At 39.7% G+C, this 108,973-nt stretch overlaps 2 protein-coding genes across 2 annotated transcripts; one reads left to right on the plus strand and one right to left on the minus strand.

The window, feature by feature from the left end:
• The first annotated feature begins 23,857 nt into the window (after positions 1-23,857).
• adgrf3b (adhesion G protein-coupled receptor F3b) lies at positions 23,858-72,854 on the plus strand. The gene is made up of 19 exons (XM_033648422.2): positions 23,858-24,013; positions 24,459-24,517; positions 29,254-29,314; positions 29,591-29,603; positions 33,800-33,940; positions 37,171-37,323; positions 37,508-37,563; positions 37,671-37,729; positions 40,685-40,809; positions 46,517-46,747; positions 55,520-55,759; positions 55,941-56,075; positions 56,254-56,444; positions 57,795-57,977; positions 66,312-67,619; positions 69,867-69,908; positions 71,226-71,255; positions 71,341-71,417; positions 72,681-72,854. The coding sequence occupies exons 3-18, from the start codon at positions 29,261-29,263 to the stop codon at positions 71,407-71,409; spliced, it is 3,030 nt and encodes a 1,009-aa protein (XP_033504313.2). The 5' UTR covers positions 23,858-24,013; positions 24,459-24,517; positions 29,254-29,260; the 3' UTR covers positions 71,410-71,417; positions 72,681-72,854.
• Positions 72,855-77,355: 4,501 nt separating this feature from the next.
• On the minus strand, positions 77,356-104,528 carry mep1a.2 (meprin A, alpha (PABA peptide hydrolase), tandem duplicate 2). Its single transcript, XM_033647837.2, has 14 exons — positions 104,401-104,528; positions 104,265-104,289; positions 104,123-104,176; positions 103,988-104,025; positions 102,935-103,010; positions 102,719-102,836; positions 102,349-102,524; positions 101,470-101,691; positions 100,557-100,703; positions 83,107-83,322; positions 82,467-82,913; positions 79,229-79,402; positions 78,919-79,123; positions 77,356-77,872 (listed from the first exon to the last, which is right to left on the minus strand). The coding sequence occupies exons 1-14, from the start codon at positions 104,461-104,463 to the stop codon at positions 77,722-77,724; spliced, it is 2,112 nt and encodes a 703-aa protein (XP_033503728.1). The 5' UTR covers positions 104,464-104,528; the 3' UTR covers positions 77,356-77,721.
• Positions 104,529-108,973: the final 4,445 nt, after the last annotated feature.

Consider the following 108,973-nt stretch of genomic DNA (forward strand, 5'->3'; position numbering starts at 1 on the left):
CTTACAGGTTTTGTTCAGCGAGATAATCTTCACATATGAACACCTTTCATACCACATTTGAAGCTTAAATGCGATCGCCAGAAATAAAAAGCTTTAGGCTTTAACGGACTACATGACTACTCTACAGTCGCATGACTCTTTATGTCACTGCCACTAAGCTTTCAACTGATTTCGGCCGCTTTATTTTAAAAACATTGTATAATGGGGAAATCGGACTGTTTAAGCTAAATAAGAAGCTGTAATGACGGACTGCCAGCACTCTCGCCTGTTCGGGGGTGATGACGTTTAATGTCCCCGACAGGGTTTGTAGTCGTATTGAGCAACTTGTTAGCAACCGCCTTTTTTATGACACGTAAAAGCTTCAAAATTCACAAGTAGGGTATTTACTGATGTGTTTTATGTCGTAGAACAAAACCTGAAACTCGCTTAAGCTTTTGTTAACCACAGACCTTATTTGAGGCATTTTACCAAAATCCCATTCAAAAAACATATTGACTTTTAGACGACAGAACCGGAAGTGCTAAAAGCGCTAACGGAGTTCCGGGTTTGCTGGCACACTCTATGGATAAGGCTAGAACTGTTAAAGTGTTAAAGTGTTCCCCAACCAGAAACCATGGCTCAACAGCGAAGTGAGGACACTGCTCAGGGCAAGAGAATCTGCCTTTAGATCAGGGGACCCAAAAAGCTATAAAGAGGCACAAAGAAATCTGCAGAGGGAAATTAAAAAGGCCAAGCACAGCTACCAACGGCGCATGGAGGCCCACTTTGACAACAACAACCCCAGAGGTATGTGGCAGGGGATCAAGACACTGACTGGCTACAGTAATAGCACTGCAGCCACAATTCCCTCAGACAGCAGCCTCCCGGACACACCGAACCAGTTCTTTGCTCGTTTCAACCGTCACAGCAGGAACCCAGACACTCTTCCTGCTCCACCAGCGAGCAATAACCTGCTTCAGCTGCAGTCATACCAGGTAAGAGCCACCCTGCGCAGAGTCAACGCGAGGAAAGCGTCAGCTCCAGATGGTGTCCCTGGGCGTGTCCTCAAGACCTGCGCAGACCAGCTAGCAGAGGTATTTACAGCCATCTTCAACCTCTCGCTTCAACAGTCTGTGGTTCTCACCTGCCTCAAATCAGCCACCATCATTCCTGTACCCAAGAATGTAACACAGTGAACTGCCTGAACGACTACTGCCCAGTGGCTCTCATGCCCATCATTGCGAAGTGTTTTGAGAGACTCATCCTCCCCTCCATCAAGTCTGCCATCCCTGTTGACCTTGACCAACATCAGTTTGCATCCCAAACTAATAGGTCGACAGAGGATGCTGTCATGATGGCGGTCCACACAGCTCTCAGTCACCTGGACCAGAGCAACACCTATGTAAGGATGCTGTTTGTGGATTTCAGCTCCACATTCAACACAGTCATCCCACAAAAACTGGTCCTGAAACTGAGCAACCTAGGCTTAGGCAGTTCACTGTGCGCATGGATTCTGGACTTCCTCAGGAACAGACCTCAGGACGTCAGGATGGGAGACCGCACTTCCTCCACACTCATCCTGAACACCAGAACACCACAGGGGTGTGTCCTCAGCCCCCTCCTCTTCTCCCTCTTCACCCATGACTGCTCCCCCATCCACCCCACAAACACCAACGTCAACTTCGCTGACGACACCACCATTGTAGGACTGATTAGGAACAACGATGAGTCAGCTTACAGGGAGGAGGTCAAACGCCTGACAGACTGGTGCCTCCATAACAACCTGGACCTCAACACAGCCAAAACCAAGGAAATTATTGTGGATTTCAGAAAATCCAAAAAGACTGAGCCCCCCACCAAAGGAAGAGGAAGTTGAGAGGGTGGAGAGCTTTAAATTCCTTGGTCTCCACATTTCGGCCAACCTCACCTGTTCTGTCCACACCTCCTATCAGGTGAGGAAGGCCCACCAGCAACTTTACTTCCTCAGGAAGTTAAAGTAGGCCCACCTCCCCCGCCCACTGCTGTTTAACTTTTACAGGGCCTCCATCGAGTCCATCCTGACCAACTGCTGCACAGTGTGGTTCACCAGCTGCACCGCAGAGGACAGGAAGGACTTACAGCGGGTGGTGAGGACCGCAGAAAAGATTATCGGGACCACACTGCCCCCCCTCAAAGACACTTACACTGGCTGACTTCTCATCAAGGCCAGAAACATCAGCACAGACCCCACTCACCCCGGACATTCCCTATTTGCCCCCCTCCCCTCTGGAAAGAGATACCGCTCTCTTAAAGCCAGAACAGCCAGACTCATTAACAGCTTCTTCCCCCAGGCCGTCAAAGCCATCACCCCACCCATCCCACCCAAAGACTGACACTGGAACACACTAAAATACTAAAATACCCCGCCCCAACTTGCACAAACCCTTTGACTCTCCTTCACCTTAATAATATCTGTATATAATACTGTTTCATTCTGTATATAGGTTATTTATATTGTTCATATGTTTCTTTTGTATATATCCGGCTTATATTGTTATAATGCTATTTTATTTCCCCACACTGTTATTTTTATACTGTCACAGTGTTATTTTAATTTTTACCATTCTTTTTTTGTACTACTGCCAAATAGGAGCTGCTAAACTATGGAGGTAGATTTGTGTCTTTATTATTCAATCAAAAAAAAGTTGCTTCAATCAAAAAAATATATTTTCAATAAAAAAAAAAAAAACATTTTTAAACAAAGAAAAATTGTGTTTGAATGCAAAAAAAAATATTTGAGGCCCAACAAATTGCATTTGAACACTTTTCTTCTTTGCTTGAAAAGGTTTTTTTTTGGATTGAAGTGAGTTATTATTTGATTGAAAATATATTTTTTCTATTGAAGTCATCTTTTTTATGTTTGGGCCATATTATGGGTAGGACATTTGTGTCTTTATTATTCAATCCCAAAAAATGTCACTTCAATCAAAAACAATATTTTCAACCAAAAAAACATTCACTTTAATCAAAAAATATATTTTCAATAAAAGAAAAAAAAAGTGCTTGAATGCAAAAATAAAATTGAGACCCAAAAAAAATCTTTTGAACACATTTTTTCTTTGATTGAAAATATTTTTTCATTGAATTTTTTATTTATTTATTTTTTTTATTGAATCATTTTGACACAAATATCCCGCAGTGGGGCGGATGCTTCCCCATTGGTCAGACATGTTTGAGTGACACGTGTCTACACCAATGACGTTTGAAATAGGAATCTCTTTCTGGAACAAGCAAGTCGCCATTTCCAAGATACAGCACTGGCACACCTGAGCAGATGGGCTTTTCAATGATTCCCCCACTGTCACCGCACCAAACCTCCGTCTGAAAGCAGGTAAAACAGGTCCCACTTTTAACTAATATCACAGAAAGCAAGCAGGGCTTGAGAACAAAAGTTCTGTGTTTCAAAATGTGAGACGAGCCTTCTCTGGGGAGAGACAGACGACTTCAGGAGAGGCGTAGCGCGAGGAAAAAATAAACCAGAAAATGCAAGTGTTTGCATCTGGCTAGCTAACTTCAGATATGTCTGGGGCAAAATGGATGGATTTGTATTACCTACAGCGAGAGAGGAGAGTGTCTGGGGTGAGCAGAAAACGGATGCAGCTTTACTTTGGCATCACCCTTGTAAAAAAAGTCTCTCGCGCCATGTGTTTGAAAGTCTGCAAAAGGCCTGCAGCCCAACATCTGCTGCTAAAGCTGAAGCGCCCCATTCACTTTAACAGCAGATTATCCGTGAATCCCAGTTTTCTTCGATGAAAGTTTGTAAAACTACCTGGTAAGTGTAACTTGCCATTTATCAGCAAAGAATTGAACCCCCTGGGGACGCGTGGTGCAAAAGCGCTGCAGGGACTGTATTTATAACACGGGGAGTGTATATTTTTTTTAATTAATATAACAACATTTAAGTACATTTTTACTGCAATAAGTCCACATTTCCTACAAAATAGGTGCTGAATTAAACAGTGGCCCCTAATGTTATTTTATTTAAAACCTATTATTCATGCTGCTTGTCTTACACCTACAAACAAAGCATGTTTTAAATAGCGTATTTTTATAAGGGAGTTCAGCATGAGGCAGTAGTAGTAGACCAAGGTACCTTTTAACCGTTTGTTTTCTGGGAATAACTGGACAATCGGAAACCAGAAAGGTCCGTGTATCATTCGTTCTTTCCATTTTCAATTTAAAATCAAAAATCAAAAAACGGTTTGTTTTTTCATTATTCGTTTAATAATCAAATTCAAAAATACAAAAAACGGTTTGTTTTTCTTATTTTTGATTTTATGCTCACATCAAAAATAGCAAATTGAAAAATGAGCCACGATTAAAATTTGATTTTGATTTTTCATTTGATCCAACTTGCGTGACCCATAACTATTTTCTTCGGAAGCGCATTGCATTCACTGGATAAAAAAAACACCCAAACGGTCTGTCAGACTGTTGTGGCGGTTCTAATGTTAATTAATTGACAGGAGACACTGGAGAGGTTGTCAGTCCTATTCGACCAAGGTACCTTTTAACCGTTTGTTTTTGTGGGAATAACTGACACAATCAGAAACCAGAAACAAGTCGTTTTTTTGTTTTTGGCAAAAAAATGAAAAAACGAAATTCAGCTCAATTTCTTGTTTTCTGGTCCTACTGCAAAAAACAAATTTACCACTCCATATTTCATTTCATTGGTGGACGGGCTCTCAGCGCTCCCTTGCTTCTGATTGGCTAACGTGCCCTGTCACTTACATTTGGGCTGTACCCTTCAAAATAAGGTTACCTCTTGGCCTTTACGCCAGCAGGATGGCTCTGCAGACCCGGAGACTGCAGACGCACAGACAGGCAATGAAGTAATGCAACAGCGTTTTATTGTATTGCCTGTTAATATGCAGCTGATAGACCATGAAAATGAAAGCTCTACAGTAAGTTTTCTTCAGGATGTACATGACAGCAAGCACGCCAAAAGTAGTTATTAAAAATCACCTGCAGGTGTCGCACTGCATCAAAGTTGTCATCAAAAATACAAATATGAATGAATAGGCCTATATTGACAGCCAGATGGGAAATAACAGATGTACATCTATGGAAAGGCATTTACTATAGGCTACTATCAGTTAGAGTTAAGCTGTCACTGGACTTTCCCCTCAGTTGTGGTCACATGGAGACACTTGATAGTAATTGTGCAGACAGTTTAGAGATTCACACTACCTGCTATGGTGGAGTAAAAAGAACCATCTAGTTTTCAGGTCTACTCTAGCAGACTGACTAGATCAGTGGGGTAGCTATTGCAGACAAACTCTGAGTAGCCTATGTTAACCCTAAATGAAACTCTGGGTTTTCAGCTCCAGAAGGAGAGGTAACTGAAGCCCGGTGTCAGTTACTATGGCAACTGAGTCTGTGAACCTAACCTGGTCGGGAGCAGATTTTCTTCAACAAACCCTGAGTTTTTCTCTGTCTCCTCCCTCTCACTGTTTCATTTCCTCATTCATTCAGTCCGTATCGAAGTGCATTAATTAGCGGAGCTTTTACTGTCTGCCACAATCAATCTAAACCCTGGCTGGATATTAGTTTGTTACTCTGTACTATCTAAAGTTAGGCTACTGATTTTATGCGCATCATTTCTTTGAACATCGTATTTTGTCTTCACTTTCAAATATTACACAGAATTAATTCACTCTCAGCTCGGAATAAAAAATCTGTCATTTTTATCGCAAGTTGTTTTTTTTTTATATATATATATAAATCTGTGCCTCTGTGCACATGGATCAGACAGCTGTCAGTCTGTCAGAGCAGCGCCTGCACTGAAATGTTTATTGCAAATAATGTGTATTCTCAGTTCAAATTATAAAAATCAGTGTGAAGCTTTAGACACGTAGGATCAATGAATAATGATCTCTATCGATGTGATTGGTCGCACTGATGGAACATAATTCATATAGTCTAATATTGGAGATTATTAATATCTGTGAGTGAGCAGGATCGTGGTGCAGCTGCAGAATGTAGCTTGAAAGTGAGTTTCTTTAATAGTCTGAACAGCGTTGCCAGGTGGGAAATGTAGGATTATCGTACCAGAGACTCAAAATTATTGTATTTTTAGGGAAATTATCGTACATCCGTCATAACCAAAATAACAATCCTACTGATGCGCTATAGGCAATTATACAACAGTTAGTTTCGACCAAGTAATTTGATTGGATGAGAGGCATTCCATGAGTGCTGATATAGAGTATAACATCACTGAGACATGTAACAGTAAAATCACTCCGCTCACAGGTGTTATAAATATAAATACAACGGTTAATTAACCAACTGTCACACTCGCTACATTGATGCAAACTGACACTAGCGTTACACCAAGAAGATGGATACTTTCCCCAAAATTACATTTGAATTAAATTATGAGTGGTCGTCAGGAGAGGACGAGGAAAAGGAAAGCCAGGACTCTTCTGTGCAGACCTCCAAGTGTGTTTGTGTAACATCAGCCGCCTTCGACAAACTGGAGAGGAGCAAAAATGAAGCAAACACGGTCAGGCAAACAGGATGTGCTGATGAGGATGAGGGAGAGTGGAAGCTGAATCCGGCCGTGCCAACATCCAGGTTTGCCAATGTTTCATCCGCCGAACTGGACGAAGTTACACAGTTGCAGATGAACGTAAATACAAAGTAGCTTGTGAGTTCCTGGCGTGTGTGCTGCGTTGTCTGGCAACGGACTGGGGGAAATATTTGTTTTTGCGGAGCTACATAACATACTTAAATCATTTATTTCATCACCTTTTGTTAACATTTACTTACTCAGCATTGCTGTTTAAGTTGTTGTTGAACTGTTGTATAAAAGCAATATCACACTCGAGGTCGTGATGTTGTAGGCTACTGTATATCATCAGGGCTGTGACGATACACAGTACAACATGACTCCCTCTCGTGTGATATTGCTTAAATATAGTCACTCTAGTGTTTACTTCATTTTCCATTTTCCTTGCTTCTGTTTTTCTGTTTTGAATCTCAGGCCCAATTCCAATCCGGCCCTTAAAGACTCAAGGCCTGAACCCTCACTTACTTAAGTGACGTCAGCTGTAAGTGATTGAGTGTGAGAGTCTGAAAGGTCTCTGGATGCTACAAATAGGAATGGGACAGCACTTATCCCCCTCTCTACAAAATGTTGTTGACACTGGCGGCTCTGGGCGTGATCATTTGTCGGTTATTGTCAGCATATATTCCACACACAAAGAATATATATCTATATATATCTATAGATAGATAGATAGATATAGATATATATTCTGTGTGTGGAATATAACCACTGGTATTCCTCTGACTTCATGTGTGTTTATGAACCATCTTAAATCCTTAATGTAATGTTTCATTCACTCTCCTTCCATAACGTTACCATTTGCATATCTGCCGACCGTGTTTTCGTTTTTTTTTTATAACACTTCCGGTGTTCCGAGGGCAACCCATGTATTTGACGTCACATCGCTATGAACTGTGGGTAATTTCCTTACCGTAAGTCTGCATCGATGCTGACCTACGGTAAGGGGGCATAAAGGGCTCACTCACTGACTCACTGACTTGACGATTTGACAATGGGACGGCCCTCACACACTCACACACTTCACAATGCGCCTCTAAGTCAGTAAGGGATCAGATTGGAATTGGGCCTCATTCTCGCTCGACTTCCTGATGGGTCCTAGCGCCTCATGGGGCGGGTACAGCTGACCATTGTTCAGAAACAAACGTCACCCGTATCTCATGTTAAGCAAAGTGCGAATGGCTGGAAACATGTCACATGGGAACAGATGCCTTCAGGGCTCACAAAAAACCTCTGGCATACTGATTACAACCACACATTCATGAAACGGTCAAATTATCGTACATTTGGCCTTTTTTGGGATTATTGATCGTACATCGTACAGAGGGCCAAATTATCGTACAAATACAATAATTATCGTACACCTGGAAACGCTGAGTCTGAACGTGTTTTAACAGCATTGGACAGTTTATCAGATTCCAAGAAACACTGTGTTGTATAAAACATGCAGCGTTTTGTACATGTAGCATTGTGCTGTACTATATAGCATGTATCATAGGCTACATACTATCCCCTATTCATTTATACATACTTTCCCTTTTATTAATACTTTTCTCACATCATGTGTATATTTTCACTCAAATTGTATTCTTCTCTTATTTTTATATTTGCACTGTGTGTCAATGCCTGGGTTCAATAAAGCACATCTTAATCTTACCACTTAGCACAATTTTGTCTGTAGCTGCTATTCACCCATTCCCTACCTGATGTGTTTGTGATATTCAGAGAAGAAATAATATCTAGGTATGTGTATGAAATAAAATTGATTTGACTATCTGTATCTTTGCCTGTGTTCAAATACATGTTCAAATGTACAACTGACACAAATATGCAAACTAAACTTGTGTTTTTAATGCAAAATATTCAAAAGTGAAACAAAGCAGTTTCACAATTATGCAGGGGCTGCATCCATACAGCAACACTGAATATCGGCCATTGAAGCCATAGAAATACATATTATTACATAGCCTACAAATATGACAAATAACTTTATGAATGACAACAACAACACAGCTTGCCACAACATTAAAACATCATAAAATTACTACTATTATTACTGCATCTTGCTAACTCGGCCATTCTGCATGTCACTAACTCAGCTTCTTCTCCGGAGCCTTTGTGCTCCACTGTCTCTCAGATTAACTCATATCGCAGTGGTGCCTGGACAGTGTGACGTGTGTGGTTGTGCTGCTGCCGTGGTCCTGCCAGATGCCTCCTGCTGCTGCTGCCATCATTAGTCATTAGTCATACTTCTACTGTTATTATACACATATGACTATTGTCACACATGTATACTGCCAGATATTAATATATACTTTCAACATATTGTACCACAGTAGCCAGAACTATAACTATAAATAATTTTTAATTAATGTTGTTGTAAGCTACTGTCATTACCGTCTGTCCTGCATCTCTCTCTCTCTCTCTCTCTCTCTGTCTCTGTCTCTCTTTCTGTCTCATTGTGACATACGGATTACTGTTAATTTATTATGCTGATCTGTTCTGTATGACATCTATTGCACATCTGTCCGTCCTGGAAGAGGGATCCCTCCTCAGTTGCTCTTTTCTACCGTTTTTTTCCCCGTTAAAGGTTTTTTTTGGGGAGTTTTTCCTTATCCGCTGTGAGGGTCATAAGGACAGGGGGATGTTGTATGCTGTAAAGCCCTGTGAGGCAAATTGTGATTTGTGATATTGGGCTTTATAAATAAAATTGATTGATTGATTGATTGATTGATTGATTGATAAAAACATAAAAGTGCATGAAAGTGTAACATCTGCTGCCATAACCTTTGAACTAGCTTACAGGAAACTCCAGGCCTGACCCTGCTTAGCTTAAAACATAAAAACAGTAAGGAAACTCCAGTCTTGTTCAATTCTCCGCTGTCTGCTCCGCTCCGCTCCTCTGCTGACGTCCAATCCTGGATTTCCCCCACTCTGCTTTGACCAAGCTTCGTCCTCTCCCCGGTCCTCCTTATAACTTGTACCCGCTACTTATCATCTCTCTGCCCATGTGGTCCAACAATAGCATCACCGCCTTTCAATCAAAGGAACTGGGGTCGAATCCAACGTCAGCCGTTGAAGTATTTCTCACTTGATTGTGACTAAACCGTTTGAACTGAGCTCTGCTGTTGTCTTAATTTTTGAGCCACCCTGTCATTCTTAATTTAACAGACACACATCAGGTAGGGTATGGGTGAATAGCAGCTACAGACAAAATAATGACAAAAGTGGTAAGATTAAGATGTGCTTTATTGAACCCAGGCATTGACACACAGTGCAAATATAAAAATAAGAGAAGAATACAATCAAAACAATTTGAGTAAAAATATACACATGATGTGAGAAAAGTATTACTAAAAGGGACAGTATGTACAAATGAATAGGGGATAGTATGTAGCCTATGATACATGCTATATACAGTACAGCACAATGCTACATGTACAAAACGTTGCATGTTATATACAACACAGTGTTTATTGGAATCTGATAAACTGTTCAATGCTGTTAAAACACGTTCAGACTATTAAAGAAACTCACTTTCAAGCTACATTCTGCAGCTGCACCACGATCCTGCTCACTCACAAATATTGATAATCTCCAATATTAGACTATATGAATTATGTTCCATCGGTGCGACCAATCACATCAATAGAGATCATTATTCATTGATCCTACATGTCTAAAGCTTCACACAGATTTTTATAATTTTAACTGAGAATACACATTATTTGCAATAAACATTTCAGTGCAGGAGCTGCTCTGACAGACTGACAGCTGTCTGATCCATGTGCACAGAGGCACAGACTTATTAAAAAAAAAACAAAAAAAAACTTGCAATGAAAATGACAGATTTTTTATTCTGAGCTGAGATAGTCCAGAGTAACAAACTAATATCCAGCCAGGGTTTAGATTGATTGTGGCAGACAGTAAAAGCTCCGCTAATTAATGCACTTCGATACGGACTGAATGAATGAGGAAATGAAACAGTGAGAGGGAGGAGACAGAGAAAAACTCAGGGTTTGTTGAAGAAAATCTGCTCCCGACCAGGTTAGGTTCACAGACTCAGTTGCCATAGTAACTGACACCGGGCTTCAGTTACCTCTCCTTCTGGAGCTGAAAACCCAGAGTTTCATTTAGGGTTAACATAGGCTACTCAGAGTTTGTCTGCAATAGCTACCCCGCTGATCTGTCTGCACAATTACTATCAAGTGTCTCCATGTGACCACAACTGAGGGGAAAGTCCAGTGACAGCTTAACTCTAACTGATAGTAGCCTATAGTAAATGCCTTTCCATAGATGTACATCTGTTATTTCCCATCTGGCTGTCAATATAGGCCTATTCATTCATATTTGTATTTTTGATGACAACTTTGATGCAGTGCGACACCTGCAGGTGATTTTTAATAACTACTTTTGGCGTGCTTGCTGTCATGTTGATAGTTTTACAGACAACAGACTTCACTGTTGACGGTACATCCTGAAGAAAACTTACTGTAGAGCTTTCATTTTCATGGTCTATCAGCTGCATATTAACAGGCAATACAATAAAACGCTGTTGCATTACTTCATTGCCTGTCTGTGCGTCTGCAGTCTCCGGGTCTGCAGAGCCATCCTGCTGGTGTAAAGGCCAAGAGGTAACCTTATTTTGAAGGGTACAGCCCAAATGTAAGTGACAGGGCACGTTAGCCAATCAGAAGCAAGGGAGCGCTGAGAGCCTGTCCACCAATGAAATGAAATATGGAGTGGTAAATTTGTTTTTTGCAGTAGGACCAGAAAACAAGAAATTGAGCTGAATTTCGTTTTTTCATTTTTTTGCCAAAAACAAAAAAACGACTTGTTTCTGGTTTCTGATTGTGTCAGTTATTCCCAGAAAACAAACGGTTAAAAGGTACCTTGGTCCTATTCTACAGTCTGTAATATTTTTTTTATTTTATCATAACTTCTCGGAAATTACTCAAAAATGCATTTTTTGTGTGCTTCTGAGCACACGGGCAGACAATGAAGTTACATATGACGGTCTGGCAGACCGTTGCAGCGCTTGGAGGGGCATTGTAATCCTGGCGGTCCTACTGTTAAGAGCGGGTCAGCTCGATCTTACAACTCCTTCTTAGTGAAAGATCTTCTTAAGCTAAGAGCGATCTGGGAAACGTGGCCATTATCATGTCAACATACAGGGAAAATGTGTCCAGACTTTATGACATTTACCAGGAGAGCTACAGCCATTTGACTAAAGCTGACGTTATTACTGCTGTAGCATGATGTTATTAGGCTAAATACTACATTTCTAACAGTGTCTGAGCTGATTTATTGACACAGCATGCTTGTAGGCTGCTGTAACGTTAGGTTGTAGGTGGGTTTTTTTATCCAGTGAATGCAATGCACTTCCGTAGAAATAGTTCTGGGTCACGCAAGTTGGATCATATGAAAAATCAAAATCAAATTTTAATCATGGCCCATTTTTCGATTCGCTATTTTTGACTTACCAGGTAGTTTTACAAACTTTCATCGAAGAAAACTGGGATTCACGGATAATCTGCTGTTAAAGTGAATGGGGCGCTTCAGCTTTAGCAGCAGATGTTGGGCTGCAGGCCTTTTGCAGACTTTCAAACACACGGCGCGAGAGACTTTTTTTACAAGGGTGATGCCAAAGTAAAGCTGCATCCGTTTTCTGCTCACCCCAGACACTCTCCTCTCTCGCTGTAGGTAATACAAATCCATCCATTTTGCCCCAGACATATCTGAAGTTAGCTAGCCAGATGCAAACACTTGCATTTTCTGGTTTATTTTTTCCTTGCGCTACGCCTCTGCTGAAGTCGTCTGTCTCCCCCCAGAGAAGGCTTGTCTCACACTTTGAAACACGGAACTTTTTTTTTCAAGCCCTGCTCGCTTTCTGTGATATTAGTTAAAAGCGGGACCTGTTTTACCAGCTTTCAGACGGAGGTTTGGTGCGGTGACAGTGGGGGAATCATTGAAAAGCCCATCTGCTCAGGTGTGCCAGTGCTGTACCTTGGAAAAACGTCACTTGAACTCAGTTTTTAGCCTCATTGTAGCCTGTAGCTCTAACTGCTTCCCTGTACACCATGCTCACATGTGTGCGCTGTGAGCTACAGGCTACAATGAGGCTAAAAACAGAGTTAAAATGACGTTTTTCCAAACAACTTTTTATGTCGGGGCTTCAGGGCACTTGGATCACTACGGACGAGCAGTATGGAGATATTTTGTGGTTTCAATTATGTGTTTTTGGTTTTATAATCAGCCAGCATTAGGTGGAGTTGTGCAAGTGATGTGAGGACTATAAAATTTCACCTGAGCCTCCCTCAGCATGAGGGTGAGTAGATAATGGCTGGGTGCACTATCCCTTTAAGAAGCAGAAAGCATTGGGCTAGCTAATGTGCTAGTAAGTTGATAATTTGTCTACTTCCACATTATATTATATTACATAGAGACCTGTCTGCAAGTATTTAACCAAGGAAAATATGTCAAATATATGTTTGACAGATGTGAAATTTTCCAATCCCTCATGGTGATGAATTATTTTAAACCACGTCAGTAATTCAGTTTACGTAAGACTAACACACACTCTTCTACTGAGCATCCAGCAGTAATTATAGCCTAAATATTAACATTCTATTTAACGAGAGAGAAATTTCTTTTTCTATTGCATGTAGATCATAAACCCATGTATATAAAAATGACTCAACCGCAGATTTCCTGTTTGCAAACATTTATTTACAGGCAAGTCTTGCCCCTCCAATATGGCGGTGCTGTTAACGTTTGATGCAGTGGCGAATGAGGCCAATGTTTCTATATGCAGTAATCCATACATTTCCCATAATGTTTCCCATACATTGATTTATTAAATCGTATTTTGTTTTAATGCACCCTCCTTCTGTTAACCACAACAAGAATTGGCCATCTCCCACACTCGAATTCAGCAGTCACAGCGGGCTGGTGGCCGACAGTAGCGTTGTTTGTAACCTGTGTATAGGCAGCAACAGAGTGATGGAGTCAGAGCAGTGTGGTCCCCTGGCCCTGGCTGACTTTGAGTTGCTGCAGTCTCTGGCGAAAGGGGAGTCTCCGGAGCTGCTGCCATTTCTTCTCCTGGCAAGGTGGTTCATAGCACCTTGAGGACGCACTGTGATTCGAGGCTCTAGCTAACGTTAGCTACATAAAAATGAACTTGAATCAGCCGCAGCTTTGAGCCTTTCTGAATCAGGCTTACACCAGAAGGATGTGCACGTACATCTGCATTTGTAGAACAGGCAATAGAAACACCATCTCTCTGAAATGACCTGTCATTGGATCGTCTCAAAAACTTTTACCGTTGTACAGTGGAAAGTGTGCTGACCTACTGCATCATAGCCTAATATGGCAGCTGCACCATGCAGGACCAGAGGGCCCTGCAGCGAGTCACCAAGACAGCCCAAAATATCATCAGGAAACAGTTGCTGACCATGGAGGACATTCACCTGTCTTGGTGTCGTCGAGACTCCACCCATTCTGCACACCACCTCTTTGAACTGTTACCCACTGGTAGGCGATGCAGGAGTATACATTCAAATAACCCGAATGAAAAATATTTTTTTTCTTCAGAGCTGTTAAACTGCTGCACAGCTCCTGAAATCTGCCTTAAATCACAGACTCACTGCACAAGCACTTTACCTCAAAAACTTGACCTGTGTACTGTTTATTTAAGGTTATGCATAGTTCTTAATATTTTTCTACTAAAACATCATGCTACTGTTTTATTTAACATGCTATGTAGGTGCTGTTTTATTTAATTAACATGTCTGTTTTGTGTTCTGTATTGTGGTGTTGTTGTATTTTACTGTATACTCAGGGAATACCTCCTAATCTTGTTGTTTTGCACTACAGCACAATGACAATTGAGTTTATTCTATTCTATTCTAGACCAGACACTGCTGCTGGTGACTAGCCCCCTGTGTTTGCGCTGGCCAAATTTGAGCCGCTACAGCTACCGCCTAAAGGAGCTGCTGCCCACTCTCCTCCCAGGGAAGCAGTCTACTGTGGCAATTAGGGAGCAAGACAGAGGGGCCATGGGATGTCTAGCAGATAATTCTTATCTCATTTGTGGCCTGATAAACAGGGGGGGGGCTGTAGGTCGAGGGGATATTTTTAAATTCTGCCCTTTTTTGTTTGATTGTTTGTTGTTACCTCCGCCAAGGAGGTTATGTTTGCCGGTGTTGGTCTGTTTGTTTGTTTGTTTGTCTGCAAAATAACTCAAAAAGTGTTGGACGGATTTTGATCAAATTTTCAGGAAAGGTTGATAATGGAACACATGATAAAATTTTGGTGGTGATCGGTTGAAGCGAAGTGGATAAAATAATAAAATGGCTGCTTGGCGGTGCTTTTCTAGTTTTGCTTTGTTTTGTTTCCTTTTCCACTTGTCTGCATACCCCAGCTTTATCTTCAAACCTAACATAGTTAACAGCAGATAGTGGCAAGTACATACAGTACAATAGCATACATATTAATATACACACATTCTACATGGCAAAATAGACATGTAAACACAGCACTGCTTGATACTCGAAGACATCCTAAATAATATACATGTTACTGATTCTCTTTTGACTTTTTCAGTTCTTTTTTTCCCTTTCAACCACAGCACTGTTTAGCAGACTGGTTCAGTAACAACACTGACTGTAGCTGTCCTGTTCAGCCTGTGGCTATTTTTGTGTTGTTTTCTTTGTGTGGCTTTTGAGGGATTTGCATAGGCTGATATAGTACTCTTTCCCAGCAGTACTGCTGGGTTTACAGTGCAGTGCATTATATCCCACTGCATTAACTTGGCCACAAAATGTTGACCAAGATGAATCCGAATGACGAGTTACTGCCATGGGCGGATTATGAGTCACAGGTATGCAAAAGAGCCTAGCACCTCTTTCACAAAAGACACACAGACTTTGTGGTGGCTCCACTTTTTTTGTTGTTGTTGTTTTGCATGTCTTTGTAGTCGTTATGCATCTTTTGTGTTTCTATGTGGTAGGTTTGTGTCTCTTTGTCATCATTTTGTGTCTCTTTGGGATAATTTGTGTCTTTTTTTGGTTGTTTTGTGTCTCTTTGTGGTTGTTTTGTGTTTCTTTGTGGTTGTTTTGCCTTTTTTGTCATTATTTTGTGTCTCTTTGTAGTTCCTTAGCATCTTTCTGTGGTGTTTTTGTGTCACTCCGTGGTCATTTTGAACGTTTTCCTGGTCAGAACATAATAATTTGAGTGACATTTTGCAGGTGAAGGCCAGGGAGGCCCCCTGACACATTGGGCCCCTGGGCCTCTGCCCAGCAGGTTCCTTCAGTAATCCATCCATAGCTACTGTAATGTTCCCCACACTCGCAGTCTGACTCCACACAGCCTGATATGTTCTGTAAGTGATGGTTTTTGTTTTCTTCTCAAGAAACATAAATGCAGCAGCAGAGGCACCTGGAATAAGTACCTCGATAACAAGTTCCCATTACATGATTTGTCTTTAGTACAGATTCATAGTATTAGTGAGCTTTAGATGTGCTGTCAGGCAGATTTGTTACGTTTGGATAGAACCAGGCTGATCTTGCCTCGTGTTTGTGGTATTTGTGCTCAGCTAAGTCAACTGCCTACTGGTGGTAGCTTAATGTTTAAAGGATATAAATGAGAATGGTATCAATCCTCTCATCTCCTCTTAACTTTCTCTTGAAAAGACACATATATTTAACCTGTAAGGCCTTTCTACCGGAGGAATTCCATAAACCATAACTCACTTTACCTGCATACTAGGGTTGTAACAATACATGTATCTGTACTGAACCGTTTGGCGCAAGGATTTCGGTTTGGTACGCATTAGAAACTGAACGATACACTGAACTATCCTACTACATTTGGAGAATAAAATCTACAACTTAATTGTGCTTGATAGAGTGTTCTCAGTGCCACTGCGCCTAACAAGGCAGCCCACAGGATGTGAACAAGCAACATGCTGTCTGACCCCCCACCCCTAACCCAGGACATTCGACTGCAGTGAGACACACTTGGAGGCAGCTATGCTAAGCTAGCTCACTGCAAGATGATTAGTAAAGCCAATACCAGACCAGAAATAGAAGATCCTATGATAACCTACAGGGCTGGTGTTTGGAGCCACTTTGTTTTTCTGTGAATTATGAGGATGATGGTGAGAGAGAGTGATAAAAAAACAAAAAAACAACTACACACCAAGCCAAAGAATGAGCCGCCACACTGCTACAGACTCTGCTTAGTGGCTAATTTAGTAGCACAAATACAACCCCCGAGCTGAGGCCACAGTTTCTCATAAGCAACCGAGCCAGCAGCACACAGCTAATGCTGCAAAGCACACACCCTCTGAACCGAAAACAAGAGGCGCTGTGTGGCCATAGCCCCTGGTTCAGCAGCTAATAGCAGCTAACATTAACACAAAGCACACACCCACAGCAGTGAGCAGTACCTGCTGGCAGGCTGGGTAACATTTCTGCTTTACACTAATAAACAAGAGCCCAAAACATGTTAGTTTTCATACATTTAAACATTTTAAAATCAAGGGCATTTTTACTTTTTTACTACATTGAAAACATACTGAACTGTGACACCACTGTATTGAACCAAACTGTGAATTGTGAACGTTATACCCTTACTGCTTACATTACAAATATGTCACGTTCTTTTAGGTACCAAAGAAAAACTGCCATAATATTTTTGTTTGAAACCATTATCACATAACTCAAACCAACATATTTTTCAAGTTCCCTCAATTTCTAGAGAACATAAATGAAAAGCGTCTCACTAAATGAAGGACAACTTTGACAAGGTGTCTTTGTGTTTGATATTTCAAAACCAATCACTGTAACATAAACTTGTGAATTTGTTTTTGATTACAAAATTAAAATGGTCACCATGATAAAGAGGCCACAGTGCAAGTAAACAGCATCTCCTGCCCTCAATAGGTTTATGCATGCTTTTACAACTGTTCTGTGGAATTGTGTTCTTACAGATATATGCTGCTGACAGTTTACTGGCCTACCTACAGACACAGCTGCCTGCAGCAGCCCTTAAGTCGACACGGAGCGTTACATCAATTATGCGGTTATGCAAATACCCAAGGTGTTAGTTTGCCAGTGTACAGAATGGATATTGACAAATAGACGAGACAGAGCTGAAGATTACTCTGTTTGCTCTTGTCATAAAAGATAAAGAGGCTATTCCACAGTTAAATCAACTATCTACAGTCACTTTAACTGCCTTCCAAACAGTTGCCTCTGTTTGACCCTGACCTAATGGGTGGTGTGACTTAACTAGAGACATTTAAATAAGCAAGGAAGCCATGAGAAAAAGCAAAGTTTTGTTTTTCCCTTTGGTTAATTGGGTTTGTTCCCCTAAAAGTACTCTGTGAAAACAACTTTTTTTTTCTTTCTTAGTTAGTTATGGCTGTTTATTGCTTGCATTTTCACTTAGTTTATGATGCTGTATGTCATATTCTACTTGTGTGCTTAGTCGAATTTCCTTCCAGCATTACTGTGCCTCTACTGCTGCAACAAACCTTTAGTGGTCAATACTTTCTTTCTGTCCTGTCATAAGGTGGGGTGAAAGAACTTTCCTGATCTTTCTAAAACCAGTCCTGTAAAATGACCTAAATTGACCTAAAACGCCTACCCAAGGCATAACCCAAAGTAAACCAAAATCTGTTGTAGTTCCAGTCTGGTACATATACATGCATGGTCTCATTTGAAAGGTAACACTATGATTTTTTTTCTCGCAAAGTCAGAATCACTATAAGTGCTTCCATCACTGAGTAATAAAAAAAAGTTTCAACACACTGAAATGAAAGATTTTTCTTAATCTTTGCCTAAATATTTATTTGAAAAATATATGCTGCAGATGACTAGGAGGTATTAGCTGGAAAACAAAATGGGGCCACAGCATGACGCCTCAACTAGTCTAAATTAAAAGTAAATAACAATATCAAAGAAATTAAACATTTTACATTATTTACATTATTCTAAGGTTTTGTCCAGGAGCCTTTCATGTGTATGTGAGTGAAAAACAAGTTAACAAAGACAGATATGTCTATTTTGGTTTTCTAGAAGTGTTTTTATTTACAGTAAGCTCCTGAATTGATAAGGAAGACTGTTTTTTATCCCTTTTTTTAACCTTTATTTAACCAGGTTAGTCTCATTGAGATAGGGGATCTCTTTTTCAAGGGATACCTGGCCAAGACAGCAGTCACATAGTTACAGTTGACAATACTTAGAAAAACACAAGACAACAGCTGAGCCATTTGTTTATCATTTATGCACAATTATACAGTCTATGATGCAAAGAAAGAGTAAAAAAAACTCCTCAGGAGGTGAGAAGCGTCAGTAGGCTCGTTCAAGATGAACTGCGCTGCACCAGGTTAAAATGGGAAGAAGCAGCGGATCTGTCGTGCAGCTGAGTGAAGTGGAGCCTGAGGAGGAAGCACCGATTAGCCCCGGTTGCACTACAGGCAGATTCACTCGCTACAGGGGCGAGGAAATAAAACCTGAACAGCCAATCAGAGTGATCTCTCTCACCGACAAGCTCCGCCACCAATGCTCAATCGGCCGAAAAGCCATCGACGTCGAAGTGCAGACACACTGCAAAAACTAGGCCAACAGACGCTCACCGACTGCCCGACTTTGACCAATGGCCAACCGTCGGCTTGGTGTGTCAGGGCCTTTAGAAATAAATATGATAGTGTGTCACATTTTAGGTAGGCTAGGCTTAAAGAATTTATCATGGGGGCTGCGTGTAAAGTACTGTATCCTGATCACACCGTTGTTCACAGTACAGTTGTTTGAGGTGCACAAAATTTAGAGTAGTTACTATGAAACTAATTGGGAATGAATGAAGAACTGACCATTAACTAATAGTTAGTTCATCATTTGTTCCTCATTAGTTCCTCAGTAACTACTCATTAGTTCCTCATTAGTTCCTCAGTAACTACTCTAATTTTGAGTACCTTATTGTAAAGTGTTACCGAGCCTGCTATGGTGGTTGCGTCTTGAAATGGTTCGCATTGATCAAACTGTGAGGAACGTAGTTTTCTAAGGATAGGCTGTATGAGTAAGCTACTTAAAATCAGCAAATACAACAGTTCTATCAGGAGGGACAGAACAATGAAAGATAAAGATAATAATTAATACAGAATATGAGTGTACAGATTAACAGATGATTTGTGCTGATTAAGATTTAACAGTCTTTGGCACTTGGACATCAGAGGGAGATATTTTGTGATCGAGAGACATCTAAAAGGCAGCAAGATAGATTCTGCCACAAGAAAGGTTCCCAATTTAAAGCACATTTTCAATTTTTTATGGTCATCCAATCAACATAAAGTTATTTTAATAAAAAGTACATCCCTCATGTCTTTGTGGGCAGCACAGTAAAATAAAAAACTGAGCTCAAACTCAATTTCACCTATCTCACTCGATAAACAAAGTATGTGCTGGAGTGGCATGAAACTTTAACCTCTGTAAGGTTAATAGCAATGTTCCTGGGTGTAATTGTGCACATAGAGATTTTTGTCTTGTGTTTAAATTATACTTCACGTAAGGTTCTACACTGTAGCCATTCTTGATGACAGTAAGTTCATAATTTTGGTTTATACTATATTTAAAAGATCGTTTTTATGCCTCCGTGACCGGATGCATTATGTTTTCAGATTGTCCATTTGTCCGCGATATCTCAGAATATGTTGTGGGAATTTCTGTAAATTTGGCACAAATTACCACTTGAACTTAATGATGAACTTACTGGTCATTGGTGGTCAAAGATCAAGGCCACTGTGACCTTGTCTAGTTCATTCTTGTCAACAAGATATCTCAAGAAGGCCTTGAGAGAATTTCTTCAACTTTAGCACAAACACCCACTTGGACTCACCGATGAACTGATTAAAATTTGGTGCTTAAAGTTCAAAGTCACGATGTCCTTGTGTCCATCTCATTTTATAAATGTGATATCTCAAGAAGATCTTAAGGGAATTTCTTCATATTTGGCCTAAACATCCACTTGGACCCAAGGATGAACTGATTAGAATTTGATGTTTGAACATCAAAGGTCAAGGTCACTTTGACCTCACAAAAAATGTTTTTGGCCAGAACTCAGGATTTCATATACTAATTATGACTCAATTTCACAAAAATGCCTAATAGGATAAAATAATGACGTGATGACATTTTATAACTTCACTGTATCATCATAATGGTACGCAAAAACACATTTTTGGCCATTATTCAACACCATATCTCAAGAACAGAAGGGGAGACATTTGGTCAGATACTGAATTGGTGACTTTAATCTTGGGTGTCCACCTTGAAACTGTGCTGATTGTATAGATCTTCTGTGCCGCCAGGGGGAAGATGTGTGTGAAGTGTCCATGTTTTCACAGACATAGATGTAAATCATAGATTGTATGCAAAGATGGATGACACATCTCCACTTACCCCCACTGTACAGAGAGGAAGCTAAAATATTATTGATACAGTCACTGATATCTTGCTCTAATAATGTAATTTGGAGCAAAGTCTGCGCAGTAGCAATCTCCGCTATATTAAGTTTCCCGCCCATACACCCGTCCAAACAACCACTAACAGTGCCACTGAATGCAAGCATACCAATTGGCTCACACAGTTGTCAATCATGTTGTAAAATCCCTGTTTTATAGCATTATAGGCCTATAACTAATTAAAACCAAACATGGGGTGTCGGTGGCTTAGTGGATCGAGCCGGTGCCCCATGTACAAGGATGTTGCTGCAGCGGCCGGGGTTCGATTCTAGCCTGTGGCCCTTTGCTGCATGTCACTCCCTCTCTCCCCACCTCACATTTCGCTTTCCTATCAATTAAAGGCAAAAAATGCCCCCTAAAAATATCTTTAAAAAAAAAATGTATAAGAAAAACAAACACACAGCATGATAAAAACTATGTTAAATGACAGAGACCATCTTTGGGGAAAATTTATTTGATGTGTACTTTTAGTTTTTAGTTTGGCCAATGACCCATCCACTAACATGGAGTGGGCAGGTTTTATGACCTACACTGCAGCCGGCCACCAGGGGGCAATTAAGATATTTCGACTTCACTTTGGGTAAATCAAAATTTTGAACATTAAACCTTGTAATGGGCCAGCCTCGAAGTGATCTATGTTTTTCTCTTAAATTGCATACGGATGTCAGAGGTAGGTGTTGAAGTCTTACTCTCTTGACAAAAAGTTACATATTTACTCATTTTAAACCATAATTCTTATTTATATATTTATATTTTAGGCTTGCGGGACTGCTGGAGGGCTTGTGGGAGTTTACTCATCCAGTCTATGTGTGCTTTGTGGATTTGCAGAAGGCCTACAACAGCTTCCCTCAGGGAGTCTTGTGGGGGATACTGCAGGATTATGGGGTACCAGGGATGTTCATATGAGCCATCCGGTCCCTGTATGACCAAAGTGAGAGCTGTGTCTGTGTATTCATTGCTTTAAGTGAGGGAGTTTAAGTATCTCAGGGTCTTGTTTATAAATAAGAGTGGAATGGAGCATGAGATGGACAGAGAGTTTGGTGCGGCATCTGCAGTGATACAGGTGCTGCGCCGGACCATCGTGGTGAAAAGGGAGCTGAGCTGGAAGGTGAAGCTTTCGATTTACTGGTCCATCTACATCCCAACCCTCACTTATGGTCATGAGCTCTGGGTAGTTACTGAAAGAACGAGATCGCAGATACAAGCAGCCAAAATGAGTTCACTCTGTAGAATGGCTGGGCTCAGCCTTAGAGATGGGGTGAGAGGCTCAGGCATGTGGAGGGAGCCCAGAGTGGAGCTGCTGCTCCTTCAGGTCGAAAGGGGTCAGTTGAGGTGGTTCAGCCATCTGATCAGGATCCTCCTGGGTGCCTCTCATTAGAGCTGTTCTGGACTTGCCCCACTGGTTAGAGGCCCTAGGGTACACCCAGAACACATAGGAGGGATTATAAATCTCATCTGGTATGGGAACACCTCGGGATCCCCCAGGAGGAGAAAGCGTTGTGCTTTGCTTGGCCTGCTGCCCCCATGACAAAGCCTCTGGATAAGCAGATGAAGATGGATGGGTGGATGGATGGATCATTCTTATTTAGTTTGGATTTAAAAAGGCTGCAGAGTTGACCTGTTAAGACTGAAACACACCAGATAACAATATTTAATTAATTTATCAGAAATTAGAAATTTCACATGTACATGAGCAGCATTCCTGCCTTTTTGGAAACCAGGGAGTGAGACAGGATTCCTTAGTATATAACTAACTCCTTTTATGCCTGATTAAATGATGTTTTTGTAGAAATCTGAGTTGACAAAAATGTGGGACACATCTTCAAATGTCCAACATTTCCAGAGATTTTTTTTTTAAATCAATATGATTTTTACAGTACATTTTTACATTGATGTTATCAGTACTGTTAGTTTTAGATTTTGAGGCTTTTAACACATGTTTCAATAGTTTAAAGTTATGAATTCTTGTCTGGGACAAGGCAAGTTTAAAAGTTAATCTGAGGCAGATCAAAATATTTTTTTAAATCATATAAAACCTTTTAAAATAATGTTTCAGCCCAGAAACTGAGTAAGTGTGGGCTTTTTTATGTACAGTAATGTACAACAAAGCCTTGTATTTCATGTGCCCATTATAGGTTCATCTGTAAAGTATCTACAGCTGTCAGATAAATGTAGTGGAGTAAGAAAGTACACGATTTTCCACTTAGATGTAGTGTGAGTAGAAGTAAAAATTTGCAGAATTAAAAATACTTATGTTAAGTATCTCTAAATTGTACTGAAGTACAGTGCTTGAGCACCTTACTTACCACCACTGATCACAGGTCTGATCTGGATCAGTTTATGTGGCATTATTTGTTGTTGACCCTCCTTCTTTTCTGGATTGGGAAATCTTTAGTGAAAAGAGCCATGAAATAACCATCTTTGTGATGACCAAGGGTCTTAAGCGAGAGTTTTTTTGGGGCCAGCTGTCTCAAAGAGAACACAAACCTAACCTGGTGTCATGTGACGGGCAGCTGCTCTGTGACCTCCTGAAGGAGAATGCTTGATTTGGTAGACAAATATCTATGGAAAGCTGAAAGGCTCTGTGTGTATGCTGCCCAGTACAGCTGGCATGGAGACATGCCATCAATGCAAATGGTCTTTCAACAAAGTCATGACGTAAATCCTGTAACACCCCTCAACACACACACACACACACACACACACACACACACACACACACTCACACACCCTGTCCAGCCTAAGCCTCTTTTTGATAGATGTGCTCACTTGCTTTGACTTCAATTCAGATATGTACCTGACAGATATGCTGGAGTACAGTCAGATTTTTGTTTGCTAGTTGCAGCAAAGTTGACAGGTTAATCATCTGCTTCCTGTATAATGCTGAATGTAAAGCCAAGGTAAGAGCTTTTTATTCATGTATTTTTATCTTTGTGTGAGAGATCTTTACCGAGGCTCGATCTCACTACGTAGCAATTACCTGTACTATGGACTGTATTCTAATACTATCTAATACTTATTTCTAATATATTTGTGTAAAAAGCACCTTACAGTATTTCTATGAAAACACTCATCTGACTTGATATGTTGAATGGTGCAACAAACATCCTCCAAATTCCTCCACAGAGTTACATCTAAGATAGTGGTGTCCTTGTTATTGTAATATAAACCCTCAGCCTTTCAAAGTCAGAATGAAATGCTTAATCAGTCAGTCTAAGAATGTTCTGCTATTCTTGCAGTAAATAATAAGGAACAGCACAATACTGTTAGTAGGAAATGTACTCTTTCACAGGCAAAAGAACAGACAGCTAATGCACATATTAACATATATTTTATATCATCTAGGTGGACTGCAGGGAGATTTCTCTACTTAAATGAATAAGTGACTGCTGTGAAAAATCAAAGTAAGTAAATGGGTAATTTTAATTGGGGAAGTGGTGTGTGAAAATAGTTTTCTCTCCCTGGAAAAACTCATACTGCACGGAGTTAAACACTGAAAAATCTTGAACTTTGCGATGCTCAAAAAAAAAAAGAACATATCGACACAACAGAGATGGGCAGAAATACATCTGTATTCAATTCAATTTTTCAATTTTATTTAAAAAGCCCAATATCACAAATCACAATTTGCCTCACAGGGCTTTACAGCATACGACATCCCTCTGTCCTTAGGACATTTGTGTTACATATTTCAAATACTTGCTCATCAAATGTATAAAAATAAAATACTGGCACGAGAAAATGTAGTTAATTAAAATACTATATAAGTCATTTTCTGTATTTTCTATTCCATACAAACTGATATTATCACATTTTAAGCATTATGTAGCCTTGATATAGGTGTGTCTCTAACCTGATGGTTCAGCTTTTTTGAGGTAGGGTTATATGGAGCAACTTACCCATAGTCAGTGTATTACATGCACTACACAGCAGTCGTCACGCCCCAAATTTGGAGAAGCTGACATTAAAACTAAGTAATCTACTGCTGTGGATGGGGGCCAGCAGCAAAATGTATTTTAGCCACATCAGGAAAACAATATCAGTTTAAATGTATGGTATATTGAGAGTATTTTCATGGCTTTACCTCTCATCAGACAGCCCGTTCTGATGGGGAAGCTTCAGTTCCCCATGTATGCTCTTTTCAAAGCCAACAGACTCCATTGACAAAAACAGTAATTTTAGCTCACTGATTGTGGAAGCTGCTGATCTACCTCTGCTTTGATTAGTTTGTTAGTTTGTGTTACTGTGTGACTTTTGTGAATCTGAACTAACCCTTTAAAAGACTAAAGTCACACAACATCACAGACAAAAAACTGTTGAAGGCAGTGGTAGACCAGCAGCTCCTGAATACAGCAATGTTTAATCACAGTTTTTCTCACTGGAGTCTGGCTTTGAAGAGCACGATATATCGGCTTCATTTTACAGTTGGAAATCGTTGTCTGATCGTGAGGTAAGGCAGTAAAAAATACCTTAAACATAGAGTTCCCTTAAACTGATATTGATTTTTTTTAGGTGGGACCCCTTTAAGGTGGCTAAAATATGTTTTGTTGCTGACCCCTTCACAGCAGTAGATTGCCAAGCTTCCACATCAGACTCCAGCCTGCCTCTCCAAACTCGGGGTGTGCCGACTCACATCTACTGTACTTAATAAACCGTCTTTGGATGAGTACCCCATATAACCACACTTTAAAAAATCTGAACCTTCCCTTTAACCCCCTACACTGAAAGATAGCGCTGCTAGATTTGAAGTGGCTAATCAGGATATCTTGGAGGAGGGAAGCTGTGAATTCAGGGGTGCATGCTGGGTAGTTTCCTAAGTCATAGTGACCACTGACTGAATGAACAGCCAATTAAAATGCAAGCGGGGTAACTGATCATATAGACCACAGTGATGCACCAATTCATTTAGATGACAATAAGACCGGGCATTTAGCAGATGCCTTTTTTCCAAGAGTGATAAATATGTACAGTGAAGTAAGTAAATTTCAAATATCCTCAACTTCACAAGGTACCAACTGAATGAGTGCAAAAGAAATAAAACAGTACTGCTACAGCAGAGTGTGACACAGGACAAAATAGTATATGAAAAAGAAAAGCATACATCACTAATACATATTATGTATTTCAAATACAAGTTCTTAAAGTATTTGGTTATAAATTACATCCAATTTTTTTCTGTCCAGCAAAACACAAATTATAAAATACTCAAAAGCAATTAATTACATGTTTTTAATACATTTAATTGGAACACTGCCCACTTCTGCCACCCAACAATCAACAAAAATGGACACTGTAAGCTAAAAAATAATAATTATCATTATTATTATCATTATTATTATTATTATATTATGTATATGGCATTGAGGTGTTCTTGTTATTCTGTCCAACTCTTATGGATTAGTAAATGTAGCATTTGAGTGTATGCAGCTGTGGTTACTGTATGCTGATTTCAGTCTGCTGGTGTACATAAATAGACCAATGTTTATAACCACAGTGCAATAAGGGTGAAAAGGAAGCCGTGTCATAACCCAACAAGAAAATGAGGTAGGCGTGACCTAAGCCACATCAACTGACCGACACTGGGTATATACTGCCACTGATATGGGCAGGATGTCAGCAGGGCACTGTTACAAGAGGCAGTGAAAACCACCAAGTCATTGTTTGTACTCATAGTCCAAATTCAAAGTGATGCAAACAAGTTTGGATGGAAAACAGATAACTGCTGATAAGAAGTTCTGCGGAAAACATATTCAAATATAGTGTTGCTAAAGAACTACTGCACAAGTCAAATAAAACTATATGACAGTAAGGTTACTTTTACTGAAACACTGTGTGAACTGAACAGACATTAAAAAGTCTATTACATTGTTAAATTTGATTTTTATGTTTTTCTAAAGGCCCTAGTACTTTTTTGTTTTCAACCTTGACAGTGACAGATGTATTCTCACATATTATAAAAGAGTCTGTCTTGTAAGTCTTAATGTCTGTTTCCCAACTGATCATGACTGAGCACATAAACTGTCCTGGTTAACACATTCTCACTCCAAGCTCGTCACATATTGACGTGCTTGGTCATGGACATTCCACTTCCACATACGATGTGCAAGGTATCCTGGGTGCATTGGGTGTTGACATTCTGGGACACCGTGTCAATACCGTGTCAAGATACACTCCCATTTTCACAGGAAATTTAACGTTTACATACAGTCTATTTCAAAATAAACGCACTACGTTGTTACAATGCCACGAATTGACTTTTTTTTCCCTTCAACAACAAAGACACATGGTTGGGTTTAAGCAACACAAAAACACATGGTTATGTTTAGGCAACAAAAGCAAGTGGTTAGGTTTAGGAAAAAATAACAGGGGTTGGTTTTAGAATCTTACAGGACGTGAAGACTGCTCTCTCAGGTGATAGTCGATGTTTGTTGGATCCATCCACCACCCCTCCTGCTGGTCACATTCAGACTTTTGCCGTCTTAACTTTCATCCTTGTGCCGCCGCATTTCCCCCTGATGCCGCCGGGCACCGTTAAACTATAACAACAACTGGCTGCGTATCATGCCAACATTATTGGAAGCCTTTTTTTGTCGGTTTCTGACACCACAAGTCACTGCCCAAGCACCAGATTTGGACGACTTCAGAGTGAGACCGGGCTCTCCTAGCTGGCAAAAGTACTCAAGAGGAGACAAAAACACTGCAGAAAAACACTGAGCATCAGCAACTTGGAATTCAGAGGTCCATACTACGAAGCCAGTTCAACTTACCCAGGATATCTTTTGTTATCAAGCTTGACTAACCAGTCACATTGGCCATCTGGATAACTGCTACTACAAAGCTGGTGGAAAAGTAGCTTAGTTAATGACTGATGAGGTCCATCTAACCCAAATGTTGCATTTAAAATAGCAGGAGCCAGTTAACAGTGTGTGGATTATTTTTCTAAAAATATTTTCCTTTTTTCCCCTAGTTCTCATCATACAGGTGTCTCATGTTATTCCAAGCAGCAGTGATGGAATCAGAGAATTAAATATCAACACTATCACTGTGGACTAAAATAAACTTTGCTTAAGTTAAAATCATGTGTTCAGTGTGTATTCAGTCTCTACATTTGTCCATAGTGGAACCAGTGGAAATAGAGCCCTGAAACAATGAAATGACCTGCTATTACTGCTGAGATCTAACACTATGTAGGTTATTCTTTCTTACTTGAGACTCTGGACTTTTGTCCATGAATACTTTCCTCTTCAGTGATCTGATTGGTCAGAGGTCAAGGTTTTGACACGCTTAAATATCTGTCCATTGGGATGGAAATGGCTGTGATCCGATACTCTTAAGATAACCTGCTCTGTAGCAGGTTATCTGTTCAGCATATGTTACCAGCGATTTAACCCGGTAAAAAGAGAACAAGCTTTGTGGTACTGAAAAGTAGTGATGGCCAAATGAAACCCACATGAAACATTTTCTTTTTTTCCTGAGCCCACTAGATGGTGCTCTTGGTTTAAGGAGAGAGGCTCAAAAAATGGCAATTCAGTGTGCTGTCAACCTTTAGTTGAACAAAAAGTGCCATCTAGTGGGTGCAGAAAATAAATAAAATGCTTCATGAGGCTTCATTTGGCCATCACTGCTGAAAACCCAGAGTTAACCCTGAAGTTACCTCATTACTCCAAATCCTGCTTCCTAGTACAGGCCTCTGGTTTAAGCTGTGAAGATCCCCTGTCCATTCCAATTTCCAGTACTTCTAGGATGTCTAGATCTATGATTACTGTCATCTGACTGCACCCAAATGCACACGACTTATTTGATGGGATGTCTGTAAGCCAATCACAGTGTTCTACTCAACTATCAACTAAAGTAGACTGCAGTAGAGCCACGCCCCCCTTTTTTTTTTTTAACAAGCATGGCTGACCATCATGCAAGGAGGAAGTGCAAGGCACGTTTCAGTCTATAAATTGTATTGTTGAACCCGTTCTCATTCAGAAGAATGTTATTCCAAGCAGCAGTGATGTCACATATCGTCATTTTGTCAGTCGCCTTTCACTTCTATAATATAGAATATATATGCAATTGTGAGCAAATGCTTTTTTTAGTCACCTTGTTCTTTAATTGCTGCTAATGTTAGTTAACCTCCCTCTCTCACCAGAGTAACAATGCGTTGTGGGGCATTTCTCTTTCTAATTGGAGCTGTGCACATTTGTTTACAGGTAAAGATATTTTTAAGTCTCATTGGTTATACATTTTGACAGAAATGTCACTAAGTGTATCTTGTTTAAAATTCTACTTAAATTTTATTTCTATATCATCTCATTCTGACTAAAAAATTGAAATGACAAAAAATAATTTGTATGTTAATCTATGTTCATTTGGAATGCTAAAATAATAATAATAAAAAAAAAAAGTATATATTTTAAGGACATAAGATTGAATCTCGCCCATGACAGACTAGACTAATTCAGTGATGCCTGTTTTTGCCATTGCAGGTCATTGCAGCAGGTGAGTTGCTCAGCTACATACTGGACGCTTCAGTAAAATACCTCAAAAAACTTCTTGAAATTGGGCCAAGATTAAAGGTCTGATCTTACCAGCATCTTAATAGTGCTGACCTTGAGAGGACAGAGAGCCAGGGAGTCTGAAATGGGCTGGCCATTGGAGCCTATTACTGTAGCTGTTTACAGCATTCACTTTACTTAAACAGCCTCTATCAGAGTAAATCCCCATGACAGAGCAATGGTTTGTGGACAGCTATGAGACTAGAGTTGACTGTACAAATATGTCTTTTAAATAAATGATGTACAGTGGTGGGCAAAATGCCAGGGAGGGTAAACAGAAAAATGCTTTTCTGTAGGCCAACACAGAAGTTAGTATACCCCTTGTTCCGTCATCAAAATGCCTAGCTATTTCTTTTCCACTTGATTTTGGATTGTTGCAGAAAATAAACTCTGTGGCAGACAAAAGTTTATGATACTTACACATTTTGTTCAGCAAGATCATTTCTGAAGCATAAATGCAATTGCCAGAAGTAAAAAGCTAACTTTAGGCTATACACAAATGACACCACATCCACATGACAAAAAGTCACCACCACAACTTGACTGTAAAGCTATATTTGGCATGATGACATTCTGTAGTTTCACTTAGCCACGTGTGAGGAACCACCTTTTTCAGACACATAAAACCTTCAAAATTCACACAAGAGTATTTACTGATGTAGTTTATGTTGTAGAATAAAACGTGAAAGTCTCTTAAGCTCTTGTGAACCAATTGTCAGAATTATACAGCAGTTGGGCTACTTCTCAGAGAAACAAAATAAAAAGAAAGTGCCAGTCTTTACAATAGCTACTGTAAGCTGGTTAGCAGTTGGCGGCAGCCAGTACTTTGAGTAGTCACTACATCACCAATCTTTTAAGATAAAATAAATAATAAATAATAAGATAAATATATTGCAAAATTTATAGACAATTTTTAATATTCTTACTGTAACCTATCAGTTTCTGGTGAGACCAGGCCTTTTCACTTGAAACACTGAAATGAAATTTAGATGGCACTGTCATCTGTAACTGTAGCATGTTAACAATTTATCATGCAAGATAAGAACAAAAACTTTTCTTATAGTCTTTGAACTACAGTGGCATGCAAAATTTTGGGCACCCCTGGTCAAAATTTTGTTTACTGTGAGTTGTTAGGTAAGTAGGACATGAACTGAGCTCCAAAAGACAAAATGTTAAAGATGACACATTTCTTCAATATTTTAAGGAAGATTGCTTTTTAATTTCAATCTTTGAAAATTTCAAATTAACCAAAAAGGAAAAAGGCCTGAAGAAAAAGTTTGGGCACCTTGCATGGTCAGTACTCAGTAGCGCCTCCTTTGACAAGTATCACAGCTTCTAAACACTTTTTGCAACCAGCTAAGAGTCTTTCAATTCTTGTTTGGTGGATTTTCACCCATTCTTCCTGTGAAAGGCTTCTAACTCTGTGAGATTCTTGGGCCGTCTTGCATGCACTGCGCTTTTGAGGTCTAGCCACAGATTTTTAATGATGTTTAGGTCTGGGGACTGTGAGGGCCATGGCAAACCTTCAGCTTGTGCCTCTTGAGGTAGTCCATTGTGGATTTTGAGGTGTGTTTGGGATCATTGTCCTGTTGTAGAAGCCATAATCTCTTCATCTTCAGCTTTTTTATAGATGGCGTGATGTTTGCTTCCAGAATTTGCTGGAATCTAACTGAATCTATTCTTCCCTCTACCTGTGAAATGTTCCCCATGTCACTGGCTGCAACACAAGCCCAAAGCATGATTGATCCACCCCTGTGTTTGGACAGGTGTTCTTTTTATTAAATTCTGCACCCCTTTTTCTCCAAACACACCTTTGTGTCCAAAAAGTTCTATTTTATCTTCACCAGTCCACAGGACTTGTTTCTAAAAAGCATCAGGCTTGTTTAGATGTTCCTTTGCAAACTTCTGACGCTGGATTTTGTGGTGAGAACACAGGAGAGGTTTTCTTCTAACGAGTCTTCCGTGAAGGTCATATTTGGACTACCCTGCATTCTCAGAGCGCAGTGTTCTGGTGGGATAATAGGGCACTATAAGATCTCTAAGTTATGATGGAGCCTGACCATTTAGAGCTTTATAAGTTAGGAGTAGGATTTTAAATTCAATTCTGTCAGTACACGTGCTGCTGCGTTCTGAATTAGCTGGAGAGTTTTTAAAGATTTATTAGGGCTACCTGATAATAGAGAGTTACAGTAATCCAGCCTAGAGGTAACAAAAGCGTGGACCAATTTTTCTGCATCTTTTCGGGTCAGGATAGGCCTAGTTTTCGCAATATTATGCAGATGAAAAAACGCAGTCCGTGAGGTTTGTTTTATATGAGAATTAAAAGACAAATCTTGGTCAAATATTTCGCTGAGGTTTCTTACAGTAGTGCTAAAGTTCAGAGCAATGCCATGTAGAGAAACTAAATCATCAGATAAAGAGTCTCTGAGTTGTTTGGGGCCAAGAACAATAACTTCAGTTTTGTCCGAACTTAACATAAGGAAATTGGTGCTCATCCAGGTTTTTATGTCTTTAAGGCATTTTTGAAGTTTAGTTAATTGATCAGTTTCTTCTGGCTTTATCAATAAATACAACTGTCATCCACATAACAATGGAAATTTACAGAGTGATTTCTAATGATGTTACCTAAAGGAAGCATATATAGAGTAAATAGGATTGGTCCGAGCACAGAACCTTGCGGAACTCCAAAACAAACTTTGGTACGTAAGGATGATTCATTATGAACGTCAACAAACTGAAAACGATCAGATAAATAAGATTTAAACCAGCTCAGTGCAGAACCTTTTAGGCCAATTAAGTGATCCAGTCTCTGCAGTAGAATTTGATGGTCAATTGTGTCAAACGCCGCACTAAGATCTAATAAAACAAGTACAGAGACGAGTCCTTTGTCTGAAGCAATCAGAAGGTCATTTGTAATTTTAACTAGAGCTGTCTCAGTGCTATGATGCACTCTAAATCCTGACTGAAATTCCTCAAATAAATTATTATCATGGAGAAAATCACACAGGTCTGCAACTACTTTCTCAAGGATCTTTGAAAGAAAGGGAAGATTAGATATTGGTCTATAGTTGGCTAACACCTCTGGATCCAGGGTGGGCTTTTTTAGGAGAGGTTTAATTACAGCTACCTGAAATGATTGTGGTACATAGCCTGTTAATAAGGATATATTGATCATGTCTAATATGTGAGTGTTAAGGTAAGACCTCCTTAAGTAGCCTAGTTGGGATGGGGTCTAAGAAACTTGTTGATGATTTAGATAACTAACTCCTCATAACTAACTCATTTTTTAATTACATTATGAACTGAGGAAACAGCTACCTGAAAACACTTTGTCATCTTCTTATAGCCTTCTCCTGCTTTGTGGGCATCAGTTATTTTCGAGTGCTAGGCAGCTGTTTAGAGGAACCCATGGCTGCTGATTGTTTGGACAAGGTTTCAGGAGTCAAAGTATTTATAAAGCTTTGAAAGTGGCATCGCCTGGCCTTTCCTAACAATGACTGTGAACAAGCCATAGTCCTAACAAGCTATTATGGTCTGAGACCCTGGTAAAAGTTGTCTGAGAGATCAAATGTCTTGGGGTGCCTAAACTTTTACATGGTGCTCCTTTCCTTTTTTCACTCAAAAATTGTACAAAACAGAAATAATGCACTAATCTTGCTTAAAATATTGAAAAGCACCTTTCATCTTTAACTTCATGCCTTTCAGAGATCAGTTCAATTTTTTGCAATGAGAGGTCGAAGTGTATTTATAAGCATCTACTAGCATTTAGCATTGTCGCGCTAATCAGGGCGTCATTTCATGCTGTATTTCTGTTGGTTGGTTTGTAGAAATAGGTTGTAAAAGCAATCAGACAATTAAATGGTAATCCCAAATTTCTGACAGTGTCAGAATTTTATCCCAGGCTGTCTTTGATTGCCAGACCATGACAATGGCCATCCTTGAAATACATCTATTAAGTGCATAAAAAAGTCTTAGAACTTAAACCTGTGAAAAGCAAAAACAAGAGTGTTGAATTTAAATTTTCCATTCAGTATACAATGTATATTGTTTTGGGGTGAACTATTCCATTAAATTCATTTTCAATTCTACAGAGATGTTAAAAAGACACAAAGATAATAAAAATTTCTCATGTTGCTATAGAAAATGTCTACATTGCTGAGCTGATGGTGGAAAGTAACGTCACACTTGAGGCCCAGACCCTCTTGTCAGCTTGGAATAAAACTGACCTTCAAGTGAACCAAACCATCACAGTGACCGTCTCAACCCCTGAACTGGTAGCAGGTATCATGCTGAAGCGTTTTCTTCTTTCTTTGATTGCTCTAAACAGTTCTCCTTTTATGTAGTGAGTGGCAAATGAATGGAGGTGGGTGGCATCCAGCATAGTTAAGTGTGCACTGCACAGTTATTGTTATGTGAAAGAAATCCAAATTTCAGCAATATAAAGACACATTAAGTACTCCATATCTTAGAGTTTTGAAAAGTCAGGAATCTCAGGACCTGCCATAATGAATTATTGGTATTAGACAGTTTTAGATTAGGACACAGATTCAGGAATTCGAGGTAACGTGGGAGCGTAGAGGAGCTGTTGTGCACACTGTGTCATTTTGGCACCTCCCAAAGGTCTTTCATTTGCTCCGTCTTCAGTAGTATTTTAACCTGCTTCCTCCTGCTAAAGAGACACTGTAATCATCTGTTCTGGGCCCCTAAGCCCTACAGTCAGTCAGTAACCAGACGTTTTGTGACCCTAAAGCCATATTACCTAAACACATGCTGGGGAAAGGATAGAAAGTAGTCATGGGTTTGGGATGTATCATGGAGGTTAATCGAAGATCCAAAAGCAAAAGTAGTCATAGTTGTTTACTTATTACCCTTCTTTATTAGGTTTCAAATCTAAGGTTCAGGTCAAGGTCAAGAAAGGGCAGTACTATTGAATTTGTGCCTGTACATTATTATTATTATTATTATTATTATTATTTGTCATCTTGTGCCTCTTCTCATTGCCATGAGCTAGAGACATGAAACTTGGTCCAATAACTGAAAATGATGTGCAAATGCTTTGCCAAAGGCAGGGCTAAGGTGAAAATAGGATCAAGTTATCTTGGAGCCATCCTGATTAAACTCAGTGGACACATCCTTCACTAAGTCCTGAAAGTACCCACCAAGTTCCGTTTACATTTGATAAAAAGGGATCAAGACCTGAGACTTTGTGTGGAATTATTGAAATGCTGCATATATTGTAATGATGTAACAAGTGTGTCATTTGTCTCACTCCTTCTTCAGACAGAAATAAACCAGCTTTCCTCAGTTTTAGTGAGCCCAAAACCCACTCATTGCCGCTCACAGCTTTGATTTTAGCAACTGAGCTGCTTTTTTCTGTTGGCCAATAAAGTGCCTGAACCTGGGATTGCTGCTTGTGGCTATATTTCGATTTATTTTACATAGAGAGTAAGAGGGACCTGTTTCACAAAGCAAATACTATTTTTTAAGAATGTAAACCTTACACTGGAGATCCTGAATAACTAATCTTACAAAGCTAGTTACCTTAATTCTGATAAATATGGGTTTACCAAACCAACTACAGGCTAATGCAAGGGAAAGACACAAATGACTAATCATAAGCAACATCAACAGATCCAGAGCAGTGTAATTATTGAGATGAATTAAATATTGATCACTTCTCTGAAATCCATTCACTGCAAAAGTAAAAAGGTAAGACAAAAGTTACCAAAAAAAAGCACAGCACTAAAATATAAATTTAAGCAATTAAACTCTGCATTTATTTGTAGACCCCTCAAGGGCCGACGTCACAATGACGTTATTTTAGTAGCTGGAGGCAAAACACGACTCTCCACGACAGGGCTGTAATCTACATAGGAGTCTTAAAATGTCATCTTGTGTAACTGGGTAGCAGAGTGGAAGGAGTCATGGCTCAAAACTTAAATTCTATTGTATAGCCGCCACTGCCCGTCAACAAAAACAAGACAACTATGGTTAAATGTGATAAGATGAAATGGCTGGATGGAGGCAATCATTAAAAATGCTCATATGTGCAGCACACACTTTATATCTGGTTAGGGAAAAAGTATTTACAAAGTATTTATAAAGTATTTACTGTTGTAGGGATGAATAATGTTATGTGTATTAAAGGTTATCATGTTCACCTAATCAGAAATTGGGGAGGTATTTAGAGGAATATTGGATTTCTCTGTAATTCTAACAAACCACAGGAAACCGTTCAAGTGTTGTCCTCCTTTGTAAGATTGGCATAATAATCAACCACAAAGCCAGCCATCCCACCTTCAGCAATCCTGTCAAATCATCAATCCACTGAGTGAGAGTATACGGGTCGGCCAGTCTGGTTACGTTTGTCAGCGTTTACTTTTTCAAGTAACACTTGCGGTCCCAGAGAGTGACTGACCTGATATGGTGTGTTTGTAAATTCAGTCTGACGCTCTAAAATGAGAGCCCTGTTGGTCAAAGAAACTGAGCGTTATATATCTATATGAATTGACGAACAGTTAAGTTAATCATGCACTCCGCTCTGTGCTCTGCTGCTCTGTTTCCCCAGACAGAGTGCCTAAAGTGTGCTCTGCCATTCCGAGAGTGCGGTGCTCTGGATAACTGACCGGGACATTCCAACGGCGCTCCAAATTTCTAAACAGCCCAGTTTATGCAAGAGTGTCCTCTGGCACTCGGAGAGAATATTTCTGAATGCACCACTCGCATTATCTTTCTCCATTGTCTAAAACAAGCAAACAGAACTTGCTAGCTAGCACCAGCTAATGTCTGTGAAGAAGACGTCTGTTGTTTTGACTCCAGCTAAGCTTAAGGTCTATTCCAATGTACACTGCATTTAGAAAGTATTCAGACCCCTCACTTTTTTTCAGTTTGTGAAGTTGCAGCCAAGTGGCAGCCTCCGGGGCTGAAAAATGAAACCAACATGGAAGTGCCAAAAACTGCATCATATCACATCAGTATCATATGTCATAAAAATGTAACATAATATGCCATAAAATGTCATTAAAAAGTCATAATACAGCATCCTATATCTTAGTATAATAATTATGTCATAAAAATGTCATTAAAAAAGTCAGTGTGTGCACTTTTTTTGTGAAGCCCTCACTTATATGCTGGGGTGGATCTGACTTACTGACTGTAGTGATGCCTCGAACACAGCCTGTTGCTCAAGCAGCCCCGCCCATGAATATGCCTATCTTTAAGCCTTTATAAAGTTAAAATGAGGGAGTAATAAAATCAAATAACCCCCATGTACAACTGTCATGAATACTCAAATTGGCTACAAAGACCAAAGCCATTTTTTGTATCAGGCTGTTTATTTCTGCTGTAAAGTTGGGCATATTAACATGGGGTCTATAGGGATCGACTTTGTTTTGGAGTCAGACTCGTGTGGCCATTTGATAAACTGCAGTTTTTGGCACTTCCATGTTGGCTTTACTTTTCAGCCTTAGAGGCTGACTCTTGGGATTTGACAGTCGTGCTTCTCCATCCAGAGTGCCGGATTGTTGGAGATGAATCAACCTGCAACTGCAGTACTGGGTACATTTGGAGCAATGAAGTGTGCTACAATTACAACTGTTGCCGTGAAACTTCTTGCACACAAAATGTGTCCCACATTACACCACTCTGCGTTGCCAAAGTCAAAGGTAACAGCCCTAATAGATAGATGTCCCTCCTTTAATAAAAGTCACTGTAATCTGAAAGTGTCCCTGTGTACAGCACTACTGTGCTGATAGATTTTATTTATGTTCTTTACTTTTTCCCATGTGGACAAATGTGCTTGTTGATATATTTGAACTCAACCAATGATGATGTTTGCAACCAATACAGTTCGCATTACTGGATCAGTAACAAAAGGCACTTGGGATTCATCCATAGAAGGCAAGGTACATCTCACTGTCATCACAAATGTATATTTATGCATTCTTGAAGATGTCTGCCACTGTAATACATGAGTCACATATAAATGATCTCATGCTTTTTCTTTTCGAAGCTTGAAGCTGAATTTGGAAGGCTGAATGGCTTTGAGTTCCTGAATGTAACTGAACTGAGGTATTGTACTTTGCAATGATATGGACTTTTACATGTCATTATTTTTTATCAAAGAAGACCTTTGACTGAGATGAGTGGTACAACAGCACCTTTAACTGTTTGTGACTAGGGTTGGGAATCTTCTGGCACCTCATGGTTCAATTCGATTCCGATTCCAATACAGAGGGCAACAACTTGATTATAAAATGGTTATTGATGAATCTCAATGCATTAATATTTTCTATTTCTATAAGTTATTTTTCCTCACTGTGTGACTACTTGATACTTTTAAAACGTAGCATATTGTATTCCTTAGTGATCCATAATAAAATTTAAATATAAAAGATTGATTTACTTGCATACAGTTTGGCTCTTGTACAGGTCCCTTTTCCCTTCAACCTTAAAGCAAAAATGCTTCTATACCCGAGCTTTAAAACCAGTCGGATTGTATCCATCTGCGGTTGTTTAGGGTAACCCACTGTGGGATATTTTCCCCAGCATAGTATTTGTGTACTGTAATATTTCACTGGAAATAGTTTGCAGTTCACATACTCTTAATGGTTTGCAGCCTTTTTATTTAAAAGTTGCTTGCATTAATGAATGAATTACTTCATATGAAAGCATCTTACAGTCTCTTGCTAGTATAGCAATAACAAAATAAGGGGGAGGTGGCTTGCTGCGCTGTGTCGTTTAATGTCCCCAGTGGTGGAGAGCAGCTTCTCTGTTGCAACTTCAACCCTGGGGAAAGCCAAGACTCTGAACAGGCTGGGCAAAGGAGTTTTTGAGGTGAAACCGACTGAGCATAGAGTTTCCAGGGTTACCAAGTGAACATTTACAGAACATTTTAACAAGACATTCATGAGCTATTGTACAATAATGGTTAGCGGGCAAATGTTGAGCTCAGTTTTGATGGATGGTAGTCTTGTCTACAGTTTGGGTGGAGCCTGGAAATTGGCTTAAGTCCAATTTTAACTCATTACAATTTGAGATAGCTTCTATAATGGCACCTGAACAAAACTAAGAGTCTACACTAGAGGATGACAATGCTAACATGCTGATGCTTAGCAGGTAAAATGTTTTCCATGTTGACCATCAGACACACCAAACCAACATCAAAGTGGAGACTGCCTGTTTCTCGGCCAAAAAGTTGCACTTAAGTGCCAAAATCTGCAATTCATTGACTGGTCACTTGGGGCTGGCTCCAAAACAGAGCAAATTCCCATAACTCCCATGTTAAAATGCCTAACTCTACAGCTAAAATAAACATGTTTACAGCCTGGTACAAAGATGGTTTTGGTCCCTATGGCTTATTCCACCATTTATGACAACTGAATCTTTTCTATTACTATCCTGTTTAAATGTTATTAAGGCTTAAAGTTCTGCATAATTAAGGGTGTGGCCACTTTGACTGGCTTTCTGCTAGGGCTTACTGCAGGCCACTCACCCCTTAGGAGATTTTTTTGTACAAATATTGGTCAAATAATAAGGCTTGCTGTGAAGATAGCTGTACTTACAGACTGTCCAAGATACCAGTGATCCAGTTTTTCAGTGAGTGACATTCTATTATCATTTTATTCATATATTATCATTAATTAGCAGGTATTGTCTGACTTGTTAGCTCGTTATCTCAATATCTAGCCAGCTAACTGGCATGCACGAAAGTCAAATTAGAATTTAGGGTGATAATACTTCTAAAAAAAGGGCGTCTGTGTGAGTTTGGAAGAAAAAGCTCCACTATATTACCATTAGTTAGCTAAAGTTATGCTATTTTCTTCACCACAGAGTTGGTTTATGTTGCATTATGCTGCAGTGTGTGTGTTGGCCAGCCAGTTTCATTTATTAACATTCCTGCTCAGTAATGTAACTTTAGTCTCTGGGTAATAGCATAAAAACCATTCACAATAAACTTCATATTTATCCCACAATTTAAGCCACTAAAATTAAAACAAGCTCTCAGCTGCTGCATTTTGTGAAGATAAATTCCATGTTAACTTTAGTGTGTGCTGTACTGTAGACTGTCCAGGTGCTACACTGCCCTCACAGTTGAATTCCATCTGTCTAGTTCTGTCAATATCATGTTATTAATCAACATTTAGATCATCAATTATTGAAATTTGCGAATCAATGCAGAATCATCCATGATGCATTGCAATGCATCTAAGCATTGATTATTTCCCACACCCCTATTTGTGACCTACAGAATTTAGTAGGTAGAGTGTTTTGGAGGGCAGTACAACTTATGGAGGGATGCACTAGTTGTGAGGCTCAGTACAGGCAAAGACAGCATATTTGTCTCTGCTTGATAGGTGCATTTACCCTTTACTCCATTATTCTAATATACCTGCAACAGCAAATTTCCAGACCTCTTGTCAAATCTTGTAAAAACAAGACCTGGTCATATTATAGCAGAAGAATCACTTCAGACCAAGTTTACAGCAGTAACATCAAAGTCTGATTATGCCTTAAATGTATTTTCATATGCATACATCTGTGCAGGTTGAAAATGTTTTAACTTGAGTGAAACATTTGCAGTTGTTTAAGCTTGTATAACTCCATTTATGGATGTACAGAGACAATAGGAAAAGATAAGAGAGATTAGAGCTCCTGATTAGTTTTGACATCATAAACACTTGACAAACACAGTGATTAGTGCATACTTCGCCAACAAGCTGCTACAGCTAACATCTGCACAGCCGGTACATTTTCCTGTTTTGTCAAAAATAATTCAGCAGTTGAATTTGTTTGAATAAAGGTAGGTGGGAATTCACCTCGTATTCAAGTCACACCCTAAAAATTAGCATAGGCTGCTGCATGTAATTTAAACATATCATCAGGAAACTAATGTTTTTCAGCTGTCCCACCTTGGTTCTGAGCATTTCAGGTGACCATCTCCTATTACTTGCATCTCAAAGACAAACAGATATTTTCTGTCTTATTAACCAATTGTCTTTCATTGATCTTTTCCAAACCTTAAAGGTCAGGAAACACAGTTGCCAACTTTGAGGCAGCTGTCAGCATCAAATTGAAGACTTCTAAACTTCAAGAGACTGTGAAAAATCTGGAAACCAAACTTAAAGCTGCTGTTCAGGTCGAAACTGAAGGTCAGTATAAAGGTGTTGCTGTTAATGCCATTTACTCATGTCATGTTAGCTTAACTATTTATTAGTGCATGCTCTCAATATACTGCTGTATTGTTGCAATGAGTGTATTTGGCCATGATGCATTAGAATTAGGACTCATTATCTTTGTTTTTTATTAAAAAAATTTAAATCCAGGAATCTATTTGTGTTTTGTTAATTAAATAAATTACAACAGAATAATATAAAATGTGTAATACCGTATCTTAAAAACGCTGATGCTAACACAGTAAGAGGGACCATTGCATCTGGGGTGTAATCAGCAGCATTTTGCATTTTATACCTTATTTTTATCTTTGCTTTCCATCCCCTGACCTTTGCTTATTGCAAGAACTGATTGTGCAGTTAACTGCTGCCAACAGGACTGGATGTGTCAATAAATCAATCAATCAATCAATCACTTTTATTTATATAGCCCAATATCACAAATCACAATTTGCCTCACAGGGCTTTACAGCATACAGACCTCCCTCTGTCCTTAGGACCCTCACAGCGGATAAGGAAGAACTCCCCCAAACAAAACCTTTAACGGGGGAAAAAATGGTAGAAACCTCAGGAAGAACAACTGAGGAGGGATCCCTCTTCCAGGACGGACAGATGTGCAATAGATGTCGTACAGAACAGATCAACATGATAAATGAACAGTAATCTGTATGACACAATGAGACAGAAAGAGAGACAGAGACAGAGACAGAGAGAGATGCAGGACAGACAGTATCGGTAATAGCTTACAACAACATTAATGAAAGTAATAATATTATAATTATAATTCCGGCTATTGTGGTACAATATGTTGATATCTGATAGTATACGGTGACAATAATCATATGTATATAATAACAGTAGAAGTATGACTAATGATAACAGCAGCAGCAGGAGGCATCTGGCAGGACCACGGCAGCAGCACAACCACACACGTCACACTATCCAGGCACCACTGTAGAGAGAGAGAGAGAGAGAGAGAGAGAGAGAGAGAGAGAGAGAGGGAGAGAGAGCAGGTGCTCTGTGTATTATAGGAGGTCCCCCGGCAGACTAGGCCTAAATCAACCTAATTAGGGGCTGGTACAAGGCAAGCCTGAGGCGGCCCTAACTATAAGCTTTATCAAAGAGGAAAGTCTTAAGTCTAGTCTTAAATGTGGAGACGGTGTCTGCCTCTTGGACCGTAACAGGAAGATGATTCCACAGGAGAGGAGCCTGATAGCTGAAGGCTCTGGCTCCTGATCTACTTTTGGAGACTTTAGGGACCATGAGTAACCCTGTACTCTCTGAGCGCAGTGTTCTGGTGGGATAATATGGCACTATGAGCTCTCTAAGATATGACAGAGTTTGACCATTTAGAGTTTTATAAGTTAACAGTAGGATTTTAAATTCAATTCTGGATTTTACAGGGAGCCAGTGCAGAGAAGTTAAAACAGGAGAAATATGATCTTGTTTCTTAGTTCCTGTTAGTACACGTGCTGCTGCATTCTGAATTAGCTGGAGAGTTTTTAAAGACTTATTAGAGCTACCTGATAATGAATTGTTTGGGGCCAAGAACAATAACTTAAGTTTTGTCTGAATTTAACATAAGGAAATTTGTGCTCATTCAGGTTTTTATGTCTTTAAGGCAATTATGAAGTTTAGTTAATTGATTGGCTTCATCGATAAATACAATTGTGTATCATCCGCATAACAATGGAAATTTACAGAGTGATTTCTAATGATGTTACCTAAAGGAAGCATATATAGAGTAAATAGGATTGGTCCGATCACAGAACCTCGTGGAACTCCAAAACAAACTTTAGTATGTAAGGATAATTCATCGTGAACATGAACAAACTGAAAACGATCAGATAAATAAGATTTAAACCAGCTTAGTGCAGAACCTTTTAGGCCAATTAAGTTTTCCAGTCTCTGGAGCAGAATGTGATGGTCAATTGTGTCAAACGCCGCACTAAGATCTAATAAAACAAGTACAGAGACAAGTCCTTTGTCTGAAGCAATCAGAAGGTCATTTGTAATTTTAACTAGAGCTGTCTCAGTGCTATGATGCACTCTAAATCCTGACTGAAATTCCTCAAATAAATTATTATCATGGAGAAAATCACACAGCTGGTCTGCAACTACTTTCTCAAGGATCTTTGAAAGAAAGGGAAGATTAGATATTGGTCTATAGTTGGCTAACACCTCTGGATCCAGGGTGGGCTTTTTTAGGAGAGGTTTAATTACAGCTACCTTAAATGACTGTGGTACATAGCCTGTTAATAAGGATAGATTGATCATATCTAATATATGAGTGTTAACTAAAGGTAAGACCTCCTTAAGTAGCCTAGTTGGGATGGGGTCTAAGAGACACATTGTTGATTTAGATGAAGAAATCACTGCGGTCAATTGTTGAGGAGGAATCGAGGAGAAGCTATCTAAATATATATTATGTCCTACAGCTGTGTTTGAGGTTAGATAGGTAGGCCTACTATCTGAGGACAGGAGGTCATGAATTTTGCCTCTAATAGTTAGAATTTTGTCATTAAAAAAGCTCATAAAATCATTACTGCTAAGGGCTGAAGGAAAACAAGGCTCAATAGACAATTTAACATCTGGGTGATAATCGTTCCAAACTGATCAAAAATAGTGATCCTCTAACACAGTACATGTTTAGGCACTCAAGAAACCAGGTTATTTAGAGAAAGCAAGTTACGAAAGTAATCAGATACAATGTTTCCAATCCATACTAAATCCATGTATACATGCAGCAAGTCTTCCTTGATGATTTTAACTATACTCTCCTGAGACCCAGGTTTATGTTTGGTATGCCGTTTTAATCTCTCTTAGCTCTTTGGAATGAAAAGGACCTAATAAATATAAAAAACTTAGAATTGTCTTTGAACAGAAAGTAGTTTTTGGACAAAATGATGTCATCATATGGCAACAATGGCTTATATGGCATAACAGCATCTTAGTGTGTTACTATTGTTAAAATTGGCCATATCAAAGTACAAACTTTATTATGCATAAAAAACAATTTTGAACCCTAAAACTTGATCAGGTTGTGTACCTTGTCCACTTTTGTGTCAGAATCCGCTGCAGACCTGACTTGGCAGAGATGGCTGTTATCTTGTTTTTAGATGGCTTAGTGTGTTGTGCTCTTACTACCACCAGATGGTATGAAAGTGTCCATGAAGTTCATCTGTTTTCAGACAACAGATCACATATAACATATGATTGTGGCTCATAAATATTATGTTGTCAAGCTGCTAAGCTCCCAATATAATCATTATTTTACATGAAAAATACAGGTTAATAATGGCAGCTGTGCTGTGAGATTGGTTATAATGAGATGTATAATGAATGATGACAGAGATTTTAAGAAAACAAAAGGTTGTCATATTTAAGTACAACAGAAAGTCAAGCCAAGTCAATTCTAATTATGTAGCCCAATATCATAAATGAAAAATTTGTCTCAGTGAGCTGCTGTGCATTTAAATCATTACATTGCATGTAAATCATTAAAAAATATTGGCAAAGGATCTCTAAACTGTGTTGTTAATATTGCTGCTCCATTTCTGAAATGTTTTAGAGGACACTAAGAGCGCAACAGAGTCATTACTGACCTGGAGCCCACCTGAATACGGATGGAGTATATTCAAATGTTTCATATCCCTAAAATATTTTACAGCGTAAGATATAAGGTTGTGTAAGTTAATAAACCAGAACAATTGATAAAAGTCTTTGTAAAAGTCTTTGTAAAAGTCATTGTGTCATAAATGTAAAAAATACAAAAAGTGGCTATGTTTAACCAAATCTGCAAAAAATGAATAAATAAACACACAAAACAAACATTGATCCAAAAGTTTCTAAATGTAGAATCATGCTCAAAAAAATTCTCAACATTCAGTTAGTTATCTGAACGTGTGCATTTTTAAAAGTTTGAGCTTTGAGTGCAAAGATGTTTTGATAGTTTCATCTGTAGTAGAAACAATTCCCCAGTGCCTACATTGTTGTTGTTTTTTGGGGGGGTATTTCATATCCCTAAAATCTGTACACCCTAAAAGGTAAAAGGTTGTGTAAGTCAATAAACAGTAATAATTGATGAGTATTTAATTTATGTCATTAAAAACAATTAATAAATACAACAGACATTCCTATCAACCTGCTTCTCTGCTCTTCTGGCAGCACAACACTTTTTCACTGACTTTTGGACCACTTATCTTATAGCATAATGATGTCATCACAAGCACACAACATGATGGTGCAAAAGACCTAGTTATCTGCTGCAAAATACAATTTATGCTCTCGCTATTGGATCAATTTTAAACAGGGTTGTGTAAACAATGATCTCCTGCTGCCATGACGGGACAATGTTGTGGCATCAGCACACATTTTCAAAGTCACTGGACTGCTTGTGGCATAACGTAATGACGTCATTGCAAACATACATGATGGCGCAAAAGGCAGAAGTCTTGGCTTTCTGTTGCAAAAAGAATGAATGCTCTAGTTCTTATAGGTTCCAATTTTAGATTTTTCAGACAGCATCATGAAAACAACAATCCCAAAGCTGCCTATTGGAGATCTGATTTCAGATTGTTAATACAAGAAGCATTCTTTTTGCCACTGGTCTGTGAAAAAGACCAAAAGTCTGAACTGGTCTCTAGAAGCTGGACTGTTCATCACATCCCATGATATACTGCAGAAGTGATGGATGAACAATTAATAGTTTGATGATTTGGCTAAGGTTGAGGTAATAAAAATGTAAGGTCATGATTAGCCACGTGGGAGCATGAATGTACTCATGCAAATCTACGTTGTAAGTTAAGAAATATATTCTGTGCAAATTTAACAAACTGGAAAGAGTTCATCATCATGCTGTTGGAAGATATAGTAAAGGCCAGAGTTTGTGACAAACATGAGTATTAATTCCCTAGCAACAATATGCAGATATCTTGATTTTTTAAAATTGGTCAAAGTAGTCACCATGAGTATGCATCATGGAGATGGAACCAGAAGGCACTGAGGTATCTTGCTTCATATCAAAGTCTTGGATAGACAAATGACAGTAGGGACTTATAAACCAATGGACTGACATTAGGCGTCATGTGGCAGTAACAGTTATGAGGTAGTAACAGTGCCAAAACAATGTCTGTATATACAAGATAGCCAGCAGGACGGGATCATGGGCAGCACAGGTGTGATGTTTTCACGACGTCCCAGGGATGCAACCCTCCGAGGATGATTTTAAAATTAGCAGTTAGCAGCTAACTCAAAGAAGAAGAACAGCGACTGAAAATGTCCACAAATTGGGAAAACAATGAGGTCCAGGAGCCTTACCCTCCAAGCAGGAGACAAGATCAGCCACAATATAACTGGGATGATTGTTGAATGATTGTTATTACAATGTTCATGCCACTGTTAATGTTAATACTGCTCTGCCAACACATATTTATGTTATATGTCACACAAGAGGCCAATGCTGTTTTGTTACAATGCTGTTTCTTTCTTTTCCATGATGCCAGGATGCTGGCTAAAATCACACAAGGGAGCAGCATGATGCCGCTGTTGTTAACTTCTGTGTAAAAATATAAAAGAGTCATGAAGAAGGGACTTTGTAGCAGCTCTATTGCCCACACTCTGTGTAAAAAGTACCATAAAAAGGCTTTACCACTTCTAACCTAATCATACTTATTGTGTTGCGTAGGAATGGTCACCATAGAGTCCCCAGAGTCTGCAGTGTGCTACGAGTCTGAGCCTGAACTGAAATGCACATTGGAGGAGAAGACAGACAGCAGTGGCTGGAACATGAGCAGGCAAGATAGTCGCTTTGAGCTCAGCGAGGGCAGCGTGGTGAAACTGAACCACACATGTACCACAAAGGAAAACATGTCTTGTGTTGCAGTCAAACTCCAGAAGGTGACAGGCATCTGGGCAGGCAAGTACAAAATTGATTCTTGCTAAAAATCAATTGAAATTAAAATTATTTTTTGCAGAGGTATACTTTGTGTTTCATCATCACTTTATTAGCCAGACACAGGGTCCAAATCATGACATACACACACAAGACACATAGTAGGGTAAAAGAAAACAAACAAACAAAAAAAACATCAGTGGGGACTATCCCCTAGGAGACACTTGTACCAATGCTTCCCCAGTGGTGACTGATACCTAACATCACTACATCTGGGACTCACTAGCGCATTAACAATATAGTTCTGGGACTCATCTAGACGGCAAATAAACGTATACATTAGAATCCTTAACAGTGCCTTCAGGGTGCTGACCCCTGCATTACAGAACAGGTGACTAGCGCTGGATGACCTGGGTCTCTTAAGCAGAATTCTAAAACAATCATTGTATGCGACCTGTAGTCTCTGCATACTTGCCTTTTTATACACTGTCCATAAAGGAGCAGTATACAGAGGGGTCCAATATGTTTTGAACAGTCTCATGTTAACATCATGTGTGCACATGTGAAATTTCCTGGTCAACATGTTTGCTTGGGCATATAACACTGTCTGTAGATGTCATCATCATCATGCATGTTGTCAGTAATGTAGTGTCCCAAATATTTAGTCTTCTTTGAGACTTTCAATACTTGACCAGACAGATAGAAGTTCGAGAAACACAGATCTTTGTCCCCTTTTGATATACATATCAAGACAACACTCTTTCTAGCATTGTACTGAACATCATATTCTACCCCATATTCAGAACAAATATTCAATAAATGCTGAAAGTCAGCAGTGCTTGGTGAAAGAATGGGCAAGTCGCCAGCATACATAAAATGATTTACCAGGGTGTTACCAATCATACAGCCTGTTTTACACCCACTCAATTTCTTGGATAGTTCATCCATGTACAGGTTGAAAAGGGCAGGTGTAAGTAGCCCCCCTGGCGTACTCCATTGGCCACCCCAAATGAGGAAGAGAGACATTTACCCCATTTTACCTGCATTCTCTGTTTGGCATACCAAAAAGCTAAAATCCTTATAATGCTACCAGGAGCACCCCTTTGACGTAATTTCTGAAACAGTTTAAAATGGTTAACACGATCAAATGCCTTAGAGGCATCAATAAAACCAATTACTGTGTGCCAAGCTTAGCCTTAAAGCCAAACTGATTGTGTGTGGTGTCAATATAATGACTTAAGCGGTCAAGCAAAATCCTTTCAAGGACCTTGGATACCACGCTGGCTAAAGCAATTGGCTTATAGTTGTCTATACTACCAACTTTGCCAGCTTTGTCCGTAATAACTGGCACAAGAGTGACGGACAGTATAGAGTCAAACAGCAGCCCATGTGTCATGAACCCAGTAAAACACATGGCAAGTAATGCTGCAGCCTTAGGACTTGCAAATTTAAGGTGTTCAGCTGTGATATGATCAGAACCACTGGCTTTCTTCTCAGAGAGCTGTTTTATGGCCTTGTCCACTACACTTTCCACAATGTATGGGGCACTCTTAATGCTATTAAAAAGAGCAGAATAGTGTTGTTGCCAGATTGCGGCTATATTATCAGCATCAGAGATACCCTCTATGACACTGGGGGTTGAAATATTGGTCTTATTTAAGGCTGTCACCTCCTTCCAAAACTCAGTGATATTATTACATTATAGCTTATCAGCCATTGCATTCGCTCTCACGGCCTGTTCATGTTTGGCAATGTAACGGTAGCATATTTGTATCTAGCATTGGTAAGCTTTTTATTTTCCAGTAGGGGCCCATTCCTGGGTCTGCCAGCTAGTACCCAAGCCTTATAGGCCTCTTTAGCTACTTCATCTTGTGCTGCCACATATCTGCACTAGCCAGGCTTAATGTTGTGTCTGTCTTGGGGCGCCGGTGGCTTAGTGGCAGAGCAGGTGCCCCATGTACAAGGCTAATGCCGGGTTCAAATCCAGCCTGTGGCCCTTTGGTGCATGTCATCCCCCCTCTCTCTCCCCCTTCACACTTACCTGTCCTGTCCAATAAAGGCAAAATGGCCAAAAAATATCTTTTAAATTAATGTTGTGTCTCTTACTAGTGCTTCTACTAAAGTATGTTTTACTAGACTCATACACAGCATCCACAATACTGCCATACATGTCACAAAGGGCTTTACCATGGGAGATGTCCTTGAAGTTAGCGTCTACACACATAATGGCATTTCGGGGTAAGCAGACATTACTTAGCAAAGCATCAGTTTTCATAAAATATGTCAATAGATCATCATCTGTAAGCTTTGCCCAGTCTAATTTGGCCTTGCAGCCATCACCCCCTTCATGAGTCAGCTCAGGAAGGCACTCAGCATAAAATATCATAGCAATCAGCACATGATCAGACAAGGTTGTTTCATATAGAATTTCCATAGACTGTAGAGCTGCATGGGCATCAGCAGTACTGATGCCATGATGTTGTGTGCCAAGCCTCACTTATATAAGAATAACTGCCTGAAGGTAAGAGCAATTAGCTTGATAAAATAAGATTACTGTCCTCACAAAATGGTAGCATATGCTTGGCAAATAGGGACTGGCCATCTGAGAGGTCAGCATTCATATCACCAACTACACACACATTAGTAAAATTATGTTCCTGAATGAAGGAGTTAATAAAACCAAGCCTGTCCATGTAAATATGTTCATTCTGTGGACACTCATATGGCGTATAAACATTAAGAATAATAAGATCCTTGTTTCCAAACTTAAGTTGAACAGCAATACACCAGTCAACCTCAGTCTGGATGACATTTATTACAGAATCCAACTTTTTGTGCCACAGGATGGCCACACCCCCTGGTATCCTCCCTCTCACTATTCCCATAGTAAGATCAGTTGTGGATTCCCTAGCACCGTGAAAGTTCACATCAAAACAATTCAATTTTCCTAAACGTTTCTTATAAACAGAAAATATCACATCTTTGGAGAAAATTGTCTATGACTACGAGCCTTATTGCCTGCGCCATTGCCAACACGCAACCTCCAGTTATATGACACCACGCGCATAGTCTCTTATGAAGATAGCGCAGCGGCATCTCCGGCAGACACCGCAGCAACAACAAGTGTGGAGGTGGTCTTGCTGGACCCTGTAGCACCTGCCTTTCGAGGCTCATAATATCGCCGCATGACAGAGCCCTCAGGCCATAGTTCAGGTCTATATCTCTGTCACTTCTTTACATTCCACACACACTTTAAAAGAGCTGTATCTAGTGTTGACAGTGTTAATGCGTTCACACAAAACATCACGGCCAAGTTTATCTTTGAGATAATTAGCTAGTGTCACTGTTTCAAGGTCTGGAGAGAATTTGGTGGCAAAAACGCTTACCAGCTTCGTTCGTACCACCTTGATATTACTTTGCCCTCCTGTGCCATTGATAGGCTTGGGCCTCTTCTGGGCACCGCCACCGTTCACTGCACACTGCTTCATCAGCTCTGCTCGATTCTCAAACCTCTTGCACCGGCCTTTTCTTAACACGTAACTCCATTTCGGTGAGTTCAGAGGTGCAGCTGTACCTTCTGGGCTCCCATTCCCCATGTCGTGTGCGCCATCTGTCATCGCTGTAGGTGAGGTTGATGACGAACCACTAGCCCGAATTCGTCCACAGAGCTGACAGTAGTCGTAGACGGGTCTCCCCCAGAGTGACCCCACCGTCAATCCACCGTCATTTGTCCCATCCAGACCAGCGCCCTTGACTCGGGTCTGCGGCAGCCGCGTCTCCAATACAGCAACTCTGCTCTCAATGCTGGAGGGCACAGAGTGCAAGTCCTCGCCAACATCCGTGTTTTACTGCATGTCTCAGGGCGCAGACCTCACTTTGCAGCCACTCTATCTTGCGAAGTAAGCTGGAGATATCCATGTTGTTGATTGTCACGGGCAGCAGCTCTTCAAGATAGTGCGAAACAAACCGTGGAACGTTTTCCCCGTCTGGCACCTTACTCACATTACTTTAACGTGTACCTCAAAAACTGTTGTTTACTTTCCAGATTAATTATGAACATAAATGAAAACAGTTAAATGTATTTATGCTAAGCAGTCAAATGATTTAGCTTTTTTGAAGTTTCAACAGTTTAACATGATTAATCAAATTTTTTATCACATTACAAATTCCACTATTTTGCATTTCAAAACAGTTTTGAAGTCCATATTAACAAGATGAAGCAATTCTTATCACAGTGTTTTGATTGGGAATCAAATGAATGCAATGAAACTTTCCTTATCTTGACTTTTAGATTTATTTCTTTTATATGAGTGTGGCACCATGACTTAAGGCCCTGACACACCAAGCCGTCATTTGGCCGTCGGTCAAAGTCGGGCCATCGGTGAGTGTCTGTCGCCCTAGTTTTTGCGGTGGCCGCGCCGTCGGCACTTCAGCGTCGGCGGCTTTTCGGCCGATGACGCTTGCTGAATCGGCGGCGGAGCTTGTCAGTGAGAGAGATCACTCTGTTTGGATGTTCAGGTTTTATTTCCTCGCCCCTGTAGCGAGTGAATCTGCCTGTAGTGAAACCGGGGCTAACCAGTGCTTCCTCCTCAGGCTCCGCAGCTACTCAGCTGCCTGGCAGACCCGCTGCTTCTTCCCACTTTAACCTGAATAACAAACCGGGGGCTAGCTGTGAGGCTAGCGGAGCTCTCCGTTTGGATCCAACCGGAGCACCGAGCCCCGGTTTGTTATTCAGGTTAAAGTGGGAAGAAGCAGCAGGTTTGTCGGGCAGCTGAGTAAAGTGGAGCCTGCAGAGGAAACACCGGGACGTCTGGATGTAATAGTCTGTGGAGGTGCTGCGGTGCTCAGCTGCACAGATAGGAAACCCCTCGACTGACAGGATGTACCACTCTCTTACTCCTCTACTTTGTTTATATCATGCATTCCTCAGACTTCCTCGGACTTCTGGTTTTGCCTCTCATGCAGGCACAGAACATACATGCTACTTGGCCGTCAAATGTAGTCCGTGTAGTGTGTTCAAATGCAACTGACACAGGGCGACGTGAGGCAACGTAGACAACGCAACAGTTGGCTTTCGTCACCGCTAGTTCTTTGATGTCGGTTTGGTGTGTCAGCACCTTTAGAGGTAATAGACAACTTCAAAGTGCGTAGTCTGTCAAATAAAGTGTTTGTTTGTTTCCTTTTTTTTCTAGGATTGAACTGTTCCAGTTGTGTTTCTTAGTTACTTACATATATTTTGATTACTTACTGACGTCTAATGATCCCCAGTTAGTGCAACAGCATTCGCACTTTTCAGGAGTTCCTGTTTAGTCGCTTTCTGTGTGAAACTATTCCCCACAATGGTAAGACATATGACTGGCCACAACATGTCAACCTGAGCACATCCCCTTAATACATAACATACACTAATCCATCTATTGAGTACAGCATACCATACCATGACTTAGTCATACCAAAAATTAGAAAAAAACAACAACATTTGGCCACAGGGGGAGCCACAGTGATCAGTCGCATTTTAGCCATTTTTAAGCATTTTTCTGTTGTTATAGCGCCACCCAGTTGCCAATTAGAGTTAAATTTCTCCAGTCACCTTGAGGCGTCCTGTTCTACATATCTACCAAGTTTAGTAGTTAGACCTAGATAAGAAATTAGCTATCTAGTGGCCCTATTTTGTTTGATCGGGTCAATAATAGAGGGGTCCCCTCAGATTATGTGTGGTCACATGCCTACAAAGTTGTGTGGTGATCGGTGAAACCCTTGAGAGGTTTAAGTGATAAGCCAGGCCCTCCTCAATATTCATTGCCTTATAGAAGCTCAGTTTTAGTAAGTTTTCCAACTTTTGCCAAGAGGGAACTTTAGATATTGGTCCCTAGATTATGTTCACCCAGTTTCATGCAGATTGGTCAAACTTCCTAGGAAGAAATCGATTTTAAGCGTTTTTCAAAAAATTCAAAATGGTGGAAAATCTCTATAACCGGAAGTTATGGCTTCTTGGGGCAAATTTGTTCCTCATGAGGAGAGGCATCTCTGTTCAAAGTTTCATGTCTCTATGGTCTATGGGTTTCTGTGAAGTGCTGTCTGACTCAAGTCTGACTCAAACACACTCAAAAGACACCTACAATACACATTAAACATGGCTTGATTGAAATTCTTTAAAACACGAGTACACAAATCGGCGTCATAATAACTTGCAAGATTCCCATACAAAGCATTTGTCTTTTGCTGGACACATTTTTCCCACAATTACAACATGCTAACATGATAAGCATAAGCCTATGGCATTTTACATTGTATTAATTAGCCTAGTGGCTAGCAGAGTTTTCCTCTACTCATATGAAGCCAAGGACAACAGCAACATTTAACAAAGGAGACGTTACATAACTGGTTAAATTACTACTCACAAGGTTCACTGACAAATGTATTGAATCCGTGTATCATTCGTTCATTCGTTTTTCAAAATAAAACCAAATATGAAAAAACAAAATAATGACTTGTTTTTTCAATATTTGTTTCCAGAACCAAAATGAAAAAACGGATAACGACTCGTTTTCCGATTTCCGATTTTCTGTTTTAATGGAAAATGGATAATGGGCCAGATTCGGGCCTTTCATGCACTTTCAATATTTTCATCTCTCCGGAAGCCAAGTTTTTTTCTTTTGCAAGCACTGGTTTCTTGTCGGACCGGTCGGAGTGACAACTACATCCGGTTCATGGAAGCTAACGCTTTGGCTAACAACCGCTGCGTGTGGAGGCTGCAAATTTGGAGAAATTGTTCAATATGCTGTAAGTTGTGCTAAGGTAACAATACGTGCCAGCTTACTGTTTGCTTCTACAGCTGACATATTGGAATAGACTTCATGTGGCGAGTAATTTTTACGCTATTTGAAGATTTATGTTTGTCGTGATTCACGAATTTGCCACAATCAGCCATAACGGCAGCATAGATGGTAAAAAATAAATAAATAATAATAATAATATTAAAACACATTTCCCATCACAGGTACGTAGATTTTATTGATGCCACACAATTATTTTCAATGTCCTGACTATAACACCAACTATTATAATCCAGTGTGAAACAGAGCTCAAGCTTTTCACTTAGAACACTGGTGCTAGGAAGAGCATCGTGATTTCCATCAGTCTTCATCGCTGCTGCTCCTGTTGTCAGTACTAGCCTACTGCTGCTTTCATCACCTGGTGTAGAAAAAAGAAATCACTGTATAAGAGTGCAAACATTTTTATCTACATTATATACACATCTTGTACACATGGTTACATTCACAAACATATGGCCATGTGTAAACTGCAAAAAGCTGAAACTCTACACGAAATTATAGCATTATTACTGCTGTTTTTCTATAAGATTATCTATTTGGCCTGTTGCTTTAGGACAGCATGAAGTGGGGAAATAGAGAATGGGGGAATGACACGGGCCGCAGGCTGGGATCGAGTCCGCGACCGCTGCAGCGAGGCGGTGCCTCTATGCATAGGGTCTGTGCATGCTGCGTACAGACTACACTCCTGACCAGGTGATGAAACCGGCAGCAATAGGGGCATCGGTAGCTTAGTGGATAGTGCCGACGTGGTGTAGGAGTGTAGTCTTTATCACTATCCCCGCTGTCAAGACAGCTGTCGTCACTTTCGACTGGTGGAACCCTGGTTTGAAGTCCATCTAGTCGTTTCCCATAGAACACTGATGCATTCATTTTGTCTGTGCTGTGGAAAAGTACAAACAATGCATTTATATCCCAGCATGCTACTTTTATAATGTTTATAGAAATTAACTAGAGTGGCGTTTCCCAAAGAAAATACATGTGAGTGCTGAAATCCACCCAAATATAGCATTATTTCTATGCTGCCGTTATGTCTGAATGTGGCGAATTCGTGAGTCGCGACAAACAATAAATCTTCAAATAGCGTAAAAATTACTCGCCACATGAAGTCTATTCCAATATGTCAGCTGTAGAAGCAAACAGTAAGCTGGCACGTATTGTTACCTTAGCACAACTTACAGCATATTGAACAATTTCTCCAAATTTGCAGCCTCCACACGCAGCGGTCGTTAGCCAAAGCGTTAGCTTCCATGAACCGGATGTAGCTGTCACTCCGACTGGTCCGACAAGAAACCAGTGCTTGCAAAAGAAAAAACTTGGCTTCCGGAGAGATGAAAATATTGAAAGTGCATGAAAGGCCCGAATCTGGCCCGTTATCCGTTTTTTTCCATTTTCCATTTAAACAGAAAATCGGAAATCGGAAAACGAGTCGTTATCCGTTTTTTCATTTTGGTTCTGGAAACAAATATTGAAAAAACAAGTCATTATTTTGTTTTTTCATATTTGGTTTTATTTTGAATAAAGAATGAACGAATGATACACGGACTGTATTGTCTTATCCTAGACATGTTTTCCACACTAATACCACATGCTAACAATAGCCTATGGCATTTTAGATTTTAAATTAGCCTAGTTTAGCCTACTAGCAGTTTTTCTCCAATCACATGAAGCCAGGATAAATCACACACTTAAAATGAAGGTCTGCAGTCAGTCTCCACAGGTCTATCGCAATTCCAAAATAGTATTTTGCCAGAGCTGGCCATACAGTTGCCCACAGTGCACAATGGTGTCTTATTTTCCCTCCCTGCGGCAGCAGAAAACAGGGAGCTGTGGCTCTGTGTCCACACGGACTCTGCTTTTAGTTTTAGCATTTCTGTTTATTGGAATTGTTGAATTCCAAGACAAATCTGCTAGTGACACTTCTGATTTGAGTCATCTGTTTTTTTCATCATGTCCCCTGCAGGCTTATACGAGTGCGGATTCACCAAGGGGTCAGTCAGGCACACAGCCAAGACAGAGCTGAAAGTGGCACTCCTACCTGATGAGATCACCATGATGATCAACCCTCTTACAACAGACTGTAGCACTGAACAGAATTTGGCTCGAAATATAATGGCCAATGCCACCATCCTTAAAAGCAACGAGACCTATAAAGTTCTGTGGACCTACATGAATAAAACTCAGTCTATTTCAAATATCATGAGTAAGACAAACTTACAGTATCTATCTGTCCTTTTTCCCTCCTTATGTTGGCTACAGCATACAACACTACTTTAATTGATAATGTCAATGCAGATTTAAATTCACAATACTTTTACAAAATGCATGTATATTTCTACAACCACAAACCTGACCCTGAAACTACTATTCATCTTTCTTTACAGCTGTTGGAGATAATCTGGTCTATACTGTTAATGTTTCTGTCAACTGCATTAGCCCTAAACAAAGTGTTGATATCACTTTTAAGAACACGAAGAACCAAGAAAAATCTGCAAGTGTGGATATCCCAGTAATTTATGGTAACTGAAATTGTGAATACTTTTAATTCTATTTAATCTGCTGTTTTTTTTATTCAATTTAGGCTACAGTATAATAAAATATATTGTCACATTGTCAGAATAATTTATAACTTAGTTTATTCTATTTATTTGCAATGCCTTTTGCATCAGCTAATGATTTCTTGTATTTTTCTCCAAGATAGTGACAAAATTTGCAGTGACGAGAACCCTTGGCCAAAAACTCCAGCCGGAGCCACAGTGACAATTCAAACATGTACAGAGGACAGGGTTGGCAAAAAGTCACGCACTTGTGGTCAGAATTCTGTTTGGCAGTCGGTGATCTCCAATTGCGTCAGTAAAGAGTTGAACAAAGTGTTAAATTCTGCAGATGTGAGTGTGGCATTACAGCTCATGACCTTAAAATTATGAGCTTCTATCTGACTTTTTTTGTATAACAATGCTTAGTCACATGGGAATAGTCGATGTTCTCAACATTTTTTATAAGTAGGGCTGGGTATCAGAACTCAATATCTTTAAGGTATCGACTGAAACAACCCATTACCAAGTAGTCCCAAAATTTCTCTAGATAAAGGATACCTGCATTTGATCCTTTTTTCACTGTGCCATCTCCCCGCCGGATCAGCAAACTTTCTCAAGATCTGCCTAGTCAGTAACATCCAACACCAAGCCATGAAACGATAACAACAAACTCACACCAGCACTGTGGCGGCTCGACTCAATCATTAAACCTGTTAATAATCATTAGGTAATGTTAAACATGGGATGCTAACAGTTAGCCCCATCACTAACTGTCTCCAGTAGAACTCCCACTCCCACAGCAGCAGCTACTGCATATGATGTATGTCATGTCACATGATGTATGTCACGTGATGTTACATTAATAGCAACTGAACTTAAACCTTTCAAACAAAAATTGACTAAAGCAATTTTTATACAACCTGTCACCTGATTCTAATTTCTGATGTATGAATTAACCTAACTGGATTGGTATAAGCATTAAAAAAAAATGTAGAAAATATAATGACTAAAAGTTGACTAAAATGCAATGAATTTTCATCATCTAAAATGTTTTAAATTTTCATTTACTATAACTATGTAGGATAAAAATGACTAAATTGTGACTAAAACTAATAAGCATTTTCATCTCAAGACTAAGACCAAATCTAAAATAGCTGTCAAAATTAACACTGGATCTAAGGCTAACTCTAAATATCTCATAATTCTCGTTAATAATGAATACATCGCTTTGTATATTAACACAAATATGATTAAACAGTGAACTTTTTCCAACAAAATCATAAAGCTTTAGCTGCTAAGGCTTTACACAAAACAATGAGATTTTGTTGAAAAAAGTAGACAGTCATCTATTTGCTAAGACTTAGCTGATAAAACCTTAATATTCAAAGAGAAAAATGAGTTATTATTAAAAGGGTTCTATGTGTCTACTTGATCTTGAAAATACCTTTTAAAATATAAAAGGATAAATTCATGTACTCAGAGTCATTTTAGGATGCCTGTTATTTTGACAAATAAAGAGATTTTTTTTTATGTATCAGTTGAAAATGTTGAACATTAGTATCTCAGATCAACTCAGATCACAGATGGAACCTCATGATTCCAAGGTCACCACTGTTAAGACTCCATCAACATTTTGAATGAGGATGTAATTTGTGTGCTTTTGCAAGTTGGTAACAGGAGATATTGTTTTTTTGTTTCTAGAACTTTGCAAAGGGACTTGGGGCTACACAGAAGGAGGCCAAGAATATATTTGAAGGACTTAAGAACAGCTCTACATTAAAGTCTGATTCCGATTTAATGGCTGACTTAAGCGCTTCCATCAATGTTCTTAATGTGATGGCCAGTGCATCAGAAAAGTTTGCCTTGCAAGAGGATGTCTTGCCGGTAAGTCCCTGTTGATTTATATATTTTATTGTAATATATGTGGAGTTTTATGTCTGAAGGTTCATGCTTGACCTTAGAAACAGCAGTTTGAAAAAAAATCTTTACAAGGGCCCAATCAATCAATCAATCAATCAATTTTATTAAGAACTGATTATGCAGTTAACTGACGCCAACAGGACTGGATGTGTCAATCAATCACTCAATCAACTTTATTTATAAGGCCCAATATCACAAATCACAATTTGCCTCACAGGGCTTTACAGCATACGACATCCCTCTGTCCTTTGGACCCTCACAGCGGATAAGGAAAAACTCCCCAAAAAAAACCCCTTTAATGGGGGAAAAAAAACGGTAGAAACCTCAGGAAGAGCAACTGAGGAGGGATCCCTCTTCCAGGACGGACAGACGTGCAATAGATGTCGTACAGAACAGATCAACATAATACAGTAACAGTAATCCGTATGACACAATGAGACAGAAAGAGAGAGAGACAGAGAGAGAGAGAGAGAGAGAGAGATGCAGGACAGACAGTGATGACAGTAGCTTACAACAACATTAATTAAAGTAATAATATTATAATAATAATTACGGCTATTGTGGTACAATATGTTGAAAGTATATATTAATATCTGATAGTATACATATGTGACAATAATCATATGTGTATCATAACAGTAGAAGTATGACTAATGATAACAGCAGCAGGAGACCCACATAGGTTGTTTGTTTTTTTCCCAAAGCTTTTAATGACATTTCATAGTCATCCTCACGTATGGTAGCGCATTTTCACCCTAACTTATCATAAATCTCCAATTTGTCTACAAACTTTGTCTGTGTCTCCATGTCTACATATGAGGTGCTAGGTATCTTCCTGTGGCTGCTTTTGTCATTCTGGGATGCTATATCAATTTACTTGTTACATGCATTGTGTCTTTTCAAAATACACTTATGTTTTCACAGGAAATGTGCACTTTCTGCTCATGAGATGCATAGTTGCAAAAAAAAAAAGTAAATCAGTAAAACACCTCATATTTATGTTTATCTACTTGTGCAACAAAAGTATGTTTAGAAAGGTTTAGAAAAAACATAATGATTTGGCTCAACATTCAGCAAACAGTCCTCATATGTTCGACCCAATCAGCTCTATGGGGACTTTCAGGCTCGTTACATTATGCTGTTACTTTTGCGTTGGCGTTGACGAGTGCCATTGCATTTTATCGGGACATCGGGAAAAATAGCATCGGGAAAAATAGCACCGGTTCAGATTTCCCCTGTTAATTTTTTTGTTTGTTTGTTTGTTTGTTTGTTAATCAAAATTACTGCAGTTACTGCAGCGAAGACCAACATTTTAATGTGTAGGAGATAGTGTCAGGTTTTCAGCTGACTAATTTCTGGATATCTGGCACTAGTGCTGTGCATTGGCAAGAATCTGGCGATATGATATGTATCATGATACAGTGGTTATGATTCAATATATTGCAACAGATTGCAATACTGTAAGAAAGGCGGTATGTTGAGATTTTTAAAAATCTAATGTAAGGAGAAGTGTCAGTGCCTGCAGTGCACCATTTATGATTCTGCCTGTTCGATAAGCCTCTGCTCTTTGTGTTTACACCGTCAATATGTTGTTGCGTTGGCGTGGAAAAGTCAAAAGACTTAAGATAGATTATAACGCTGAAGGATCTGGGGGTCTGGGGTTTAAACACAACAGAAAATGAATTGTTGCCATAAATCTTTGTATGTAAACTGTTAATTAAAAATGGATACAATATTTATGAGAATGCAGACATTATCACAAAATTTAATATTGCAATACTTAAGTGTATTGAAATTTAATTACATCTCTATAATCCAACTTTAAATATCTTTTAACTCCCTTCAGTATATTGATTTTGTGTTAGAAAAAAATATGATGAAACTGTCTACTTTTTCCAGCAAAATCATTGCTTTGTGTAAAGCCTTAGGCGATAGAACCTTCTATGGAGCTTTATCCCTATCTTTATTCAAATGAGTGTTCTATCTGTTTGAGAGCATTATTTATTGATTTCACGTTCAAAAACCCTGCCCTCGCACTCAAATAGCCTCTGCTTTTGCTTGGATCTGCTCTGTTTCTGCTCAAACTGTGTGCTCGCACTCAGATACCATGTTGCTCGCACAGATTTCCTGCTCAAGCTTCAGCTTTTCTCCTCGCACTCAAACTGTTTCTGTGCACTTTTGGAATTTCTGCTCTCAGATTTCTGCTTTGCGCTTGGATTTTTTTGTGTAACAACCCTGTCAAAATCCCCCAACCAATAGAATGCCAGATTTACTGTTGACCAATGAAATGATCCCTGCCTCTTTGAGGGAGTGATGTTGTACTGTATATCATAGACATATATACATAGACGCCACATTGACTGCCGCTGCCTATTGGAGCCGACGTCCTCGCCGGCCGCCATCTTGGATGGGTCTCGCTTCGCCTCCACAGTGCATTCACTTCTATTGAGGAAGGAGCTGTATGCACAAGTAAAATAGAATAACTCGCTGAATTTTCAACTGATTTTCACGCGGTTTGGTTTGTTACAAACGGCACACATGTAGTACAGGATGCTTTCGTACATTAAAAATGCGGGATTTCATGCTTTAATACTTTCTGCAGATAGCAGCAGCATGTTATTTAGATCACAACACAGTTCTTTTATTCACCTCAACCCCAGAGTTGGATATATATATATATATATATATATATATATATATATATATATACAGTATTTATATACTGTATAAACATACTGTATAAACACCATATACACAATACAAAACACAGTATAGCATATTATGTATAGCATAATATGTAGATCTGAGGTTTGCTCAAACTGTCAGCTCCTTTAAATCAGGGCTAAAAACACTATTGTTTACTGAAGCGTACTCTTAGATTAAATACTTACCTGCTGTATTCTGCTGCCCGTACTTTTTAACTACACTCTGCTGATTTATGCCTTTTATTATTTTATTTCTTTTCTTATCCTGACGGTTCAATGTATTGAGCCTGTTTTTATTTTATGTTACTGTATTTTATTATTATCACTATCATTCTCAATTACTATTTCCCTTTTCAATCGACTGTTTTTATTGTTTTAAATTGTGTCTTGTTGCTTTTAATGTCTCTGTAAAGCACTTTGAATTACCTTGTGTTGAATTGTGATTTACAAATAAACTTGCCTTGCCTTGCCTTGCCTAACACACCTTTGTGCACATATTCACTTTTCCACCAGCTGTGCTGCAAATATCCCCTGCTGCTCATCCTTCTGTATCTTTTTTCAAATTATCTTGACCACAGTCCCATTTTCATAGTTATAATACCAATACCAAAATTAATTTCAGTGTTTATGTAAATACTGAAAATGTTTTTTACTACTTTTGAGGGATCACAGCAGTCAGTGTAATAAGAATAACTTTACTAATCCCCGAAAAGAAAATTTCAAAGAAGTCTGTAAGATCATCTATTTAACAAAGAATTATTAAGTCTGATGGCTGTGGGTATAAAAGAGAGTGGGTGTGTGTGAGAAATAAACTCAATCAACAATAGAGCTTTTTCTTTATTAAAATATATTAATAAATTTATTAATATGCTATACTATGTTTTGTATTGTGTATATTGTGTTTATACAGTGTATATATATGTGTGTGTATATCTATATCTATCTATAGCCTATAGGCTATATATATCCATCCCACTCTGGGGTTGAGGTGAATAAAATAACTGTGTTATGACCTAAATAACATGCTGTTGCTATCTGCAGAAAGTATTAAAGCATGAAATCCTGCATTTTTAATGTACGAAAGCATCCTGTATCATAATTATATGTGTGCCGTTTGTAACAAACCAAACCGCGTGAAAATCAGTTGAAAATTCAGCGAGTTATTCTATTTTACTTGTGCATACAGCTCCTTCCTCAATAGAAGTGAATGCACTGTGGAGGCAAAGCGAGACCCATCCAAGATGGCGGCCGGCGAGGACGTCGGCTCTGATAGGCAGCGGCAGTCAATGCGGCGTCTATGTATATATGTCTATGCTGTATATCGTCACGGCTGTGATTCGGTCATGGGCACTGTGGCACGAGGCCACAGGCCGAGTGTCGAAGACAATTACAGCCGTGATGATATACAGTACAACGTCACGACCTTGAGTGTGATATTGCTTTTATACAACAGTTCAACAACAGCTTAAACAGCAATGCTGAGTAAGGAAATGTTAACAAAAGGTGATGTAATAAATTCTTTAAGTATGTTATGTACTGGTCTGTTGCCAGGCAACGCATTACGCACGCAGGGAATTCTCAAGCTACTGTGTATTTACATTGATCTGCAACTGTGTTACTTCGTCCAGTTCGGCTAATGAAACGTTGGCAAACCTGGATGTTGGCACGGCTGGATTCAAACACACCTGGAGGTCTGCACTGAAGAGTCCTGGCTTTCCTTTTCCTCGTCCTCTCCTGACGACCACTCATAATTTAATTCAAATGTAATTTTGGGGAAAATATCCATCTTCTTGGTGTATAGTGTCAGTTTGCGTCAATGTAGCGAGTGTGACAGCTGGTTAATTAATGGTTGTATTTATATTTATAACACCCGTGAGCGGAGTGATTTTACTGTTACATTTCCCAGTGATGATGTACTCTACATCAGCACTCACCCCAGATAGCACATCTGGCCGATGTCGGCCCGACTTATCAAGTTTAGATCGTTAAGACGTAGCAGGGAGAGCGTTTGCTCATTGCCAAGATGTCGCTGAGACGTCGGCCTTTAATGGAAAATGACCACCACGCGACGTTCAAACGATCAATAAATGAAGCTGTGCTCAGTGGGCGCTCCTTCATTAATATTCATATGCTTCGTTAACTACGACCTTTATTCATTTAGGTCGGACCTTTCAAACTACAAATATTTCACCATTCACTGTGAGAAATCAGTGCTAACATTCAAAAATAGCTGACTGTTACCCTATTTTGTGTGTAAGTGTGCACAATGAAGAGACAAAAGTCAATTTGACAAACTTTATTTTCAAATTTCCACAAACAATATCTGATGGCCAGTCCGCTTCTCCTGGCAGCCTGCAAGAGACAGAAAAGACGATGAGCACATAACTTCAACTTTTTGTTAGCATTTCAGCTGTATTTTAGCCAGATTGAAGGCTTTGGGTCCGTCACTCTGCTTAATTTAGTGTTGAAACGGTTAAATAACGGGATCCGGTGTTATGTCCCTACTGGTTTCCAATTTAACTGGTTTCCTTACCGAACAGCTGCAGATGTGCTGCGCCTCCGTCAGCAGATTCGTCACAAATTCACAAACATAGGCCTACACAACATATTACTGGCGATTTTAAAGTCACAGCCCACAGCTACCACAGCGAATATACTTCTGTAAGTGAGCACTACGTACCAGTGACATTAAAAAAAGAAAGTAAAGAAAATATGATATACACAAATTTGCGTCGAGCTGGACTCAATTTCACGTCAACCAAAAGACAATATAACACAAACCGCACATCTACCTGTGTGAGTCACTGGGACTCACAGAGAGCAAGGCTTTCCTCAGGTATTAGCTAAAATACCCAAACATATTTATCAGTGTTTCTTGTTCTTTTTCCACGAGTCTACAAACATATTCAGTGCCACATTACAGTCTGCACAACAGTGCACACTATGACAAAGTCTGTCATGTTTAAAAAGCGATCTAACTCGGAAAATGCTCTCAAAATACGCTAAATAGGCTAATATGTAAATAAAAACCAAGCACTTATAGCCACTGGATCATTACAGAGGTGAAAAGCAAGGACTTACATTTACTCACGTCACTGTAATTGAGTAGTTATTTGTGTACTTGCACTTTTTAAAAATCTAATTTGAGTATTACACCAGTATGTTTTAATTTAAGTATTATGCTTCACTGCATTTTAAATGACTTCCGTGACCGAGTAAAAAAAAAAGAAAAAAGGTCGGCCGAAATTTTAAAAAAGCAAACGGAATTGTTTTTGCGTTAACTACCATGACACAATAATAATAGTATTACACTCTAAATACACTCTGACAACCTGGCAGCTAACTCTGATGGAGACATATGAGCTCTAAGAACAAACTCACATTTATGGACGCACACTAAAAGAAATGTCGCCATGGTCCGAGAGAGGTGACGTCATGCTGTTATCTCTATAGGTACGTCGTGAACATGATGCGTTCATGTTCACAGGGCAGCGTCGGACATGAGTTGTATTGTTAGAAATCGTTTTCTGGGATTGCCTTTCTTGTTACAAAGCAAAATTAATATTCCCTGGTCCATTCTCCTTTTATACTCGCTCATGGTCTGTTAATTGTATTTTACTAAACAATATATAATAATAATAACAATAATAATAAAGGCTATAAAATAATATCAAAATACTATATATATATATATATATATATATATATATATTAAGCGTATTTTGAGAGCATTTTCCGAGTTAGATCGTCACTTTTTAAACATGACAGGCTTTGTCATCTTTGTCATAGTATGCAGTGTTGTGCAAACTGTATGTGGCACTGAATATATTTGTAGACTCGTGGAAAAAGAACAAGAAACATTGATAAATATGTTTGGCTATTTTCAAGGCAAGCCGAGGGTAACCAGTTGTCTCAGGTCAGCCCAAATCTAAATGTTACCTTGATGCTGACTTAATTTACTAATACCTGAGGAAAGCCTTGCTCTCTGTTGTGTATGTTTGTGAATTTGTGACGAATCTGCTGACGGAGGCGCAGCATATCTGCAGCTGTTTGGTAAGGAAACCAGTTAAATTGGAAACCAGTAGGGACATAACACCAGCGTTAACTCCGTTAACTGTTAACAGCAGCTCAACAATCAGTCCTTCATCTCGGAAAAACAGTGGTTTCAAAACTGTGCTATTACCTATAGCCACCGGGTCCGTTTGCTTTGCAGAGGAGGAGACCTCGACTGATAAATTGCCCATAAAATCACATTAACAACATACCGAAGGCATCCTTAAATTTCACTATTTGACCTCCGCGGTCCTCTCCGCTCCTCTCACCCACACATGGGCACCCGTTCTGGGATACACAGTGTCGGCCCGCCCAGCCTGACCTCCGCGCTCCTCTCTGCTGCTCTCACCCACACTTGGGCATCCGTCCAGGCCGCGGAGGTCAGGCCGGGGGGGCCGTGGAGGTCAGGCCCGGGCGGGACCATAGGTGTGTGGATCCCAAGTCTCGAGCCCTGCCCAGGACCATGGGTGGCAGCTCCAGGCACTTACACTTTAACCCAAAACGAGTGGTCACGATAACCAGATAAGCAGATAACATCAACTAGGGAAAATAAAATGAAAACACCACAGTTTTAGCCTGTTAGCTAACATGAGCTAAACTAGCTATCAGCTAACGAAAGATAACGTTAGCTGGTGGGGACCTGTGCTATATACACCCAGTCGTGCCTCACCAAGAACCTCTTTAAACGGTCACAGAATAAACAACAAAGCTATTTTCTGCCAGTTTATTCCAGTTAGCTTACCTGAAACCAACTGTGATGAGATGCTGTGTGCTGCGAGGTCAGTTCCAAAGGAAGACTGCGGGGATTAAATTCCGCCTTCTGTGGCGACTTCCGTATGTGGGCGGGTATATTCTATGGCACTGTGCCGACCCAAAGCCGACGTAACAGAGACGTTTGATGAGCTGGGACCAAAGAGTATTAAATTTAAAGATATCTTATATATATGGCGCATGTGTGTAAATTAACAGTCCCTTTATTCCGAAAGTGGTAAAGAAAGCAAGGGAAAAACATTTAATTTACAGGGCTTTCCCTGGAGGGTGGGAGTGGATGAACCCGGTTAAAGAGTACCTGCCTGGATGGGATGCTCTAAAACTAAGGCGAGCGCGCCCACAAGGAGGCATGGATCATTTCATTGGTCAACAGTAAATCTGGCATTCTATTGGTTGGGGGATTTTGACAGGGTTGTAACACAAAAAAATCCACGCAAGGCAGAAATCTGAGAGCAGAAATTCCACAAGCGCACGAAAACAGTTTGAGCGCGAGGAAAAAAGCCGAAGCTCGAGCAGGAAATCTGTATCTGAGTGCAAGCACACAGTTTGAGCAGAAACAGAGTAGATCCAAGTGCAAGCAGAGGCTATTTGGGTGCGAGGGCAGGGTTTTTGATCGTGAAATCAATAAATAATGCTCTCAAACTGATAGACCACTCTCTTGAATAAAGATAGGGATAAAGCTCCATAACCTTCGGAGTCTGGGGATTGACTTAGGACATTCCTTGATAAAATGTGTCTTAACACTGATTTTTTTATTTTTCTCTTTCAGGATTTTGTTAATGCAGCAAGCAATATGTTGAACGCGAACTGGAGGAATATCAGTAAATCTACTGTTCAGCAAATGTCAGCAAATTACCTGCAGTCTGTGGAGGGTCTTGTGAAGAATATCAAGGTTAACAAAACGAATGAATTAAAAAGTGATAATTTAGATCTACAATTCTGCCCAGGTAATGACTGTAATGTGTCTGTGTTTGACGTCAACGTAAGTCTAAACAAGACCAACGGCATAATGAAAACTGTTGCTGTGAAAAATCTAATGGAGAAATTAAATAACAACTTTGCTAAAACAGAAGCTATCAGCCTCCTTCTATCAGCCACACTGGAAGACAACAATGATTCATCCTTAAGAATTGAACTAGAGTTCCCCAACCAGCACAATGACAGAAAACCTCGCTGTGTCTTCTGGAACAACACTGAGCACGAATGGTCAGTTGCCGGATGTTTTTTTACCAACGGAACTGATGTAAACCACACAGTCTGCGTGTGCAACCACCTGACTTCATTTTCTGTCCTCATGGCCAAGGGCGATGTATCTACAGATGTTCTGGATATCATTACCAATGTGGGCCTTGGTGTGTCCATCTGCTCCTTGTTGATCTTCCTCATCATTGAGTCTCTAGTGTGGTCAGCTGTGGTCAAGACCAACCTTTCACATTTCCGTCACACAGCCATAGTGAACATTTCCATATTTCGCTTGCTTGCTGACTGCAGTTTCCTGGCGTCCAGCAATCCTGAGAAGATCAGTGACACCTGGTGCCTAGTTCTTACAGTATGCAAACACCTGTTTTACTTGGCTATGTTCAGCTGGATGATGTGCCTGAGTGTCATGCTCGTCCACCAGCTCATCTTCGTCTTCAGCCCGCTGAGGAAAAGAGTCTTCATGTTCTTCTCCAGCATCGTAGGCTATGTTTGCCCAATCTTAATTGTGGGATCCAGCTATGTGTACTGCAAATACACCGACAAGCCCTACTATACAAAGGAGAAAGGCTGCTGGCTAGTTTATGAAAAACTCTTGGAGGGTTCCATACATGCTTTCCTCCTCCCTGTGGGAACTGTTATTTTGACAAATCTCTTTTCCATGGTGGTCGTCATTTTTACTTTAATGAAGTCCTCAGCCCCTGAGGGCAGCAAGACAGATGACAAGGAGACAGTCAAAAGCATTCTTAAAGTGGTGGTCTTTCTAACGCCTGTTTTTGGAGTAACATGGATCATTGGCTTTGCTCAGCTCCTACTGGATGACACCAATTCCATGTATGAAGTTGTTCTCTACAGTTTCACCATCCTCAATTCCTTCCAGGTAATTTGACATCAAACGATACACCAAACAGAATGTTGATATTAGTGATTCAGCAGTCTAACTTTTCCTCCGTCAATACCTCAGCTCAGGTTGGACAATGATTCCCAACCTGATCCCAGTGCTTTTTCCCCCCAAATTGACCTATTATTTAATTTGTTTACTTCACTTATTGAGATAATTTACATGTGAGGTAACCAGGGATTCCCATGGCACTAAGACTGAGTTGGTGCTTCAAGGAGAAATCCACCTACATATCAAGGGTCTTGTCGTGCACCAATGCATATGTGACAAAAGTTTTATAAAGCCTTTTTTGACTCCAGAGGGAGCTATGTGAAATCTGACAAATTGCCTCAAGTGATGTCACTTGATCAGAAATCTGTTGCCAGCTCATTATGTCTGCTTATGCTACTGGCTCAAGACTAAGGCCTTGTTTACACATATACAGATATTTCTGAAGACAAATATCTTTCCCATCTGTTTTAAAAAATAATTATTTCCACACGATCTTCGTTTTACAAAATATCTCCTTCCACCATTGATTTCTGTTTGATGTAAGGATGAAGGAGCTCACCCTAACATATGGGTGATGCTCTGGACATGCTAACGTTTTCCTTCCAATTCTCATTAGCCACTTTTCCACCAACATTTCCTGGAACTTTTATTACCAGGAATTTGTTTACCTAGGTAAAAGAATTCCTGGTAATCTGTGTGGTTTGCGTTTCCACCGCACCTCACAGTTCCTGAACATTTATTCAAATTAGCGCGGTGACGTAGATGATTCAGCATGTGCCCTGTATTTGGCTCCGCCACCTGGCTGGTTACATGCTGGTGTAGAGAGTTGGGGCTGTTTGTCTCAGCCAGCAGCTAAGTTTAAAAGCATTTTAAGATAAGTGTCAAACTAAGTTAGTCTACATACAGACAGCTGTCATTTGAGCTTATTAGTAACAATTCGCTATTAGCCGAACTAGCGTGCTGTCCTTGTGTAAGATATAACTTTAGTGATGGGATGAAAGACTGTGGACGGAGCATATTGAATATCACTGTCTACATGTTTACATGTTCAGGCTCCCTGAACACATGTATTGATAAAGTATTGGCTTTGTACTCGCTAAGGGTGAATGTCACTTACAGTTACGAGTGTAGCTGCTGTCAACGCTGTTACTGTGTCGTGACGGTGTATGTGTGGATGTGTGTGTATGTGGAGGAGATTAGCGCCGGCACAAAAGAACTGGAACTGTTAGCGCTGATCAATCCTACGGTCTTGAATAATTTAGCTCCAGGGCTAATTTAGTACTGGGTGTCGGCACCCATCCTTAATCAAAACACAAACAAAGTGAAGCTTGTAGAAATTAAATAAAGTTTTCAGTGACTGCCCATGCCAGGAAGTGCGGAACACTGCAAGTGTGAGTCCACCAATCAGCGTTCCTCGGCACACAGCCCCGCCCCTTCAAGAATTCCGGGTAATCTGAAAAGTCCTACCGCCCTACTAGGTACTTTTTCCAGGGTAAATTTGGGGTTGAGGTAAAGTTTTTTACTTGGGTAATTTTGGTGGAAATACGCGGAGGTTTTTCAAAATTCCGAGGAATTGATAAAAGTTCCTGCAGTGGAAAAGGGGCTATTGACAACAATCTCACTCTGGAAAGAGCCCAACCATCTTCTGACTCAACCAGAGTTTCTGTCCTGATCCAATACCATCGTTTCTGGCAGACTTTAAACCGCAGACACCACAGTGGAACAAAAACTTTTGATGTAGCAGATGGCTCCAATCATCCATGAAGTGGTGCATCAATACAAAGATTAAGTGTAAAGTAGTCATCAGAGCAAGCAGTGCTAACAAAATGTCAACAAACCGGTAATCCATTATTGTTGTTGTTGTTTCTAGTGTATACTCATTACACAAAGCAACAATGAGCATGCGTGAATTGAGGAGATTATTTCATAATTTTTCAAACACTCAGATTTACAGGTCCACACAGATAAGCAGTAACTGGAATTAAAAAAAAATTGCACCTTAAAACACATTTGAAAAAAATCTCTGTTTTAGTTACCTAAAATTCTGTGTGTGGACAAGAGGACAAAGGAATAAATTGTCTGTTAACAAAAATAAATGTATTCATATAGACAGGGCCACTGCATGCATAACACACTCAAAGTGTGTTACTTGTGTTTTGTTTTTGATTTTTTTTTTTCAACAAAAATATCTGCATAAATATGAAAACCTTTTGCACTTAATTTCTTCTCTTGCAGGGCCTTTTCATTTTGATAACAGGATGTTTTGCGGAGCAGAAGGTAGGTTTGCCAGTGGGAATTTTATCAGTGGGAAGCTAGCTATCATATCGATGCTCTATCAGTATCAGTGCATTCACTGATTTAGTGAAGATGTCCAGAGGTCATGAGAAGGGATATCTTAGCTCTGGCATGGGAGCATAGACTGTATTAAGGAAATGGATGAGGCCATTGTGATGTTGATGGAGCTGGGCAGGATGCCCATTGCTACGCCTCTATCCTGACTGACATGTTGCTGAGGTAGCGAATCAAAGATAGCCACGCCCTGAAGTATACCCTGCTTTATGGTCTGGACCATAATTTCTAGAATGAACATCATGCGGTATTGACAAAAACTTGAAACCAATGACTGAAACCATAAACTCTAAGTTCTATCCACCTTATTCCTCCCTCCTATGATACCTTGCGCAAATTATGCATGCAACTTCTGGCGCTGAACCGAAACCAGCGATTTCCAATGGTAACAGTTTGTTTATAGTACTCTATTCTTCTTTCCAGATTGGGAAATAAAATGTGGAACACACCACCTGTTATAGCTCAAACGAGATTATGTGATCATACATCTGCCATTTCTGACAGCCATCACAAAGCATTGTTTGTTTGTTTTTCCTTTTCAACCGAGCACGCTAGCAATTTACTTGCCTTGGTCCTTTAAAATATTATTAAGTTTAACATGGCCCGAGCTAGCTTAACGTTAAACATCTGCTCCTTCTGATTACTGATGGCTTATTAAGAGATACAAGCGATTTAACATAGGTAACAATAACATTAGTATTCTTGTTAACTAGCTTAACATGATCTATTGACATCTATTAATTAGTCATCATTCAGCTAACATTATCTACATGCAACAGCATTACTCAAACTGTGCAAGGTTTTTGCTTCTTGTTGGCTGGTTTGCTGAACATACGTAGTTAACACACACAGCAGCACTGCCCAGCAGCACACGTCTCGTCTGTGCGATTGATTCAGATCACAACACCACAACATGTGTATGCGCCTGGCGCTGTCTACTGATGGTGCATTTAAAGACAGCTCGGAAAAACACGTTACTACATGTTAAAAACAAATTGAATGGTGGTAGGCTAGTAACAGCTGTAAAAAGTGCGGGGGACGGGGGGCACAGATACGGGAAGTGCAGGGGATATGTCCCATGTGTACCCGGCATCTGCTACGCCCATGGCGACATCCTCTTCTTTTATACAGTCTATGCATTGGAGGCATGGGTTTGATACCTAGGGCCCAAAATGTTGCCAATGATTATGTTGTTTATTTTTCACTCCTCCCAATTTATAAAGCTATTTGTGTTATTACCAACAGGTACGAGAGGAAGTGATAAAGCTCATAATGGTGAGTTTACCAGTGAGGCCTGTCTAGAATTACACCATAAGATGACGGAAACATGCATCATAACTCTGTTTCATTCCACCTTCAGGCAAAATCAAGAGGAAAAAGTGAGAGCATGAAGAATTTGACTGCAACCACATACACGAAAGAAAAATGAAGACCCAGGTCAGTCATATGTTAAGTCATTAATAGTCTCTTTATTTGTGTCCATGCATTTGTTGCATCTTTGTTGACACAATTTTTCAGTAGGCATTGCATTCCAGGCCTGTAGATGTTGCTGGATTGCTGCACCAGCATCTTTACAAAGCAACATTAACTAGCTGTCTTAAAACCTGCTTAACCACATTAGCAGGGCAAAAACAGATGCAAACACCTGCTAACATCTGGCTTTTGTGTGTAACGACAGTGGTAACAGTTGGTATTCACACCTGGGCCAAATGACTCCGCAGGAGTCACAGTTATGAATCAGCTTCAGCTGCAATCAACAGTGATGGAAATACTACCCCTGGGTAGATGCGAGATGCAATGACGCGCCATCAAAAAAATACAGTCCTTCTCCACCTGAGCAGCGCTCAAACATTATTCAAAGAGAGATATAAAAAAAGAGGTAACCACCAAAACATTTTCACTGGCCTCCATGCTGCTTTCAACCATTTACTAACCTGTTTTCCGGCCTGTTCATGACGTCGACAGTCAAAACGTCGATGTCAGTAAAAAAAACATAAAGGTATTCTTGTTTTATGCAGAGCCATGTACTTGGCTCTAGTCTACTGTCAATGGGAAAGGCATCTATAGCCTGCATGAATGTCCTAATTTTGGCGGAGAAGGGGTATAACACACATTAAGTAAGTAGTACAAAAGTAGTTTCTTGTCCTTTCAGTGTACTGTTAGATTCACCAAACAAATAAAGTTTGCATTCTCAAGGTCTGAAGTCTCCAAACTGCGGAATGCCAACATAAGTATGGGGTTAAAGCAGTCTCAAAGTATTATTCACAAAAAAATGTAAAGTTGTGTAACTCGTAAAACACAATACTTAAATAAATACAGAATGACTTGTATCTGTAAATCTGTGACAGGTGTTATGTGTGGTTCACTGACAAAGTGGCGGTGTTTGATGACTTTGGAATAAAAACGGGCTTGTGGTCCATAGATAAGGACCCGCTCCCTACGTAGATATGAATGGCTTGTTCTGAGGCAACAAAAACATGTTTCTTATTTTTCACTAAAGATACTTATTATATGATATTCCATTTCTGCCAATATATCCCCCTTAATCCTACACACTTGACCTTTCACAACGCAGGCATGAAAGTGCCCTAGAATAGCAACAAATCAGTTTTGTGCCACATATAAGCATAAAATATATTTTGTAAGTTTGTGAGTCTAGTCTGCTGATGTTCTAAATGCTTGATCATCTCTACATTTCAGATTGGGGAGACGGAAACAGCAACTCAACAGCAACTTACATGTATGCAGCTCCACTTGTAGCCTACAACTGTTAGAGTCAACCTGATCTCACAGAAATACATGAAATGACCACGACCTCTTAACACAGCATTCTGTGGTGGTGGCACATAATGGGTTAAAATTCTGTGCTGGTACCATGGAAACAATGCCAATGTAAAGTCAGTTAGGATCCTTTGACGTGGTGGACACACAAATTCCCTGGTTCAACAACCAACGTCACGTCAACGTCATTTTCCTCAATGATATCTTTAACATTCCTGTATACACACAAAAACACGAAATAAAATAAAATGAAATAAATGTATTTTGCCAGCTTTTGATAACATAGGGCTATAAGAGCATTGTGCTGTGGGCGGATGTGGCACATTCGACTACGTGGGCTTCATGCCATTTCAAATTGCGGCCGGTCTGCCGCAACCTGAATAAAGACAGGATGATCAAACTGGACTTTACATTTCACATCCCTCATTCAATCACTGCACTTGTCACTTTCATATTATTTCATCAAACTGGACTTAAGTTTGTGCATTGCATTCAGCTTCCACTGTTAAATAATTTAATTATTTATCAGCGGACATTGTTGCTCTTGTCACCATCATATATTTCATACACTTCATTTCCTTGTCCATAGCGCAGACCATATTTCCTTACAGTTTCATTTTATGTTTTATATACCATTTGTAGACTATTAGGCTATCATTCCACTCTGTGAATAGATTTTAAAATTTCAATATATTTTAATACTATTTTTGCTTATTTCATTATTGTTATTATTGATTTTACTTTTTAGTAGTATTGTATTGTCTGAGGATGACTCATTTTACTAACTATTTACAGTAAAAAAAAAGACAAAAAAAAAACAAATAAAAAATAATTTTATACACTGGATACACTTCTCTGAAACTAGACCTGGCATGGCTTGCATCCAAAAAATGAGAAAATCAAAACTTTGTCATAGAGAGAGTGACAGGGAGAGTAACATATGTCAGTATGAAGATTCTATATGGCTCCTGCTTTAATATACTGACCTTTGAACCTTGACCTCAGTGCATGTTTGAAGGCTTATAATTCAGCAACTAAAGGGGGTACAGACATGGGACCAACTGTTATAGAGAGCTCTTGACCTCAGCTATCATGTGAGTGGAGTCAACAACTGGGGGTGCTGTCAGATATGGATAAAATATGGATACAATTAATTTTCACCCATTTAGAAATTAGATATGTAAAATCTGATTTCACAAATGTGTTTACCATCCCCTTAAAGTCCACAGTGTACAGTGGTAGTTCTTCCGGTTGTAGAGTTGTCAAATAGGGTCGTAAAAAAGTAAATCTACTGAATATATCCAATATCTAGTAGTACAGTCAAACTGTCATATTATTATTATTATTATTATTGAGGGGAAATTATAACAGAGGAATATATTTGCAGTTTTAATATCAAGGACACTTTGGTGTTTTTGTGTGTATACAGAAATGTTAAAGATATCATTGAGGAAAACGACGTTGACGTGACGTTGTTGAATCAGGGAATTTGTGTGTCCACCATGACAAAGGACCCTAATTGATTTTACATTAGCATTGTTTCCATGGTACCGGCAGGTAATTTTAACCCATTACTTGCTGCCACCACGGAATGCGGCGTTAAGAGGTCGTGGTCATTTCACATATTTCTGTGAGATCAGGTTGGTAAGAGTCAACTTTGTGTTAGCTAGTTACTAAACAGTTACAAAGGGATAGATGAATGGCCACAAACTGGGCTGTCATCCAAGGCTCATTAGATAGAAAACTGATGTTTTGCTAATATTTATTCATTTGATAGAACTGGGAAAAAGCTAAACTACCAGATATCACCATGAAACTTTCCCAGTTGATTACATTAAGACAATTATTTTCAATATTACAAGTTTTCTGAAATTATATGTTTAAATACACAATAGCAATTTGTTGGGAATATATTAACTAATTAAATATGCATTGATTTCCAGACATTTCCATAACACAAAATCTGAACACTGGATAAAGCCAAGTTCAAAATTTTGAGGTTTTTACAGAGGGATGTTTGGACAGGTCTTTTTGATCACTCCATAAATCAGAAAACACTGTCACTACCTGTCATAGGAATAAAATGTTCTATAAATCAGGATATAAATTATATATGAACAAACCCCTCTGTAGAACCCTTCAGATTATAAATAGGAATAAAACTGAGAGGTTCGGTGTATTTAAGTGCTACTGTGAGATTTTTGGCTCAGAGTATGACCAAAAACTCATTTTGAAAAAATGACCTAAAAAGATATGTGTTGTAAAATTCCCAAAATAAGACACTGGGATAATGATTTTAACTTGTAGATATCATCATGAAATTTCCACAGTTTATTTCTTACATTGAGACAATTATTTTTTTAATTGCTTTCAAAAAAAAAAGTTTTCTGATTTTCTTTTGTTTGTTTGTTTGTTTGTTCAAATATGCAAATGTGGCATTGTCTAATTAAATATGTGCTTTGTGAATATATTTCCAGAAACAAAATACACATTTAGGTGACATAAATACCTAAATGAGTATTTTGGACTTTTAATTTCCACTAGTCTGAAAGAAGACATGTTATGAAGCAAATTCATCCAAATTCTCAAAATTTGACCAGTACATGAAAAAACGATGTTTTGACCTGGGTTGTCTCATCTTGGATCAAATCCTGCTCCAGGGAGTAATATGTAAATCTAGCTGACGTATACATTTGGATGCTTTTTTCCCTTAAAGGTAAAGCAGATAATTTCTTATTTGCATTGGAAGTGCAAAATAAGTAAAACACAATACTGAACTGTCACTGTATAGCTTCAAGGAGAGGCTTGAGGTCCAAACAGATTCAAACCACATAATTGGGTGTTGTGCATTCTGTATGTCCAGGTTAAGCTGACTGTATATAGAACATACAATTTGGTTTAACAACTTTGGCTTAGTATGATAATTTTGTTTAAAAAAAGACTGTACATAAAGATGGATGACATGACAGCGCCTCAAAATTGAACCCAAAATATCTGGCCTCCACCTTGAGACACGTACAGCTGCAGAAACATTCTGTTGGTAGTGTACACAACTCGCCCCTACAAATCATGCCCACCACTTGTACAAGACAAACCCACCAATGAGACAGCTATCTAAACTCTACTAAAATGCTACAATGTAGAGAATTTCGACCAAATGTAGTACATGAAAACATAAATCTCTTTAAAATAAGGTTTGTGAATCGCTTACCTAGGATTAGCATAAGTACTAAGATGTAGCCTTCCAGCTAACCTTACCCTACCTATAAACACCTCTCTTTTAATTTAATACAGTTAACATATATATTAACAGCTAATATATTAGCTAATTTCTAACTTAGCATTAGCATAAGTAACAATATGTGGTCTTCTCAAGTAACCAGATGTAGCCCTCCCATTACATTATCCTTACCTTAACCACCTCTCTTTTAACAAAATACCCTACACCTAGTGATGGCCAAATGAAAGTGAGAGAAACTCTGGGTGTAAAGAGAGAGGCTCACTGAATAGTAATTCAGTGTGCTTCGAACATTTAAATGTTTCATGAGGCTTCATTTGGCAATCACTACTCATACCTAATATTAGTTAATTGCTAACTTAGCATTAGCATAAGTAACAATATATGGTCTTCTCATTACCCTTACCCTACCCTTAACCACCTCTATTTTAACATAATGCTTTATAGCAAATATTAGCTAATTGCTAAGTTAACATTTGCAAAAGTAACGAGATGTAGCCTCCTCATTACCCTTACCCAAACCTTAACCATCTCTTTTCTGATATATTTCATAGCTAACATTAGCTAATGGTTAACTTAGCATAGCATAAGTAAGGCGATGTAGCCTTCTCATTACCCTTACCCTAACCTCAACCACCTCTCTTTTAACCTAATACTTCATAGCTGGATAATTGCGAATTTAGAAATTTCATCGGGAACTATACTTTGGGGCCAAGAAGCAAAGTGGAGTGATCAAGGACTGACATGTAGCTAGACGGCTGGTCACATAGCTGCAGTTATAACTACTCGTCCACATTAGTGAATAAGACATGGGCCAAACTAAAAGCTCAAAGTACACATCTAAAAAAATTTTATTGAATTTTTATCATTTTGGGTAGTTCTTCTTATGCTGATGTGTTAAAATGTTTTTGTTTTGTTTTTTGTTTTGTTTTTCTTTATAAGTTTGGTTTGAATTAGTTATTGGATGCTATAACAACAACAACGATTTGACTACATGATTGACTACATGACTGACAGCTATGTGTGACAGTCGGTATGCTTGCATTCAGTGTCGCTGCTCACAATCGGTCTGACAGGTGATTGGGGGAGAACTTAATACCACGGAGATCGCTACTGCGCAGACTCTGGCTCCAAATGACGTCATCAGCACAAGATGGCAGCAGCCATATCCAGGATATGTTCACATCAAGTTTGTACAGTGGGAGGAATTGGAGATGTGTTGTCCATCTTTATATGCAGTCTGTGGTTTAAAAGGCAAGTTTGTAAACTTACACTTGTTGAGTTGAACTATAACTTGTATATTATGTGTGTCTAACCAATGTATGTATCTACAGTGAATTGAAAAGTGTATTGAAATAAAGACAAGCTATATAACATCTTTATTGTTCATTTTTCTATGCCAGATTCAAGTGTTTCAATCCAAATCAGACAATTAATTTAACAATGATTAAAACTAATCACGTGAATATTTTTATCATATAAATTAAAGTCAAAACACCCTGCAAAATGTTAGCTTGGGAGAACAAAAAAAAGGTGACAGTTAAAGTGATTTCAAGACTCAGTCTAGAGTTTTGTTTTTTGTTTTTTTAAAGAATGCATCAGATAAAAGCCAAAAATGAGCCTATAATCTGATACTAATACTTCTCTTCCCAGTATTGGCATCATTTCACTGTGATTTCACTGCTGAGTTAATGAGGACACATTATTCCTCTTAAATATGTTTCACTGAGCCCTCTTGATGACAGTGAAGATGGCCAGTGTCAGAACTACAGTTCCTGCTGCACCACCAATCAGAGCTCCCAGAATGCCTCTGTCTATGTTCAGTTCTTCACACCTCTTACCAGTGTAGTAGGTGGTCTGGCTGGATGCACACCTGAAAATCATCAAACAGATTTTTTTTAATGAAAAGTAGTGTCCTGAATGCCTTGAAAGTGTCCACGCAAAAATATGCATGCTAAACTTTGGGTTGTTTTTGGTCATTCACCAATCTGAGGCCTGTGTCATCTGGCTAGCAAGAGTAACTTAGGTAGCGGCCAGACATTTATACATACAAAACCCCAGTATTTCATTGAGGTAAATGTGGAGTGTCATCATTGGAAAAGATAGTAAACTTACTCTTTTGAAGTTGTGTTTTTGTTGGGAATAAAACTGTTTGGTTGACTCTTGCCTTGGGAAATTTTAAAGGACTTGTTTGACATTTTTGGATATGTGCGTATTTGCTTTCTTTCCAAAGGTTGTTACAACTCTCATGTCTGTGCATTAAAAAGAGAAACTTTTCAACCGGCTCTCTGTCATCACAGTATGGGCAGTAGTGATGTACTATTTTAGCTTCCCTTCACTGGCTGCCTGTCTGGTTTAGAATTACTTTTAAAATTTTTGTCTTGACTTTTAAGGCCCTGCATGGTATGGCACTGAGCTACAAGGCTGAGCTTCTCAGTCATTACTCTCCATCCTGTAACCTGAGATCCTCTGATAAGAACCTGTTAGCTATTTCCCAATTGAAGCTGAAGACCAAGGGTGACAGGGCATTTGCTGTTAGGGCTCCAATCTTCTGGAATAGCTTACCCGAGGAACTTAGACTAGAAACTTATTAGTTTGTTTACACATACTATCCACATGACACAAAGCTGGTTAAAAGTCAGCAAAGTATCCCTTCAACACACAGACATAAGAGTGGTATAGATATTTACACATAATCTTTACGCACTTATGGGTGCAAGCCTTATGTAAGCACTTGCTCTAGCATTAGCCTATGGCTGCATCACTAACAGTAAATTTAAATTCATTTATTTTGGAATTGAGGATTGGCCAAAATATCTCCAGTCCTCTAAAAATTCCTAAATTCCCACAGTTAAAATATGTACACATTTTATAGTGCAAGTACACTTGTGCTGTATATCCACCCTTGCAAACACTCACCTGCATGAGGCTTTCCCTTCATTTTCAACACACACGCCGCCATTGAAACAAGGGTTGGGACGACAGGGGCTGACAGCACGTGCTTCTCTGTGTTTTGGAGCCTCAGGTCTCATCTCCACCTTGCTGAGTGACTTCTCTCCTGTGATGTCATTGCTTGGTGTGGCCGGTTTGATAGGTACCTCAGTTTTGATCAGGTGGGTCAAATCTAACAAAACAACAAGTTAACAAAAATGTTGTGTGGCAGACTATTTGTCTGATGAAGGAATGATCAAGTATACTTGGTAGAGGAGTCAAGTTGTGTGATTCTCACCACTGAAGTCAGCAGTAATGATGAGGTCATCATTCTTGAGGTAGTTCCTCGTGTGCAGGTGCTTGTGAGAAATGAATGTGCTCCACCCATAATCCTGACTGTGGTAACACTGGCAGCTGGCATCATACACTGCCCCTGAAGTGGCTGTTGGTCTGTTCCAGCGAGGATCAGTGTCTGAGGGGGTTAATAACAAAGAAGAAAACTAACATTATGTATTTGTGAATTCCACATTTTTGTGGTTACACAGGATGCCAGGGTGGGAGATGATGCAAAGAAAGACTGCTCAAAATTAACAAATTTGGTCCGAAAAAAGGGAAAAGGAGGCTGTCAAAAATGTTTTAATGAATACATTGCAGCCACCAGGATACAATCGAGGGCTTTCAGGGGTGAACCAGACAAATGTAGAACCATACATATGGCATCCGATAGGAGGGGAAGAGGAGGCAAAACCACAGACTGCATATAAAGATGAAGAAGTGGAGCTAAAATATCCAGGAAACGTTCGCTGCCATCTTGCTCTGGTGACGTCATTCAGAGCCAGAGTGTGCACAGTAGCAATCTCCGTGGTATCACTGATTGGCTCACACAGTTGTCATGCTGTAAAATCCCTGTTTTATAGCATTAAATGACTAATTTAAACCAAACTAACTACAAAAATAAACACCTGACCACACATCAGCGTGGTAAGAACTACCATAAATGACAGAAACCATTTTTGGGAAAAATTTATTTAATGTGTATTTTTATTTTTTAGTTTGTTTAATGCCCCACATAAGTGGGACTTTAACTTCTGCATTGAATCAACGCCGTACCTCAGTGGAAACGAAGCTTTCATTTATTTCACAGATAAAAAACAGTAAATTGTGAAGACGATAAAGCGCTCACAATATAGCATTTGAAGTCTTGTGTGTGAATTATCCTGGCTTCAAATGACTACAGGAAATCTCCCCTAGTTGCTAGGCTAATTTATACAATGTAATAATGTTAGCATGTTGTATTTGTTTGGAAGACATGTCTAGCATAACAGAGTTGTTTTGTCGGTGAACCTTGTGAGTTGTAATGGGGCCGTATTTTGGAATATTACTTTTGTTAAATATTGCTGTTGTCCCTGGCTTCATGAGTAGAGGAAAACTCAGCTAGCCACGAAGCAAAATTATACAATCTAAAATACCATAGGCCTGTGCTCATCACATTAGTGTGTCACATTTGTGGGGAAAATGTGTGAAAGAGTTCATCCGATGAACTCAGTTAAGTGTGCCAGGCGACTCAACTACAAAAGCCAGTGGACTAAAGACATCCTTTGTGTCTAATAGTAGAGCAGTAGGCCCAATGTAGCCCTGTGTGTGTGTGCTGGGCCCTTACCAAACACATGATGGAGGAGAGGGTGACTCCAGAAGAGCCTTTGTATTTTGTTGTTTTCCTGTTAAATGTGTTATTTAAAATTTTCACTGCGCTCCTAAATTTCTTTCTGTGTTCCTCATTTTTTTCACTAGGAGCACATGTGCTCCTAGTGAAAAAGGTTAGCGTAGAGCCCTGTCATCGTAGCCTGTAGCTCTAACTGCCTCTCTGGGCACCGCGTTCACGTGTGTGCAAGACTGTGAGACATGGGCACTGCATTCATGTGTGTGTGCTTGCTTTCACTGGTCTCGCGCTGGCTGGTTGGTGCAGCCTGGACCTAAATGATTTTGTTGCCATTTGCGGAGCCTGGGCTGCCTACAGAGACCAGACTTTTTCACAGCATATTCAGAGGACGTGTAGCTAGCGGATCGTGAGGAGATGCTTGCTGTATGTGAAATAAAACTTGACTTGTGACTTGCTTGACCTGAGCAATGACTCAACTTGACTTGCTTGACTTATAGCACAGACTTGACTTGACTTGCTTGATTCTCACCACAACTGACTTGGGACTTGCTTGAGACTTGAAGGTAAAGACTTGAGACTTGCTTGTGACTTGCACATATGTGACTTTCCCCTATGTCTGCTGCAGAGTGACACAGACACACCATCGCATAGGCTCTGTATTGAGCTGATGCACAAGTATAAGCTGTCATGTTGTCCATCTTTATATACAGTTTATGGGCCGTTCCACCAAAAGTGCTAAGAAAACTGGGGATTAAAATCCAAAACCTGACTTGAATGAACCAAAGAAATCAGTCAAGGCTAAAGCGGTTCCATAAAGTTCAATTCAAGTTAACGCAATCAGACTACTTCAACACAGGTCCAAATGGTTAAAATAATTGTTGAAACATTGGATTGATCAAATCAATACACCATGACAAACAGCAGCGCTAAAGAGAGACTGTCAGTGTTTACCGCAAGTGAGCAGCGCTTACCTTTAGAAACATGTGATTTTAAACATATTATAACCGAAAAAAGTGCATAGGTAGCAACTAAGCTAAAATGTAGCCTATTAAAATATTTTGATACAATCTAAGTAAATCTGACATTCAAACAGTAAGAACAGAAAACCTATGGGTTATTCAAATATTATACACAAGAGTACCTAGATATTAGAAGGCTGCAAATCTATAAGTTTACTTGTGCAATAGGCTATATAAATGTATTAACCAAGGATGTTATTTTCTCTGAAATTTGCTTTCAATAGCCCAAGCCCGACATCGATTAACCAGTAACTTACCAGTTAATTTTTAAGGAAATTATGTGAAATACAAGCAGGCTTTCATTTTAGTCCAGTGCTCCATAGACTCGGTGAGCTCTGCACTAGCCCCCACCGGGATAACGTGGGAGCCAGCAAGCGGTGCTGCTCGTTCACCAATAATCGCTGAAGAGTACAACATTAACCTATAGACTGACATGCGTAACATGACATGCGTTTATTTACGTTGGTTTTCTCTAAACTTTACTACCTAATAGTAGTTAATATAATTGTATAAACATAAACAACAAAAATAAAATAATGAGGCAGCACACCATAAAGTTGTTGGTAAAAATCATTGTTTTCCAGTTGAGTCAGTGTTACAGGAACTCTGGTTGAGCAACAACTCCAGCTTAGCCTGACCATGTTAGTTTACCTACGAAAGTTTACTTGGCAACCGAGCTTGAACAATGTTAAATTTGCTTTATGGAACCGAATTGATTGAAAATGAATCAGACTAACTTAAATAAGCCTGGCTTATTCAGTAAACTCTCTGTATGGTTATATTCTGCTTGCTGTAATTTAGCTAAACCAACCCTTTGATCTGACTCTTTTGCCCAAATATTAGTAATCTGGGCCTACCTGTGGTGAAGCTTCTTGTAGAAGACATCCTCAGTTTTACATCAGGGTCCTGGTCCATGGCAACAATGGTCGCCTGCCTGTTTTTGGCTGGCCACTGCATCACTGCATCATTTTCCCCACTGCAGAGGTGCAAGGTCATGCCAACATAGTCTGAGTACGGACTTGATCTTCCATTTGGGTAAACACTGATACCAATTGAGTAGCCCTCCGAGTTGTAGAAGCATTTGCTTGTAATTGGATTGCCAACAGGAGTGGTGGCGAGAATGCTGGTAAAGTTGTGGATTTGCCAGACAGCACTGGGACAAATGGTCTCAGTAAGAATGATGTCATCAACTAAGATGGCACCCGAGGAGTTGGATGATCCTCTGATGCCTTGGAAGAAATAGCGGAACTTCTCTGTCACCTTGAGAGTCACATGGGCTATTTTCCAGGCAGCATCTCCATTACCTGAATGACAAAAAGCAGGTGATTCATTGTAAATGTATTGAGCATTATTTAGTCATAAAAAAAGTATACTATAACCTACTCAATGTTAAAGAATGATTTTTTTTCATATTTGTCTTACAATTCAATGAACTCCACATGGACAGAAAGTTTTATTCATTTAAGATTTTGATGTGCCAGTCACAAAATAAAATACCTGTAATAGTGTGGATCTTCTTGACACTGCGTACAGTCCCTGTCCCATCATCTGTCCTGATCCATATCACCAATTTGTCACCAGCTGCTCCAGTCATCTTGTAGAAGAACTGCAGGCACTGCTCATCTCTCTGGGGGTAGAGGATACGTGACTCCAGCAAGGCACTGCTCCCAGCTGTGCCCGAAGATGTGTCAAACTTCATGAAGTAGCCCGAATCTAGAAGAGGAAGCAGCCATGTTATATTAACTGAATTATAATGATGACTGGTATTACAGCACAACAGTAGGCCTTTTCATATCTTGTTACAACAGCATTTACCCAAAGTAAGAAGCATTTTAATAGTGCTGTAAGAAATGAAATTTAATGAGATTTTAGCCAGTATTGAACAAGATAGTCATGTACTGTCTGTCAGTCTCTAAGATTTTGACTAAGGCAGGTTAAAAAACACTAGACAGATTGGCATCGCGGCTAAATGCTATCATAAAAGTAGAGTTATTTGGGTTGAGCCGAATAACCAGGGGTCGCATTCACAAAGCTTCCTAGTACTAGGGGTTGCTCCTAATGACAAAATTCTAAGACGATTCTTAGAATTTTGAAATTTTCTTTCTTCTTCTTTCTTCTAAATTTCCCCTTGAAGTTAAGACCAAGACCTTGTTTTGATAAATGCTATTCACAGCGCATCTTAGACCTTAAAATAACCCCTAAGGTGAAGAACTGTTAGGGGTAGGGCAGAGGACTTTTAAGAGGCTTAAGATTTCCTTAAGGAGAGAAGAAAGTGACAAAGAGGTCAGAGAAATATTTTCCAAATACTGGATGACAGTGAGTAAATGAGATGCAACAAACAAGATTGTGTAGGAATACTGTGTAGTTGATAGGGATACGTACACATTTCCCACCTAAAACTATAATGCTGGACATAAAGTGATCAATACCAAGATATTTGGAAAAATGCAACAGTGCCGCAGTGATTACTTCAATCTGTCTCAACCTTCCATCAGCTGAGTGATCACACAAACAATGAGAACACTTTCACAGTCAGCAGTACATTTAATTTCCACTTGGTGTCCAAACCTTGCAGGCTCACGAAAGGGTGTGTCTGTGACAACCAACTCCATCTGTTAAAAGCAAGCATCACACCTAGCAACAGGATCAACCACATGCCTTCACTGAGATAAAAGTTTCTGTCCCTCCTTGCTTAACGTTGCTCTGAGAACTTTCCTAAATCACTCCTAAGCTAGGACTCCTTACCAAAGATTTTAAGACTAAGTTAGGAGCTTTCTGAGAGTGTTCTCAGAATGTTTGTGAATACAGCCCCAAAAGAAAAAAATGTCTGGTGTGGATAACATACTTTTTAAAAGCATGAGTATTATCCTCGCTTAACATGATTTGACATGCTCCTTCATCTATGTCCCACTTTGAGTTCCTAGACCAACATTGCAATTAACCAAGTTAAAGTTGAACCAAGTTGAAGTTAATACAATTAAACAATATCCTCAGTAACATTAAACAAGAATCTTATAAGATACAGCGGAGTTAGCAAATTAGCTTGCTAACTAGATTGGCTTAAAAGTAAAATAGACCAGAACATTAGCATATTGGATAGATTTGGTTACGTTTATCCAGGACCATCATTATTAGGGAGCTCACTTAGGGACCTCGGCCAAAGGACAAAAATGGGCTCTGACGCCACCTAGACACACTAAAATGACCGCTGCGGCCCATAGGAATGTAGTAGAGAGATCAAACCAAAACTGACTTGTTCGTCTCATCAAGACCTACAAATCATACACTGACATTCCTAAATCCAACAGGAAGTGAGTTATTTGCCCTTTCAAAGTAAGATTTAGCCTCAAAAATGCTCTTTTTAAAAAAATATCTCCTCCTACACCGTTTATCGCATCGGCTTCAAACTCGCACACATGCCAGGCCAACTCCTGCTGAACAGATCTTCTGAATAACTTTGTCATTACTTGAACGCTTTGGATTTTAGGGGCTCTTAAAGGTGACATTAAACAAAACCTCAAGCTGTCCCATAGAAAATGAATGGAGAAAGGGAGCAAACATTGGCCTTTTTGGAGTCCATACAGCTTCTCCATACTTTGTGCTACAGACTCCATTTAAACGTTGAAATGTTGCCACAGGTCTCATATATTCACTCATGTTTTCATCTTTCATCATATCTTTTACCATTTTTAATCTGTGCCTCTGAAAGTACCACAAGCAAATGTGGAGAAATTGTCAGCTGTAAACTAGAGTGGAGAGGGCTCTAAAATAGTCTAAAACTTTTGTCTTTAACTGGGTGCCAAGGTCACAATTTTCGTTGTACATACACAATTTATACCAAAAAACGTAGGAACATTTGTCCTGGTCGTACTGGTGTCACCATCAGTCACTCACACTTAGACATTTGGGTCAGTGAGTTCCCAAGCGAAGAGAGCGCCGATTTTTTCCTCATTCACTCCTGTATAAACTGAGAGGAGAAATTTCTAGAAAACAGCTGAGTGGCAACACATCTTTAACTTGCGACCAAGGTCACATTTTTGACTCCACAAACATAAAAAGTAATATCTGCGTTCGGGACGAGTGTATCTCTCTGCTGGTAGGGGGTCCGGTTTGGGGACCTCAGAATTGCATCTCTGCTTTTCGCAGATGATGTGGTGCTGTTGGCTCCATCACACCGTGACCTCCAACATGAAATGGGGCGTTTTGCAGCCGAGTGTGAAGCAGTTGGGAGGGTCAGCACTTCCAAGTGTGAGGCTATGGTTCTCTGTCGGAAACCGGTGGATTGCCCTCTCTGGTTTGGGGGAGAGTTATTGCCTCAAGTGAGAGAGTTCAAGTATCTTGGGGTCTTGTTCACGAGTGAGGATAGAATGGAGCGTGAGATGGATTGGCGGGTCGGTGCAGCTTCTGCAGCGATGCGGGCACTGCACCTGTCCGTCGTGGTAAAGAGGGAGGTGAGCCGGAAAGCAAAGCTTTCGATTTACTGGTCCATCTACGTCCCAACCCTCACCTATGGTCATGAACTCTGGGTAGTGACTGAAAGAATGAGATCGCGGATGCAAGTGGTGGAAATGAGTTTCCTCCGTGGGGTGGCTGGGCTCAGCCTTAGAGATAGGGTGAGGAGCTTGGACATCCAGAGGGAGCTTGGAGTAGAGTCGCTGCTCATCTGCGTCGAAAGGGGTCAGTTGAGGTGGTTCGGGCATCTGACTAGGATGCCTCCTGGGCAGACCCAGAACACGCTGGAGGGATTACATATCTCGTCTGGCCTGGGAACACCTTGGGGTCCCCCAGGAAGAGCTGGAAAGCATTCCTGGGGAGAGGGATGTCTGAGGTGCTTTGCTCGGCCTGCTGCCCACACAACCTGTCCCCGGATAAGCGGATGAAAATGTATGGATGGATGGATGGATGGATGGATGGATGGACATCAACATAGCAGTGATGCCCTGGATCAACATCAGCGATTCTATTTAGGATCAACATTTTAATTTAATTTACCTTTATTTGGTATTGAGGGACAATGTACATTAATAAACATTTAAAAATCAAATGTAAATGCACCCAATTATAGCCAAAGGGCTAATTACCGTTGGCAGAAGGAACATAGCTAAGTGACCTGGTAATAAAAGCAAAAAAAAAAAAAAAGCAAGCAAGGGCCCAAAATTCCTGGTGGCGCCCCTGTGGTCCTGGAACAACATAAGCAACTCTATCCAGGACCATCATCGACATGTTTATCCAGGATCATGTAGGGTGATCAAGCCTGTTTATTCTGGATTCACACCAATGGACTTTCACTCAGCTTCCTGACATCAAAGACGAATCGGTGACCAACCACTGGGTCACTTCTGAGACAGACTCAGTCACATGGTCTGAAAGGTGTTTCAAACAAAACTTTATTATTTAACATGTTGGTGTTACCCAGGAAGAAGATCCAAGTGAGATGTCACTCAACACCAGGTCCCCTAGGGTGCAGACGTCTGTGTGTACTGTATGCTGATGTGATACCACCCCCTTTTTCCTGCAGTTGTCTTTTAAGAGGAAAGACAGAAACGTGGATTCCAGGAACCAACATGTTGAATTGTAATTTTATGCTTCACCCTTCTCTCTATTTTATTTCAGTGCATATACATACACATGTACATATATCTATGATGTTATAACATGATCACCATGTATAACATTTCAGTCTGAATTAGTAGTGTCTGTTGACCACTCTTTTATAAGTTGGTAATATCCTGTTGCAGACAATGTGTGTTTGGTACCATTCAATAGCAGACAGTGCCACATTGATAAATATGGAAGTATTAGAAATGTTCCAAGCTTCATTAACCATCTAGGAAGCAATTAAAGTAAATTAAACTTTAAACTAAGCAAACGTGCAGGAGGGGAGGAGTGAAATGTCCCGCCAGTGACATTGAACTGCTCCTACTGGACATCAACCTGAGAAGACAGCTTGCAAGGCCAATCACAGCGCAGAGGCAGGAGCCTGCCTGCCAGTCTCAACCCCTTGAAACAACTATAAGATCAGTGAGGTTAAAGAAAAGTGAGAGAGAGAAAGGAACAAAGATCTGGAAGAAGAACTTTTGAGAAGCCGGCGGGCCATGCTGGGCCCCATCCTAGCATGGTCCCGCCAGACAATTTGATTGCATCCCGAGCAGAACCAACAGAAAGAACTTCATGCCACAAAGTCTGCCTAACTCCTGTGTCCTGGACCAACAAGGTCAGGACTGAAGAAAGGCAGACTCCTGCATGCCCACACTGGGTGTGTGAAGATGACCGACATGGAGGGCAAAAGCTCACCCGAGCCAAGGTTGCCATTTGGGCTCAGGAATGCCCATAAGCGAACAAAGGCTCCAGGAGTTCGACTGAGAAAAGAAGGACAACACCAAGGAGCAACACTGCCTTTTCCTGTTCCCCCTCCAGAGCATCTTCTTTCTAGTCTGCTACAACTCAGGTGAAACAACATCATTTTCCTTTGCTGGGGTTTGATGCGTAGTTTAAGTATGGTAGGGAACATTATATAAAACTAGGATTTCCCCTAAGTTTTCAGATGTTTCCCTTTTTGCTTCCCATGCCTCTCAGCTGTTGAATGGTGCTTTTCACAGGTCCATGTCAAAGTTTCCTCTGATAATTATCTCACCATTGCTCATTGCTTCATCTGGTTCACTCTGGCCATTCGTTCATTCATTCATTATGCATCGCTGTATTCATTTCATTCCACTCATAGTTGCATTTACTCATTGTCTTGTTTGTTGTTAGTTGTATTGTGTCTTGGTCTTCTGTGTCAGTAGTTAGAATAAATGTTTGCCTATGAAGTCGTCGTTTTGGTTTTTTGTAAGATTACATTCAGTCACTTTACGGGTGCAAAGATCCTGGCTATTTGAGCTCTATTTGAATTGACATCTGATAATTAATAATTTCCCCAAAGTGCGTTAAACATTTTTTTGTCTGATCAACAAGAGGTGTGGTTTTATTAGTCTGACTATGAAATTATATCGCTGGATGAATAATTAAAGTGGTTATGTTTAATCATTCTTATTAACGTCACTTTCTGCTAATATTGAGCTAATCAAACCCTACAGTATTCATGGTGAAAAACATAGGCACCTGAATAAACTGTTTATAATCAAATTAAAATTTACTTATATGTAATGATGGAGAATTTCAGCGAGCATTTATTTAATAAATGATGTCAGAAATTTGAAGTGGGCGTGGTTAATGCGGAAAAGCATGTGTGACATATGCGGCAGTGGGAGGGGCCTATGAGGACTTTCCAGGAGTTCTGCACTTGAGTTTCTCATGAAGTATAAAATGTCCTGGCCAGAAAGAACTTTGTTCTTGCTCTTGCCACCTCAAGAAAAATAACACATTTTTCTGTTCTTGTGGAGTATGTACAGAGCTTGATCCAGGAGCATGTCATACTTGGCAAAATCACGTCCTGCACATAACCTTATACAATGATTCATATGATATCCTTTAAATATGTAGATATGTCTGAATGCTCTGTGCCATCTCAGGCTGCGGAATTTCATATTTTATGACTGTTTTCCTTAATTTTGATAGTAGTCAAGTAGACATATGTAATAGATGGCACATTTAGGAGCAGTACTTTAGTCCCTGCCTTCAATGAGATTATTTTCAGATGTGGATTTTTTTTCCAATTTTATATTTTTCATTCAGATTATCAAGTGCAGTCTAATTTTGCATGATGATCACATGTCTATTAAGAAAAAAAATTATAAGAGAAATATTGAAAGAATGGTCTGTTCCAAAATATAATATAGTTTAAATTATAATGTTAACAGTTAAAAGTCCATTTTAATGGTCACAATTTTTATGAAATTAATGACAACAGGATTGACGTTAAGGTAACAGGGCTGACGAGAGTAATGGATGACAGGACTCACATTCTCCTGCCTATACTGCACAGCCATACAAACCAATCATCACATATCAAAGTGAAAAGCCTCATTTTCACATTGAAGGAGGTAACACATTTCATCAGAGGCAATGAGGTAAAAAAACTTGCATAGTTAATTTTTGTCAATTAAGAGACTGAGAATGGCCATGCAAACTTCATCACATATTAAATGCGCAAGGCTTCATTTTCACTGTGAAGATAGGTAACATTTCAGCACATCCAATAACATATTTCACAGTCAAGACTATATCATTTTACTGAATAAGATCTGCTCATTTGTCTCTCTGAATCTCCATGGCTGGCAGTGACTGGTAGGGGGGCAGGGATAAAATGAACTATATCATCATACAGATACCAGAGTGTATCCTCTTGCACAGGCCAAAAATATCTGTTCTCCCCTATGCTGTGCATGCATTTGATCTGGGCATCACAATCCCTGGGCAGAGGTCACTGTCGTATCTGACCACACACTACCTTCCAATAACCTCTGGCGTGGGTCAGTGAACTTTACTGAGTTGAACTGAAGTTTGGTCACAGGGAAAACTGAAGACCTGGGAGTCATGGCATTCACAATTAAGCCTTGTAGTTGCACTCATGCATCTGACATCAGGGCACATCAGGTTACCTCTTGCCAGTGTGACACCCTGATGGAGGTGCATTGCTGAGGAAATCAGTGCAATGTTCTGAGGCTTTTCAATGCCTTCTCAATATCCTCCTCCTCCACATAGAACAGCTTGATGGATGTTTCTCTTCTGGCCAGGATTTTGAACAGAGACCTTGCATCAGGTATGTGAAGGCCTTTGCTGAAAAGGTCATCTACTTGTCTCTAAGGTGCTCCTCCAACTCCATCAGGGGTGCCCTCTAATTGGTTCACCTCAAAGAAATTCCATGCCCTTTGTGTGAAACCTCTGTGCTAAAGAGGTAGAGGTTACCATGCTGCCGGTGCTGCATGCAGGGACTGTCACTTAGAAAATGCAGCACCCTCAACACTGGGTAGTCCTGTATGATGTGGTACAGCACAGATCTGAGATGTTCCCATATTGCAGCAAGGCCATTTTGTTTGGATGAGGACACTGTGATGAAACAGAGAGGGGTGTAGGCTTGTACCGGTTTGAACATTTTCCAACCAGTTTGATTTAAGGCCAAATATCTAACCGAACTGATATATATAATTATTTACTTCCACTAGGTGGCAGTAATGCTGTATTAACCGCCAATACACACGTTACTGTAAGGCAGTTATAAGAACCAATCTTGCTGCCTTCTGGCTTCAGGTATGCCGTTGGCAGTCAGATATGCTTGAATTGACTAAAAAAAAAGGGAGGGATCCCATGAGAATTGTATAAAAATGAACTTATTTATTCTAGAAGAAATGCGAAAATATTCTAATACAACAGCCCCAATTGACTATATAAAAAATAAACCAAAAAACCGCTTCAAGCCTCTAAGACAACCTATTTAAGGACAAATCAAATGCAGTCAAAAAACTGTGTAGTGCCACTCTATCTGAGCCAACCTGAGTCCCAAATTACCTGACAAGATAAAGGTGTGGAAAGGAAACAAGAGGAACATGGGAAAAGAAGGCATGAAGTCAGGCAGGTCACCATAACCAATTATTCTAATATTAATAATAGTTAATATTAATTAACACAAAGAATAAACCTTTAATGGGGCAAAAAAGATACACTTCTCACAAAGAAGAAAGAAGCAGAAGGACACCAAGACATTAGGGCAAACTGGATAAACCAGTAATAATAGTAGTAATAGTACAGTATAGTATATACTGTATAGTACAGTAGTAATCCAGTAATTAGGGCAACAAACTGAATGACTGCTGACTCCCTCGCACTTTTCCCTGCCCCCAATGAAATTTGATCTCTCACAGCAGCAGCAGACAGCTGAGCGGAGCTGCGGAGCCCCTCTGCAGCCTCTGAGACAAACTAAACAAAACACTTGTAGGCTCCTCCACTTCATTTATAAACAAATATAAACCTTATTAAGTTGTCATAATGCATGTTACAATGCAAGATAAGTTGAATATAGTCCCTTGACATGCCGCATAAAAATTAAAAATGAAAAGTGACTGGTGGAAACTAGGAAAAGGCCAGTTTGAACAGATGGGTTTTTAACAGTGATTTTATCTGTAGGGAGTCTGCATTTCTGATGTTGAGTGGGAGGGAGTTCCACAGGGTTGGGGCAGTGGTGGCGAAGGCTCGGTCCCCCAAGGTTCGGTGCTTGGTTCTAGTGATGAGGGTCAGGAGGTTGGAGTCAGTAGAGCGAAGTTGGTGGGTGGGGGAATGGCGGTGGAGGAGGTCAGTGAGATAAGAGGGGGCAAGGTTATTGAGGGCTTTGTAGGTGATGAGGAGGAGTTTGTACCAGATGCGGTATTGGACAGGGAGCCAATGAAGCTGTTTGAGTACAGGGGTGATGTGGTCTCTGGAGGGGGCGCGGTTGAGTAACCAGGCAGCAGAGTTCTGTATGTGTTGTGATTTTTGAAGGCTGGTAGAGGGAAGACCATAGAGAATGCTATTACAGTAGTCGAGTTTGGAGGTTATAAAGGCATGGATGAGTATTTCTGCAGTGGAGTGGGTGAGGGAGGTGCGGAGACGGGCAATGTTGCGGAGATGGAAGAATGATGTCCTGGTGATGTTGCTGATATGGGGTTTGAAGGAGAGAGTGGGGACGATTATGATACTGAGGTTCCGTACAGAGGGGGAGGAAGTGATATTGTGACCGTCTATGTGGAGGGAGAAGTCCTGAGGAGAGGGTAGGAAAGCTTTGGGTCCAGTAATGATGAGTTCTGTTTTATTGCTGTTTAGTTTCAGGAAGTTGTTGTCCATCCAGGATTTGATGTCAGTCAGGCAGTTTGTGATACTGGAAAGAATGTCTGGAGTGATGGATCTGGTGGAGATGTATAGCTGGGTGACGTCGGCATAACATGTAGAGGATGAAGAGGAGGGGGCCAAGCGCAGAGCCTTGAGGTACACCTAGGGTGACTGGGGTGATATGGGACTTGCAGTTGCTGATGGATACGTAGAGCTGACAATCGGAAAGGTAGGAGGTGAACCAGGTGAGTGCCGAGCCAGTGATACCAAGAGATGACTGTAGACGGTTGATTAGGATGGAATGATCAGTGGTATCGAAAGCGGCGCTGAGGCCGAGGAGGAGGAGGATAGTGAGGGAACCAGAGTCTGAGGCAAGGACAAACCTGGAGTGGGCATTGTTAAGTTCAGTTTTGTACAGTATGACATGGTCTTTGAGGGCTTGGGCGTGGACAGTGAGACCGGTTTTCTTGTGGAGACGTTCTAGTTATCATTGCTTTTTGAGATTATGTAGTTCTGGGGTGAACCAGAGGAATGAGTGAAAGAGGCAGTTATTGTCTTGAGAGGGGTGAGCTTGTTGAGGCAGGTGGAGAGAGTCTGATTGTAGAAGTCAATAGGGTCAGAAGGGTTTGGATTTGTGGGGACGGAGGAGCTAGTGATGGAGCTAGATATGGAGGATGAGAGGGAGGTGGGACAGAGAGATTTGAGGTTACGGAAGGTTAGGTTTGTTTGAGGTTAGGGACAGGGACGTCGACAATCATAGTGACAGCCAGGTGGTCACAGATTGTGAGGTCGGTTAGGGAGAGATCTTGAATGGTGAGGGAGGGGTTTAAGCAAACCAGGTCCAGAGTGTGGCCATGGCTGTGGGTGGGAGAATTCACATGCGGGGTGAGGTTGAAGCAGTTTAAAATTTAACGCAGGCTTTGAGAGGCTTTTGTTTTGAAGTCCATGAGGCGGAAGTTTGCAGTGGCAGGATGTTAACTTCCTCCTGTGACGAGTGCTCGGATGACGTGTAATTTTTGGCACAGCGCGGAAGAGCGTGAGGTGCAGTCAGACCAGAGTGAGGGAATACTGTTTTCATCTGTGAAGTTGTGGAAAAACCTGCGTCAAGACTCTCTGTGGATGTAGGGGTGACGTCAAACAAGGCAGAACGGTCAAAGCATTGTGGTGATGCGCCGCGACAGGCAGTGACCAGAATAGGGTACTCTACAGAACTTAGACAGCACCAGGAACCACCAGAAGCAAGTAGAGAAAAACCAGAGGTGGAAAAAGTACTAAAAAATTTAACTCAAGGAAAAGTACCTTTACTCTGATGAAATTCTATTTAAGTACAAGTAAAGCTACCCATCTAAAAATCTACTCAAGTAAAAAGTTGTTCATTTAAAATGTACTTAGAGTAGAAGTTGCTTAGTTACTTCCAACAACTTGATGGGGGTCACTCCTATGCAGTGCAAAAATGGTCCAGGGGTCATAAATCCAATCCAAAAACTGGTTATTTTACTATGATGAACCATAGAATTCAATTAAATTTAGGGCTGCACAATATCATAAGAGCATTATCATCGCAATGTGTTCTTGTGCAATAGTCACATTGTGAGACTCGCAGTGTAAGTTCATCATATCAGTATAATATTAGTCAAAGGCCATATGCCATACTTATTTTGTTGGTTAATACTTTAGGTTGTGAAGTTCTCAATTTCCATGACAGTTTGATTGTAAATGTATATTTCATGCAAATACAGCCTTTCCAAATCCCAAATGATGACTTCTTTCCAAATAGTGCTATTCAAGTTATTGCAATACATGTCACAGTATACAAAATCGTCGTTGCATTGTCAGTTTTGTCTAATATTGCGCAGCCCTCATTCATTTTGAATCACCAGCACAACTGTTAGACTTTTGCAACTTTTTGAGCAATGTTGTTGGGCAATATTCTCAGGGATGAAAACAGGTGTATGGTCAAAAAAGAGAGAGCTTGTCGAAGCAAAATTCTGAATATTAAAATAGTCTACACTAACACTAATTTGGAAGAATGCTGTGTATTCCAAAACAGAACAAATCCATTGAGCAACAGTGTTTCCCCTATATGCAACTAGCAGCAGTGGTGCTCCACTGCTGAAATATGACTGCTCCTGCTGATTTATTTTTCTTTTTTTGTCTTAGTTCTTTAGAAACTACCATCTATTATTATTTGGCGCTACGGATGCTTCATATCCACGTCAATTCATACACTTGTGTGTAAAGCATATAAGAGGAGAGGAGAGGGCTCCATCTTATCTCTTCCTAAACTAAAGTTATATTATTTTGTTTGACAGACGCTTCATATAATAACATAACGATATGCTATCTATTGTGTTATACGGTGAAACATTTCACCTTAAAACGTGATGACATATTGTTTACACAACGACATGTCATTTCTGTCTCTACATGGTCGCACCTTTACAATCCTCCCCTGCTCTCGCGCGCACACACACACACACACACACACACACACACACACACACACACACATCGACACATGCGCGCGCACACACACACACACACACAGCTGAGCACACAAGAACGCAGCTCGGGCCGCATTTTTCCGACCGACAATTATAAACGGCACTGTGCACGTGGGTTTTTTTTTTTCGTTTCTTCGTTCATTTCAACTGCTGCGTCAGCTTGTGCTTCTGATGAAGCACTCCCACCCTCCTCCATCTCTCTCTCCAGTAACTCGCCGGCACCGGCCGCTTGTTCTGGGTCAATTCCACGCGAGATTTCCAAGATTCACCCTTTTGGTTTCCATTTAGCCAAAAACTTTTTTGTTTTTTTTACTCAGTCACGGATGTGATCTCCAATGTAGCAAAGTACAATACTTTAGTCAAAATATACTTAAGTAAAAGTAAAATTACAGATTTCAAAAACTACTGAAAAAAATTACCAATTACACAAAAAAAACTACTCAATTACAGTAACGTGAGTAAATGTAATTAGTTACTTCCCACCTCTGGGAAAAACTAGCAAAACCATAGTTTCCAGCAGCTTTTTAGTCAGAGGGAGAAGCAGCAGCCAAAAGGGCCAGCGTCCTCTCCCAAACCGGGAGTCACTTGCACTATGCACTTCTGACTTGATGACTGGCTTTAATGTTTAAAACATGCCTCTTAATTCTGTCAGCTGTTGACTGAACAGCTCGATTAGGTCTTCCATCTGTTTTTTCCCTTTTGAATGACAGTGTTGCCACTCTCTGACTACTATGAGTAGAAAACCATGGCTGTGGGGTTGTAAGGTACAGTAACTGGACAGCTGTTCTGCCTACACCTTTCACACTGACCATACATGCACTCCTTTTTCCTGGAGTTGCACACAATCTCTTCTACTAATTCCTCAATGTTGCAGCATATTAGCAGCTTCAGGTGGTAGAGCTTGTTTGCACCAAAAATTTCCCATGAGCATTTTCTTGCTGTGTCCATGAGAAATCGTTTTTTCTTTTTAAGTTTGCTCTTTGTCTTTTCCTACTTCCTATCTGTGGTCAGGCAGCTCACATCATCCCGCTCAAAGAAACAGCCTCACTCAGTTTTTATTTGTGTCAGCTGTCCTACTGTGTTCTTTTTTGTGTGAATGTATAGGGGTCTCTATCAGAAGTTTCCACCCTTTTTTTCACCCCTCCTTTATTAGATTACCCTACCTTAAGCAAAAAGAAAAAACACATAATTTTTGGGTAACACTTTTTATTAAGGTACTGTAATAAGCGTTAATTAATGCTTAATAAGCACCAATTAACCAGTTAATGAGCATTTATAAGACAGAATAAGATGTTTATTACCATTAATAAGACTATAGAAGTGTCAATTATAGCACACTTAACATAGTTATTATTGCATATAGGAGCATTATAAGCACTTAATAGAAACTTGATAACAGTTTATAAAGCTATCCTAAATATTAATTAATAAGATGTCTGTTTACATTAATTATGATTTATAAGGGTTAATTATAGAACAATAACCACATTTCTTACGGGTTTATAAAACACTATAAGACCCTATCAGATTAAATTAATAAGGTGTTATTAATAGTTAATAATGATCCTTTGCAGCTACCGGATCTAAAGTGGGAACAGTGTGTATAAAGCTTAATAAATTATTAATATGCTCTAAGGACTCAAAACTAACAGTTTCTCAACGTCCCGGGGACTACAAAAATTGCTACTGGGACACAAAGATGATGTGTCTGGGACAATTCCGGCACAGCAAAAAAAAACAAAACAAAAAAAAACATCATTACGTATGGGTATCTGAACGTCGCTTGAATAATTTCAATAAAAACTTATGAACAACAAAAATACAGTGGCTTTTGCTGCACCTGATCTGGCTCCACACGCGCACGCGTGCACACAAGGAACTCAACTCACTGCATGATGGTCACGCTGGGTGCCACTTGCCAGCTATGCTTGCCACTCCTCATCAGAGCACAGAACCTAGCAATGCTGAGATGGTTGAAACAACTGATGCAAACTCCTCCAGTGCCGCTCCAGTTGGAGTAGGATGTGACACTTGGCATCGGGACTCTGAAGATGATGTTTTATCTGTTTCTGCCCCTGTGGTAAGTTAGTGTGTTAAAGTAGGCTAGGCTAATGTTAGCTTGTTGATTTTTAGCTAGTTCTAGTTCTTTGCGATAGCTAACACTAGCAACTCAGCTAATCATGTACATGATGGAGTTCTAAATTTTGATGTTAATGATAATGACGGTAACATTACAGTTAATCAGAAGAGGTGTACTCGGTTCATTCAGTCAGTAATAATTAGGCTACCAACTTTAGCTAGAGAGATGAAGGTCATGGTTGAACTAGCAGCCAGTCGTGTTTCTAAATTTCCTACAGGTAAGCTGAGTATAATGAACACCCAGATAACAGTAGTATGTGTTAGCAGAACCTTAGTGGGTAACTGACACTCAGAGACAGTGACTTTGACTGCGATTAAGAGAGAGAGAGAGAGTGAGTGTGTGTGTGTGTGTGTAGTTGATGTAGGAGGTGTGAGACGTTAGTGTGCCGGGTGTGGTGTGTGACGTCAGACAGATGCGCTCCAGGAAGAAAGTGAGGCATGTGCTCGGTTGTTTACATCAAGCAGCCACAGTGAAGAAGCCTACACAGTTCTGCATGCTGTTTTTGAGTTATTTCCCTCTATGTAAAAGTCAGACACTGATGAGAGAGGCTGTGCATCTATGGGGTGCCATTTGTAAAGTGTCTCACGCTGAAAATAACATCAACATTTTGCCACATTTAGCTTCAAACAATGTTTAAAAGTGTTGTGAATTTTTTAAGGTCACCTTTTACCACATTTACAACAACAACTCAACAACTCAAAGTACACATCACATAAAATTTCTCCAAACATGTTTCTTGTTATTTTAGGTAGTTATTATCACGCTAATGTATGTTCAAGTGTTCATTTCCCCCGATAAGTTGGTTTTAATTCGTTATTTGATTCTATAAACACAGTCTGACCATCTCGAGCTTTTATTTTGGTACTTCCGGTGACCGGCAGTACCAAAGTGTGAAATATTTAGTTTCACCCAGAATATTTAGATTTAACATTTAGATTTAGATCTAGATTTAATATTTAGATTTAACATTTACATTTAGATTTAGATTTAATATTTAGATTTAACATTTAACATTTAGGTGCCACATTTAATATTTAGATTTAACTATTTAATATATTTCTAAGTTAACAAATATTGCTGTAAATGTGGTAAAAGGTGACGTTAAAAAATTCACAACACTTTTTTAAACATTGTTTGAAGCTAAATGTGGCAAAATGTTGATGTTGTTTTCAGTGTGAGACACTAACGGCACCCCATAGTGCATCATCCCTGCAGCGCTGAAAATAAAGTGCCGTTCTTTAACGCAGACGAAGTCCCATTGTTTATGTGTTGTTGCCACAACGAGCTAACACAAGCTAAAAGAGCTAATGGTCTTTGGAGGTCCCTTTACTACAGTTCGGGGGTCTGCCAGCTTGGCGTTGGTAACACTTATTTATCTTATTTACACAACGGCATGTCATTTCTGTCCCTACACGGTGCGTGTCTAAAATCCTCCTCTGCTCTCTGTGTTGCGCACGGCGGAGTTTGGCCCTGATGCGTGCACACACACAGACACAGGTGAGCACACAGACACAGTCACAGGTGAGCACACAAAAGCGCTGAAGAACTCGTTCCCTTTCTTGAGAACGAGTTCTTCAGCGCTTGCTGCCATGTTGTTTGTGTATCAACCACGCGGGGGGAGGGGTGAGCCCACTCTGAACTACGGGAGCCCAGCGTGGAGCGGCAGTGGCGGGTTTTAAATAGAAACTCGATTTTCATTAAAACAAATCGGCCTAAACTACAAATTCGAATTAATCGATAAAATCAATTTATCGCCCAGCCCTACTAGGCTGTGGATTAAAAACAAGGGAAGTTATGTTAAATGTGTTTATGGGTTTAATTCTGAGCCTGCTCTTTCAGAGGGATGTGCTGACATTGCAGATGGTGTCAGATGGACTGCAGAAGACGACCCCGCCTCTTGTAGCCATGCAGGTAAACGAAGTAAACTCCCTAGAGCAATCGTGTCAGTGGAAGTTTTTTTAGTTCTTCTGTATTTCAGACAGTCCCAGGTCGGCATCTGAAGCAGTTCCTGGATGAAGTGGGACCTTTTCCCGGAAACACCTTCTCTGGTGTAAAACTCAACAGGAAACAAGTGGATGATGATGACTTCCACAAAGTGAAAGATAAACTAATCAATGGCTTATGTGACAACCTCACCACGCGGTTTGGCAACCTTGATGAGGGTGTCTTGAAGGCTGCTGCCACCATGTTTGACCTAAGCAACTGACCTGAAGACATCACTGACCTGGCCACCTGTGGCCTGGCCAATGTTGAGACTTTTGTTACTCACTTTCAGAAAACTGATGGGTTACAGGGAGCTTTGTGGAACACTGTATTCACGAACAGTCAATCTAAGTAACAAAACTTTTGAAAAAGCCAAATGAACTCAGATCGGTCATTTTTTTTAGAACTCAACTAGTAGGGTTTCAAATCCTTTTTTCCTATTTTTGACAATGGTGGTTGCATTAAAAATCAATATGAAAAGGAAATATGTCCTTATGTTGTGTTTTCACCACCATTGGTAGGCTGAATTCTCATCACAAGTGAATAAAGCAGCTAACTCTGATTCAATCTGCTCAGATTTTTAAGTTCAAATAACTCATGTTTGTCTTAGTATGCCATTTTGAGGAAATGAGATTCCCATGATCCTTTGCTAAAGAAAATAATAACATTGAAAAGAAGGCATCAGAATTCTTTAATGTTGAAATAATGATTGATATCTGGATGTTGCAATAGGTGCATAATTAATAGAATTATTAACCTCAATGAGTGCATAATAAAGAGTTTATGAATGTCAACAAGACACTGTTCCCACTTTAGATCCAGTAGCTGCAAAGACGCATTATGAGCTGTTAATAAGTGCATATTAATAGTTTCTTAACCTTTATATGACACTGTTCCCATTTTAGATCTGATAGCTGCAAAGACGCATTATGAGATGTTAATAAGTGCATATTAATAGTTTATTAACCTTTATACGACACTGTTCCCACTTTAGATGTGGTAGCTGCAAAGCATCATTATTTACTATTAATAAGTGCATAATTAAGCATTTATTAACTGTAATATGGCATTTATATTAACTTCTTATAGTCTCATTAATGTTAATAAACACCTTATTAATTTCATCTTATAGGGTCTTATAGTGTCTTATAAACCAGTAATAAATGTGGTTATTATTCTATAATTAACCCTTATAAATTATAATTAATGTAAATAGACATCTTATTAATATTTAGTATAGGTTTATAGACTGTTACCTGTTAAGACTGTTAAGTTCTTATAATGCTCCTATAAGCAATAATAACTCAGTCAGTTATGCTGTAATAAACACTTAGTCTAGTCTTATTAGTGTTAATAAGCATCTTATACCGTCTTGTAAGTATTCATTAACTGTTAATCTGTGCTTATTACAGTACCTTAATATAAAGTGTTACCAATTTTTGCTTATACCCACATAGTCAAACAGCCTCCACGTGGAGCTGGATTGCATGACACTTCTTTGTCAAAATTCTTGAATTACAAGATGTTTTCTTTACAGTTTGATAAACTTTTGCACATGATCTAGAAAATGAGTTCAGTACCTCTGCAGCGCCCTGCCAGAGTGTGATCTGTATCTGCCGGACTGCTCAGCGTCTGAACCCAGTCTGCGTTGTCCTCCTCATTCTGGATCATTCCACAGATGTTGATCAGCTCAAAGGAGCACTGGTCCAACAGAGTGTGTGTGTTGGCTGGAACAAGACAATTATTAACAGTTATCCACCTACATTACAAAACTTACAGCACTACAGAGAGGGCAGAGAGGCGCACATGCTTGGTTTTAATTGGGGATATGGACAATCTACAAAGTATTAGTGGGATGTTTACGTAAAATTCTCTCTAGTGGGTCTCTAAAAGTTGCATTTATTGAGTTCAGTTGCCCCTATGGGGCAGCAGAACAAGCTGCATAATAAACAAAAAGTTTTGGAAAGTAAAGGGGGACCACAGATTTTGGTGATAATTCTATTGGTGCAGATTAAAGGGGAGAACATGAATGTATTTTAGGCCTAGTGTGACAATAAATCCATAATTTACATTGAACAAAAAATTTAACACTTTTGTTTTTGATCCCATTTTCAGTTAAAAAAGCCAAGACTTTTTTTTCATGCACACAAAAGACTTATTTCTCTCAAATGTGTTGAAATCTCTTAGTGAGCACATCTTCTTTTCCAAGATAACCCATCCAGCTGACAGGTGTTAAGATGCTGATTAAACAGCATCATTACCACACAGGTGTGGCTTGATGGTCACACACACTTGCAACCAAAATTTGAGAAAACCAAGTCTTGTTTGCATAAAAAAAAGTATTTGATCTTTAAGTTAAACCTATGAAAAATGAAAGCAAAAACAAAAGTGTTGCATGTTGCGGGTTCCTAACCTCTTTCCCTGCTAGGATATATGGTGAGAACCATTTGCCTTTCTCTAACCCTTAGACAGGTGAAAGGAAACAACACTCACCACAGTCGTACATGCGATTGAGTCTGGCAATGTCTACAGCACTAAAGTCCAGCCGTTGGCCAATGACTTCATTAAAGTATGGTATGGTGGTGGTGATTGTGGGTATGCTGTCATTCTTGTTGAAGGACAGCGGCCTGTAGTGCATGATAGACTCATAATCATACGGCGTGTTCAGATCAGTGATGAAGTCATCCTCATACTTCTTGAAATTATGCTCCATCCCTGTGAGGAGAAAGTAACGTAATGTTACACTATGTCAACTCCCTCTAACAGTGCTACCACATAACATACACTGATACACTACAACATTAAAACCACTGACAGGTGAAGTGAATAACATTAACCATCTCGTTACAATGAAATATTCTGCTGGCAAACCTTTGGTCCTGGCATTCATGTGGATGCCGCTTTGCATGGACCACCAATCCATCCATAGCCATTGGGGGTGGGGGGGGGGGTTACTTGACTACATGCCAGGACATTGTATTGTAATGAGATAGTCAATGTTACTCACTTCACCTGTCAGTAGTTTTAATGTTGTGGCTGATCAGTGTATGTACAGTAGTTTCAGCTGTAATCCTCACCACTAGACATCACCAAATCACCCTAAATCCTTAAAGCACAGTGAAAAGTAGATTGGAATGTCTACATTTTCATGACAACAAGGTTGCTCCCACTCTATGTGATTGAAACTTCATGGGGAAATAATCTTTGTCAACAATTAGTTGTTCAATTAAGTGAATATGAAATGTGTTTAATGCATATCTGAACTGTGAAATGTTGTTATCATTTTAAATACTCCTAAAATGTTACAGAGTCTGGCCAGTGACTTGTTAAAGTGTTCCTAGGTGAGTGGATTAAACAAAAAATGTGACCCACCTTCTTCAATCTGGTCCCACCGGATTTTTACATAGTCGTCTCTATCTGAGCGAGACTGCTCGTGGTAAAACCCCAGAGCATGGAGGAGCTCATGCTGCACAATGGACTTAGTGTCACACCTGGCCCCAATGGACACATTCTGGCCTTTTTTATCATCTCCAACATATGACCAGCATCTGAAGTGATGAAATGGAAAATTTAAATGATAGCACAATCTAAGGTGCTGTTGGTGAACTCCAAATAGAATTTTACTGCATCAGCATTCCCTTATCTTTGATTCTGTATGCCTTTGGTGGCGTGACAGTGTGGCCTATAAAGTTGTGTAACAGCCAACATCATTCCTGAGTCAGTGCAGAATGCGGCAGCTCACCCAGACTCCTTGATGAAGGAGATGAAGCTGCTCTCTCCCTCATAGGGCTTGAAGTCCACACAGGATCTCAGACGGTACTCCTCAAAAGCCTGCAGAATCACACCTTTAGCGTTCAGTTCTAGAATGAAAGAAAATAATTTTCAAATCAGTACATGTATATTTACCCACTCATCCAATACATGTTGGTGAAAATGTACGTCATTGTGCACAGTGTACCTAAAGAATCCGTTAAGATATAGGGGATGGGAAACTTCCATCTTCTTGTTTGGTCAAGGATTGCATTCCGACTGGCCTGCAAGACACAATAAAAGCATTGAGAGCATTCAGTGGTCCTGTGTGTAAGATTTAGAGGGATTTAGTAGTGACTAGTAGTGAATTGCAGATTACAACCAGCTGAAACTTCTCCTGGTTAAAATTTTCTCAGTGTTCATAGTTCAGGAGGTTTTTACTGGGAGCCAAATTATCCACAGAGGTTTCATATCTTGGAGCAGGCTGTTCTCATAATCTGTTTGTACGTTTTCCTACAAAAACTAATGCACCCAAATTCATGCATATCCCATGTAATCATAAGCCAATAATTAATGTATAACCCACGTATTTTCGAAGGCGACGATCATGTGACCAATGAGCTGTTGGACACATGTTCGTAACCATGTGAATTCATTTTAAGACACGTACTAGACACGTCCTCCTCAGTGCCCAGCCATGTTATTGACTATATTGACTGTGTGTGTGTGTGTGTGTGTGTGTGTGTGTGTGTGTGTTTATATGTGGGGGTGGGAGGGGCGGGTTTTCAATATGTATGTATTATTTTTGTTTGTTTTTTATTCTGTGAAGCACTTTGTGTTGCATTTTTAATGTATGAAAAGTGCTATACAAATAAATAAAGTTTGAGTTTAAGTCCTGTTTCTTTTACTAAAACTAACCACAGTAACTTTACTTGCCTAAACCTTACATCTGAAACTTTACGTTAATTATGTAACTTTACGTTGAGGAAATGTTTTTACCAGGAGCTGAATTATCCAGAGGTCTCCTAGAACCAATGTTTAGTTTGTCCGTTCTGGGCTACTCTGTAGACAAGGACCCCCTCCCTATGTAGTCATTCTAAGGTAACGAAAATGCAACCATTATTTTCAGCTAGTTATACACTGAAGAAAACACTTAATATATTATATTCCATTTCTGCTAATATATCCCCCTCACTTCTACATACTGGACCTTTAAGTTCATGACAAACATGATCCCTACCCAGACACTCTGTGTACTTACATCACCAGCAATGTCTCCCTCAAACAGGTGTTTTAACCCTGAAAATGTGAGAAATACATTTTTGTTACATCCAAATATCAGACAACAAAGCATATGAAGCATGTACTGACAGGAGACAGGTCTTAAAAAGAATACCTCTGTTGATCTCAAGTATGTCATCTCTAAGTTCACCAGCATCTGCATCATCACCTGGAATATATATTCACGGTTACAACTAGAAAGCAAAATACAAGCTAGGTTTATGTGCACATGATGAATAAAGTTAATACGAACCAACCGGTAAGTGTTGGAACAGCTTGCACCTAGCACAGAAAAAGAGATGTCTAAATTTAAACCCCTCTATAAAGACTTTTTTTATTCAGTTTCTGTTTCATAACACAGCTCTATTTCAAATACTTCAAAAAATTCCCTACCTTTAAAACTACAAAGACTCCAATCAGTGCAGCAAATTTCCTCAAACTGTCTCCAGAGGCCATGTTGTTATCCAGACACAAACTGATTCCAGTGTAAACTTGCCCATAAAGACAGCAGCCGAGGGGAACTTTGATCTGGATTATAGTGTTTAATGAGTAACAGGCACTTCACACATGTCTGCTGTTTTTGGCATGCACAGATAATGACAGCAATAAACTTTCGACCCTGTAAAGGCAGCAGAATCAAAGACAAATTGATATCAAATCTGATTTTAGATCTTATTAAACAGGCAGTTATGTTGTAGATGGGTTTGACCTCTGGCCGCTCTGTGGCTGGGGATAGTTGTCTTTTACCAAGTCATGTAGACTCATTCAGCAGAAAGCAATCTTACAATGCAGACACCACATCCTGTTTGTGAAGAGACTGCTCGTACATGCTATTTCAGTCCTCCTGTAGTGATTTATTAGTGATGATGCCTTCAAAGTGTGCATTTAAGTTTTTGGACAGAAAGTGAAAAACAAAGTGCTGACACTTTAATCCGTTGAGTCATAACACCTGATAAGGTGCTATATTTCATTTTCCCTATCTTATAATTACTGCACTGCTCTGCTGTTTTAGATTACATTAAAGAAGCACTTGAGTGTTTTATTATTGTACTTCTAAATGTTCAGGGACTTACAAGAGAGATAAAACATAAACTGAGGTGACACAGGCCAAGATATCCTGACTTTAATCACAGGAGTGCTAGAATATTGCATTCAAGTAAAAGCTCTTTAATTTAAAGACATTTTACAAAGGAAAGGGAGAAGGGACTAGTGGAAGAGCATCAGCAGCTTGACCCCTTATGTCCAAACCAACAGTAAATTCCATTTCTATCGACAGCATTTTTCAGCCTGTACATACAACTGATTATTTGTCAGTTTAGCCTAATTAACCAAAAAGAGACAGACGTACTGCCTAGCCAGCGGCAAGGACATGCCTACTCTGCTATCTTGGTCCCTTCCATGAACAGGTAGCAAAACATATTATGTCTCCTCTGTATTTAACATAAAAAAATAAATAAATAAATATAATTAACACACAATTTTTACCGTTACATGCCTACTGCTACTTACCCCTTAATAAAGCCATTCAATAACTGATTGAAATGTGCAGATATGCAATGTGCAAAATATTCTGTGCAAGCCCTGCTAATAAAGTGCATATATTGTTAACTACAGTGCCATGTGCAATTACTAAAGTGCTTTGTTAAGTTGTCCATATAAAGTGCATTAGTCCAAGCCCAACTGTGAAATATTTACAGGGCAAAACTGTCACTGGTTATGAAGTGCTCTTTGTTACACTGAGACTAATGACCATCTTTTGTTCCATTACGGAGCTCATATATTACCATTGTTATTGAGTCATTTGCCAAAGTTTGTCGCAGTTAAAGAACAGTCTGTAGCCCTGCCACTGTCACTGTGATGAGCATCATTATCATTATTATTATTATTATCATCATCATTATTATCACTGTTATTAAATCCACTCGTCATCATTCAACAAGTCAGCTGCTGAGTGAATAAGACATGTCAGACCTGTCAGTCTGCCTCAATCAATTCAATTTTATTTATAAAGCCCAATATCACAAATCAAATTTGCCTCACAGGACTTTACAGCATACGACATCCCTCTGTCCTTAGGACTCTCACAGCTGATCAGGAAAAACTCCCCAAAAAAACCCTTCAATGGGGAAAAAACAGTAGAAACCTCAGGAAGAGCAACTGAGGAGGGATCCCTCTTCCAGGACGGACAGACGTGCAATAGATGTCGTACAGAACAGATCAACATGATAAATTAACAGTGTTTATTACAGTGGTCTAAATTCATCCTAAAGCCAACATTAAGGATGTAACATCCACTATTCTTAAACGTGTGCACTGTTTCCAAAGCATTTCCCCTGATGCCCCACATTTCATACTTGGTGATTTCAATACTTGCAGTCTTAAAAAGACCCTTGATCACCTTTACCAGTATGTAACCTGTCCAACAAGATGTGGTAAGGTGCTGGACTTGTGCTATGGCACCATAAAAGGGGCATATAAATCTTATGCAATTGCGCCAGTTGGCTCTTCAGACCATAATTGCGTCTTTCTAGCACCAGTCTATCAACCAGCCCTCAAGAGAGGAAAAATGGAACGCAAAGAGGTTGCTGTGTGGACAGAGGGCGCTGTTCACCAGCTGAATGATGTGCTATGTTTTAATAGCACTAACTGGGATGTTTTTAAAGACACTTGTACTGACTTAGATGAGCTGATGGATACTGTATCAGGATACATTTCCTTTTGTGAGCAAATGATCATCCCCAACAAGACAATTACAATATACCCAAATAATAAACCTTGGGTCACTGTCTCTTCAGAATATTCTCAATCAGAAAAAGCTAGCTTTCCACCAAGGAGACATTCACCAACAAAAAGAGGCCCCAAGACTGGTGAAGAAGGAAATAAAGCTGGCCAAAATTAAATTTAAAGGGAAAGTAGAGGAAAAACTTAGGAATGGCAGCTCCCACAACGCCTGGAGAGGAATTAAATCTATGGTGGGAATGCAGGATAAAAAGAGGGAGCTTTTCAATCCTGATAAGCCTGACTCTGTCCTGGCAGACGAATTAAACCAATTCTATGTGAGATTTGACACATATAGTCACTCCGATAAACTGACTGAATTCAGGGTTGCTTCAGAGGGCAGCCAGATCTTTATTGATGAATTTGAGGTCACAAAAATATTTGAAAAAAACAACGTGAGGAAAAGTTGTGGGCCTGACAGGATCAGTGGTCAGCTTCTTAAAAATTGTGGTCCATTTTTGAGTGACATTTTCACATTCATTTTCCAACTCTCTTTATCTCTAAAAAAAAGTTCCCACGTTATGGAACGAATCCATTGTTGTCCCTGTGGCCAAGGTCCCATTGCAAAAAACGCTGAATGATTATGGACCAGTGGCACTTACTTCTTTAGTAATGAAAGGATTTGAACGCATAATGAAGCGAAGCCTTTTATCAATGACACTAAGGGCCCTATTTACATGGTCTAAAGCGGACGGCAGAGGGCGCATAATCCATGTCGCAAGTGTCATTGCTATTTAGATGCAGGCGCAGTTGTCATTTTCACGCCCTGCGCCCTTGTCGTCTAAGTAGCAAATGAACTTGCGCTTCTCTGGGTGTGTTGGTCTAAAAATGAGGAGTGGTCAGGTGCAGTCATGGTGCGTTGCTAGTTAGATGACATAAAAAGCAAATGCGCCAGTGACCAACAAAAACCTGGTCTAAAGTCAACGGCGCAGAATTTCGCTGTTAAACAAGTTAGTAATATGCGTCTCTAGGCGGGTGCACAACACGCGTGCACTCTGCTCAGACACACACGGAGCAGCCACACATATGCAAAAGATAACAAATAAAATTAATCAGTAACACGTCTTAATGGTCAGTCATTAATCAGAATGATCTAATCGCAGTAATAATGATCATCATAATCCGGGAGGTCCAAGCTCGCAGTGTCCGAATATACGGACCTGCGAGCAGACCTCCACGGGCTGATGATGCATAGCCTGTAAAATGAACTTGTCTTTCTCAATTGAATTGTGATCATTTTGGCATGTAAATCACAAAATCAAAGATGTGAAAACGTCTGACAAACTTTCGTTTCTCCCGTGCACGTGCTCTCTCTTTCTCTCTCGCAGTCTCACTCTGTTTCTTTTCTTTTTGACTTTTCTAAGATGACAGATGCTGAATATATACTCCCTATCTGATGCTGTGGCTGTTTGTTGCTGGCTGAGAGGGATGTGAACTTATTACATTGCAGCTGTGTTAATCAAATCAGGTTGGGTTTCCATTACGCGTGCCAAACATGCCAAACGGTGCCAATCCCCTTTGATCTGACATCAGATGTGACGGGACAGTTGATATAGAGATACATTTATGTGCTGATTGCAGATAGTTGCATTGAATAGTGGTTTTTGTGGGTATTTATTGCATCGTTAATGTGCCTGATATTCTGGAAACCTGCCTGTGAGGTTTTGGTGACATCCACTAAACTTCCACTAAATTGATAACCTAATAGTCTGTCCACAGAATCCCTCTCTATCAGATCATTATTTAATAACTTTTGATTTCTCTCTACTCGATTACACGCCACTCACCAACAGTTACTATACTAGGTGTTCATCACATAGTGCTGTCGACGCTAAATTTAATACCATGTCCTTCTGTAACAGAGGTTTCCCGTATGAACTTTAAACTCTCCCACATTGATCATCATGTCTATAGTGCTGAAGGCTCGCTGCGAACAACACTCGACTCTGTAGCACCTCTTAAAAAGAAGTTAACAAAGCAAAGAAAGTTCGCTCCTTGGTATAACTCTCAAACCCGAAAATTAAAATAAATATCACGGAAATTTGAAAGGAATTGGCAATTAACCAAACTGGAAGAATCTCATTTAGTCTGGGAACAGTATAAGTCTCAAAACCTATAAGAGGGGCCTCCGCAATGCCAGAGCAAACTATTACGCAGCATTAATAGAAGAAAATAAGAACAACCCCAG

This window comes from Epinephelus lanceolatus, chromosome 13, assembly GCF_041903045.1.
Source record: "Epinephelus lanceolatus isolate andai-2023 chromosome 13, ASM4190304v1, whole genome shotgun sequence".
Lineage (NCBI taxonomy): Eukaryota > Metazoa > Chordata > Actinopteri > Perciformes > Serranidae > Epinephelus > Epinephelus lanceolatus.

Coding starts and splice junctions, on each gene's coding strand:
- adgrf3b (XM_033648422.2), top strand. CDS start 29,261: ATGCGTTGTGGGGCATTTCTCTTTCTAATTGGAGCTGTGCACATTTGT. Junction 37,730..40,684: donor CTGAATGTAACTGAACTGAG/GTATTGTACTTT, acceptor CAAACCTTAAAG/GTCAGGAAACACAGTTGCCA. Junction 69,909..71,225: donor GATGTTTTGCGGAGCAGAAG/GTAGGTTTGCCA, acceptor TATTACCAACAG/GTACGAGAGGAAGTGATAAA.
- mep1a.2 (XM_033647837.2), bottom strand. CDS start 104,463: ATGGCCTCTGGAGACAGTTTGAGGAAATTTGCTGCACTGATTGGAGTC. Junction 104,177..104,264: donor AGCTGTTCCAACACTTACCG/GTTGGTTCGTAT, acceptor TATATATTCCAG/GTGATGATGCAGATGCTGGT. Junction 101,692..102,348: donor GTGGGACCAGATTGAAGAAG/GTGGGTCACATT, acceptor TTCTCCTCACAG/GGATGGAGCATAATTTCAAG.